We start from the raw sequence: 144,179 nt of genomic DNA, 5'->3' as shown, positions 1-144,179 counted from the left end.
CCCCTGGTATTCCTACAAAGCTCACTGGCTGGGATCAGCCTGTGGGAATCACAGCCCCAGTACAAACACTGTGATGAATTTAGAATACAGCAGCTGAGACCAATGGTCAATTAATATGGCCCCTGCTTTGGGAGGTGAGAGGTGCATTCTCATGGCCACCAAAGATGGCAATTCTAGAACACAAAACATGTAACTTGAAACAGAGATTCAACAGATGGGATACTAGTGAACAGGAAAATGGGTCAATAAAATTTTTTTCGATAGAAAAATTATGGGAAGGGAGAAGGAAAATATAGAAAGTTTGAAGACTGTACATGAAAAGCAGTGAAAATGTATAACAAAAGTATTTATAGTGCAAGAATAATGAAGAGGGAGAATTGGACAAAAGTAGTATTAGAGTAGGTACGGACCAAGTATTTTCCAAAATTGAAATCAAGTGACAAATCCAGAAAGCTCTACAAACCTCAAATCTGACAAACAAAAATTAAGCCAAATCTAAGTTTATCTTACTAAAATTACCGACAATCAGTGACAAAGAGGGGGAAAAGAATCATTTTGCTTTCAAACAGAAAACAATAACATTTTTCATAAAAATTATGGGAGTATCTCTCTCATTATTTGGTCACAAAAGGAACATTTTTTAACTGCTTAATGAAAATAACTGCCAACTTACAATTCTATACCCAGTAAAGGATATGCTTCAAAAAAGCATGTGGTTATACTGGAGATATAATATGGAACAAGATGAGTATCATTTACATGGCTGTATGGCATATTTGAAAGTTTTTAAGACAGTAAATCTTAAGAGCTCTCATCACATGGGGAAAAAAACATTTTTTAGCTATATGAGATGATGGATCCTATCTGTAACAATTACAAATTCACATACTCTTTTACTTGGCTATTCCACATATAAGAATTTATACTACAAATAAACCCTCAAATGTTTGCAAGAATGTACGGATTACATTATTATCTGTGGCTTTGTTTAAGGATGGCAAATGGTTAAATGAATTTTCATACTTTGACTCAATGGAATACTAAGTGTCCATATCAAGGAAATGATCATGTATTGATAGATTGATCACCACTATATTCTTAAGTGAAAAAAGCAAAATATATAACAGAATACACAGTATGCTATCTTTTGTGAAAAGGAGAGTATAAAAGTATATATGAGTATTTGTATCTACCCTGAATGTACACATAAATTTTCTTTGAACAAATATGTTAGAAATTAATAATATTGCTTGCCAGCAGGGAATGGAATTGATTAAGTGGGAAACAGCAGAATAAGGGAGATTTTTCACTGTATGCTCTTTTGTATCTTGTTAATTTATTATCTATTCTGTCTATTAAATTTTTTTAAGTAAACACTGGAAGTTTCCAGTTCTGGTAAAGATGGAGCAAGCACACTTCATCTTATTGAATGCAAATAAAATCCTAGGGCAGAATAAATGGAACAGCTATCTGAGGACTCTGAAATGTAAATGGTAAAAGGTAGATTGAAGAAACAAACCAGAATCCAAGTAAGAACAATCCAGCAGTAAGGTTCTTAGATATTTCCCCCCGCCCCCACCTTTGGTATCTCCTGACCTGAATTCAAAGTCAGCTTGAAACCTGAAATTGCACACAAGGTGTAGAGAGAATGAATTCCAAGAGAAGCCTTTTCTTTCTGATCTACCTTTAACAATAAAGAAGGGTGACTCGTGGGGGAGAATCAGATCAAGAGGTGAAGTCAAGGGCCAAGGAGAGTTATTTCTAGACCTTGAAACCTAATTGAGGAACCCCCAATATTTACCTGGCTAGATTTCAGAACATGTATGATAAAGTGACTACTTTTTTACCTTCCATTTTACCTTGTTTTGAATCACAATGTCTAAAGCTTCTATCCTATGCCTGCTATCATGCCCTTGTATAATTCCATTCTGCTGAAGGTGGGTGGGCCCTGTGACCTGCTTGTAGCCTATAGAATATGTCAAAAGTGATAGCATGTTACACCTGTGACTATATTGCCTTATATAAAATTCTATCTTGCTAGCATAGATTCTCCTTCAGAGCATGATGAAGTAAGTATCCATGCTGGAGAAGCTCACATGACAAAAGCAGATGGCCTATAAGATCTGAGGGAGCCTCCAGCTGATAGCCAGCAAAAGTCATATAGCTGCTGGAAAATACATTCTGCCAACAACATGAATGAACCAGAAGTAAATGCTTCTCCAGTTAAGCCTCCAGATGAGAATACAGCCTGACCAACACTTTGACTGCAGCCATATGAGACACTAAGCAGAAGACTCATCTAAATTTTATCTGGACTCTCCTGACCCACATAACCTCTGAGATAATAAATGTATGTTCTATTTTAGCCACTAAGTTTAAGGCCATTTGTTATGCAGCAATAGAAAACTGAATATAGTGGAATGAAATGCACTGAACGACAGAGAGAAAAATAGATTGGAAAACAAAAAAGGAACAGAGCCTCAGACCTACTAGACAACATCAAAGGGTTTAATATTTGTGTCACTGCAGTCCTAGAAGAGAAGAGAAAGTGTGCAGAAAAAATATTTTAAGAAATCATGACTAAAAACTTTCCAAGATTGGCATAAACTTCCACATTGAAGAAAGTCAGTGAATCCAAATAAACCCATACACAGATACATCATGAGCAAACTGCTAAAAAAAAAAAAACAGAGAAAAATAATGCATAACATAGAGACAAACAGTGATTTGAATGATGACATGTTTCTCATCAAAAACCATAGTGGCGTAATTCAAAAAGAGTCATGTACCACAATGTTCATTGCAGCCCTTTACAATAGCCAGGACATGGAAGCAACCTAAGTGTCCATCGACAGATGAATAGATAAAGAAGGTGTGGCACATATATACAGTGGAATATTACTCAGCCATAAAAAGAAATGAAATTGAGTTATTTGTAGTGAGGTGGATGGACCTAGAGTCTGTCATACAGAGTGAAGTAAGTCAGAAAGAGAAAAACAAATACCATATGCTAATACATATATATGGAATCTAAAAATTAAAAAAAAGAAAAGGTTCTGAGGAACCTAGGGGCAGGACAGGAATAAAGACGCAGACATAGCTAATGGACTTGAGGACACGGGAAGGGGGAAGGGTAAGCTAGGATGAAGTAAGAGAGTGGCATGGACTTATAAATACTACCAAATGTAAAATACATAGCTAGTGAGAAGCAGCTGCATAGCACAGGGAGATCAGCTCGGTGCTTTGTGACCAACTAGAGGGGTAGGATAGGGAGGGTGAGAGGGAGACGCAAGTGGGAGGAGATATGAAGATATATGTGTATGTATAGCTGATTTACTTTGCTATAAAGCAGAAACTAGCACACCATTGTAAAGCAATTTTACTCCAATAAAGACGTGAGAAAAACAAAAAAAACATAATGGTCAGAAGACAGTGGAACACATGTTATGCTAGGAGAAAAAAAATCCATGTGTATGTAAAATATTATTCAGGAATGAAGGCAAAAAAAAGATATTCTCAGATGAAGGAAAATTAAGAGAATTCGTCACCAGCAAACCCACTGTAAAAGAAATGCTAAAAGAGTTCTTGTGAAATAACACCCAAAGAAAATATAGAATTTCAGGAATAAGAAAAGAGAAAAAGAAATAGTAAGTATCTATTTAAATATTTTAAAATTTTCTCTGCTTAAGTTCTTTTAAATATGTGGGACAACTAAAATCAGAAATTATAACATTGTCTTATAGGATTTTGAATATATTTCTACAACATAAATGGGGGAAAGTTAATGGACTTATGTGGTGGTAAAGTTTCTATATTCAACTTGAAGTGGTAAAATGTAAAATTCTTAATAATAAGAAATGTTAAATATGTATATTTTAATACCTAGAGCAATCAATAGAAAATTACAGAAATATTATTTTAAAAATTCAATAGATAATTTTAAATGGAAACCTAAAAACAAGTCAAATACTTCAAAAGAAGTCAAGAAAGAGTAACCAGAAAACAGAGGGAATAAACAGAAGACAAGTAATAGGAAAGTAGACCTAAATGCACACATATCAGTATTATGTTATATGTTAATGATATAAACACACAAATTAAAAGACAGAGATGGTCAGAATGGATTTAGAACTGACTGTATGCTGCTTGGAAGAAATGCAGTTTAAATAAATGATACACACAGGTTAAATGGGAAAGGATGAAAAAAGGATAAACCATGCAAACACTGGTGAAAGCAGGAGAGGTTACACTAATATTAGATAAAGTAGATTTCTGAGCAAGGAAAAACTACGTGAATAAAGAAGAACATTAAACAATGACAAAAGTGTCAAATAACAAAGAATACATAACAGTCCTAATGTGTATGCATCAAACAACAGAGATTCAAACCACATGAAGCAAAAACTGAAAGAATGGGCAGATCTACAGTTACCGTTGAAGACTTCAATATTCCATTCTCAATTATCAACACAACAATCAGAGAGAAAATCAGCATGAATATAGAAGAACTGAACAACGTCATCTAACAACTTGATCTAATATTTAGAGAACACTTCATCCAACAGGAGCAGAATTTTCATCAAGAGAGATCATATCCTAGGTCATAAAACAAACCTCAACAATCAGACAGAATATGTTCTCTGACCATAATTAAACTATCTAGAAATCAATTATAAAAAGAAAACCGAAAATTTTCCAAATATTTAGAAACAAAAAACACACTTTTAAATAATCTATGTGCAAAGAGGAAGTTTCAACGGAAATTAGAAAACATTTTGTTTGAACTGAATGAAAATGAAAATATAGCTCATCAAAATTTGTGGAATGTAGCTAGGCACTAGAGAGAAATTTATAGATTTAACTGTTTATTTAGAAAAGAAGAAAAAAATCAACTCAGTAATCTTAAATTTCCAACTTAAAAACTAGAAAAAGAAGAAGGAAAAAATGCAAAACTAGTGGAAAAAAAAGAATTAGTACAGATAAGAACAAAGGTCAGTGAAATTGAAGACAGCAAAACAGTAATGAAAATGAATAAAACCCAAAACTGATTCTTTTTTAAAAATTAATAACTTTGATAAACCTCTAGCCAAAATAACAATGAAAAAGAAAGAGAAGACACAAATTATCAATATCAGGAGTGGGAAAAAAAGGATATCACCCCAGACCTCACAGGTATTAAAAGGACAATAAGAGAGCAATATAACAATTCTAGGCACATAAATTAGACTTAGATAAAATAGATGAGTTCCTTGAAAGCCGTAAACTATACTAAAGTTCACCCAAGAAAGACTAGACAAGCCAAAGAGTACTATATCTAACAAGGAAATTAAACTTATAATTTAAAAATACCCCTTTGCAAAAGACTACAGGCCCCAATAGTTTCACTGGAAAATACTATCAGATCTTTAATGAAGAAATAAATCTTCATAAATAAATGGTGCCAGAACAATTAGTTACTTGTATGCAAAAGAAAAAATACCTCAAACTAAACTTCACACCTTATACAAATAGTAACTCAAAAATGTATCACAGATCTATGTGTAAAATGTAAAACTATAAAACTTTTAGAAGAAAACATAGGAGACAATCTTAATTACCTTGGTTGAGCAAAGTGTTCTTGGCATGTTTTAAAAGAAAAAAAGTAATAAATTGGACTTCATCAAAATTTAAAACTCTTGCTCTGTAAAATATATTATTAAAAGAATGAAGAAACAAGGTATAGAGTGGGAGAAAACATTTACAAAACACTTATCTGACAAAGAACTTATATCCAGAATATATATATATTTTTTTAAATTCCCAAATCTCAACAGTAATAAAACAAACCAACTTTTTTAAGTGGCAAAACATTTGAACAGACATTTCACCAAGGAAGATGTATTGTTGGCTCATCAGAAGATGCTCAGTATAATTAGCCATTATCTATTTGGGAAATGCGAATTAAAATCATAATGAGTTATAGTTTCACACCTATTAGAACAGCTTAAATTTTTAAAAATGTCAATGCCATGTCTGGCAAGAAGACAGGGTAACTTGAATTCTCATACATTGTTAGTAAGAATGCAAAATGATACAACCACTGTGGAAAAGAGCTTGGTAAGTTCAAGAAGTTAAATATACAAACACTATATGACCCGACAATCCTAATCCTATGTATTCATTCTTAATAAATAAAAACATGCTGACAGAAAACCTATACACAAATGTCTATAACAGCACTCTTTATAAATCATCAAAAGCTGCCAATTAGAGAAATGTCTTTTAATAGGTTATTCAGTAAATTCTGATACATCCATACAATGGAATATTAGTGAACAATAAAAAAACCTAAACTATTACAATACACAACTTTGACAAAACTTAAGGACATTACACTGACTGAAAAAATCCAACCTCACAATATTATATACTGTATGATTCCATTTATACAGTACTCTATACGTGTGTTCAAACTCATACAACTGTACACAAAAGAAAGTTGACTTACTAGATGTAAAATTTTTAAATAATATAAATTAAAATAAACAATGCAGGGCTTCCCTGGTGGCACAGTGGTTGAGGGTCCGCCTGCCGATGCAGGGGACACGGGTTCATGCCCCGGTCCGGGAAGATCCCACATGCTACGGAGCGGCTGGGCCCGTGAGCCATGGCCACTGAGCCTGTACGTCCAGAGCCTGTGCTCCACAATGGGAGAGGCCACAACAGTGAGAGGCCCGTGTACCACAAAAAAAAAACAAAGTCATGTACTCCAATGTTCACTGCAGCACTATTTACAATAGCCACGTCATGGAAACAACCTAAATGTCCATCAATAGATGAATGGATAAAGAAGATGTGGTACATATATACAATGGAATATTACTCAGCCATAAAAAGGAAAGAAATTGGGTCATTTGTAGAGAGGTGGTTGCACCTAGAGTCTGTCATACAGAGTGAAGTAAGTCAGAAAGAGAAAAACAAATATCGTATATTAACACATATATGTGGAATCTAGAAAAATGCTACAGATGAACCAGTTTTCAAGGCAGAAATAGAGACACAGATGTAGAGAACAAACGTATGGACACCAAGGTGGGAAAGCAGAGGAGGGGTGGTGGTGGTGGTGGGATGAATTGAGAGATTGGGATTGACATGTATACACTAATATGTATAAAATAGATAACTAATAAGAAGCTGCTGTATAAAAAAATAAAATAAAATGCAAAACAAAATTTCCCTACAGTTGTGGGTGAGCTAGGAATCATTCCCCATTTGGCTCATTTGTGGCTCAATGAACCAATCTCATAATTGGCCACTTGAGAATGGAAAATTCTCATTTGGGCTTTCCCTTTAGCCTTGTCCAAGTATCCTACATTTTGACTGCACTAAAAAATTACTAAATACAAGAAAGGAAAAAGAAAAAGGAGAAACATACTAACCTGTGCACTTAGCATATTTTATACAACTATCATCAATCTACAGGTGGGCCAGTTCCACAGCTAAGGTACTAAGGTCTCCCAGAGCCTTCTGCTATGGCCCAACTGCACCAGAAGGTTTGAGGTGAACTGACTATATGTAATAGAGGTTTAATTCTCATGGTAAAGTAGCGAGTGAAATATGAAGTACAGCAAGGGACAGGTACGGCCATAAGAATTTTCCAGCAAACTTTCTTTAATTTTCTACTCAACATTAGTAATAATCAGATATTCTGTGGGTGATATTTTTTCCTTGAATGGTTTATGGAAAAAGCCGTTACCCACCCATCCTGAGACAGGCAGAAAAAGAGACAGACTTGTGTACACACAACTCCATAAACATGACATGGAGGTCAGACCCCTGCCTCACTCACTCATGTCTGAGATGACTGACAGTAATGATATCTGATTCTAACTCCTTCTTTCTCATTTGGGACTCAGGGAAGTGGGCCACCTTTAAGAGAAATATCACCAAGTAGGAAGCATATAAAAGTTCCCTTGGCAAAGAACAGACACACAGACTTCACAGGGTCTCTCATGCTTTTATTCCCTCTCTTGTAACTTATGTAAATGGTCTTCTGGGAAGACAATGGTCCCGCCTCATGGTATTCTCAAGTGACAGCTTGGCATATCTATCTTTCCTGAAATGAAAAAGAATTGTTACAGAACAAGTGGCCAAAAATCTTGTCCTGCAAAGTGGTATTTTCCAAGGGTCCACTGAACACCAGGCAGGCTTGAGTTTCCTTAATAACGTCCCAAACCATTGTCAGTGCAGCTACAGCCAAACCCAGCTACAGCCTTGGCCTCTGTCCTCATAGTCCCCCATCATCCAGCAGGTACCCCAGACACTCACATCTGTCTGTTACCACTTTTGTGGCCTTTTCCCAGCCCACACGTTTGCTTCTGTCTTTCACCTGACTTCATATTTACCCCTGTTCATACCCTTGTTTCCTCCAGCCTTTTCCTACCCAGTCCCTACCACTTCTCCCCATCCCCTCTGCTCACTTATTTCAGGATTTTCACTCAATTCCTTTTCTTCTCAACAGTTCTTTTCTGTTTCTCTAGTCCCTCCCGGTCACTTGGTCGTTGATCAAAAGACATTTTTTGAGAGAGATAATAAAAAGTTTGGGGAAGGATGTGAAGAAATTGCAACCCTCATACAATGCTGGTGGGAATATGCAATGGTGCAATTGTTAGAGAATAAAGTCTGTCAGGAGGGAATTCACAGAACATGTGAAGTAGAATGTGCCAGGAGTCTGTCTCTCCATCTAGACAAAAATTGCACTGACAGAATCTGTCTGATGTAACTATATTGGAAATCTGGAGCTTATTGAAGGCTTGCAACTTCCAGGGAAGTCTTGGATGGCAAATTGTAGTCAATTTGGGGCAATTTCAGCTCTTACCACAGTAGCAGCTACCCATCCCCCAACTACAGCCATGTGGCAGGCAGCTGTGCATGTGTTCTATGAGCAACTTGAACAGAGCTTGTAGATGTGCTGAGGAAAAAGGACTCTATCCTCCAAATATGGGGGGATCTGTACTCTAATTGTTTTGGGGGGGGTTTGTAATGTATTTTTTTAACATCTTTATTGAAGTATAATTGCTTTACAATGGTGTGTTAGCTTCTGCTGTATAACAAAGTGAATCAGCCATACATATACATATATCTCCATATCTCCTCCCTCTCGCATCTCCCTCCCGCCCTCCCTACCCCACCCTTCTAGGTGGACACAAAACACCGAGCTGACCTCCCTGTTCTATGAAGCTGCTTCCCACTAGCTATCTATTTTATGGTTGGTAGTGTATATATGTCCATGTCACTCTCTCACTTTGTCCCAGCTTACCCTTTCCCCTCCCCTTGTCCTCAGGCCCATTCTCTATGTCTGCATCTTTATTCCTGTCCTGCCCCTAGGTTCTTCAGAACCAGTTTTGTTTTTTTTTAGATTCCATATATATGTGTTAGCATATGGTATTTGTTTTCCTCTTTCTGACTTACTTCACTCTGTATGACAGTCTCTAGGTCCATCCACCTCACTACAAATAACTCAATTTCATTTCTTTTTATGGCTGAGTAATATTCCACTGTATCTATGTGCCACATCTTCTTTATCCACTCATCCGTTGATTGGACACTTAGGTTGCTTCCATGTCCTGGCTATTGTAAATAGCGTGCTCTAATTGTTCATTGCTGCTTCTGGTCACAGAGGCACAGATGAAGAGTCAGGCAATCATTGTTGCTGCACCTCCGCCCATTGTTTCAAACCCCTCTTCTTTTGGCTAATGTGATTTCCAGGAAATTTCAAGGGCTGGTGCCATTTTATTCCACTACATGTTTTGCTTTTCCTCATTCAGACGCCAGACATTAAAGACTAGGACATCCAAAAACAAGTGCACATACAGGAAAATTTTAGAAAGTTTCTGTGCATGCCTAAAGTATCAGGAAAGACAGAAGAAGACATTAGGTTTATATCACATGATGATGCTCAGCACAGAGAGGCTGCAATAGTCAACAAAAACAAAACCAATAGACAAAAACAATGACAAAAAATAACAAGCCCTGGGGAAGGCTGAAAACCCTGATTTCCAGAGTCACCAAATTATTAAATTAAAGTTCCAGTGTTCCATAAAACCACAAGGCATACAAAAAAACAAGAAAGTATGGCCCAGGGACTTCCCTGGTGGTCCATTGGGTAAGATTCCATACTCCCAATGCAAAGGGCCTGGGTTCAATCCCTGGTCAGGAGACTAGATCCCACATGCATGCCACAGGTAAGAGAAGTCCGCATGCTGCTACCAGAAGTCCCCATGATGCAACCAGAAGATCGTGCATGCCGGACTTCCTTGGTGGCACAGTGGTTAAGAATCCACCTGACAATGCAGGGGACACAGTTTGAGCCCTGGTCCGGTAAGATCCCACATGCCGCAGAGCAACTAAGCCTGTGTGCCACAACTACTGAAGCCCGTGCACCTAGAGCCCGTGCTCCACAAAAAGGGAAGCCATGACATTGAGAAGCCTGCGCACCACAACAAAGAGTAGCCCCCGCTCACCACACCTAGAGAAAGCCCACGCACAGCAATGAAGACCCCATGCAGCCAAAAATAAATTAATTAGTTAATTTATTTTTTTAAATAAATGGATATTTTAAAAAAAGATCCCACATGCCACAACTAAAGATCCCACATGCCGCAACTAAGACCCAGCACAGCCGAAATAAATAAAAATAAATAAATAAATAAAATATTACACACAAAAAAGAAAGTATACCTCATCTAAAGGAAAATAATAATTCAACAAAATTTGTCCCTTAAAACGACTTAACATAAGACACATTAGACAAAGTCCTCAGAATAACAGTCTTAAAGATGCTTGAAGAATTAAAGGAAGATGTGGAAAAAATCAAGAAAACGATGTATGAACAAAATGGAAGTATCGATAAAGAGATATAAAACCTTAAAAGAAATCAAAATGAAATTCTGGAGCTGAAAATTACAAAAACTGAAATTTAAAAATTTACTAGAAGGATTCAAAGACAATTTTGAGCAGGCAGAAGAAAGAATCTGTAAACTTAAATACAGGACAATGGAAATTATCAAGGCTGAGGAAAAAAAGAAAAAAAAGAATGAAGAAAAGTGAACACAGCCTAAGAGAAATAGGGACACCATCAAAAGAACTAACATATGCATCATGGGAGTCCTAGAAGAAGTAGAAGATAAATGGACAGAGAGGATACTCGAAGAAATGATGACTGGAAACTTCTCAAATTAGAAGAAAGACATGAAAATAAACATACAAGAAACTCGATAAACTCCAACTTAGATGATCACAAAAAACCCACACCAAGACACATTAGAATCAAACTTTTGAGAGTTAAATATAAAAAGCAATCTTGGAAGCAGAAAAAGAGAAATTAATCATCACTTACAAGTGATCCTCAGTAAGATTATAAGCAGATTTCTCATCAGAAACTTTGGAGGCCAGAAGACAGTAGGTTGATTTATTCAAAGTGTTAAAAGGAAAAAAACTCTTAAGCAAGAATACTATATCTGGCAAACTGTTATTCATAAGTGAGAGGAAAATCAAGACATTCCCAGAGAAACAAATGTTAAGGGAGTTTCTGACCACCAGACCTTCCCTGCAAGAAATGATCATTAAAGCCCTATGAAGTGAAATGAAAGGACAAAGATGGTAAATCAAAGATGTGTGGAGAAATAAAATCTTAATAAAGATAGATACATGGACAAATGTAAAAGCTAGCATTATTGTGACAATGGTTTGTAACTTTATTTTTTGTTTTCTGTATGTTTTAAGAGACCAATACAGTGGGATAGATTTAGAAATCAATAACATAAAGAAAACTGGAAAATTCACAAAACGGTGGAAATTAAACAACACACTTTTAAACAACCAATGGGTGAAAGAAGAAATCACAAGGGAAATTTAAAATTAGAGATGAATGAAAACAAAAACATACCAAAACTTATGGCTCTCAGCAAAAGTGGTGTTAAGGAGGAAATTTATAGCTATAACAGCTTACATTTAAAAAACTAGAAAGTTCTCACGAGAGAGAGTCATGGACATATACACACTAACAAACGTAGTAAGGTAGATAGCTAGGGGGAAGCAGCCGCAAGGCACAGGGATATTAGCTCGGGGCTTTGTGACAGCCTGGAGGGGTGGGATGGGGAGAGTGGGAGGGAGGGAGACGCAAGAGGGAAGACATATGGGAACATATGTATATGTATAGCTGATTCACTTTGTTATAAAGCAGAAACTAACACACCATTGTAAAGCAATTATACCCCAATAAAGATGTTTAAAAATAAATTAATTAGTTAAAAAATAAATAAATAAAAATAAAAAACTAGAAAGATCTCAAATCAACAACCTAACTTTACAACTTTAGGAACTTAAAAAGAAGAACAAACTGAAACCAAATCTAGCAGAAGGAAGGAAATAAAAATTAAGCCAGAGATAAATGAAATACAGTATACATAAACAATAAAGAAAATCAATAAAACCAAAAAGTGTTTCTTTCAAAAGAGAAACAAAATTGGCAATACTTTAGCTAGATGGACCAAGGGAAAGAAAAGAGAGAAAACTCAAATTACTAACACCAGAAGTGAAAGTGGGGGCATTACTATCAATTCCACAGAAATAAAAAAGAAAGTACTGTGAAAAAGAAAGAAAGAAAGGACTGTGAATCTTGATACTCAAAAAAATTGAATAACCTAAATTAAGTGGACAAATTCCTAGAAACACAAAACCCACCAAGACTAAATCACAAAGAAATAGAAAGAGAATAGACCTGTCACTGGTAAGGAAATTGAATCAGTAATCAAAAATCTCCAAAAAATAAAAGCCCTGGACCTGTTGACTTTACTGTGAATTCTACCAAACACTTTAAAAAGCACTAATACCAATCCTTCTCAAATTTCTCAAAATATTAAAGAGGAAGGAACAGTTCCTAACTCATTCTATGAAGCCAGCATAACCCTGACACCAAAGCCAGGCAAAGATACTACAAGAAAACTACAGACCAATATCTCTTATGAACCTTGATGCAAAAATCCTCAACAAAATACTACCAAACAAAATCAGCAGCATATTAAAAGGATTACGCACCTTGACCGAGCAAGATTTAGTCCCTGAATGCAAGGATGGTTAAAAATATGAAAATCAATCAGTGTAATATGCCACATCAAGAAAATGAAGGAAAACAAACACATGATCATCTAAATTGATGCAGAAAAATTATTTGAAAAAAATTGAACATCCTTTTATGATAAAAACCTTCAACAAAGTAAGAATAGAAGGAAACTACTTCCACATAATAAAAGCCATGTATGAAAAACCCATAGTAAACGTGATGAAAGATGGAAAGCTTTTTCTCTAAAATCAGAAAGAAGACAAGCATGCCCACTTTCACTACTTCTATTCAACATAGTACTGGAAGTTCTAGCCAGAACAATTAGGCAAGAAAAAGAAAAAAAAGACATCCAAATTAGAAGGGAAAAAGTAACATTATCTCTGTTTGCAGATGATACAATCTTACATGTAGAAAATCCTGACAACTCCAAAAAAGCTGTTAGAACTAATAAATGAATTCAACCAAGTGATACAAAATCAACACACAAAATTAGTTGCATTTCAGTACACAAATAATGAACAACCTGAAAAGGAAATTACAAGACAATTCAATTTACAATAACATCAAAAAGATAAATATTGATACTTAGGAATTATCTTAACCTTAAACAAGGAAATGAAAGACTTCTACAACGAAAATGACAAAATATTGGTGATAAAAATGAAAGATGACAAAATAAGTGGAAACACATTCCATGTTCAAGGATTGGAAGAGTTAATATTGTTAAAATGTCAGTATTATGCAAAGCGATCTGCAGATTCAATGCAATCCCTATCAAAATTCCAAAGATTTTTTTGCAGAAATAGAAAAATCCATCGTAAAATTCATATAGAATTTCAAGGGACCCCAAATAACCGAAACAATATTGAAAGAAAAAGAACTAAACTGGAGGACTCACACTTCCTAATTTCAAAACCTACTACGAAGCTATCATAATCAAAACAGTGCAACAAGTGCAACATTGGCATGAAGACAGACATATAGATCAAAGGAATAGAATAACGAGCCAGAAATAAGCTCTTTAATATATGATGAAATGGTTTTTGACAAGGTACCCAGATCATTCAATAAAGGACAGTCTTTTCAACAAAAGGTGCTGGGAAAACTGAATATCCACATGCAAAAGAATAAAGTTGGAAAGTTGGACCCTTACTTAACACCATATATAAAAATTAGCTCCAAATGGACCAAAGATTTAATGTAAGACCTAAAACAGTAAAACTCTGAGAAAAAAAAAAAAGAAAAAAAGCATGGAACAAAAGCTTCACAACATTAGATTTGCCAGTGATTTATTGGATATGACACCAAAGGCACAGGCAACAAAAGTTAAAGTAGACAAATTGAAATTCATGAAAATTTAAAATTTTTTGTCGAGACATTATTCACAGAGTAAAAAGGCAACCCACAGATTGGAATAAAATATTTGCAAATCATATGTCTGATAAAGGATAATTATCCAGAATACACAGAGAACTCCTAAAACTCAACACCAAAAACAAACAACCTGATTCAAAAATGGGTAAAGGACTTTAAAAGATATTTCTCTAAAGAAGCTATACAAAAGGCCAATAAGCACATGAAAAGATGATCAACTTCACTAATCCTTCAGGAAACGCAAATGAAAAATGCAATGAGATACGACCCTACACCCATTTAGATGGCTACAATCTAAAACAACAACAACAAAACAATGTGTTGGTGGTGAAGTGGAGAGATTGGAATCCAGTGCAGTGTTGGTGGGAATGCAATATGGTATAGTCACTGTGGATAACACTATGAGGTTCCTTGAAAAATTAAAAATAGAATTAGCATATGATCCAGCAATTCCATGTTTGGGTATATATCCAAATGAAATGAAAGCAGGGTCTCAAGGAATATCTTCATACCCATGTACATAGAAGCATTATTCATTATAGCTAAAATATGGAAGCAACCCAAATGTCCATCACCAATGAATAGATAAGCAAAATGTGGAACATACATACAGTGGAAGATTTTTCAGCCTTACAAAAGGAGGAAATTCTACAATATCCTACAACATGGCTGACCCCTAAAGACATTATCCTAAGTGAAATAAGCCAGTCACAGAAAAACAAATATTATATGATTCCACCTATATGAGGTACTTAGAGTAGTCAAAATCATAAAGAGAGAAAGTAGGATAGTGGTTGCCAAGGGCTAGAGGGAAGGGAGAAAGGGGAGTTATTATTTAATAGGTAATAGAGTTTCAGATTTGCAAGATTTGTTGGAGGGGATGATGGTGATGGTTATATATCAATGTGAAAGTATTTCATACCATTACACTTAAACATAATTAAGAAGGTAAATTTTATGTTATGTGTATTTTAACACAATTTTTAAGAAGGAGGAAAAAGTCTGAAAGTTCCTCAAAATGTTAAACTTAGAAATACCATATGATCCACCAGATGGTGGATCTACTAGACAGACAACTCTCTTTGAAATAACTTTCTTAAGGATGTTCAAAGAACTCAAGGAAGATGTGGCTAAAGTCAAGAAAACAACATACAAACAAAATGGAAAATGTCAATAAAGAGATAGAAAACATTAAAAAAAAAAGAAATCGTAGAGCTGAAAATTACAACTGGCAAAAAAAAAAATCACTAAAGGAATTCAAAGGCAGATTTAAGCTGGCAGAATAAAGAATTTGTGAAGTTGAAGAAAAGAAATTATTGAAGCTGATGAACAGAAAAAGACTGAAGAAAAGTGAAAAGTGCCTATGGGACTTATGGGGTACTATCAAACAGATCAACATACCCATAGTTGGGAGTCCTAGGAGGAAAGTAAAGAGACAGAGAAATTATCTTAAATAATGGCTGAAAACTTACCAAGTTTGATGAAAGATATTAATAAAAAAATCTCAAAAGCTCAACAAATTCAAACTAGGATGAGCTCAAAGAAATCCACACCAAGACACATTATAATTAAACTTTCAAAAGACAAAGACAAAGAGAGAATCTTGAAAGCAGCAAGAATGAAGCAACTTGTTACATACAAAGGATCCTAAGATTATCAGTAGATTTTTTCATCAGAAACTTTGGAGGCCAGAAAACAGTGGGCTGATACATTCCTAAGTGCTAAAAGAAAAAAAATAATAACAACTAACAATCCTATAACCAGCAAAACTGTCTTTCAAAAGTGAGAAAGTAATTAAGACATTTCAGGTAAACAAAAAATAATGTAGTTTGTGACACTAGACCTGCCTTGCAAGAAATTCTAAAGGGAGTGCTACAGGTTGAAATGGAAGGACATAAGACAGTAGTTTAAAACTGCATGAAGAAATAAATCCTTAAGCAATGTAAATATATGGGCAATTAAAAAAGCTAGCATTATTCTAACAACAGTTTGTAACTCCACTTTCTGTTTCCTCCATGATTTAAGAAACTAATACATAAAAAGTTATTAGTCTGAATGCTAATATTATTCTAACTTTGGTTTGTAACTCCACATTCTGTTTTCTACATAATTTAAGAGATAAATGCATTTTTAAAAATTATTAGTTCATGATTTTGGACACATAATGTATAGATGTAATTTCATGACATCACTAACTGAAAGGAGTGGGGACAGAGCTGAAAAGGAGCAGAGTTGCTTTATGTTATTGAATTTAAGCTGTTATAAATTCAAATTAGAGTGATTTAACATGAGGATGTTAAATGTAATCCCCAGGGTAACCACAAATAAAATAGTTAAAGCATGAAAGCAACCCAAGTGTCTATCGATAGATGAATGGATAAACAAAATATGGTGTATGAATACAATGGAACATCTTTCAGCCTTAAAAAGGAAGGAAATGCTGACACAGACTACAACATAGAGGAACATTGAGGACGTTATGCTAAGTGAAATAAACCAGTCACAAAAAGACAAATTCTGTGTGACTCCACTCATGTGAAGTGCCTGGGGTAGTCAAATTCATAGAAACAGACGGTAGAATGCTGGGGGACTGGGGGAAAGGAGGAATGAGGAGTTATTGTTTAATGGGTAGAGAGTTTCAGTTTTGCAAGATGAAAAGAATTCTGGAGATGGATGGTGGGGATGGTTGCACAACAGTACTAATCTATTTAATGTCACTGAACAGTACACCTGAAAATGGTTAAGATGGCAAAAATTATGTTACGTGTATTTTACCATAATAGAAAAGAGCAACGGAGTGGCTGAGTTCCTGAAAACAGGTGTGTGGGTGAGGAGACTGCTCAAGCCTTCAGAGCTTGGAAGTATGAGCTCTGGAGTGTAGTCTTCCATGTGCTTTCATGTTGATGACTTTGCTTGGACCTCACAGTCATCTGTGCAGAAGGCAGACCCTTACTTCCCCATTTTAAAGATCAGAAACCTGAAAAAAAAAACAAAAATGACCTCCACAGTGATTTTTCAAACTGTAGCCAAAATGGACCAAAGAATGTTCTGTGCCCATTGGCATAAAGAGTTTATGGCACATTTAGCAGCATTTTCAGCCTTTCCTTAGAGAGTGCACATAACAGAAACTGAGGCAAACCTTTGTTAGGACAAGAACAGCTCAGGACCCAGGCCAAGCATTGGCTGGAGCAGTGGAACATCACTGAAGCCCTGGGCTAAGAGCCAAGGGTTATTGAGCACGTATGATGTTCCAGGAAACGCTTTACAAGGTTAGTTTTGTTCTATCCCCACAGCAACCCTGGGTAGTAGGACATACACACTCCCCAGTTCTTCTAAGAGACGGAGAGTTAATTAGCTCACCACATTCGCTCAACTAGAAAGAGGTGGAATCAGGATCTGAGCCTACACAGGCCACTCGGGAACCTGCATTCATAATCTCCTCCCCCAAATGCCCTGAGCTGGCCACATGGGGGAGGCCAGGACCCTGATTTTGGCATACACAACATGGCAGGATGAGCCAGAGGACCAGATCTCTGGAACCCAAAAATGTGAGTGTGAGCTGTGATTTATATACTTATATAAATATATATATATAACTATAAACTTCAGTTCACAGCCTGGTTTCACACTTCATCTGTGACAGCTGACTTCTGTTTCTTTCTATAATGTGTTTAGTATAAGTCTTTGGTTATATATGTAGCCTCAAAAAGTACATCCTGCTATTTTATTTTATCTGTAAGAATTTTTTATTTATACAAATGGCATGGGCTTTAAAATCTCATTTTGTTTCCTACTTTTCTCACCTGGTACTCAGTTTTAAAGCTGTATCTATGTTGATAAGCGTGTGTGTGCATGCACTTACATGTCAGCAGCTATGTCAGATTCCATTGTACGCATCTGTCTTATTCAGGACCCCTGCGAGGGAGACCCTGAGATGTGAGTGCATCTCAGAATGTGGATACAAGTGGCTCATTTGGGTCATGACCCCTAGAAACTCCTGAGCGCAGTGGGAAAGTGGAGCAGGGAGAGAAGGAAATCAGTTTCTTCTCTGGAACTTCTGGCCTGCCTTTAACGCAGGCAAAGGTGACTCCAGCCGCCAGATAAATCCCCTGGCAAAGAGGTGCAGGTACTGGCAGAGAAACTGTAAGTGCTGGGGGCATTGTGGGGTGAGGAGGAGGTACAAACAGCCCCTGCTACAGCATCATTCATGATCATTCCGCTTTAGACAGACCTTAGCTTTCTGCTACCACATATAGTGCTGTATTGAATATCCTTGACTCCTGGCCCCTTATGATCCTGTGTGGGAGGGTTCCTGAATATATGGCCCAAGAGTAGAATTACTGGGTCTAAGGGACGTGTATGCTGAGTTTCCCCAGCTCAACCAGACTGCTCTTCCCAGGCGCAGCCCTGACTGACAGCCTCGCCAGCAGTGCATCGAGTTTCAGCCACACCATCACAGGATTAAAAACCATTTCTAGTCCTGTCCACTCATGGAGTCTCACCCACACTACCACCAGCATGTGACAGAATCTCTTTCTAGTCCTGTACATCAGAGAGCTGGAAAGTGGTCTTCCACTCTGATAACGAGTTAATTTCTTATGTTTATTAACTGTTCAGGTTTTTGCAGGACAAAGGAAAAAGCTGGGTACTTCCTCCACACTGCACACCAAAATAAAATGCAGTTATATCATTAAAAACAAATTATTAAAATTGTAAAAATATTTGAAGAGAAAAATTTTTTTAAATGTGAGTTGAAAGTTGAAGTGTATATTTGAAAATTGCTAAGAAAGTAGATCTTAAAAGTTCTCATCACAAGGAAAAAAATGTGTATGTGACAGATGTTAACTTTTTGTGATCATTTTGCAATACACACACATATCAAATCACCTTAAACTAATACAATGTTATATGTATATCTCAATAAGACTGGGACGAAACAGAAAGGAATGGCAAATTTGACCACAAAAAAAATGTTTAATTCTGTACAATAAAAGATACCTAAAAAAAGTTTTTTTAAAAACACTGAGAGATGCAATGTAGGGAAATAGGTAGAGCATACATAAAAGGAGATAAATATAAAACATACATCAAATCATATAGAAAAAGAAAAAGAACCTTATGGGAAAATGGGTAAAATTATGAACAAACGATGCCCTGAAGAAGTTTTACAAATGGGCAGTGAGCAGCACAAAACACCTCATTGGAAATGAGGAACCAGCAGTCAAATCCACTAAGACTCGTTCATTTCTCCATTGTCAGACTCACAAGTACTCTGTGTGGGCATGAAGCAGGGTTACAGGCTCTTGCCAGTTCTGTGGGTGGCAGTATAGATCCAGCCAGTCTTGGCCAAGGCACCTGGCTCTTGGGTCACACACAGGAGATGCATGCAGAGGAGAGACAGCCACACAGGAAGTCCCAGATGTACTCATTTCTCTCCTGAGAGCTTAGCAGAGTTTAAGCTCAAAGCCCCTTTACTGGTGCCATGCTCTAGCCTTCTGGAGGCTTCTAAGAGTTCCCCCCACCCTGAATTGGAGGATGGGCAGAGGAGCAATGAGGAGGTGGTCTCTAATTTGAGTGTCAGACCCCTGGCAGCTCTTACAGCACAGATTGCTGGGTGCATTCCTGGAGTTTCTGATTCAGCGTGAGATAGGCTCAGAAATCAGGGAGTGTGGACACTATATTAAAGTATGAGCAAAACATGGTTATAATGACCAAATTAGTCTGCTTGGGCTGCCATGACAAAGTACCACAGACTGGGTAGTTTAAACAACAGAACTGGGCTTCCCTGGTGGCTCAGTGGTGAAGAATCCGCCTGCCAATGCAGGGGACATAGGTTCGAGCCGTGGTCCGGGAAGATTCCACATGCCGCAGAGCAACTAAGCTTGTGCGCCACAACTACTGAGCCTGCACGCCTAGCATGCTCCACAACAAGGGAAGCCACAGCAGTGAGAAGGCTGTGCACTGAAACAAAGACCCAACGCAGCCAAAAATAAATGAATTTTAAAAAAAAACAAAAAAACAAAAAAAAAACAGAACTGTGTTGTCTCACAGTTCCAGAGGCCAGAAGTCCAAGATCATGGTGTTGGCAGGACTGATATCTCCTGAAGCCTCTCTCCTGACCTGTAGATGTCTGTCTCTTCTCTGCGTCCTCACATGATCATCCCTCTGTGAATGTCTGTGTCTTAATCTCCTCTTTTCATATCCTTATAAGAAGTCAGCTTTGTATATACCAGTCAGATCACACTAGGACTCACCTAGTGACCTCATTTTAACTTAATTACCTCTTTAAAGGCTCTTTCTCCAAATACAGTCAGATTCTGACGTGTTGGGGTTTAGGACTTCAACATATGAATTTTGGGGGAACACAATTCAGCCCATAACAATGACCTCATCCAGAATTTCTTAGTCAGGTCTTGGACTTCTTTTGCTCCCCTTGGCCAGCATATCCACTTACCTCGTTTCCTCAGGCCATATTTGAGTTATCAAAAGAAAAAGTTTCAGAAACCTAGTGGGAATAGAGTCACCTCCAACACTACTTATTTTTCTTTTTTTTTTGCAGTACGCGGGCCTCTCACTGTTGTGGCCTCTCCCGTTGCGGAGCACAGGCTCCGGACACGCAGGCTCAGTGGCCATGGCTCATGGGTCCAGCCGCTCCGCGGCATGTGGGACCTTCCCGGACCAGGGCACGAACCCGTGTCCCCTGCATCGGTAGGCGGACTCTCAACCACTACGCCACCAGGGAAGCCCTACTTATTTTTCTTGATTGTATTATGTTTTCATTCATCTCGCCTCCTTTATTGATGTCTCCAAACTGTAAATTCCATGAGGGCAGGGACCTTGACTGCTTTCTTTACAGTTGTATCCCAAGGCCCTAAAACAGTACCCAGCATATAGTAGATGCTGAATAAATGTGTATCAAATATATGACTGAATGACCCACCCCTCTCCTTCCTTCTAGCACTATCCCACAGAGCATGCTCATCTCACACACACAAACACACACACACACACACACACACACACACACACACACACACACACCTCTAATGTATGTAATATCTATTCAATGGTCCACTCTGACCCATTTCTAGCAAAATCTCTTTATGCAGCTTTTGTCTGTGAAAAAGAAGCAATGCAATGCTCTGTTGTATAGATACTGATGAGGAAATGTCCCTAAGATATGTTTAACTTTTAAAAAGGAAGTCGCAGAACATATCCTTCCACACCTTGCCCCATGCCCTCTGCTCCACTCGTACTTCTCCTCCTCCCACACCTCACCACCACATTACTAAAGGCCTATTTCCAGTAGGTCCTTTTACCCAGTACGTGATGTCTAGCCACCAAAAGGAAATTACAAGGCATACCAAACAGCAAAATATACACTTTGAAAATACAGAGCAAGCATCAGAACCAGACCTACACATGGCAGATATGTTGGAATTATCAGACCATGGAATTTAAAATAACTATGATTAATATGCTAAGGGCTTTAATGGAAAAAGTACACAATATGAAAGCACACAACTACATATGGGCAACAGAGAGAAAAAATTCTAACAAGGAATCAAAAAGAAGCACCAGAGATCAAAAACATTCCAACAGAAATGAAGAATGCCTTTGTTGGGTTTAATAGTAGACTGGACATGGCAGACGAATAATCTCTGAGCTTGATGATATGTCAACAGAAACTTCCAGAACTGAAAAGTAAAGAGATAAAAATCTGAAAAAATAAAAAAGAATATCCGAGAACTGTGGATAACTCGGAACTGTGGGACAACTGCAAAGGGTGTAGCATACAACTAATAGGAATAACAGAAGGAGAAGAAAGGGAAAGAAACAGAAGCAATATTTGAAGCAGTAATGACTAAGAATATCTCTGAATTAACGTCAGACACTAAAGCACATTTCAGCAGGAAAATGTAAAAAAACCAAAAAACTTGCACTTAAGCATATCATATTCAAACTTCCGAAAATCAGAGATTAAAAAATAAAATCTTGAAGGAAGCCAGAGAGAAAAACACCCTACCTGTAGAGGAGCAAAGACAAGGGTTACATCTGACTTCTCAGAAACCATGCAAGGGAAAAGAGAATGTAGTGAAATATTTAAGTGTTGAGAGGGAAAAAAACCCCACTAATCTAGATTTTTGAACAGTCCAAAATTATCCTTCAAAACTGAAGGAGAGGGCTTCCCTGGTGGTGCAGTGGTTAAGAATCCGCCTGCCAGTGCAGGAGACATGGGTTTAATCCATGGCCTGGGAAGATCCCACATGCCATGGAACAACTAAGCCCATGCGCCACAACTACTAAGCCTGCACGCCTAGAGCTCGTGCTCTGCAACAAAAGAAGCCACCGCAATGAGAAGCCCACACACCTCAATGAAGAGTAGCCCCCCTCACTGTAACTAGAGAAAGCCTGCACGCAGCAACGAAGACACAACACAGACAAAAAAATTTTTAAAAACAAAGTCAAAAGTGTTGTATTAAAAAAAACAAAACTGAAGGAGAAGTATATTCTCAGACAAATAAAAATTAAGGAAATTTGCTGCTAGTAGACCTGCCTTGTGAGAAACATTAAAAGAAGTTCTTCAGGGAGGAGGAAAATAATACAGGCCAGAAACTCAAATCTACATAAATAAAGAGCATCAGAGAACGAATAAGTTGAAGGTGAAATAAAAACACATTTTTCTTATTCTTTTGTTCAAAATAATATTAGCAGCAAGGCATTCAGTTATGTATGCTTATGTGTGTATGTATGTGTATATAGCAAACATACACTTACCAAAAAATCCAACAATAGCACTTTTTGGTATTTACTCAAATGAACTGAAAATGTATGACTGCGCAGAAACCTACACATAAATGTGTATAGCAGCTTTATTCATTCATAATTACCAAAACTTGGAAGCAACCAAGACATCCTTAAGTAGGAGAATGGACAAATAAACTGTGATACATCCACAATGGAATACTATTCAGCACTAAAAACAAATGAGCTATGAAGCCATGAAAAGACATGGAGGAACCTTAAACGTGTATCTCTAAGTGAAAGGAGCCAATCTAAAAAGGCTACAAACCATATGATTTCAACTGCTGTATATGACATTCTGGAAATGCTAAAAACTATGGAGACAGTGAAAAGACTAGCGGTTGGCAAAGGTTAGAAGAGAGCAAGGGATGAATAGCTGGAGCACAAAAGATTTTTAGGCAGTAAAACTTTTGTATCATACTATAATTGTGGATACCTGTCATTATAAATTTGTCAAAGCCAGTAGAATGTATAACATCAAAAGTGAACCCTAGGGCTTCCCTAGTGGCGCAGTGGTTGAGAGTCCGCCTGCCGATGCAGGGGACACGGGTTCGTGCCCCGGTCCGTGAGATCCCACATGCCACAGAGTGGCTGGGCCCGTGAGCCATGGCCGCTGAGCCTGCGTGTCCGGAGCCTGTGCTCCGCAACGGGAGAGGCCACAACAGTGAGAGGCCCGCGTGCTGCAAAAAACAAAACAAACAAACAAAACAAAACAAAAAAAGGTGAACCCTAGTATAGCCTATGGACTTTGGGTGATAATGATGTATCAGTGTAGGTTCATCAATTGCAACAAACATACCTCTCTGGTCAGGGACATTAATAGTGGATACTGATAGTGGAATGGACTGTGCCTTGTAGGGACAGGGAGTAAATGGGAAATGTCTATACTTTCTGCTCAGTTTTGCTGTGAACCTAAAACTGCTCTAAAAAAGAACTTATTCATTAAAAAAGGAAACATAACTGCAGGTAGCAAAGACATGAACAATATTGCTCTGTTGTTATTTTTATGGTGATTACATTGCTAATTTTCCTTACAGGGAGTGAGGAAGCATTTTAGATATATTAGTAAATTTCTAACCACCTGCTCATTCCTTTGGGAATTCTAAAAGGTTTTAGAACTCATTGGGAAAACCACTTACTCTCCATAGAAATGCAGTCTTAGGATTTAAATCCACATTTAATCACAGAAATAAAAAGGAACACAGTGTTAAGTGGGTAGCCTTGCAAACGTCTTAAACACTATTGTGCAAACCTGCCATTGAGAAATCCAGCTCAAAGAAATCCAGCAAAGGGGATTCGGCATGTTGTCAAACTTGTCCTACTCCCTGTGGATCCTGAATGTTTGACTCCAGAAACCTGGCACTTAATTTTAATCAAGATTTTCTAAAAGACACAGGACACTCCTACTTTCCTTGGCTCCTTCACCATTTCCAACACAAATAAGATGTGCACTGGGCTCAGGACTAGCATTGCCACACACACAAACACTCATATGTTTGGAATGAAGAAGGAGTGGTTATTTATTTCCTCCAGTCTGTGACATAAAAAACAAACAAACCAACAAACTCAGTTTGAAAGCTCGAGGATGCAGACAAAAAGCACAATAGGATTTCACTTTAAAAATCTGATTGAACACAACTCGGTCCAGAATTTGGGAGAAGGAAGGATTTCGGGGCTCCACCTAGGAGGGTCTGGACCCTGCATTTGGAGGACACTTTGTTCAAGATGGAGAACAAGCTGACTTTCAAATCAGGTAATTATGAGAAATGAGGAGAATAGGGACTATAAGGACTTTAGAGCCCCCCTTGGCCTCTGCTTGGCGCTGCCCTGATTCCACCACCTCCTTTTTGAGCGCCTCTCTGAGTCCCTACCACTTGGACCAACATGGCAGATCATGATGGACTTTTATGTTGCCCTATGCATACTTTGGCTTGAAGTTTATGCTAACTAGAACAACCCGTCTTGTGGTCTATCAAACAAACATTGTACATCTGCTTTAACCATTAAAGAAAAGGGTGCATTGTCCAGGAGTAAAGAGTGTCCATCTGGAAAACAGAGGTAAATGCCTTCCTTCCTGGGGCTCCTTTGATGATAAGGTTTCCTTCCTACGAGCTAAGGCCATACTGACTTGCTGTGTATGTGCCAATCTGTCTTTTTCGAAACCTTGAAGAAATGTACCCCCATCAGGTTCGATGTTTTGTTCCGACAAAATATAAAACTGTCCTGAAAACCATGCTTCCCTGGAGCCTTTCCTCAGAGCTATCTGAGAAGCTGTCTTCTGGGCTACAGTCCCCAGTCTGGCTTGAATAAAACTCTCCTCTATTCTTATTATAGATTGGTTTATTCATTGTTTCCAGTGACATCAGCAATCTTAGTGAGCACCCTGTCAAACCCCTTCATGTACAGATCAGGAAATTGAGGTTAAGAAAGGTGGAATGACTCACCTGAGGACACCAAGCAAATAAGCAGCAAGCACAGAAGGGAAATCAGTCACCAATAGGTTACCCTTGTTCACTGTGCCAAGATGAATTGTGCCAACTCTCTGACTCCTTCCTTTAAACCTTGCTGATTGAGGTGGGAGGAAGAAAGGAGGTGAAACATAAACATGACACGGAGAGTCCTTTGGCCTTATTCTCTGATCGTATTTTTGTTCAGGGTACATATGAATGCTTTCTTCAGCCTAGATGACCCAGATGAAGCCACAAGTGTGCATGTCTGGTCCATCTCTGATGGGGATCCTGCCAAGTCACCTAGTAACTCCCTAAATTGGCTCTGAACACATCCTCCAACTTCCAGGTAATGGGTCCCTGCCCTTCTGTCACCACTGAAACTGGAACTTCTCCAATGATTATAATAGCTGCCTGTTATTACCGTCTATTACTGTGCTAGGTGCTTCATATTTATTAAACCATTTTATCTTCATGAGAATCCAAGAGGGAATTACCATTTCCATGGTACAGATGAGAAAACTAAGAAAGCAGAGGGATTCTTTCAGGTGTGCCAAGAGTGTGAAAGCTAGGACAGGAGGCCAGACCCATTCAACTGGGCCTGGACTACACTCATTCCCCCACTCTGGGTACTGTGGCCTGCTGTCCCCACTCCAGCTCCCAGACATGGGCCTGCGGCCTTCCCAAAAGAATCAAACTTAAATCTTTCTTTTATTCCATGAACACATCACACCTGGAACCCAAGCTAGACCCGGAGCCTGGGGCTCCTTGACTATCTAATAAAGAAGATTGATGTGATTACTTTGTTTCAGGGTCTTCATCTAATAAAGAAATGTAATAGATGGAAAAATAGGAGAAGAAAGGAGAAGTGAGGAAGGGAGAGAGAAAGATACTAAAGCAAACCTCCCTGTACCGGCTTATCTCACTACCCTGGGGGTATTCATAGTAGTGCAAAGCAGCGCATCAATACATACATGCATACACATACATACACACATGCATACACATACAAACACATGAATGCATGTATATATGCAGGAGTGTGTAGACATGAATATATATGCAATGTATATATTTGACTCTAATGTATAAAACTAGTAAGGATTGGTTGTACTTGATTGTGAGTCATTGAAGTGGAAATGCTAAATGCATGTGAAAAGGTACTTCCTGAATGACAAATGTAAGTCATCCGTCTCAACCAGTGGAACAGGAAGAGGGGTCACTTGGGCATCCCACGATCACCTGGTGGGATCTGAGTAGCTCCGACTTCTCTTTTTCCCTGTCACTGGGGAAGGTCGTTAACTGTGCTGGGTGGAAAGTGCCCCGCCCCTGCCTGTGTGCCTTTGCGCATGCTGTTCCTGTCTCTTCAAAACCTCACCCCCAACTCCCTACTCAACCCCTCAGTTCATCCTCCTCCTCCTTAAATGGCCCAGCTTAAGTCTTCCTATTCCAGGAAATTTTTTCCTGATCAACACAAGCTCACAATTCTTTTTTTGTCTGAAACCCTATACAATGAGTTCTTCTTTACTGTTATTTATTGTTGAGATTGTCATGAGGAGTTAGGGAGGTAAGTTACATAAAAGGGCCCAGCACTAAGTCTAAAACATGACAGGTACTCAACAACGAAGACTGCTATGACTATGCTGGAAATAGCATAGAACAGGAAGCAAAATAAAAGCAAAAATGTAAGTTTCTTGTAGAAATGTTTCATTTTAAAACACCTGGATTTTTTTTCCCACACAATAGTAGTAAGGGTCTAGGTGAATGTAGGTTATGTGCTAGGCACAGTTCTGAGCACTCAGCATGTGCTGTCTTGTTCTGTCTTGCTTATTCCCCCACAGTCATCCTTGGAAATGAGTTCCACCATCATCCCTGCTTGACAGATGAGGGAACGAGGCACACAACTAGGAAGAGGGTGTATGGGGCTTAACCAATCCTCCAGACCACTCTGCACCCCCTTGCTCTCCCCAACACTAAGCACAGATCTTGTAAGGTCAGAAGGTTCACCTTCAAAATAGCATTTCCTTTTAAAAATTTTTTTTTAATTTTATTGAAGTATAGTTGATTTACAACGTTGTGTTAGTTTCTGCTGCACAGAAAAGTGACTCAGTTATATATATATATATCCTTTTTCATATTCTTTTCCATTATGGTTTATTGCAGGATATTAAATATAGTTCCCTGTGCTATACAGTAGGACCTTATTGTTTATCCTATATATAATAGTTTGCATCTAAAATAGCATTTCCTTTTGTCCAAGCCCAAAGACCCTGGTGATTTTAAGTTCATGGTTCTGTTTGTATGACCAGCACAGTTGAGAATTGCAGTGTGCCTGGGATTTTCCTTTAAACAGCATGCTTCCCACTGCCTAGCACAAAAGCACAACGCCGGAGAACAACAAACATTATCAACAGCAATTTTTCTCTTGAGTGTATTCATTTTAGCAGTTCAAATTCATTTTTCAAGTTTCCTATAAGCAGTTTTAACACTTTTAAGCAGGTAAAATTCTATTCTTCTCAGGAAGTAGAGAAAAGTTCACCGGCAGAACCCAGGGAAGATCTGGGCTGATTCCAGGCTAGTGTTGGGTTAACTGCAGTGCCTGATTCAGGGGCAACCACACTGGGCAACCGTCCATCTGAGAGATGAAAATCCCTCAACTGCTGCTGGGGTGAGTCTACTTGGTGGCCCAGATGCATTTCAGGGCCCAGCGCTCATCCTGGCAGAAGCACTGCCCTGCAGTGGGCCCTGAAGCTGCCTCCAGTTCAGACACGGCCAGCTCACTCAGGGATCACGCAGGGGCCATTCTGGGCTCCCCCATTTGGCTCGATGAACCTTCAAGAGAAGGTAGGGTACTAGGATCATTTTCTACATTCCAGATATTTATCTTATATTATCTTTGAGCCCGTTATGAAGTTATTCTCTATAGGTGCATAGTAGTAGTATTAAAGATCACCAATTAAGAGAAGACATTTTAATTAAAAACTAATATAGTCATTCAAAAGAATGTTTATATTTTGCTCATTACAGAGAACAGAGATAGAGTTTGCTAAGGACCAAGGACTCCTGGCCCTCGGTCCTCTCAGTGACTTCAGAACCAAGATGGCCTCTGCCACAGTGTTCCCCAGAGCTGCTCCAATCCATCGACTCCTATTCAGAGGAGCGGAGAAAACCTGTCTATAACAGGTCTCCTAAAAGACAGTGAGGGGTTAAGGGGTTCCAGCTCATGCAACTAACTTATTCCTGCTTCTCTGTACCTTGATGGGTAATGGCCGGACCACAGGAAGTATTTGCAACTCCTAGAAAAGAAGGGGATTACAAATTAACACAATGTAAATATAATAAAATAAAATGTTATCCTAAAACAGAGAGGTGTACAACTGTTCTTCTTTTACAACCTGTCTCTGTCTCTAACTAGCTAGGTGACTTTGAACAAGTCACTTTATCCCCTCTCCTTCCGCCCTGAGTTGTCCCCTCTGAAAAATGACTGAATTTGAACTTGATGGCTCCTACATGCCCTTCAGGCCCCGCAGTCCAGGGCACTCTGGGCTGCCATGCGGGGATGATGGCTTCTTGGTGGCTGAGGCATCAAGTGAGAGCAGCATGGTGTACCAGGTACTTGCAGCCACAACTTGATTTAATTTAAACTGTATTTCATGAGGTAGATATTAATATCCCCATTACAGATGAGAATACAGAGGTTTAGAGAGAATAAATGATTTACCAAAGTTCCTGGAGCTGGTTAAGTGGTAGAGCCTGGATTCAAACTTTGAAAACCCATGCTTTGGGCGGCTCTGCATTGAGATCCTGCCACTATGCTAGACATTGGAGTAACAACCCCAAGTACACAGCACTTACCAGGAGCCAGACACAGTTCTAAGCACTTTGCATATACTAACTCGCCTAATCCTCACAACGGTCTCATGGCATTTCACAATTGAGGAAACTGGGGCACAGAGAGATTAAACAACTTGCCCAAGGTCACAGAGCTGGTATGTATAGGAGGGATATTCATAAGCACAAACGATAACTTAGAACTGGGTTTCTCCTTTAAAATAAAGTATGGAAATACTATTTTTTTACAACTATCTGTAGAATATTGGCACAGAAATTTTTCCAATACCAAATCATCTATCTTTCAAAACTTCCTCCAATACTAAGATTCTGTTCCCCAATAAACCTAGTCACAGCATCACCCCAGGACCCTCAGGTTGGGTATACTAGAAAATAGATTCGTTTCTAGAACAATTAATTTATCCTTCTTTAAGAGGGCTCTCCTAATTATGTTAATCTGCACTTTAAAAAAAAACGTGTAACGTAGTTATCCAAAACTTGAAAGATGAATAGGATTCTATGACATTATAAATTGTTTATTTGTAGTATCCTGAACTGAAACTTAATAATTTCACCAAGCATAAAATAAGCTCTTGGGGCTTCCCTGGTGGCGCAGTGGTTGAGAGTCCGCCTGCCAATGCAGGGGACACGGGTTCGTGCCCCGGTCCGGGAAGATCCCACATGCCGCGGAGCGGCTGGGCCCGTGAGCCATGGCCGCTGAACCTGCGCGTCCAGAGCCTGTGCTCCGCAACGGGAGAGGCCACAACAGTGAGAGGCCCACGTACCGAAAAAAAAAAAAAAAGCTCTTGTTTAAGTAAAATGCTAGACAATCATTGCTTGGACAATCTAAGATCACCCTTTTGAAGTTTTTCAGGATTTAGGATGCAGAATAACATTTTAAAGTGGCTCAGTATTTATACAACACCAGCATAGGGAGGTGTGGGTGAAGGTGAGAGAGCAAAACACAGTGTTCATATATTTTATAATTATTTATTGAGTATGTACTAGATACTTGTGAATACAGTGATGAAAATACTGTCACAGCTCCTATCTTTGGTCAATGGAGAAGGCAGACATTAATTCATACATACACAACTACATACTTAGGTTTTATTACGTGAAACCAAGAAGTGCAGAGTCCTGAAAAAAACAAACAAAAAAGTGCTGAGTCCTAAGAGAGCTTATAACTCAGGGAGGGGAGAGCTCCCTGAGAAAGTAGTGTTTGAGCTGAGATCTGAAGGATATATATCTCAGATCTTGGCTGGGAGATGAGAGCATTCTAGGTACAGAGTGTGCATTCCAGGTACATGTGCCAAGATGCACAGAAGAGGAAAGGAAGGGCTAGTGGGGATGGGACACAGAAGGAAGGATGGTTAAGGATGGGGTTTTAGGTAATGGTGTGGCTGGCACAGTGGCACATCCAATTCTACTCCCTCTTTCCTGAAAACAGAACCCCACTTTATTCAGGCAGTGGGCAGAGACCCCTTGATCTCAGTGAAGGTAAGCCCAGCTCCCAGACTCAAAAGATAAGTCATAACTGGTTGGCTAATTCTTTGCCTCCTTTCCCAGTGACCAGAGAGGGATTGGCAAGTGGCCAGTTCTGACCAATAAAGGAAAACTGAAAGAATGCTCGAGTGTTCTTGGGAAAAATTAGATTTCCAAATAAAACCTCAGAGATCAAGAGAAGACATCCTTTTTGCCTTGCCCCTCTTGTCCTGACTGTATGTGACAGCGCGGCACTGTGGTCATCTGGAATGCATGACAATCTTAAAAACACAAAGCCACCGGGTGGAGGATGACAGAATGGAAAAGTAGCACCTGGGTCCTTGACATTTCCAAGCCTCTGAGCAAACCCTGGAACTGCCTCCCCCAGGCTCCTTGATATGTAGGATCATTGAAGGCCTTTGTTTAAGTCATTATTGCTCAGGTCCTCTTATTCATAGCCAGATGCAACCAAAACTGATATGTGAGGGAAGGCATTTGTTTCAGTGGTCTATTGTTAAGTCATGAACCACCTCAGAACTTAATGGCATAAAGCACCCATTTATTATTATCTCTCACAGTTCTGTAGGTTGACTGTGCCCAGCTGGGCAGTTCTCACTTGAAGTCTTACAGGTGGCTGCCCTCATACAAAAGCTGCAGTCATGTGAAAACTCGACCAGGTTGGATGCCCAAGGTGGCTCACTGATGTGGCTGTTGGCTGGGTGCTCAGCTGGGGCTGTCAACATTGCGCCTATTCATGGCTTTGTCATGCAGCTTTAGCAGCTCACAGTATGGTGGCTGGTTTCCTAGAGGGAGTATTCTAAAAAACAGTGTTCTAGCAGAAACAGTAAAGTTTTTTATGACCCACTTTCAGAAGTCACATGGCATCATTGGTCAAAAGCAAATTGCAGAGCCAACCCAGATTCAAGATGTGAATACCAGGAGGTGTAATTCAGTGGGAGGGTCATCTTTGAAGACTAGCTTCCATACTGTCGAAGGATTTTAAGTGATGAGTGGTGTAGTCAGATGGTTGCTGTATCAAATGGATCGGTGGAAAGGAAGATAAAATAGGGAGACGAGTGAAGTGGCTTTCTAGGATTGTGATTGACTCCAATATCCATTCTGTGCCTCCCATTGTGTATCAGCAAATCATCCCTTCTCTCCTTTACACTTACTGATTCAGGTGTGGACAGATCCAAGTCAATGTCGACCAAGGAGACTTGAGCAGAACTCTCAGGATCTCTTAGAAAATTCGTTCCTTGTTCTTAAGAAAAAACCTCTTGAAACCAGTCTTTCTCTTTGGCTGGACATGAACATGGAATCATGCAGAACTGATTACCATCAGCTGCTGTCTTATAGCCAGTGAGGAGTACTGGTCTTAAAATTATCTTGATATTGGTCTTACAAAGAAGTTAATACTGTGGGTAGTGGAACAAAGATCTCAGAAGAACCAGAGGCTTCAATAGCTTTGTGGAGCCACAGGACAGGAGCTATCCAGGGATGACCTGAACCTCACTTTTTAAATTTTTCACCAATTATTTGATTGATTGATTATCACTGCATATTTTGCAAGGCTACAGGTATAATTAAAGACATTAGAGCAGGTGCCCAGAAGGACAAGGGATGAGAATGGGAGTGGGGACTGGAGACAAAGTGGAGGGAAACGAATGGATGGATGAATAAAGAGACTACAAGTGATTTATAAACTTAGCAGTCTGAATAACTCAACTATATACCCCTACAATAATAAAAATAATAGTAATGAATTGACAGCCCTTAAGAAATATTATCTAAGGAAAGGTTGCAGGAATGGATTCAAGGGTGTGTATACAAAACTACCTGTTTGATATACTGCAGGGTAATGGGAGATTTAAGAGATTTTCAGTTAATTTTAATATTATGCCAACAAATCTATTTGATTTTAGATCCAAACAGAAATTTTTCTACATCCCACAATAAGATATTATTCCACTGTTCAATACACATAAATCACTGATAACAGTGACTGACACATAATGCTAAATACGTTAGGTAAAATATTATAAAGAACAATTAAAGATAAAACTTTGCTTAATTTTGATTTTTTCCCATTTAGTACATATACTATATATGCATATACATATATACTTACGTATATTATAGCTTAAGAATTCAGATAAAAGCACGAGGTTTATAAAAATAAAAATCTGTCCTGGCCCACCCTTCCCCACCCCAGATTCCCATTTCCAAAAGGCAACTACTTTTAGTTACTTCTAAAAATTTCTTTATATTTTTAAGTAGCTTGCTCTTCTGGTATTTATGATGTTTTCATTTTGCTGCTGTTCATTAACAACATGCTATAGAAGATGAAGATTCAGGTGTCTTAACATTATCCCTCACACACATTTCAACATTTCACCAACTCCCATCTTCTCAATATAGTTGAACCCATTTTTCAGTTAAGTTCATTCACAGTGTTTCTATTATTAAATAACTTTAAACGTTGTTCACTGTCAAGCCAAATAGTGATTCCTCTCTGTAACATTTTTCTTCTGGGTTTAATTGCCTCTTTTTGTTAATTTTCTTGATGTTGGACCCACTTAGATCCATTCCTTCTGTCCTCCATCCCGTTAATCCAATTTTGCCTAGTCACACTTAGGCCTGCCCACAGCTGTCATCCTGGAATCTCCTTCCCTTCTTTTCTGTGTGAGGTGTCCCATGCCATCTTCTTTCTTGTTTTGCTTCTCATTTGGGAGCAGCATATCACCCAGGAGTTTCTTGAGAAAGAGTACCAAGGTGGATCGGTTATTAAGAACTTGTGTGCGGGCATCAGTGCTGTTGTGTTTTCCAGACATGGAGTAACATCACACCTCCTTGCCACATGAGTAGAAGTGGCATGTTACCTTCATGCCATAGCACTAATTGCTAGTGTGAAACTGGCACTAACACAATGATAGGTGATGTCCAGGATGGTGGCTGTTGTATTGACCTGGATCATGAAAAAGGGCAGTGTTGCAGGATCTCCCCTACTCTCAGATTTACAAAGGGGTTAGCATAAGCAAGAAATAAACTTGTTATAATAAGCCACAAAGATTTGGGGGATGGTTGTTACTGTAACATCACCTAACTGATCCTAATTGATACACATTGTATGTCTTCATTCTACTTTTATTATTGCATAATAGTTAATGATAGACTCCTTTGTTGGAAATCATTTCCTTCAGAAGTTTGAAGGCATTGGGGACTTCCCTGGTGGCGCAGTGGTTAAGAATCCGTCTGCCAATGCAGGGGACAGGCGTTCAATCCCTGGTCCAGGAAGATCCCACATGCTGCGGAGCAACTAAGCTCATGTGCCCAGCTATTGAGCCTACGCTCTAGAGCCCGTGAGCCACAGCTACTGAGACCATGTGCCAACACTACTGAAGCCCGCACACCTGGAACTGGTGCTCCACAACAAGGGAAGCCACTGAAATGAGAAGCCTGCGCACTGCAAGGAAGAGTAGCCCCCGCTCGTAGCAGTGAAGACTCAGCACAGCCAAAAGTAAATAAAATAAATTAATTAAAAACAAAAAGTTTGAAGGCATTGGTCTATGCTGTCTGGCTTCTAATATTGCTAATGAGAAGTCTGACCCCACATTTACACTTGATCCTTTTTATATGACCTGTCCTCCGATCCCCCCTTTTAGAATATTTAGGAGCTTTCTTTATTTTCATTTATGTTTAACTTTACAATGGTATAAGTAGTTGTGGGACTTTTTTTTTTTTTTGCAGTACGTGGGCCTCTCACTGTTGTGGCCTCTCCCATTGCAGAGCACAGGCTCCAGACGCGCAGGCTCAGCGGCCATGGCTCCCAGGACCAGCCACTCCGCGGCATGTGGGATCCTCCCGAACCAGGGCACAAACCTGCTTCCCCTGCATCGGCAGGCGGACTCTCAACCACTGCACCACCAGGGAAGCCCTGTGGGACTTCTTATAATCAGTATGTTGGGCACTTGAGGGAGCCTTTCAATCTGGAAACTCATGTCCTTTGGGGAATTTTCTTCTATTATGTCTTAGAGTGTTTCCTCACCATCTTTTCCTATGTGCTATCTTTCTGGAACTCAAGTATATGAATCTTGCAATTCCTAAACTGTTTCTCTCATCTGTGTGTCTTTTCTCCCTAATTTCCATCTCTTTGTATTTTTTGTTATATTTTCTGGGATATTTCTTTAACTTTATCTTTCAAGACTTTTAACACATTCTTTCATTTCTGCTTCCAAGTTTTTAATTCCCAAGAACTCTTCCTTATTACCTAGATGTTCCTTTTTATGACATATGGCTCTTGCCTCATGGTTGCATTATATTCTTCTTCTTTCCATTATATTCTTCTTCATTTCACATTAACCCTGTTTCCCCAAGTTCCTTTTTTTTTAAATAAGCTCTTTATTTTACAATAGTTTTAGATTTACAGAAAAAATTGTGAAGATAGTAGAGTTCCTATATAACTCACAACTAGTTTCCTTATTATTAAACAGCTTATACAAGTATAGTGCATTTGTCACAATTGCAAAGCCAATTGTGCCAAGCTCTTTATTCTTTGTTTTGGTGTTTTTCTTTCATGTTAAATTATTTTTTCAACTCTGCGGTGACTCTTGGATGACCATTAATATCTAAGAGTTGGGGAAATCCTGATATATAAAGTAAATGGGATTTTACTGGGCTTTAATTAAAAAGTCTTTTCAGTGACTATAGTAAAGTCTGTCACTATATTAACATTCACTTTATTCAGTCTCTGAGTGGGCAGCAATCCAAGGTAGGAAAAAATTAAAATTTTAGAAAAATTTTTTAATTTTTAGAAATGTTTTTCAAATGTACTGGAAACTAATACCTAATATGACCAAATAGAAATAATATCTGAGGAAATATGGTTAATAGGGAAAACAGGAGGCCATTTTAAAGTAAATGTAGTTAATATACCCAGAAAGTGGTGCTTTAAGGCAGAGTCTTTATACCTCTTTTCTCCTGCATCTACACTCATTTCCATTTCTATTCCTTACCTCTTTTCTGAACTTCAGATACAAACATCCACTTGCCTATGGGACATCTCCATGTAGATGTCTAACACCTGCTTTCAAACTTGCTCACCTTCAGTCTTCCCCATCTCAGAAAATGGTAATGCCATTCACTCAATGATTCAGGCTAAAGACCTTGGAGAAGCCTTGATCTACCTTTCTCTCCCATCCCACAGTAGCAAATCCTATCAGTTCTATCTTCAAACTGTCTCTGGTATGATGACTTCTCACCTCATCCAACTCTACCACCAGCATCTAACTAAGTCAGGACCTTTGCAGTAGCTCCCCTCACCCTACACCAGCCACACTCTCATCTTTGGTATTTCTTGAACTCCCAAAACATTTTATCATCACTTAGTCTTTCCCCTACCTATAACACTCTTTCACCAAACATTCATAAATTTCATTCCTTTATTAAAAGTTCTGTCCACACAACAACTCTTTAGAGAGGCTTCCCTGTCCACTTTCTGTAATTCTTAATCTCTATACATACTTTCCCTTTCTTCATAGCATTTCATGACATTAGGCCATATATTTTATTGTTTATCTGTTTATTACCTGTCTACCCACTAGAGTGTAAGCACCAGGAGGGCAGGGATGTGACATTTTTTGTGCATTTCTATGCTCCAGTGCCTTAGGAAATAAGTGCTCAATAAATAAATGTTGATGAATTCCACATCTAGAATTTTAAATAACATCTCTAGAAATTAAAAATGATCACTGAAATTAGATTTTAAATCAATGATCTGATGGGCTGAATAGGCACAACTAAAGACAAAATGGTGGACTAGAATATTGACACCAGGAATTTTACCAAAATGAAGCTTAAAAGGACAAAAATTGGAAATTTTGGAAAAAAGTTAATCTATATAAAATTTAAATACATACATATAAAGAAATCCTTTATTGTGGTAAAACATACATACATAACAAAATTTACCATTTTAAGTGTATAATTCAGCACCATTAAGCATCCGTTTATGTGCTTAGTGACTATTTGTATACCTTCTTTGGTGAAATATCTGTTCAAATCCTTTGTCCATTTTTTAACTTGGTTTTTTTTTTTGTTTTGTTTTTGTTCAGTTGCAGGAGTTCTTTATACATTCTGGATATTAATCTCTTACCAGTTGTGTAGTTTGCAAATATTTTCTCCCATAAATAAAAAACTGTTTTAAAGGTAACATAAATAATGAGGTAGAAATAGTCAAAAAACTTGTTCTAGAACTGAAGAAAGTCATAATGCTTCAGCTTGAAAGAAACCACCTGGTAACCAGCAAAATAAATGAAAAATGTTTAACATTACTACATATAATACTTGTGTGTGTGTGTTGTGTTAGTCTCAGATTCTTGATAGTGATGCTCATGGTTAGGAATGCCTAAGACACTTGCCCAGGGCCTATATTACAAGGAGTCAGTCCCCACAGACATTTCCCTGACGTGATCCAAAGTTGTGGCTGGTCTGGTCCTTGTACTTCTTATTATGATTGCAGGATGCACTTCAGCAAAAACCATCAGGGAACTTTAAGGAACAAGGTTTATCACTCACAGGTCTTGGAGGGTACACGGCAAGCTCCAGGACCACACTGTGAGGTCATGGAGAGGGAGGGAGGAAGGGAGGGAGGGAGTGGGGGGCAGAGAGAGAGAGAGATAGAGAACCTAGCAAAAATCAGGGGCTCTGCCTTTGTTAGGGTCCAAGGTTGGGGTGTGTAGGGTTTTGCAGGTTCACTCTGTCAGGAGGAAGAAATTTTTCTCTACTCTTCTAGGTTCTTCTGGCTGGTCTAAGAATTAAACTGACATGAAACAGATTAACAGGAGAAAATCACACAAAATTTTAATAACATGTATACATTGGAGAGACCCAGGAAAACCGGATAACTCACCAAAATGGCAGAAACCCTCACCTTACATATCATCTTCAGCTAAAGACAAAATAGGATGTTGGGGATAGCAGTTTGGGACTTCAAAGAAGAGGAAGGCAATTTACATGGAGATGGAAAAGCAACTGTTTGGTAAACAAATGTTTGCTGGCCATGCAGAGACAGTGAGACAGAGAGGAATTTTAAAAAACACACTGCTAGGTTCCTCCCTGTGTACACACCGAGTTCATACCATAGTTATCTATGGTGATAGCTCCCTTCCTGAAACAGGTCCTCTATCTACATTCTTTAGGCAGTTAGGAGGAAGGTCAAAGGTCTTCCTGAGTCTTTTGGGCTTTGAATTTTTTCAGCTCAAAATAATCTGCATGCCAAAGAAACATTTTTGGGTGAGAAATTTTGCTCCTCTGTAGTCCCACTTTTGAAACTTCTCTTTAGTTTCACAGTCCAGAAGTTAAGTTGATAGATTGCTTTATATCTCATTGAACCAGTATCTTAGTCCTGATAATAGGTCAGTTCAGTTACTCATTTCAGGAAGCAGAAATGCAGGTGGGCTCCCAAAGCTAGGCCTATAGGGTGTAAGAAGTTGGGTATTTAATAAGAGCCATTTCTATGGAGACAAAAGAAAAGCAATGGTTAATGATTGGAGCAAGTTATAAACTCACTGTCTGAGTGAGTTCTGATTGCTGTCAGTCCAGAAGATTTCTCGATGTCAGGGTTGAAGCAGATTTTGCAGTTTGAAATGTCTCTGAGGATGTCATCAGGTGTTCAGGTAAACTTTCTGAGTGCCTTACACAGCAATAAGCACAAAGATTGTCTAAACATGGGCTATTGAGGTAACCTCTCTTAAGTTTATATCAAGTTGTTCAGTTCACAGGGCTTCAGGAAAAAGGCAGTTCTAGTTCTCAATGATTCCACGTCCAAAGTGGGAGAGAAATTGGAAACATTAGTTTGAAAAGTTGTAGTAAAAGATTTGAGTAAGCTAGAAGAATTCAGGATCCAGACCAGCTAACGAGTGGAAAAGCAAAACCTTGAAGACAATTAACAGAACTAGCATCTAATATCCATGACTGTGTATTAAAGTTCTACTGAAAAACAACTTTTTTCTCTAGTCACCCTTATTTCTAACAAAGATAGCTGAATTAACATTTAATTTGTTTGCTAAATAAATTTAGTTTCATTAAACCTAGCCTGATTACTTAAATCCAGAAAGAATAGTGATTGACCATAAAGACTATTTTAAATTTGCTTTGCTGGAACTTTTCACAAGGAATTCCAGATTAAATTTTTTTTAGCCTATGGAGGCCAGGAAGCCATGAAGCCACACCAAGGACTTGCCATCTGACTTGCCTGTAATACCTATATATTTGGGTGAATTCCTCTCTTCTTGAGGTCCCCCAAATATTCTGAGATTCTTGTGCCTGCCAGGAAGTGATCTTCCTTACTCACCTGGTAAGGCCACTGAGAACCTGTTATCAGGGCACCAGGCTAAATTTCCAACGGATTTTATGGCTCCCTAAAGTCAACCTCAGTTCCTTAAAGCTGTCTGGCTGTATCTGATTCTGTGCACATTCTCAAAAGTGACTTTCCAGCCAAAGCCTTAGCCAAAGTTTCCAATTGGGTTCTGTTATAAGGGGAACATATTCTTAGTGAACTTATACAAATAACTATATTGCCATGAAAATAAGAATACTCACCAAGAGTCTCCAAATTCTGGAGCAATCAGGTAGGGATAAAAAAAAGGTAAATTTTCAATTCTACTTACAAATGTATAATTTACCAAGTAGCTATAATATTGTTAGCTTAAGAGGAAAGATTTCCTTATATCTGGAAAGCAGAGATTAAAAAGCCTGTAATAGTTCAGATGAAAAATCATAAAAATTATGATCATGTTCATCAGTTCATTCAGTTTGGTATAATTAATTCTTATTGATCTTGATCTTTGTTAGCAGTTTTATGAAGCCATCAGGGCTTTCATTAGAGTTCTGTAATTTCTTACTCAGTTAAATATATGATTTGAAAGTTATCAGAAAGGTATATATGTCAAAAACTTCTTTCTATAAATCTTCTTGAACGTGAAGCATTTTTGTAAAAGCATCAGAGTAAAACAGTAACAGTCTGTAAATGACAAAATACTTAAAATGGTATGGTTAAAGATCTTATTATAATGCAATTGACAAGGAAATTTGGTTATTTCTGTGACATACAACATTATAAAATAATAACTAGAATTGTGATTGATATTATACCAGGATATATCTGAGTTTTAAGAATTTTATATAATTTCTATAACATTTATATTAGTAACATTCATTCATACAATATAACCTAAGGTTTATCTCAAATTATCACTCATTTGACAATGCTTTCCATGTAATTTAACATACCAAATAAGCCTAATAAGTTTAATATCTCTCTTTGAGATTTTTCAGGGGCTCTCTGAAAACCTCAAAGTTAGCTAGAGGTCAAAAAGAGTTCATCTAGAATTTGATTTGGGGAAATTTGTCAAAGATATCAAAAGGTTTAAAACACTTGGTCAAATAGGATCATAGGTCACTGTGAAAGAATACTTATTCACTTAACCAAAGTGACAATAAAATATTTCAAAGGCAGGGCTTCCCTGGTGGCGCAGTGGTTGAGAGTCCGCTTGCCGATGCAGGGGACACGGGTTTGTGCCCCGGTCTGGGAAGATCCCACATGCCATGGAGCGGCTGGGCCTGTGAGCCATGGCCGCTGAGCCTGCGCGTCCGAAGCCTGTGCTCTGCAACGGGAGAAGCCACAACAGTGAGAGGCCCGAGTACCGCAAAATATATATATATATATTTCAAAGGCAAATACAGAAAATTACAACAGATTATTTAAAAGGTAAAGAAATTTTACAATCTGCTATCAAAAACAGATCAATATTGCAAGATAACTTTGTCCACTTAACAGAGAGAAAAATTCAAATTCTAGTTTTGCAGCAGCTTAGTTTTAATATTAAAATTCATTCACTCAATTAAATTTATTATATTTATTCTACATTTATTCTATTTTATTCTTAGCCAGTCTTAACCATGCACAAAAATTTTTCTAAGGGTTTCTTTTCCATAAACCTCTATAACACCTTTCTTTTGTATATTCAAATTTTGTCCTATGCTTTCCCTTTCTCTCTCTCTCTCCTTTTTCCTTTAACTTCTTTTTAGGACAAAATTACTTGTTTTCCCCTTAACAAAATGCATTTCCATTCCTTATACTTTTTTCCCCTTACATATAAAGATGTTTTCCTTATTAATTTTAATAATTTTAATTATTTATATTAATTAGAGTTCTTAACCCTTAGAAACCTTAATTTCTAGTGAAAACTAAGGAGTAAGCAATTGTGACCTGTTTGTTATACCAATATTTTTTGGTTGGCAAACATGTGAATACATTTCATAATTTCTAGAAACATACATTTCCTCATAACATAATATCTTTTTTAATGTGGTACATGACACGTTTCTAATAAATCTAAACATATTTAGTTTTTCTGTAATAAAAAGACAAAAAGTAAGTATATTTATACTCGTTTAGCAATTAATATTTCAGCAATTTATCATATTTGGAAATGATCTAGACATTTGATGAATTGTCATCATTTAATTTAACTTAGCAAAACTGTACAGTTTTGTTACCAAATTATTTTGGAAGCTGTTTTTAAGTTTTAGCTTACTTACATTTATCTACATCACTGTTCTCAAAAATTATGTTAGATCACCCTTGAAAACTTCAAGAGACATTAGACAAAGTCGATCAACATCCCAAGATATTTTTCTTGCTGACAAATTTTGTATCAGAGATAACATAAACTTATTTGACTTTTGATAAACCTAGGTTGAATAAAAGTTTTACATTTAATGCTGACAACTCTAAACACATGCCTATTTTAATTTAACTCATAACCTTAAATATACTTTTATTTGTTAAAGATTAATCCTGGATCACATGAACTTGAAAAATATTTGGGTTTGTTTCTATTACATTTAAAAATATTTAATTTGTAAGCACTTTTTTTTTTTTTTTTAAATTTTATTTATTTATGGCTGTGTTGGGTCTTCGTTTCTGTGCGAGGGCTTTCTCTAGTTGTGGCAAGTGCGGGCCCCTCTTCATCACGGTGCACGGGCCTCTCACTATCGCGGCCTCTCTTGTTGCGGAGCACAGGCTCCAGATGTGCAGGCTCAGTAATTGTGGCTCACGGGCCTAGTCACTCTGCAGCATGTGGGATCCTCCCAGACCAGGGCTCGAACCCGTGTCCCCTGCATTGGCAGGCAGACTCTCAACCACTGCGCCACCAGGGAAGCCCCTGTAAGCACTTTTAAGCAAAGTAAACAGAGGTCTTTTACAAATTAATTTCAATAATATTATCAGAGGTAGAAAAAAATACCGTATCTTCAACATACACCACAGATATACAGACACAACCAGTGATCTTATAGCTTCATTTTAAAACTTTAGTCATGAATCTTTTACAAATTAATTTCAATAATACTATCAGAGGTAGAAAAAACACCATATCTCTAACATACACCACAGACATACAGACACAACCAGTGAACTCAAAAAATACCATATCTCCAACATACACCACAGACATACAGACACAACTAGTGATCTCACAGCTTCATTTTAAAACTTTAGTCATGAATCTTTTGCAAATTAATTTCAATAATACCATCAAAAGTAGAAAAAATACCCTATCTCCAACATACACCATGGACATACAGACACAACCAGTGATCTCATAGCTTCATTTTAAAACTTTAGCCATGAATCTTTTATAAGTTAATTTTGATAATATTATCAGAGGTAGAAAAAATACCATATCTCTAACATACACCACAGCCATACAGCCACAACCAGTGATCTCATAGTTTCATTTTAAAACTTTAGTCATGAATCAGGTATTACAATATAAAACTCGCTAGTTTATAAGTAACAGTTGGAATAAGTTAAGTTTATCTGCTCAGAAGACTAAGGTTTTTTTTACTATTTGTGGAGGAGACTTTTAAGATTTGCATTTGTCCTTGAAAAATCTTTACAGAGACTATGAATCAGATTTTGGGGCAAGGAAGTCTTTACAGCGGTTGCACTTTTTAAAGTTCTCTTTCCCTCTTTTTTCCCCCTTTGGTTTCAGGTACTACCTGACTGAGGTAACAAGGCCCAGTCTTAGGCAATAGTGAGCTGTGTTTACATTTCTGTTTAGGTAGAGATTACAAGACAATGTTTTCAATTTCCTCAAAAGAACTGGGTTGCCGCCTAAATGATATGAAAAGGCTGACTTGCTGGTTCAATTACATTTTCTTTCACTTGCTTCTTTATATCAAGGAGATTTCCAACAACTAAAATGGAAATCAAAATATTTCTATGTTCTAGAATTTCGGGGTTTATGTACCACATCTTTAAAAAATCTGCACAAGGCATTCAACAAAGGCCCTCTATCTGAGTGCATAAGTCAACCCTAAACCAGTTCACGCTAGGGACAAAAATCCTCCGCCACTACTCCTGTCAATCCCCAGTTTCCACCTTACACTACGTGGGATCAGGCAACCCTATTGACTTCTTTTAGTATGTTCAATTCACGTACTATGTTGTCCAAAAGGTGGATTTATATGGCCTGTCTTACAATACCAGGCAGGGGAAGCATTCCACAGTGAGACACAAAGTTCACTCCCACAAAACAATCAGGCAAAAGAGACACAACCATTTTACATAAAGCCCATTCAAATATTCCCATTTTCTCCAAACTGAGGTAAATAGAGCAGACTTGTTTGGGGCCCTTTAATGTTGGGGGGATGAGTAGGGGAGTAAGTAACCACATCAGTATTTGTTTTATATATCCCACTTCTTAATAATTATCAAAAGATTTTCATCCCTCTGTGATGAATCCCATGATTCTTCCTTTTTTGATTCTACTTTATTCTGCCTCTAGCAATATTTGCTAGACATAGGTGTTGTGAGGTTGCCCCTGAGCAGAGCTACTTGCTTAGGTGGCAGCTGCCATTAAAAGTGCTAAAGAACTTCAGGCAGGGCAAACTTGACTCAGAGCAAAGTGTCAGGTTTGCTTTCTCACCACTCAAGTGGTTTATTTTTCCTTGTTAGACCCTAGCTGATACATTGCTTCTAAAATGATCCCATCAATCAATTTTCAAAGAGCCAGCAGAGAAATCCTGGCAAATGCAAGCCAGAGCATGTCCCTCTTCTGTTCAGAAACCTCCAACAGCCCCCATGTCATCTGGGAAATGGCAGAGTCCTGAGAGCGACCTACAATCCCCATGAGACCAGGTTTCTTCCTCACTCCTAACCTCACCTCCTACTCTTCTGCCCTCTGGCTCAATCCAATCCAGCCAGATGGGCCCCTCATTCTGCCTTGAGCACTCTGAGAATGCTCCAGCCTTAGGGCCTTGCACCTGTTAGTCACTCTACCTGCAAAGTTCATAGGAGCTGAGAAATTTTTGTAGTGTGTAGCACAAAGGACAATAGTATCAACTAGGTATCTGCATGGCTAGCTCTTTCATTTGCAACTAGTATTTAAGTCAAAAGTTAACTTCTCAGTAAGCTTTCCCTGGTCATACTATCTAAAATATCAACCTCTCAAACAATTTATATCCCCCTTCTCTGCTTTATTACTTTCTCTCTAGCATTTATCACTATCTAAGACACTATATATTTTCCTTGTCTGTCTTGTTTCTTTCTGGTTCCCTTAGTAGGATATAAGCTCCAGGAAGAAAAAGATCTTTGACTATTTTGTTCACTTCTTTGTCCCTATCTCCTTAGGCTTATAGTGGGTACTGGTTAAATACCAGTTGAAAGAGTAAATGAAAAGAAAATGTAACCTCATGAAGGAAGGACTGACTTATGAATAAGAAACAATGAGCCAACTGAATTGCTACATTCACCAAGAACAAAATACCACAAAACTACAGTGAATTAAAAAAAAACATGGTGCAAACCACTTAATGGCAAAGGAATAGTATCTAGATTACACAAAGAACTCTTAAAACTGAACAGTTAACATAAAATCCTATTGGAAAATGGGCAAAAGACATAAATAGACATTTTACCAAAGACGATAAACAGACCTCTCTCATCCTTATTTGATAACAAATAAACATACGAAAATTGGAAAATTCTAATTATAACTACAGTGAGATATAATTACATACCTATCAGAATGGCCAAAGTAAAAAATTGTGACAACACCTGGTGAGGATGCAGAGAAACTAGATCACTGATATGTTGCTGATGGGAAAGCAAAATGGTACAGGCACTCTGCAAAATAGTTTGGCAGGTTTTGTAAAACTAAACATAAAATTACCATATGACCCACCAATTTCACTTCTGGGTATGAATCCCAGAGAAATGAAAATTGATGTTTACACAAAAATCTGTACACAAATCTTCATAGGAGCTCTATTCTTAATAGCCTAAAACTGGAAACTACTCAAGTGTCCTTCAACATGTGAATGGCCTAACAATGACTTAACATCCATACCACAGAATACCACTCAGTAATGAAAAGGGAAACACTATTGATACATACAACTTCCTGGATGAATCTTCAGGGAATTATGCTGAATTTTAAATGCCAATCTTAAAATTTCCCCTATGGTATGATTCAATTTATATAAAATTCTAAAAATGCAAAATTATAGAAATGGAGAACAGATTAGGGGGTGTCAGGGGACAGAGACTGAGGAGGGAGAAGGGGAAGTGGGTGTAGCCATAAAAAGGCAAAATGAGGGATCCTTGTGGCAAGGGAATGTTTCTGTATCCTGACTGTATCAATGTCAGTATTCTGGTTTTAATATTGTACCATAGTTTTGCAAGATGTTATGATTGAAGAAAACTGGGTAAAGGGGACATGAGATCTCTCTGATTTATTTCTTACAATGCCATATGGACCTGAAAATATTTCAAAATAAGTAATTTATTTTTTTAAGTCATACTGTATCAGAATGGGCACAAATAAAACAGATTAATGGAATCAAGTAGATGCTCCAGATACCAACTCTATCAGGTTTGGTTTTCCAGAAGCAGACTATGAGACAAGGATATGTGTGAAAATGATTTGTTAAGAAGCATTCTCAGGAAAAACTGGTGGGAGAGATTGGTGGTAGGATCAGAAAAGAAAGGAGGCTGTAGTAAGTTGAATAGTGGCCCCCAAAGTCATGGTCTTATCCCAATCCTAATCCTACATTGTAAATGTCACCTTATTTGGAAAAAGGGCTGTAAAAGGTGTAATTAAGGATTCTAAGATGAGATCATCCTGGATTATCCAGATGGGTCCTAAATCCAGTGACAGAATCTTTATAAGAAACACAGAGGAGACATACACAGAGAAAGAGGAGAAGACCATGTGAAGATGGAGATAGAAATTAGAGTGATGCAGCCACAAGCCAGGGAATGCCTGCAGCCACCAGAACCTGGAAGAAGAAAGGACACATTCACCCCTAAAGCCTTCAAAGTGAGTACAGCCCTGCAAACAGCTTGATTTTGGATTTTTGACCTCTCAGAATATAAGAAAATAAATTTCTCTTTTTTTTTCTCCCACCCATTCGTGGTAATTTGTTATGACAGCCCTAGGAAACTAATACAGATGTTGATACTAGGAAGTGAAGTGCTGCTGTAACAAATACCTAAAACTATGGAAGTGGCTTTGGAATTAGGTAATGGGTAGAGGTTGGAAGAATTTTGAGGTGCATGAGAGAAAAAGATTTGAAGAGTCTACAAGTAGAAATATGGGCTTTAAGGATAATTCTGGTGAGATCTCAGAAGAAAGTGAAGAGCATGGTAGAGAAAATGTCTATCACCTTAGAGAATAGGGATCCCATCATGACCAGAATGTTAGTAAATATGGATGTTAAAGTCATTTCTGTTGAGGGCTCAGAAGGAAATGTGGAACATGTTATTAGAAACTAGAGGAAAGGCAATTGTGGTGATACAGTGGCAAAGAACTTAACTGAGTTGTGTCCTGTAGCTACTGTGGAAAGCAGAACTTTTAAGTGATGAACTTGGATAATTAGCTGAGGAAATTTCTAAGCAAAGTGTTGAAAGTGTGGTCTGGTTCCTTCATGCTGTTTCTTCAAAAATATGAGAGGAAAGAGGTAAACTGAGGAAGGAACTGTCAGGCAAAAAAGAACACAGCACTTGATGACTTGGGAGGTTCTTGGGTTATCCATATTGCAAAGGATGAAAAAATTAGTAGAGTCACTGTTGGGAAAGTATGCTCTGGAGAGAGGGTCAAGGATGCAGCTGGACAAACTTTTTGTAAAGAGATTAAATATGTGACTCATGGATCCACTCAATCATCTCAGCAGAGCCAGAAGTAGAGATGGGGTTATTCAGAAAAGATCTCTGGAGGACTCTCTGTCTATGGCACAGTCTCATGACATACATGGGAGACCCACAAGGTTTCTGAGAATGTTGTATCAGCAGAAACACGGTCAGCTTGGCCTGAAGGGACAGAGACAGGACAAAGTGAAAGAGTGCTGTTTAATTTCCAGAATTCTACAGGGCTGTTAGAGCTGCTTAGCTATAAGCATATGCTCCCCTTCAAGAATGACTATAAGGGCAGAGCCATGGACTCAAGAGCTAGAAGCTGGAGGTGTAGGAGCAGAGGCCTACCAATCTACCATAGGTACAGAGGCCTATGGAGCTGTGTGTCCAGATGATGTAGCTTCATAACACAGAGAATTATTCTCAGGCCTTGAAACAAAATGAAACTGGCCCTGCTGGATTTCTAACTTTCTTGGGACTGATGACTCCTTTATTCCTTGCATTTTCTCCCTTTTGGAATGGAAATGTCTATCCTATTCCTGTCCCACCCTTGTACTTTGTATGTGACCTTCTGGCTTTACAGGTCAATAGATGGAGAATTTTGCCATTGGATGGGTTATACCTAGAGATTCATTCATATCTGATTTAGATGACCTAGATGATGAGATTTTGGACTTTTTGAACTGATTTAGATGAGGGTTGAAACTTTTGGAAATGTTGGAATGGAGTGAATGTATTTTGCATGTGGGACAGATGTGAATTGTGGGCCAGAGATTGGACTGTAGCTGAGTTGAATGGTGGGCCCCCAAAGTACATGTCTATGTCATAATCTCTGGAACCTGTGAATATGGTCTTATTTGGAAAAAGTTTCTTTGCAGATGTAATTAAATTAAGGCTTTTGAGATGACATTAGCCTGGATTATCAGGATGGGTCCTAAATCCAACGACAAGTGTCTGTAAAGAGACACATATAGGACAGACTGAGAAGACCATGTGAATACAGAGGCAGAGATTGTAGTTGTGCAGTCACAAGCTAAAGAATGCCAGGGGCTTCCCTGGTGGCGCAGTGGTTGAGAGTCCGCCTGCCGATGCGGGGGACACGGGTTCATGCCCCGGTCCGGGAAGATCCCACATGCCGCGGAGCGGCTGGGCCGTGAGCCATGGCCGCTGAGCCTGCGTGTATGGAGCCTGTGCTCCGTGACGGGAGAGGCCACAACAGTGAGAGGCCCGCGTACAGCAAAAAAAAAAAAAAAAAGAATGCCAGGAGTCACCAGAAGCTGGAAGAGACAAGGAAGGATTATTCCCCAGAGTCTTTGGAGGGAGTGCAGCCCTGTCGACAACTTGATTTTGGATTTCTGTCCTCCAGAACTGTGAGAGAATAAAGTTTTGTTGTTTCAAGCCACCCAGTTTCTGATAATTTGTTATGGCAACCTGAGGAAAATAATAAAGGGACCATGCAAGAGTGAAAAAGCTTGCAAGGTTCCACAGGGTACCCATTCCAGTGATCTATTGTAGCAGATAACTTCTACATAGCAACTCATCCCAAAGCAGTGGCTTAGGACAATAACAATCATTTGTTTTGCTTACAAATTTTGGAGTTGTCTGAGCTTAGCTAGACATTTTTCACTCAAAGTCTCTTAGATGGTTGAACCAGAGGGTGATTAGAGCCAGGGTCATCTTGAAGGCAACTTCCCTTACATGTCTGGCACCTGGACTGGTAAGACTCAAACAACAGGGGGCTGGAGCAGGTGGGGTCACTTCGCCATCTCTTTTCGTGTGTATGCGGTCCCCACGTGATCTCTCCACGTGGCAGCAGCAATCTACTGTAGAAGGTGTCACAAGGTACTTCCAGATTCAAGCAAAGAGAACATAGGCTCTACCTCTTGATGGGTGTGTCAAAGAATTTGCACACAGTACCCCTGACTCATTCTAGAGGAGATGGTGAGGTTTACCCCTCAGAATCGTCTTGCTCTGTGCAGCCAGGAAGCTCCAATATTTTATTTCCCAGCAACCATCAGTCACCCACCCAGTAAAGGGCTGCCTGAGAAAACATGTTCTCAGATCCTTCCAGTTCTCCATGAGAGTAGGAAACATGGGTTCTGGCAACCTGAATGTACACCTCTGAAAATTGCAGGAGCTGGCTGTTGGGAGTGAATGCACCTGGGCTAGGCAGTGTGCACAAACATGATACTGGATCCCAGGGCACCAACATCATCGGGGACATAGTGGCAACTTCATGTGCAGTGCATTAGTGCTGGTGCCATTTCACAGAATTTGGGGAAATCAGGATTACTCAAATAAATGGCACTGAGAAAAATTGTTATTCCTTTAGGAAAAAATAAAGGCCCATAACTCTCATCATACAAAAATATAATTTCCAGAATAATTAAAGAGCTAACTATAAACAACAAACTGAAGCATGGGAGGAAAACCTAAGTGTGGTGAAGATGGTCTTTCTAAGCAAGATACAAACCCACAGGCAATAAAGGAACAGACTGACACATTACATAAAAATTAAAATATAGGTATGACAAAAGACAATGTAAAAATCTAGACAGGAATTGGGCAAAAATAATTGTCACATATGAAATTAGATGGTCTTTCTAAGCAAGATACAAACCCACAGGCAATAAAGGAACAGACTGACACATTACATAAAAATTAAAATATAGGTATGACAAAAGACAATATAAACAACTAGACAGGAATTGGGCAAAAATAATTGTCACATATGAAATAGGAAAATATAAGATATTCAGGATGCATAAAGAGCTTCCATACATCCATTAGAAAGTGAAAAATAACTAATAGAAAACTGGGCAAAGAATATGAATTGATGATTCATGAATGGACTACAAATGCCAATAAACATGTAAGAATAGCCATGAATAACCAGCAGCATGGAAAGTAAAATTCAGTGAAGAGACATTTTATCTCCATTAAATTAAATTGGCCAAAATTTTTAAAAGATTGATAATATCCATCATGAGATAGACTATGGATACACTTTCGAACATTTAAAATTGGTTGAGCTATTCTGGAGAGCAGTATGGCAGTATTTATCGGCATTAACATGCATATTGAGTAAAATTCGACTTTGAGGAAACTTGCCAGACATACCCCAACACGCACAGAAAGACAATAGGGCACATCGATGTTTACTGTAGCATTGTTTGTAATAGGTGAAAAAGTAGAAAAAAACTAAGTGTTCATCAATAGGAAAATGTTTAAATAAAATGGAAAGAGAAATATACATAACAAATTATTCCAATAAACAGGCTTCTTCGTTGATTAAAAACACAAGATTTATAGCCAAAAAAAGAATGGAAGAAAAGCAAATTGTAGAACGATATTGTCCCTATGCTCCCGGTTAAATTTAAGAAATCCAACCGAAGTGTGTGTGCACACCACGTTGGGATACATAGGTTCTTGAAGGTTCCACACCAAACTCCTATTATGGCTTAATACCTGCAAGGCCTTAGGCTAGGCTTTATACACAGTAAGTGCTATATAAGAGCTGTCTATTTTTTTTTTACGATAATGCATTCCTGCATTACTTACGTAATTTAAAAGTAAAGAATATGTTTGCGACTGCATTAATAACTCCCTGCACCCAACTGCCTGCCAAGCGCGAGGGCCATTTATTAAAATCTCTCCATCCGGAGAGCCTAACACGGGGTCTGGCACATAATGGCCGCGTTGTGAACACCTGTTGCGGGGACCAGCCTCCCGCTTCCCACCCCTCCCCGCACCCAAGCGAGACCCCAAGTTGACCACTAAACCTTCCTCAGCCAGCGCAGCCACCCGCCTCCCAGTACACAGGCGCGAGAAGGCGGTGCCCAACTGACGGCCGCCCCACCTTCCGGGCGTATAGACGTCACTGGACCGCGCCGCGCAATATCTGACGTGCCTGTGGCCCGCCTTCCGGAAGGAAACCCTGGCGGCTAACTATGGCGACGGTCGCGGAGCAGTGGGTGCTGGTGGAGATGGTACAGGCGCTCTACGAGGTGAGCTTGGCGGCCCCAGGGGTCCACGACCACGCCCAGCCCTGGGGAAGTGGGACGTTTTGTGTGGATTTTTGGTCTGAGGCCTGGGCGGGGCTGGCCCGGTTATGCCCGGACCCCCGGCGTGCCTCGCTGGAAAGGCTCATAGGCGCACACATTTCCCAGTGGCGGAATGTAGGAAGGCACGGGCGGGAGCCGGAGCCGGGGGTCTTGTATTGTGCTGCTGCGAGCACGGAGCCCTCTCCAGGTCCTGCCCGAATACAGGAGAGAGGCTAGTCAAAAACAAGAGTTGGGAATGATGGTAAAACGGAGTGATGAAAGTAGAGTGGAAAATCTCAGTCTGGTGAGGTCCTGGGGAAGACAGGTTCTCGGAACTGTGGAGCAGGGAATAGGGGAAAGAATTGTAATAAGTTGGACTTTGTTTTTTTGGGACGTGGGGTTAGAAAGGAAGCCGAATGATTTAGGTATGTGAAATAGTTTGTCATTCTTCCGCCTACGTCCCATTTTCTGTCTTGTAAAGATACAACTATTTTAGTAAAATTTTAAAGAAAGACCAGTTAGGAGCTTTTTTGAAAGGCAATATAAAATTTAAATGTCAGTCTTGGAAAATGTTCATTCATTTGACATTTAGTGAGTTTCTATGCATTGTGCAATGGAACTTTCTGCGTGTTCTCTGAGCTGTTCAGTACAGTAGCCCCCTAACCACATGTGGCTGTTAAGCACTTGAAACGTGGCTAGTGCAACTGAGGGGCTGAATTTTTCATTTAATTTAATTTAGATGTGTATTTAAATAGTTGAATGGTGCTAGTGACTACAGTATTGGATAGCAGAGATCTAGATGCTAGGAATAGTGCAATGAGGGAACAGGTAAAAGTCCCTGTGCTTACAGAGCTTACATGCACTTAAAGTGAATCTGTTTTCTTTTGATAATTTTCTTAAAACTTAATATAGCGCTTACTGGGAAGGGTGATGATGCAAGATGTATTATTGCAAAACCCATCAGGACTTTTTGAAAAAAAAAAAACAGTTAAGAGAGCAAATAGAGCCTAGGTGATGTCCAGCCTTAGGTAGATTATAGTGACTAAGAAGAACCACCAAAATTTAAGATTTCCTTTTTTAGAAATGAGTAATTTCTACTATATATTGTTGCTGCCTTTTTGAAGACTGCCCTTTGACTATGTAACTTCTCATACCCTGGTATTGACCATGAGTGAGACTTGAGAGAAGGTCTCCTTGATGTAACATTTCCCAGGGGAGAAAAGAAGCCACATTTGTGATTTTTATTAATTCAGTAGACATTTCAACTTTTCTTAGGATTTCTTTGTGGAGTGGAATGTTTAGTGACTTAGACTTACGTTTGTCAGCTATAATCCAATTATTGATAAAACCAAAGGGATTTTTTTAGTAGAGTCCTCATTCTTAAATGAATTATAGTCAGGAGGGATCAGCAAATTTTAAAAATAGTCTTATTTCTGGTTTTGCTTCTAATTTCTGTGCACAGTGTATGCAGAATTTGAGGAGTCTTGCTGTGTACCCATACATATGTAGCATGTATGTAGTTTTAAAGTTATTTGTCCAATGACCTGAAAGTTTATTTATGAAATTGCCAGCAGTTTCCCTGGTCCCCCCTTCTGAACTTTTTTAACTGTTGTGAATCATCATTGCTTTCTTTTTGTCTAATGTTTGAAAATAATTTGTATTTACGTTTCTAAATACCTCTTTTATTTTTAACATCTTTATTGGAGTATAATTGCTTTACAATGGTGTGTTAGTTTCTGCTTTATAACAAAGTGAATCAGCTGTACATGTACATATATCCCCATATCTCTTCCCTCTTGCATAAATACCTCTTTTAAATGACTTTCCGATGACAGCCTATTGGGATGTAGCACCCCATAACTGACTTATGGAGGTTTAGTTGATATCTGAAATCTTTTATATGCACTTACTGTATCTAGTTGTGTAAGACATAAAAGTCAGCCTGGCTTTTATCCTGGAAATGTACAGTTGAAAAGAAGACCTGATGCAGATAATTTCATTAAGGTACCTTCATGGATGTTGACATGGAAAGCACTACATACTTTGGGGGAACTGGTAGAAAAGAGACCTGCTATTTCTTTAAACACTTATAAAGTCTTTTTGTCTCTGCCACATTCCAAGGAGAATTTAAAGAGGCCTATTGGGGATACAGGAAATATAGTAAATTGTGCAAAAGTCTTTGAGAATTATGGAAACTGGTGTCCAAATAATTCTCAATTTATCCATGGTATGTGGGGGTTGTAGAAGGCTTGTGAAGCTGTGAAATGTTTGTTACAGTTATTTCTCACCAGTAAAAATATAAATTACCTGAAGGATCTGATAGTTGATATTGTTAGACTATTGGAATTCTGTGTCAGATTTAACTTTTAAAATTAATTTTTATACAGTTGTAGAGATTTTTCATGTAGGAGAAATTGCCTTCTGTTAGAAATGGGAAAACGAATGAGTAGACATGAAGTGAGCTTTGAAAGTAAATTTTAAGAAGTAATAAATAGGTATAGGGCTTCCCTGGTGGCGCAGTGGTTGAGAGTCCGCCTGCTGATGCAGGGGACACGGGTTCGTGCCCCGGTCCGGGAAGATCCCACATGCCGCGGAGCGGCTGGGCCCGTGAGCCATGGCCGCTGAGCCTGCGCGTCCGGAGCCTGTGCTCCGCAACAGGAGAGGCCACAACAGTGAGAGGCCCACGTACCACCAAAAAAAAAAAAAAAAAGGTATAAAGGTCATGGGAGCAGTATATACAGATGAATTAAATTTTATGTGCAGGTTTTGGAAATGTTTATTTCACTTCTTGTTATGCTTTTGCTTTTGACTCCCTCCTAGGCTCCTGCTTATCATCTTATTTTGGAAGGAATTTTAATACTCTGGATAATCAGACTTCTTTTCTCTAAAACTTACAAGTTACAAGAACGATCTGATCTTACAGTCAAGGTAAGAAGTTAAATCTCTATTTTATTATTTGGTGTATGATTATAGTTGCTACATCTTTCAAAACAGGACTTGTGGTGGCTCAACTATAAATGTTAAAATATTTTCTGGAATGTAAGGAAATCATGGTAAGCAAAATACGGGGAAGCCAGGGATAAAGTGAATACACAAAGGAGTACCATGTTACAGGCCTTTATACTTTGCTAGGAGTAAACAGCAGTCTGGGAACGTACTAGATGCTGGACGGGAAGCATGGATGCATGCTGGATTTCAAATGTCCATATACAAGGATTACATGAGATGCTCAGGAAAAGCACCACTATTTCTGAAGCCTGAATGAAAGTTTCCCCTGTGGTCTTTATAAAGGAAATTCAGAGTTAGAAAGAATCCTCCCCATCCCACTGCTCTCCACCTTCCCACCCCAAATCAGATTTTGATGTGTTCTATATGGTAAGGGACCCAGCTCAAGCCCAAGCTAGGCAAACCTTAGGAAGCAGAAGTGTCGAGAGGACTTGCAGTCCTGACCACTTCGAGTCTGTTAGTACGAGGGACCAAGGGGTTTGTGGAATCCCCTACCTTCTCACGCAGGTAGGAACACTTAGTAACTGTGCCCCGGGTGTGAGAGGAAGAGCAGTTTTGACTGCAGTGTGGTTTCTGTAACTTGGATTGTTTCCTTATCCAGCCTCTGTAGCAATGTGCCAGAATACTACTTAGGGATACAGAGATGGTGAGAGATATTTTCCCACAAAAATGCCTGAAACTTTGGTTCACAAGGCAGCATTGAGTGTGGCACAATGATGGAGCACCGCTCTTTTCTGGAGCATTCACAGAAGGAAGTGCAAGTGGAATGGAATTACAGCAATGTGGCGATTGTTCCCCTGGTTTCACTGGCTGCCCCTGCTGTCCTGATCATTAATATTTGTCATGAGATGGTCAGGCAGTATCCCCCCTAGGTGATAGGGGATATGAAACAAATGGTTCTTAGGGCAAATAAGTTTTGGAAACCTGGGTAAAGAAGACTAAAGAGGTGTCTCATTGCATGATTTCTTGTAACCTTTAATATGCCAGTGGATATTTGAACTGCTGTTTGGAGAACTGCCATAAACTTGACCATAGATCCCCACCCCCGCCCTTTTTTTTATGAATACCTGTGGGATTAGTGTGCCTTAGAACACTCTTTTGATAGTATTGCATTAAGATTGGGCTATCTGGGCCAGAAATCCTGTCTCTTCTTTTTTCCCTTGGTATTTAGGAGCTCCACATGAATGATTATGAGGCCATGGAATAGATTTATAGCCCAACTTTTTAAGGGGTTGATCATTCCTAATATTCTTAGTTTAAGTTTAGACAAGTCAATCCACACAAATATGCATTTTAAAAGAAGGATACTGAAACATAATTTTAGGATAACCCTCTAAAAGCAGAACTTACCTAGAGCAAGATTCAGTAATCACTGACATCTTACCCTAAAAGCTGTGGAAGAAAAAAAAAAAACTTTATGAGTGTTTCTAAAGCTTAACTTATGGCAGCAAAGAAGAAATGTCCTCAGTTTTATAGGTCTGCAGAGTCTCTTTATTATTTATTTAATTTTGGCTATGTTGGGTCTTTGTTGCTGAGCGTGGGCTTGCTCTAGTTGCAGCGAGTGGGGGCTACTCTTCATTGAGGTGCTTAGGCTTCTCATTATGGTGGCTTCCTGAGCAAGATTCAGTAATCACTGACATCTTACCCTAAAAGCTGTGGAAGAAAAAAAAAAAACTTTATGAGTGTTTCTAAAGCTTAACTTATGGCAGCAAAGAAGAAATGTCCTCAGTTTTATAGGTCTGCAGAGTCTCTTTATTATTTATTTAATTTTGGCTATGTTGGGTCTTTGTTGCTGAGCGTGGGCTTGCTCTAGTTGCAGCGAGTGGGGGCTACTCTTCATTGAGGTGGTTAGGCTTCTCATTATGGTGGCTTCCGTTGTTGCAGAGCACGGGCTCTAGGTGTGCGGGCTTCAGTAGTTGTGGCAGGCAGGCTCAGTTGCTGTGGCTCACCTGCTGTAGAGTACAGCCTCAGTAGTTGTGGTGCACAGGCTTAGTTGCTCTGCAGCATGTGGAATCTTCCCGGACCAGCGCTTGAACCCATATCCCCTGCATTGGCAAGCGGATTCTTAACCACTGCACCACCAAGGAAGTCCCCTGCAGAGACTCTTGAATACCAGGCAATCCTGAGTTGATTCTCAAATCTGTCTCTGTGGTAGCAAGTGGACAGTGTGCATGATACATACTTCAGGCTTGTTCAGGCTGCTGTTCTGTGCAGTCATTGGCAGAAATAGATGAGGAATTTATTGACTGATTTATTCAGCCAGCATTTTTGAGTGCCTGAGCATCAGGTGAATATGCTCCTAGCCATGCCCTAGAATTGCCTATTAGGAGAAAAATGCACAGAAGCATTTAACAGGAGTGTGAAAATAGAAGTATTGAGAGTGGACTTATGTAAGGCAAGATTTGCTGTGGCTGTCATGTTCATCAGGTGCCTCATCTCATCCTGTACATCCAGACTACATTTTCAAAATTACATTGTTTTCTAGTTCAAGAAAGGGTAAGAAACTCAAAATAGTCAAAATACTTGGAATGCATGAAATAACAGGTAAAAGGAATAAAGTAGTTTTTTATGAGAAATTTCCAAACAACTAAATCCTGTTACAATAATTATTATGAGAGTCTTTTGGTATATTTCAGTTACTTCTGAATCCTTGCCAATGGCTGGTAGAAACAGGGCTTTGTAGTCTAGTTGATCCCTTCCTGTGACAGCCATGCCTGTAAGAACTTAAGGCATGGCTGTCTGTCATATCTTGCAGTAGAGGCTGAGCTCCCTTACCTGCAGTCATGCCTCTCACCTTTGTGTTATAGACTTTTAGTTTTATCATCAGTTGCAGTTATACTTCCTACTTCCCACAGTGAAAAATCCTGGACATAGAAATAAAATTTTTAAGAAATTTCCAGTCAGCCACAAAGCTTCATGGAAAAAGAACCTTTAGCCTGAGATAAGGAAAGAGGTGAGGGTTTAAGTGCACAAAACTCAGTAGTGATTCTGTGTCATTTCCAGGCACAGCAGCTGGACGTCTGTGTCTAGCAGTGTGTTCATTATGATGGTTCCATTACAACAAACAGTTTAGATACCGCTAGAGTTGCTGTCCAGTATGTAGCACTGCACTGTATTTTAACTGCTTTTCTCCTGTAGGAAAAGGAAGAATTGATTGAAGAGTGGCAACCAGAACCTCTTGTTCCTCCTGTCTCAAAAGACCATCCTGCTCTCAACTACAACATCGTTTCAGGGTAAATTGGTTTTGCTAGTCAAGGGCTTATATTTGGTTTACTGTAGGTAAACTGAACAAAGTATACAGTGGTTTATATAGTATTCCTTTCTTTTTAACTGAAATAAGACTTTCAGAAATTTCTGGAGATCAGAAACTTTTTTAATAGTCTCCAATTTGGGTTTCCAAGTTTTTCCCTTTCTAAAAATATATATATGTATATATATATATTTTTTTTTTTTTTAAAGCAGGGGCTTCCCTGGTGGCACAGTGGTTGAGAGTGCGCCTGCCGATGCAGGGGACACGGGTTCGTGCCCCGGTCCGGGAAGATCCCACATGCCGCAGAGCGGCTGGGCCTGTGAGCCATGGCCGCTGGGCCTGCGCGTCCGGAGCCTGTGCTCCGCAACGGGAGAGGCCACAGCAGTGAGAGGCCCACGTACTGCAAAAAAAGTAATACACACACATAATATTTCAAATGGGAAGACAGTTAAAATGAAAAACAGCATTCCTACTTTTTCCCACCTGGATTGTTTCTGATTTTAGATCTGTTGAAGGTTACCTTCATAACTAGATATTAGCAGTATGCTTACATTACTGTTTCTTGATTGATTAATGATAGGCAGTGCCTGTTGACTTTCACAATATGAATTATGAAACTTCAGCTCACTTATGCTACCTACCTCCTGGTTTCCAATGTTTTATTTTTATTTTTATTTCTTAAATTTTAAGTATACAGAAAATATCAGTCACATATGTATCTACCACCCAGAAGTAATAGGTATTAACATTTTGCTATCTTTACTTTAAATCTATTTTTTAAAAGAAATAAAGCATTAGAAATGCAGTTGACCCTTGAACAGTATGGGGGTTAGGGGCCCTGACCCTCTGGGCAGTCAAAAACCTGCATATAAATTAGAGTCAGCCCTCCAGATACCCAGTTCCTCTAGATATGTGGTTCTACATCCATGGATTCAACCAACCGTGGATCATGTAGTACAGTAGTATCTACTGTTGAAAAAAAATCTGTGTATAAGTGGACCTGCACAGGTCAAACCCATGTTGTTCAGTGGTCAAGTGTATCACTAAAGAAATCCCTCCCCATCTATCACTTACTCTTGCCTCCCAGGCAAGATAACCACCATCTTGAAGTTGGTAGATTTTTTCCTTTGCTTATATTTATACTTTTGCCACAGCATGCCTGTTGCCATGAAAGTGTTTAGTATTCTATTTTAAAATATGATGTAGGATATTCTCCTGAGTATGTCCTTCTACTTCTGGTCTGATCTGAAACAGGTTTGTATTCTTCACTTTCGCGAATTTCTTTGGTCTCATGAAAGTTTTACTTCTCCTGAAATCAGACTGACCAATCATTAATGTTATGGTTATAAAATCCTTCCTACCACAAAGGTCTAATTTGCCTGTTTTCCATATGACAGTCAGTTGTCCCAACATTATTAGTTGAATAGTCCATTTTTTACCTACTGATTGGAAATTTCCCTTCTTTCATATGTCAAGTTCCCTTATAAAGGATCTGTTTCTGGCTTTATTTTTATTCTTTTGGTATATTTATCTCTCCCGGTGCCAGAACCTCGCTTATACCACAGCTTAATAATAGGCCTTGACTAGAGTGAGTCCTTCACCTCCTTGTTCTTCACAATTGTCTAGGCTATCCTTGACTCTTCACTATGAGTTTAGGTTTAGCTGATCAGATTTGACCAGAAAATGGGTTTGGGTTTGTGACTAGTAATGCATTGAATTTATGGATTAATTTGGAGAGAATTGGTATATTGCTAATACTGAATCTCTTCACCACGTACCTTGTGTGTCACTTGTATACTTAGGTCTTTTATGTCTCTGAGAGAAGTTGCATAACATTCTTCATAGAGATTTTGCTTAACTATTTTTTTGCTACTTTTTATTTGGAAATAATAGTAGATTCACACGCAGTTGTAAGAAATAATACAGAGAGATTTCATATACCCTTCATCAGTTTCCCCCAATGGTAACATCTTGCTTAACTATAGTACAGTATCACAACCAGGAAATTAACATTGCATATCTTTTAATAGCGTCGTCTCTGGGTTCCGGAGAGTTTTCACCTCTGTCATGAAGCGTCATTTTCTTCTTGTTTCTGTGTTATTGCACTTGCTAGGATACCTACCATGCAGTGTTGAATAGGAGTGGTAACAAGGGCCTCTGTATCCTGTTCCTGATGGCTTTTAAGGGATAACCTATATGGTGTTATAAGCCTTCCTTTCTCTTCCTAGTTTGCTAAGGGAACTTTTTGTTAGTTTTAAAGTCAGTGTTAAATTTTATTAAATTTTTTCTTTATCTATTGAGATGGTTGTGACTTTTCTTCTCTAATTCATTACTATATTAAATTGTACTGATTGAATTTTTTACATTAATTAAGCATATACATAAATTTTTATGAGAAAAATTGCAAGCAGCCATGCCACTCATCCTCACCCCAGATTCCAGCTCTGTAGACTTGCAGAAAGATGGGAGATTTACTCTCTGGAAAGGCTAAATATAAATTGAAAGTCCTAAGAATGTGTGAGGAGGCGAGTGCCATTCTAAAAACAGAAAGCAAGTATATAATGAATAATGGGATGCTAATCCCGTTTCCTCCAACTCAGCTTTCAGAAAGTTGGAAACCAGATTTATATCCTCATATACACCTCACTGGAGGATTCCTCTCTGGTGAAACTCGGAGTCAAGAGAGTAAAAACAGAAAATTTTGAGTTTGCGGTCTCCACAGACGAATAAACAAGTCTATGTCTCATTATCATAGAATGAAGCCCACCATCAGTCAAGAAGCCAAGCTCATTTACACAGTGCTTGCAATTAGCCTTTCAGTGTCTTATTCTTAAAAATGGGTGGACAACCTTAAATTATGGTCCATTGATTTTCAACAGAATGCCAAGACAATTCAGTAGAGAAAGAATACTCTTTTTAACAGATTGTGATGGGGCAACGGGATATACACATGTAAAAGAATGATGATGGACCCTGACCTCACACCATGTGTAAAAATTAGCTCAAAATTAATCATGGGCTTAAATTTAAGAGCAAAAACTATAAGTTCTAGTTTAGAAGAAAGAAAACAAAAGAGTAAATCTTCATAATCTTGGATTGGCCAGAGATTTTTAGAAATGACACAAAAGCACAAGCAGCAAAAGAAAAAATAGACAAACTGGACTTCATTAAAATTAAAAACATTTGTGCTTCAAAGCCCATTACTAGAGAAATGATACAAAACCCCACAAAATGGAAGAAAATATTTTCAAGTCCCATATTTGTTAAGGGGCTAGTATCCAAAATATTAAACATATAAAAAGAACTCTTACAACTCAGTGACAAGCATGACTATTTGGTTAATTTTTATTAATTGTTGGATTTTTTTTTTTTTTGCTAATATTTGTTATTTTTAGCATCAGTATTGAAAAATGAGTTTAGTCTTTTTCTTTTCCCTTACTGTGCTGGCCCAGCTTTGGTATCAGAGGTATATTAGTCTTATAGTTTTCCTGGCAACACTATTTGTTGTTTGTTCTGTTGAGCATAGATTTTTAATCATGAATTAAATGTCTTCAGTGAGTTTTTAAAGCTGTTCATATTTCCTTTTTGAGTAAGTTTTGGTTACTGCCATTTAGTAATTGTTCATTTCTTCTTTTGTTTTCAAATGCATTGGCATGAAGTAATTCATAGGATTCTCTTGGGAAGTTATATGTAAAATATATACATATAACTTTGTATATAGATATATATAACAACACATCTATGGGGTTTGTGTCTCCATTGCAGGCATTTGTGTCTCCTTTCTCACTCAAATTTGCCAAAGGTTTATCCTCTGGTTTAGTTGAGTCTCTTTTATTTTCTTCATTTTGAGCCTTTCCTGCAAAGGCATTGACTCTCCCTTCAGCACCGCTCTCATCAGCACCCATGTAAGGCAGCATTCTCATTTGCTTTATTATTTCCTTCATCCCTAGTGCCTGCATCTGTTCTCCTCCCCAGTAAGGTATCCCACTGTAATATGTGTATTTTGCTTTCTTTTATTATTTTATGTTATTAAAGTCATATATGTTATTGTTTTTATTACGTATGTATGCTTGAAACCATGTAATCTTAATGTTTTATGAAAGTATGTTTTTAATTTTGTGCTCTAGACTTCATTCTGGTTTTTTTCTTACAAGTTTTTTACTCGGCACTTATTTTTCAACAAATATTTGAGTGCCTACCATGTTTAAGGAATGTGCTGATGAGCATGTGCGATAAATCAAAATCTTAGTTGTCTTGGGGCAGGCTGACCAAGAATGAAATAAATAGAATGTTAGCTGGTGTTGAGCAGTATGAAGAAATATCAAGCAGGGCAGAGAGGTGGAATTGCTAAATGGACTTCCTGTTCATTTCTTCCAACTGCTACATATTATTCTGTTGTGTATGGCCACCATGTTTTACTTAGTGATGGGTAAATTTAGTGATTTTCCTCATGATGGATACCTAAGCTACCCCCACTCCCCACTGCCACAAAAAACCCTGGTGATTAAACCTGATTAATGTCCTCTTGTGGACCTGTCTGAGTCTCTCTAGGGGTGTGGGACCAGAAATTGGGTACTACTCTATATGCCTGTCTCATTTCCCTATGGGACTTTCCTACATTGTGATTCTCCTGAGTTAGTATATGGGCATTCAGTTTCCCACAGCTGTGTTTGGTAACATTGTTTTATTTTGCATTTCTCTGATTATTTGAGCCTTTAAGTATCATTTCATCTCCTTATTATTAGCTGCTGGGGTTTTTCCCTCCTGTGAATGCCTCTTCATATCTTATAGTTCTTCTCCTTGATTCCCAGTCTATCTTTCGATTATCAAGAGTCCCCAGTATTGTGTAGATTTTAATCCTTGGTCAGTTTTTGAGTAGTAGTCTATTACAATGAGTCTAAGAAACTTTTTTTTTCCGATTTTATGATCTCTGAAACATGTATGAATCTTACAGCTGCTGAGAGTCATTGTCAGCTGGGAGCAGGTGAGAGTATAATTTCTTGCACACTGATGAACTTGGTCATGGCTATGCTTACTGCCAGCACCTCAGTTGAGTTTTGTGCCCTGCTGGTAAGTAAATCAGCTGATGGAAGGAGAAATGGCCAGATCCCTCCAGACAGTTGAACAGAGGCTACTGGGACTAAGGCTTTGAACTTTCCTTTGTCAAACTCCTACTGCCTTTGGGTAATAACAGTTTACTTTCTAGAAACATGATTCAACTGCATAAAGATGAAACTAAGAGTTTAGTCCAGTAGGAAAGTTCCAGCATCAAACTTAGAGAATGGGTGATACTGACTTGTCAAGTAATCCCAGAGATGATAGCGGAGCATCCTCCTAAGCAATGCCAGGATCCTTCTGTCAGCAGGGAGCAGAATATGTTAGCAGGGAGTATGAATACCCATGATATCCATTACGTAGCAGAGAGCAGACAGAACTGCTGACTAGAAGTTACGAATGTCTTGCCTGATTGATCTTGCTTATATTTTTCTTTTCATGGGTACAAAAGTAGAATGACAAAAATCTGTGTCAAGATAGCCCTTTCATTAAATATGAACTAAAATATAAATGATGAGAAAACATCATTGCATTTTATTTTATTTTTTTCATTTTTGGCTGTGTTGCATCTTCATTGCTGCATGCATGCTTTTCTCTAGTTGCGGTGAGTGGGGGCTACTCTTCGTAGCAGTGCACGGGCTTCTCATTGCAGTGGCTTCTCATTGTGGAGCATAGGCTCTAGGCACGCAGGCTTCAGTAGTTATGCCACACGGGCTCAGTAGTTGTGGCTTATGGGCTCTAGAGCACAGGCTCAGTGATTGTGGCATACGGGCTTAGCTGCTCTGTGGCATGTGGGATCTTCCTGGACCAGGGCTTGAACCCATGTACCCTGCATTGGTAGGAGATTCTTAACCACTGCACCACCAGGGAAGTCCCTGCATCATTGCATTTTACTTCCTTAGTGATAGATAAAATACAGTCAATGCCATCTTAGATTCATGAAATCTAGTAAATCTCTTTATCACCCGTCTGTTAATTTTGTCTTTGGTATCTTCATTGAACCAGAATTCTAAATTTGGACTTGGTCATATTCATCCATTTTCGCCTCATGGTTTGTGTGTTTGCATACTTGTTTCAGAAATCATTTCCTATTCCAAGGTCACAAAGACCTTCTAAATTTTCCTCTGTTCCAAAATACTTTTTAGGATTTTTTTTAATATGCGTGGAATTCATCTTTGAATATGGTAATTCAATTTTATTTTTCTCCATAGAGAAAGAAATATGTGTAACTTAGTAGTTAGTGGGGGCAGCTGCTGTCATTTGCCATATATTTATATATAGGCACACCTCATTTTATTGCACTTCACTTTATTGCATTCCCATAGATACTGCACTTTTTACAAATTAAAGGTTTCTGGCAACCCTGTGTTGTCAGAAGATGGTTATCATTTGTTAGCAATAAAGTATCTTTTAAAAATTAGAAAAAAGGGAGACCTTCAAGATGGTGGAGGAGGAAGATGTGGAGACCACCTTCCTCCCTACAAATACATCAGAAATACATGTACATGTGGAACATCCCCTACAGAACACCTACTGAATGCTGGCAGAAGACCTCAGACCTCCCAAAAGGCAAGAAACTCCCCACGTACCTGGGTAGGGCAAAAGAAAAAACAGAGACAAAAGAATAGGGACGGGACCTGCATCTCTGGGAGGGAGCTGTGAAGGAAGGAAAGTTTCCACACACTAAGAAGACCCTTCACTGATGGAGACAGTGGGTGGCGGGGAGGAAGCTTTGGAGCCATGGAGGAGAGCGCAGCAACAGGGGTGCAGAGGGCAAAGTGGAGAGATTCCCACGCAGAGGATCGGTGCCAACCAGCACTCAGAGGTTGAGAACAGCACTGAGAGGCTTGTCCGCTCACGCGCCTGGGCGAGTGGGGGCTAGGAGCTGAGGCTCTGGCTTAGGAGGTCAGATCCCAGGGAGAGGACTAGGGTTGGCAGCGTTAACACAGCCTGAAGGGGGCTGCTGCGCCACAGTTGGGAGGGAGTCCAGGAAAAAGTCTGGAACTGCCTAAGAGGCAAGAGACCATTGTTTCGGGGAGCGTGAGGAGAGGGGATTCAGAGCACCACCTAAACAAGCTGCAGAGACAGGCACGAGCCGCAGCTGTCAGCGTGGACATCAGAGACGGGCATGAGATGCTAAGGCTGCTGCTGCAGCCACCAAGAAGCCTGTGTGCAAGCACACGTTACTATCCACACCTCCCCTCCCAGGAGCCTGTGCAGCCTGCCAGTGCCAGGGCCCTGTGATCCAGGGACAACTACCCCGGGAGAACACACAGTGCGCCTCAGGCTGTTGTAACATCATGCTGGCCTCTGCCACCTCAGGCTCGCCCCGCATTCCATACCCCTCCATCCCCCCGGCGTGAGTGAGCCAGAGCCCCCTAATCAGCTGCTACTTTACCCCGTCCTGTCTAAGCAAAGAACAGACACCCTCAGGTGACCTACACGCAGAGGCGGGGCCAAATCCAAAGCTAAACCCTGGGAGCTGTGCGAACAAAGAAGAGGAAAGGAAATCTCTCCCAGCAGCCTCAGGAGCAGCAGATTAAATCTCCACAATCAACTTAATGTACCCTGCATCTCTGGAATACCGAATAATAGATCATCACAGAATTCAGGTGGTGGACTTTGTGTAATTTTTTCTGTATATCTTTGCTTTTACCATTTGTCCTAGGGTTCCATCTGTCCATTTTTTATTTTTTGTTTGTTTTCCTTTTATTATAGTTTTTAGTGCTTGTTATCATTGGTGGTTTTCTTTTTTGGTTTGGTTGCTCTCTTTCATTTTTTTAATTATTATTAATTTTTAAATTTTTAATATTTTTTAAAATTTTTTAATAACTATTTTATTTTTTTCCCCTTTTTTTCTCCCTTTTCTTCTGAGCCATATGGCTGACAGGGTCTTGGTGCTCCGGCCGTGTGTCGGGCCTGTGCCTCTGAGGTGGGAGAGCCGAGTTCAGGACATTGGTCCACCAAAGACCTCCTGGCTCCACATAATATCAAACAGCGAAAGCTCTCCCAGAGATCTCCATCTCAGTGCTAAGACCCAGCTCCACTTAGTGACTAGCAAGCTACAGTGCTGGACACCCTATGCCAAACAACTAGCAAGACAGGAACACAACCCCACCCATTAGAGAGGCTGCCTAAAATCATAATAAGGTCACAGACACCCCGAAACATACCACCGGACGTGGTCCTGCCCACCAGAAAGACAGGATCCAGCCTCATCCACCAGAACATAGGCACCAGTCCCCTCCACCAGGAAGCCAACACAACCCATGGAACCAGCCTTACCCACTGGGGGCAGACACCAGAAACAACAGGAAGTACAAACCTGCAGCCTGCGAAAAGGAGACCCCAAACACAGTAAGTTAAGCAAAATGAAAAGACAGAGAAACACACAGCAGATGAAGGAGCAAAGTAAAAACCCACCAGACCAAACAAATGGAGAGGAACTAGGCAGTCTACCTAAAAAAGAATTCAGAGTAATGATAGTAAATATGATCCAACATCTTGGAAATAGAATGGAGAAAATACAAGAAATGTTTACCAAGGACCTAGAAGAAGTAAACAGCAAACAATGATGAACAACACAATAAATGACATTAAAGATTCTCTAGAAGGAATCAATAGCAGAATAACTGAGGCAGAAGAATGGATAAGCGACCTGGAAGATAAAATAGTGGAAATAACTACCGCAGAGCAGAATAAAGAAAAAATAATGAAAAGAATTGAGGACAGGCTCAGAGACCTCTCGGACAACATTAAAGGCACCAACATTCTAATTATAGGGGTCCCAGAAGAAGAAGTTAAAAAGAAGGGGACTGAGAAAATATTTGAAGGGATTATACTTGAAAATTTCCCTAATATGGGAAAGGAAATTGTCAGTCAAGTCCAGGAAGTACAGAGAGTCCCATACAGGATAAATCCAAGGAGAAACACACCAAGACACATATTAATCAAACTATCAAAAATTAAATACAAAGAAAAAAATATTAAAAGCAGCAAGGGAAAAACAACAAATAACATACAAGAGAATCCCCATAAGGTTAACAGCTGATCTTTCAGCAGAAACTCTGCAAGCCAGAAGGGAGTGACAGAACATATTTAAAATGATGAAAGGGAAAAATCCACAATGAAGATTACCCTACCCAGCAAGGATCTCATTCAGATTCAACAGAGAAATTAAAACCTTTACAGACAAGCAAAAGCTAAGAGAATTCAGCACCACCAAACCAGCTTTACAACAGATGCTAAAGGAACTTCTCTAGGCAGGAAATACAAGAGAAGGAAAAGACCTACCATAACAAACCCAAAACAATTAAGAAAATGGTAATAGGAACATACGTATCAATAACTACCTTAAATGTGAATGGATTAAATGCTCCATCCAAAAGTCATAGACTGGCTGAATGGATACACAAACAATGCCCATATATATACTGTCTACAAGAGACCCACTTCAGACCTAGGGACACATACAGGCTGAAAGTGAGGGGATGTAAAAAGATATTCCATGCAAATGGAAATCGAAAGAAAGCTGGAGTAGCAATTCTCATGTCACACAAAATAGACTTTAAAATAAAGACTAGTACAAGAGACAAAGAAGGACACTACATAAAGATCAAGGGATCAATCCAAGAAGAAGATATAACAATTGTAAATATTTATGCACCCACCTCAATACATAGGCAAATGCTAACAGACGTGAAAGGGGAAATCGACAGTAACACGATCATAGTAGGGGACTTTAACACCCCACTTTCACCAATAGACAGATCATACAAAATGAAAATAAAGAAGCACAAGCTTTAAATGATACATTAAACAAGATGGACTTAATTGATATTTATAGGACTTGCCATCAAAACACAACAGAATACACTTTCTTCTCAAGTGCTCATGGAACATTTTACAGGATAGATCGTATCTTGTGTCTAGCCTTGGTAAATTTAAGAAAACTGAAATCATATCAAGTATCTTTTCCAACTACAATGCTATGAGACTAGATATCAATTACAGGAAAAAATCTGTAAAAACTATAAACACATGGAGGCTAAACAATACACTCCTAAATAACCAATAGATCACTGAATAAATCAAAGAGGAAATAAAAAAATACCTAGAAACAAATGATAATGGAGACACAATGATGCTAAACCTGTGGGATGCAGCAAAAGCAGTTCTAAGAGGGAAGTTTATAGCAATATAGTAATATTTCTTGTTTCTTCCTACCTCAAGAAACAAGAAACAGCTAAAATAAACAACCTGACCTTATACCTAAAGCAGTTAGGGAAAGAACAAAAAAACCCCAAAGTTAACAGAAGGAAAGAAATCATAAAGATCAGAAATAAATGAAAAAGAAATGAAGGACACAATAGCAAAGATCAATAAAACTAAAAGCTGGTTCTTTGAGAAGATAAACAAAATTGATAAACCATTAGCCAGACTCATCAAGAAAAAAAGGGAGAAGACAAATCAATAGAATTAGAAATGAAAAGGAGAAGTAACAGCTGACACTGCAGAAATACAAAGGATCATGAGAGATTACTACAAGCAGCTATATGCCAATAAAATGGACAACCTGGAAGAAATGGACAAATTCTTAGAAAAGCACAACCTTCTGAGACTGAACCAGGAAGAAATAGAAAATATAAACAGACTAATCACAAGCACTGAAATTGAGACTGTGATTAAAAATCTTCCAACAAACAAAAGCACAGGACCAGATGGCTTCACAGGTGAGCTCCATCAGACATTTAGAGAAGAGCTAACAGCCATCCTCAAACCCTTCCAAAATATAGCAGAGGAAGGAGCACTCCCAAACTACAAGACCACCATCACCCTGGTACCAAAACCAGGCAAAGATGTCAAAAAGAAAACTACAGGCCAATATCACTGATGAACATAGATGCAAAAATCCTCAACAGAATACTGGGAAATAGAATCCAACAGCATATTAAAACGATCATACACCATGATCAAGTTGGGTTTATCCCAGGATTGCAGGGATAAACTGCAATCTTCAGTATACCCTGAAAACTACTAGAGCTAATCAATGAATTTGGTAAAGTAGGAGGACACAAAGTTAATGCACAGAAATCTCTTGCATTCCTATACACTAATGATGAAAATCTCAAAGAGAAATTAAGAAAACACTCCCATTTATCATTGCAAAAAAAGAATAAAATACCTAGGAATAAACCTACCTAAGGAGACAAAAGACCTGTATGCAGAAAACTATAAGACACTGATGAAAGAAATTAAAGATAATACAAACAGATGAAGAAATATACCATGTTCTTGGATTGGAAGAATCAACTTTGTGAAAATGACTGTACTACCCAAAGCAATCTACAGATTCATTGCAATCCGTATCAAACTCAATGGCATTTTTCACAGAACTAGAAAAAAAGATTTTACAATTTGTATGGAAACACAAAAGACCCCAAATAGCCAAAGCATCTTGAGAACGAAAATTGGAGCTGGAGGAATCAGGCTCCTGGACTATAGAGTATACTACAAAGCTACAGTAATCAAGACAGTATGGTAATGGCACAAAAACAGAAATATAGATCAGTGGAACAGGATAGAAAGCCCAGAGATAAACCCACCACATATGGTCACCTTATATTTGATAAAGGAGGCAAGAATATAGAATGGAGAAAAGACGGCCTCTTCAATAAGTGATGCTGGGAAAACCGGACAGCTACATGTAAAAGAATGAAATCAGAACAGTCCCTAACAGAATTCACAAAAATAATATCAAAATGGATTAAAGACCTAAATGTAAGGCCAGACACTATAAGACTCTTATAGGAAAACATAGGCAGAACACTCTGACGTAAATCACAGCAAGATCCTTTTGACCTGCCTCCTAGAGAGAGGGAAATAAAAACACAAATAAACAAATGGGACCTAAAGAAACTTCAAAGCTTTTGCACAGCAAAGGAAACCATAAACAAGACCAAAAGACAACCCTCAGAATGGGAGAAAGTATTTGCAAATGAAGCAACTGACAGAGGATTAATCTCCAAAATTTACAAGCAGCTCATGCAGCTTAATATCAAAAAAGCAAACCACCCAATTCAAAAATGGGCAGAAGCCCTAAATAGACATTTCTCCAAAGAAGATATACAGATTGCCAATAGTTACATGAAAGGATGCTCAACATCACTAGTCATTAGACAAATACAAATGAAAACTACAATGAGGTATCACCTCACACCAGTCAGAGTAGCCATCGTCAAAAATTCTACAAACAATAAGTGCTGGAGGGGGTGTGGAGAAAAGGGAACCCTCTTGCACTGTTGGTGAGAATGTAAATTGATACAGCCACTATGGGGAACAGTATGGAGGTTCCTTAAAAAACTAAAAATAGAACTACCATATGACCCAACAGTCCCACTACTGGGCATATACCCTGAGAAAATCATAATTCAAAGAGTCATGTTCCACAGTGTTCTTTGCAGCTCTATTTACAATAGCCAGGACATGGAAGCAACCAAAGTGTCCATCAATAGATGAATGGATGAAGAAGATGTGGCAAATATATACAGTGGAATATTACTCAGCCATAAAAATAAACGAAATTGAGTTATTTATAGTGAGGTGGATGGCCCTAGAGGCTGTCATACACCGTGAAGTAAGTCAGAAAGAGAAAAACAAATACCATATCCTAACACATATATATGGAATCTTAAAAAAAAAAAGGTTCTGAAGAACCTAGGGGCAGGACAGGAATAAAGATGCAGATGTAGAGAATGGACTTGAGGACACGGGGAGCGGGAAGGGTAAGCTGGGATGAAGTGAGAGAGTGGCATGGACATATATACACTAGCAAATGTAAAACAGATAGCTAGGGGGAAGCAGCTGCATAGCACAGGGAGATCAGCTCGCTGCTTTGTGACCACCTAGAGGGGTGGGGTTGGGCGGGAGACACAAGAGGGAGGAGATTTGGGGATATATGTATATGTATAGCTGATTCACTTTGTTATAAAGCAGAAACTAACACCATTGTAAAGCAATTATACTCCAATAAAAATGTTAGAAAACAAATAAAATTTTTAAAATTAGAAAAAATATTTTTGTTTTATTGAGATGTAATTGACATATAGCATTGTATAAATTTAAGGTGTACAGCATAATTATTTGACTTGAACACATCATGAAATGATTACCACATTAAGTTTAGTGAATATCCATCATCTCATTTAGATACAAAATTAAATAGAAAAATTTTTTTTCCTTGTGATAAAAACTCTTAGGATTTACTCTCAACAATCTTCATACATAATTTAACAGCAGCATTAATTATATTTGTCATGATGTACATTGTATCACTGGTACTTATTTATCTTATAACTGAGAGTTTGTGCCTTTTGACCTTCATCCTGTTCCCCCTCCCCTAACCCTGCCTCTGGTAACCATAGATGTGATCTCTTTTCCTATGAGTTTATTCGTTTCTTTTTGAAGTATAATTGACTTTAAACACTGTTAGTTCTTTTCCTTTTGAAGTATAATTGACTTAAAACACTGTTTATTCGTTTCTTTTTGAAGTATAATTGACTTAAAACACTGTTAGTTCCTGGCACACAACATGGTGATTTTATATTTTTGTACATTTCAGAATGATTATCCTGATGAGTCTAGTTACCATTTGTCACCATACAAAGATATTACAGTAATTATTAACTATATTCCCCACACTGTACATTTCATATCCATGACTCACTTAATAACACACACCACACCACGCATATATAGCAAATCTTTTTCCGTACATCTATCGATGGGCACTCAGATATTGCTACCCCATCTTGGCTATTGTAAAGCTGAAATGAGCATAGGGGTGCAAGAATATTTTCTAACGAGTGTTTTTGTTTTCTTTGGGTAAACACCCAGGGGTAGAATTGCTGGATTGTATGATAGTTCTATTTTTAATTTTTTGTGGAGTTTCCATACTGTCCTCCATAGTGACTGCACCAATTTACATTCCCATGAATAGTGCATGAGGGTTCCCTTTTCTTCACTTCCTTGCCAACATTTGCTATTTGTGGTCTTTTTGATGATAGCTATTTTGACAGGTGTGAGGTGATACTTCATTGTGGTCTTGATTTTCATTTCCCTGATGATTAGTGATCTTGAGCATCTTTTCATGTGCCTATTGGCCGTCTGTATGTTTTCTTTGGAAAAATATCTATTCAGATACCCTGCCCATCCTTGTCTTGTTCTAAATCTTAGAGGTAATGCTTTCAGCTTTTCACCATTGAGTATGTTAGCTATGGGCTTGTCATATGTGGCCTTTATTATGTTGAGATATGTTCCCTCTATACCCACTTTGTTGAGAGGTTTTATCATAAGTGATTGTTGAATTTTGTCAAAGACTTTGTCTTTATCCTTACTGAGATGTTCATGATTTTTATTCTTCAGTTTGTTATTGTGATGTATCATGTTGATAGATTTTCAGATATTGAACCATCCCTGCATCCTTGGGATAAATCCCATTTTATCATGGTGTATGATCCTTTTAATGTATTGTTGAATTCAGTTTGCTGATATTTTGTTGAGGAGTTTTGCATCTATGTTCTTCAGTGATATTGGTCTGTAATGTTCTTTTTTTGTGATATCACTGGTTTGGGTATCAGGGTGATGCTGGCCTTGTAGAATGATTTCAGAAGCATTCCTTCCTCCTCTGTTTTTTTGGAATAGTTTAAGAAGGATAGGTCTTAACCCTTCTTTAAAGGTTTGGAAAAATTCACCTGTGAAGCCCTCTGGTCCTGGGCTTTTGTTTGTTGGGAGTTTTTATTACTGATTCAGTTTTATTACTGGTAATTGGTCTGTTCATATTTTCTACTTCTTCCTGATTCAGTCTTGGGAGATTGTACATTTCTAGGAATTTGTCCATTTCTCCTAGGTTGTCTATTTTTTGGCATTTAGTTGTTCATAGTAATTTCTTATGATCCTTTATATTTCTGCAGTGTCTGTAACTTCTTTTTTCATTTCTGATTTATTGATTTGGACCCTGTTTTTTCTTGATGAGTCTTGCTAAAGGTTTATTAATTTTGTTTGTCTTTTCATAGAACCAACTCTTAACTTCATTGATCTTTTCTATTGTTTTTTAGTCTCTTATTTCATTTATTTCTGCTCCAATATTTATTATTTCATTCCGTCTACCAGCTTTGAGATTTACTTGTTCTTTTTGTAGCTCCTTTAAGTGTAAGGTTAGGTTGTTTATTTGAACTTTTTCTTGTTTCCTGAGGTAGTCTTATATTGCTTTAAACTTGCAACAGCACACTTCCCTCTGGTCACCAGAGCTACGTGCTCTGAGTGTGCCCTGTGTGTGTGCTGAGCGAGTCTTTCTGTTTTGGTGTGCTGACTAACTACTGTGGGTGCTTGGTAGCCATGGTTGGCCCTTGGTCCAGTTGGTTGCCAGACCCTGCCTTGTGCAGAAGTTGCTGGCCCCTGGTAGGCATGCCCAGATCCTGGCATGGCTGGCTGCATGGCTAGGGGAGTCCCAGTCCTGGTGCCAACCAGCTGGTGGGTGGGCCCAGGTCACAAAGTAGCTGGCTGTAGGGCCAGGGGTCCCAGAGCTAGTGTTGGCCTAGTGTTTGTAGGCAGGGCTAGTCCTGGATTGCCTGGGACTCAGGGGGTCCTATGATAGCCTGCCTGTTGGTGAGTGGGACTGTGTCCTGGCCCAGCTGGCTCCTTGGCCTGGTGTTTCCCAGTACTGGTGCTGACTAGCTGGTAGGCAAGGATCAGTTTCAGTGCTAATAAGCTAGAGTGAGGATTCAAAAATGGCACTTGCCAATACCAGTGTTGCCATGGTATGATAATCTCCCAAAAGTGGCTGCTGCCAGTGTCTGTGTCCCCAGAATGAGTCCCATTTGCCTCCTGCCTCTCTGGGAGGCTCTCTAAGATCAGCGAGTAGGTCTGACCCAGGCTCCTTTCATATTACTTCTGCCCTTGGATACTGGAGTGTTTGAGATTTTGTGTGCAGCCTTTAAGGGTAGAGTCTTTATTTCCCACAGCTCTCTGGCTGTCCCAAGAGGAAGCTCCACTGACCTTCAAAACCAAATGTTTGGGACTTCCCAGGTGGTCCAGTAAGAATCCACCTTACAATGCAGGGGACCCAGGTTCAATCTCTGGTCAGGGAACTAAGATCCCACATGCAGTGTTGCAACTAAGCCCACGCACCACAACTACACCAAGCCCGCGCGCCTCAACTAGAGAGCCCATGTGCTGCCAACTACAGAGCCCATGCACTCTGGAACCCCTGTGCCACAACTACAGAGCCCACACACCCCAGAGCCTGCATGCCTCAACTAGAGAAGAGAAAACCTGCATACCACAACTAGAGAGAAGCCCACATGCCACAACGAAAAATCCCACATGCCTCAATGAAGATCCCGCATGCCTCAACTAAGACCCAGTGCAGCCAGAAATAGATAAAATAAGTAAATAAATAATAAATTTTTTAAAAAAAACCGCAAATGTTCTGGGGGTTCATCTTCTGGGTGCAGGACACCCGGGCTGGGGAACCTCTTGTGGGGCTCAGACCCCTCACTCCTTGGGAATGACCTCTGTATTGTAATTATTCTCCCATTTGTGGATCACCTACCTGCGGGTATGGGTCTTGACTATACCATGTCTCCACCTCGCCTACCCATCTCATTGTGATTCCTTCTGTCTTTAGTTGTGGAAGATCTTGTCTGCTAGTCTTCAGGTCATTCTCATCAATAGCTGCTCTGTAAATAGTCGTAATTTTGGTGTGCCCATGGGAGGAGGTGAGCTCAGGGTCTTCCTAGTCTGCCATCTTGGCCACTCCCAATGCAATAAATTATTATTTATTTATTTATTTTTGGCTGTGTTGGGCCTTCGTTGGTGCACACGGGCTTTCTCTAGTTGTGGCAAGCAGGGACTACTCTTCGTTGTGGTGCATAGGCTTCTTGCTGTGGTGGCTTCTGTTGTTGCAGAGCACGGGCTCTAGGCACACAGGCTTCAGTAGTTGCAGCACGTGGGCTCAGTAGTTGCAGCACACGGGCCCTAGAGCGTGCAGCTTCAGTAATTGCAGTGCATGGGCTCAGTAGTTGTGGCTCGAAGGCTCTAGAGCACAGGCTCAGTAGTTGTGGAGCACAGGCTTAGTTGCTCCATGGCATGTGGGATCTTCCCAGACCAGGGATCAAACCTGTGTCCTCTGCATTGGCAGGCGCATTCTTAACTGCTGCACCACCAGGGAAGTCCCAATAAATTATTTTTTAATTAAGGTGTGTACATTGTTTTTTAGACATAATGCTGCTGTACACTTAATAGACTACAGTATGGTGTAAACATAACTTTTATATGCACTGGGAAACCAAAAACTTCATGTGGTTCTCTCGATTGCTATACTTACTTCATTGCGGTGGTCTGGAACCGACCCCAGAGTATCTCTGAGGTGTTCCTGTATACACAATTTTCTTGAGTTCTGGATTCTTTCATTCGTCCGTTTGTCTGTTCTCCCTCAAGTGCCAAACCTGTTGTTAATGGGGGTCTGTAGTATTTGTTTCTTTCTGGTAAAGCACCATTGTCCTATTTCTAAGTTCACTTATGTAATTACTGACTCTCAGTAATAGTGTGGTTGTGGGTTTTGACCGGAAGGGTTTTATTTTCCCTCCCTTGACTCTTCTGAAGCCTTGTTGTGAAGATGTCTTTCTGTATTGGTTTTATTTGCTTCTGTGAGGAACTTTGAAGTGTCTTCAGCTCCAGGATTCCTGTGTTAAGTGCCCTGTCTGGCTTACTGCTGCAAGCCTGCATGGGGCACAGGTGTGAGCCTTCCAGTTCTCATGGAAACTGTTTTCCTTTCCTGCCCCATGTGCTAGGCAGAAACAAGATGTCTGCATCCCTACATCATGCTGGCAGCTTATCAACTCTGGTCAGGGGCTTTGGGTGTACTTATTCCTGGTAGTTTGATTTCTCTGTGTGTCCCAGTTTTTGTAGAATGGCCTCAACTTTCACAGCAGCAACCGTTAGTACAGACTTGTCTACATGGATATTTTTTTTTCATCTTTTTGTGGGTGCCAACACCTCCACATCAGGGAGGACTTATGAAACTAAAGAAGTCCTGGGAAGTGGGAAGCTAAATAACACAGTGGATTATTTGAAAGAGAAGAAGCTCTTGAAGCAATAGGGAAAAAAAAGGAAAATATGTAATGAACACCTCTTATAATGACAAGTTGAGAAATGAAACTGAGGCTTATGCAGGCCAGGTAACATCTCTGAGTTTCTGAAGTGGTCAGTAGCCATAATACTGACGGGATCTGCCTGACTCCACAACCATGTTCTTTCACGGAGTCTTGTACGAGTTCATCTGCTTTTGTGAATTTACTTCAAGTAGTCATTCTCTTCCTTCCCTGGTTTCCCAGCATCTTTCGTTATTTTTCTCATAGAAAACCAGTTCTGTTAAAACATACCAGTGAGAGTGGTGTTTCCCAATCTTTTCTGACCACAGTGCATTTTACAGAGCAGCCCAGTGTATAGAGCAATGCATGAGTAGAACAGTTATATGCCACCGTCCTTTCCCTGGCCCTGTTGGTGCATTTCCATTCCATTCTATTCTTACGGTTTACTTTAGGTGAAATAGGCTGGCTGTGACTAAGTAAATTGATCTCACAACCCTTTAATAGCTCATGTCCCATAGTTTGGCCAGTGTTTTGTTTTGTTTTGTTTGGTTTGGTTTATTTATTTATTTATTTTTGGCTGTGTTGGGTCTTCGTTTCTGTGTGAGGGCTTTCTCTAGTTGTGGCAAGCTAGGGCCACTCTTCATCGTGGTGTGCAGGCCTCTCACTATCGCGGCCTCTCTTGCTGTGGAGCACAGGCTCCAGACGTGCAGGCTCAGTAGTTGTGGCTCACGGGCCTAGTTGCTCCGCGGCATGTGCAGCCAGACCAGGGCTCGAACCCCTGTCCCCTGCATTAGCAGGCAGATTCTGAACCACTGAACCACCAGGGAAGCCCTGGCCAGTGTTTTTGAAGCATGACTTAAAGCTAGAGTGTTTGTCAGCAGAGGATGTAATAGGTTGTCTTCTCAAGAGCCCATCTCTTGTCTCAGCTGAACTCAATCCATGCTTCTCCTGTGCAACTGGCCACTCTGTTTTCCCCCCTTTTGGGATGAGGGGGATTCCTTTTAAATGGTATTCCAGCATTAACTTTAGAAATTGGGAACAGAGCTCACTTATTCTTTTGGTGGCTTCCTGTAGATAACATGTAATTTTTTTTAATATTTATTTATAGTTATTTATTTTGGCTGCACCGGGTCTTAGTTGCTGCATGCGGACTTCTTAGTTGCAGCGTGCATGTGTGATCTAGTTCCCCACCAAGGATCAAACCCGGGCCCCCTGCATTGCGAACGCAGTCTTACCCACTGGACCATGGGGGAAGTCCTAGTAACATGTATTTTTAAACCACTTAACTGTAAGATTGTTACTTGCTCTGCCTCTTCATACCTTTGATCTTGACCTTTTTATATTTCCTCCCTGTTTGTCTCATTCCAGGTACTTTATTTAGCAGCTTCTTTCTTAAGTGAGTTTTAAAACTAAAGCAACGGTTTGCCATTCATCTATTCATCTTGGAATTCTAGCTCAATTTTTTTTATTTAAGTACTACGAGGTGGCCTATTAAGAGTAGAATTGATGACCGAGTATCTGATTTTTAATATACTATTGTCTAATTTTACTTTTTAAGAATAAAAAGAGAGCTAGGAGGCCAGAAGGCAAATAGAGTAGAATGACAACACTTGTGTGTCCTGTCACCTTCCCTCTTCTGGACAGCTGATAATGTGTGTCCTGTAACAAGAATGACTGCTGAAGTATACCACTCCTGTCTTTCCCCAGCCCTCCAAGCCATAACATTGTGGTGAATGGAAAAGAATGTATAAACTTTGCCTCATTCAATTTTCTTGGATTGTTGGATAACCCTAGGCTCAAGGTAAGTAGCGCATATGCTGAAGTGGACAGATAACATGACTGACATAAGCATCTGGACATAAAATAAGAGACAAATGCAGAATATCAGAAGGGGCTGTGTAAGTACTTACTCTTTACTCTTTAGTGACAGAGCTGTAACCTAGTTTTCAACAAAGGGAGGCAAGAGTGTCCTAATGTGGCTTAGTGTTGGGTGACAACCAGAGAACTATATGAACCAGACCCAGGTAACAGTTGGAGATGTGTCTAGGAAATTGCTTCATCTCCTGTTGGGATTGTGGGCCAGTAAACATTTTTTGAGGAAACACCTGTGCCCACAAATGCCAGAAAGTACGAATGCATTGAGTTAACCAGGTTTTAATGATCAAGCTAATACAACTTTTCCATGTTTTAAGTCGTATACCTAAGTCTTCCCATCCCTCTTTTCTTTATATCCTGTTAGAATTGTCTTAGTACTAAGAAAGGAAAAGCCAGGGTACTGGGGAGCTATGTGGGCTAAAGAATAGGAAATGTCATTTTTAAACTGTTAAAGATACATTATTACAGTCTAATTTTTTTTTTTTTTTACTTTCACAAAGGCAGCAGCTTTGGCATCTCTAAAGAAGTATGGCGTGGGAACTTGTGGACCTAGAGGATTTTATGGCACATTTGGTATGTTTTCTGTCATATTTTTCAGACTACTGCTTTCAAGAATTAAGATTCAGTTTGATTTCAAAACTCCTTGGAAAAGGTATCCTTAATTAGTTGTGGTAATAAGCTGGTGAACTTTCTAGATTTTGTGTTTGAAATCATTGGTAGGAGATGCATTGGTCTGGGGCTGACTGTCCCTTGTGGAGAAGAGTCATAGGTATCTAAGGCACACTGTCTCAGTAGGGGGAAGCCTGAGCTCTTGTTGCATTTGCCCCAGGAGACATGGTGTGAGGAGACTGTTTTTGCCGTGCATGACAGTTGTAAGGGGAAGCATCCGGTTGTGAGTGGCTCTGCTCTTTGTAGTCGTGCAGGAACCCAGATTTTCCCTGTCTCGTTGCTCAGGCCTCAGGGCACCATCTTTGTCTGTGTGACCGAAGCCAAGTGATGAGTATGGAGGAGCAGGAGTGCAGGGCATTGGTACCTGTTTAGGTGGGCAGGTGGTGTTGCTCATCATTCTGGCCACATTCTGTTGGTGAGAACATTAACCAGGTCACGTCTCCCAGCAGAGGGACTGGAAAATTGCTCTAGCTGGGCAGCCACCACGTGCCGGGAGGAAAGTGAGAACAGATTTGGGGGATGGGGGAAGTCATAGACTGTGTAGCCCTTTTCTTTCTGGAATGAAGACAAAGGATCATTGATTTCCTTGTGTGTGGATGACCTGGAGATGGGCTAACTACATATTAGGATGAGAGTGTGATTTCAAACACGATGAACTCCCTAAATCAGAGTCATCAAAGAAGACCCTGGAATTTTATGGTGGTTTTTTATTAAATGTATATTGTTCTTTGCTTCTGAAAATTTCAAAAATGTTGTTAAATAATTTTCCAAATGAGTATATTACTGGAAATAACATTCTGGTTTACAAAATGTCAGAGGGTGGGGACAGTGGGGCCAGGGAAGTCTCTTTTGTCTTCTCTACTCATTTTCATTTCTGGGTCTTTGTTTTTTTCACTTTAACAGTTAAGATGTTTTTATTTAAGGGAGCACCTTTCTTTATCCCTTAGGTAATTTAGTGGTTAAATTATTTTTATTGGAAACAGATGATGGGAGTTAGTGTCCAAGAATCCTACAGTTGGAAAGGATCTTTAAAATCTTGTATTCCAGCATCCCAGCTATTCAGAAGAACAGAAAGCTCAGAGAGGTTAAGTGACTTCCTCATGGTCACATAGCTAACTAATTTCAGCCCTAAAACTAGAAAATAAGTATTCTGATTTGCAATATTAATGGCAATGTCAAAGACTTAAAAGAGCTCAGATCAGAGGCTCCCTCTTTCCTCTAGCTTAGTGCAAACATGATTTGTTTGCCTGCTTTTTATTGGTAGGGTGTTATTTCCTTCATAAGAATTAGAAAACTAAAAAAGGCATTTTTTTTACAAAGTTGTTTGTTGTAATCTGATCAACAAGGCTTTCTTTCCATGATCTGCTTGTGGGGTAAAGAAATTGCTTTCTTAAAAGCCTCTCTTTCTAGTAGATCTTATTTGCATGTGTGGCCTTGGCTCTTGCTCAGGAGTTAATCTGAGAAGACTGATAAGAGATTTATTGCTAAATTTAGAGAAAAAAAAGTTTCAAATCTTCAAGACCAGTTTTCCCAGAGCTATGGAAATATGTTGTTTTAATTGCCTAGTCAGTTTTTCATTTGGATCACCTGAAATATGTGTAATAGGATGCTGTGTGCCTCCAAACTTGGAGGGGGGGGGTCTTTAATGATTTTTAAATTATTTTTTTAAATTTAAATATAGTTGACGTACAATATTACGTTAGTTTCAGGTTTAGTATATAGTGATTTGACATGCATACATTATGAAATGATCACCATGGAGTAAGCGTCTGTCCCCAAAGTTATTACAATTTTTTTGGCCATATTCCTTATGCTGTATGTTACATCACCATTGCTTATTTATTTTATAACTGGAGCTTTGTACCTCTTAATCCCCTACACCTAATTTTCCCCACCCCTGATCCCCTTTCCCTCTGGCAACCACCCCTTTGTTCTGTGTATCTATGAGTCTGTTTTCATTTTGTTTGTTTGTTTTGTTTTTTAGAGTCCATATATTAGTGAGATCATATGCTATTTGTCTTTCTCTGTCCAACTTATTTCACTTTTCATAAAACCCTCTTGATCCATTCTAAATTAATTTTCTTGATTCAATAATTCAATCCAAGATATAAACCTCAAAGATTTAAAGAGATAGTGAAGTCTTCTCCCCACTGCCATTCCACCCCCAAAAAAGACAGCTACTCTCAGTAGTTTCTTGTTCATTCTTCCAGGCTTTTTTCAGTGTGTGCAAACCACTTCCATACATTTTCCCCCCAGTTTTACAAAAATAGTAGCATACCACATACATGTGGTGTGCTGTTCAAGTGCGTTTTAAATTTAAATTGGATTTGATCTTTCAAGTGTCTGAATGGGCCACCAGAGTCAATATAATGAACACATAGTTGTGTATTAGCTACTCTGTGAACTACATTATTGGTCACTGTGTCATCCTTATCCTAATGTAGTCGAAGATTCAAACAGACTGTGGTATCTGGACAAAGGTTGAAGGTTAATTTGCAGTGTGATGCTTTTGTAATAAGACACCAAACCTACAGCTTGGAGTAATGTGTATTGTTTTCTGAGTACATTGTCCTTCCTGTAAACTTGTTTTGTTCCTTTTCAACAGTTGCCCATGCTTGCTTATCATCTTTTTTCCTTTCTTTATGTGTATATCGTATGTATTTTTACTTGGTTTTCCAACAGGGTATTTTCTATGTTTTTCCTTATTCTGGAACTAATCACTTCAATTACTGTAGTTGTATTAAATTACCTAGAAATTTCAGTGTTAGATAAGTTCAGGAAGATACTTGAGGTCAGCTAAGGCTATATTTTAAATCTCTAAAATACCCTTGGGACTTCCCTGGTGGCGCAGTGGTTAAGAATCCGCCTGCCAATCCAGGGGACACAGGTTCAAGCCCTGGTCCAGGAAGATCCCACATGCCACGGAGCAACTAAGCCTGTGCGCCATGACTACTGAAGCCCGCGTGCCTAGAGCCCGTACTCTGCAACAAAGAGTAGCTCCCACTCGCCACAACTAGAGAAAGCCTGCACACAGCAATGAAGACCCAACGCAGCCAAAAATAAATAAATAAATTTATTTTAAAAATAAAATAATAAAATAAAATACCCTCTATAATTAAATTATTCTAAATATTTAGATATTTGCCCTTTGTACTGAGCATTAAAGCAGAAGTGAACTTCCCTTTCCTCTCTTAGTAGCTTGTGTGTGAGGCTAGGGTCTCTTTCCCAGGCCCACCAATAGGTTGCTTTTGATTTTGGCTTTTTCTTTTCCTGGAAGTACTAATATCACTCAGGCATCTGTTTTCAGTGATGAAAATGCTCCGTCTTTTGGCTCTTTTCTCAACTTTTCAGATAGTGAATGAAAATCACTTATTGGAAAAGTAAATTTCCTTATTAAAACATTTTCTGTTATTTCATAGTAACATATTAGATGGTACTAGATGATTAACACAGAAAAAGAAAATTGACAGTTGAATTAAAATTCTTCTAGTTTCTTAGGCTAAATGTTCTCCTGCCTCCTAAAGGCCCAGCAGGTTCTTAAAATAGTCTTGTGAGGACTGTGTGGATCAGAAGTGTTTCCACCTTCTCATCTTATCGTTTTAATGTGTAGTTTAGAATCAATCAAGTGATTTTATCAGGTTGTGGAGCCTTCCTTTCCTCTAAGGCTAATGGGGTCCCTGTGCACTTTGATAGTTTCTCTTGTTGAACCTCTCTGATTGTTTTGTTTGTAATGCATTCAGATCTCATTTACATGTGGTTTATCCCCGTGCCTGGGATCTGCTTTGCATACATGATGCCTACTTGACTCTTTGGTCTTAAACTAAATCAAAAGACAATTAGTGGCAGAGTTTCATGGTGAGAGATAGTGGCATATAATTGTGTTCTAGAGCCAATAGTGAACAATTGTTCATTTGTTTATTTTAAAAAATATTTTCTCTCTGTTACAGGACCATGAATGCATGTTTTAGTAGGAAGGGCATTTGGTCATAAAATTCCTAGATCTGCCACTTCTTCCTACCAGTCATGGAATTGTAGTTTTCGCAGTGTAGGCAGGGAATCATCTTTGTTGCACAACTTAGAACATTTTGGTAAGAATCACATAAGACACTGTATGTGAAAACATTCTGGAAAACATTCAGCACTGTTTTTAATGTTCTAATGAGTACATAGGTGATATTTGTACTTTTAAGAAAATTGTCCAAGTCTCAAGGGATTTAAAAAAAGTCTGTAGGGCTTCCCTGGTGGCGCAGTGGTTGAGAGTCCACCTGCCGGTGCAGGGGACATGGGTTCGTGCCCTGCTCTGGGAAAATCGCACATGCCGTGGAGTGGCTGGGGGGGTGAGCCATGGCCGCTGAGCCTGCGCGTCTGGAGCCTGTGCTCCGCAATGAGAGAGGCCACAACAGTGAGAGACCCGTGTACGAAAAAAAAAAAAAAAAAAAGGTATGTAACACAAAAATATGGAGATTTTTAAGAGAAAATATAGTTGCTTGTTTTTAAACTGTTCTAAAGTTGGGTATTTTATAGTCTTTCCTCTGAAAAACAATCAAGAAGGCCATAATACCTCCTTTTATTCTGATAAATATGAACTTGAATAAGTGGCTTTAATATAAGATAGTCCTTTAATATCCAGGATTTGGATAACGTAATTAGCAGATAGCGTACCTTTTTTCCTTATAAAAGATTACTTTTTTTTGGAGGGGGAAAGCTTCAGAGCCCCGGAGAAGAGCACAGCAACAGGGGTGCAGAGGGCAAAGCGGAGAGATTCCCACACAGAGGATTGGTGCCAGCACTCACCAGCCCGAGAGGCTTATCTGCTCACCCTCCGGGGCAGGCGGGGATGGGAGCTGAGGCTCGGGCTTCAGTCGGAGCGGAAGGAGAGGACTGGAGTTAGCGGCGTGAACACAGCCTGCAGGGGGTTAGTGCACCACGGCTAGCCGAGAGGGAGTCCGGGGAAAAGTCTGGACCTGCCAAAGAGGCAAGAGACTTTTTCTTCCCTCTTTGTTTCCTGGTGCGTGAGGAGAGGGGATTAAGAGCGCTGCTTAAAGGAGCTCCAGAAACGGGCGCGAGCCGTGGCTAAAAGCACAGACCCCAGAGACGGGCATGAGACGCTAAGGCTGCTGCTGCCGCCACCAAGAAGCCTATGTGTGAGCACAAGTCACTATCCATACCCCACTTCTGGGGAGCCTGTGCAGCTCGCCACTGCCAGGGTCCCAAGATCCAGGGACAACTTCCCCGGGAGAACAAACAGCACGCCTCAGGCTGGCGCAATGTCATGCCGGCCTTTGCCGCCACAGGCTCACTCCGCACTCCATACCCCTCCCTCCCCCAGGCCTGAGTGAGCCAGAGTCCCTGAAGCAGCTGCTCCTTTAACCCCGTCCTGTCTGAGTGAAGAACAGACGCCCTCTGGTGACCTACACGCAGAGGTGGGGACAAATCCAAAGCTCAGTCCCGGGAGCTTTGAGAACAAAGAAGAGAAAGGGAAATCTCTCCCAGCAGCCTCAGAAGCAGTGGATTAAAGCTCCACAGTCAACTTGATGTACCCTGCATCTATGGAATACATGAATAGACAACGAATCATACCAAATTGAGGAGGTGGACTTTGAGAGCAAGATTTATTATTTTTTCCCCTTTTCCTCTTTTTGTGACTGTGTATGTGTATGCTTCTTTGTGACATTTTGTCTGTATAGCTTAGCTTCCACCATTTGTCCTAGAGTTCTATCCGTCCGGGTTTTTTTTTTTTTTTCTTTAAAAAAAAATTTTTTTTTGTTCTTAATAATTATTTTTTATTTTAATAACTTTATTTTATTTTATCTTCTTTATTTCGTTCTTTCCTTCCTTCCTTTCTTTCTTTCTACTTCTACTAATTCTTTCTTTCTTCTTTCTTTCTACTTTTTCTCCCTTTTATTCTGAGCCGTGTTATGCTACCAGAAAACTACTAGACCTAATCAATGAATTTGGTAAAGTAGCAGGATACAAAATTAATGCACAGAAATCTCTGGCATTCCTATGCACTAATGGTGAAAAATCTGAAAGTGAAATTAAGAAAACATTCCCATTTACAATTGCAACAAAAAGGATAAAATATCTAGGAATAAACCTATCTAAGGAGAACTGTATGCAGAAAATTATAAGACACTGTTGAAAAAATTAAAGATGATACAAATAGATGGAGAGATATACCATGTTCTTGGATTGGAAGAATCAATACTTAAGTCACCAGATGCTTTTAATTTGATTTCATTGGAAAAATATAGTGTGATAAGGAATGCACATGAGAAGATTACTACCTGCCTGACACATAGTAGGCTCTCAATAGTGTGCTGAATGAATGGCCAGAGGAAGGCAACTCCAGCAAACTGAAGATCATTTTTCTGGAGCAACTTTAATAATAAGCTGAGCCACGCACAGCACAGGGAGATCAGCTTGGTGTTTTGTGACCACCTAGAGGGGTGGGATAGGGAGGGTGGGAGGGAGGGAGATGCAAGAGGGAAGAGATATGGGAACATATGTATATGTATAACTGATTCACTTTGTTATGAAGCAGAAACTAACACCATTGTAAAGGAATTATACTCCAGTAAAGATGTAAAAAAAAAAAATCAGATAAAGTAGGATGACAAGGAAAGTAAAAATCCTATTATAGATTTATAATCTATACTGAAAGACAATCTCCCTAAATCTCATTGAAAAAAAAAAAGATTCCTTATTTTTATTCTACAAATATTGAGTTAGTTGAACAAACACCAGCATGTTGCTTTTTCCATGCCAGACATTGTTCTGAGTGTTTTATAAGCATTCTCTTGTGGTTCTCCTAACAGTCCTTTGAGGCAGGTAGAACTGTTAACCATTTGACAGAGGAAGGACTGAGAGGCACAGAGCAGTTTTGGGCCTGTCCATGGTTCAGACCTGGCAATGAGGGAGCCCAGACCTGAACCCCCTGTGATGACTGCCATGGCCAGGCCTTGTGTTTGGTGTGGGGCATCCTGCCCTGGCCTTGCCTCCCGTCTCTTACATTCTGGTGAGGGAGCAGGTGCCAGAAAGGGCAGCAAGTGCTGAGAAGACACAGAGGCTTTCTGGTCACCTTCCTCCGTGGCCTCTTGCCTACCATATTGGTTCCTAGCAGTGAATTAGAGAATGACGCATGCAAATCTGTGGCACTAATTGTTTAAATGGATCATACACACAGAAGATAGGCATCCATAGTCAAAGAACATGCCCTGGCAGTTTTTCTGTTTGCTGCCTCCCCCGCCTTTGGGTTAAGAGTTTCTTCATTGCAGAGTAGCCGTCAGACATCAAAAGATGTTATGCAACTGTCCGTGTTTACCTGTCACAAAACCTGCTTTGCACAGCTGACATCCCCTAAGACCCAGTGTCTTTAGATAGGAGGAGGAAAGGCCCATCTTTTTTAAACTTTTGGGACTAGGCAAGAACCAGTAAGTCATTGATTTATTGTAGAGAGATTCTTCTTACCACTTTATGGCAATGACATAAAAATGGCTATGAGTATGTATAATGAGAATACTAACATAATTTTTATCAACTGGGTAGCTAACTCTAAAGCCCTAAAACAAAGCCAAGATTGTTTTACTGTTTTATTGCTAATCAGTGAAGAGAGTCATTTAGAGCTACAGAATGATTTAAAATCCTTTTTTGTAGTTGGCAAAAACAGTTTGTCTGTATCCATAACATGTTTTTTCTTTTTAAAATGTAGATATTGAATGAGAGCAATTCACTGTGGCTTGGGTTGCCCATCTGCTAGCTAAATTGTTGAGATTTGGGGTAGATGATTCCCAGTTTAGAGGCAGCATTATAATTTGAAGGAGGCCTCTTATGGGGGACCTGCCCTCCTGTCTCATCAGAAGTGAGAGGCAACAGAATGGTGGGGACGTATCTGTAGGCAGGGTGCTCAGAGAGCACTAACAAAGAGGAAAGGAAGACATGCCTGAGACACGCCCATGCTCAGCTGCATGGAGGTAGCTGGTTCTCTGGTGCTTTGCTGCTTTCCTCGTTCTTGCCAGACTTTGCCTGCCACATTTCCCTGGCAGCATATCTCGTGGAAGGGCGGGCAGTCAGGAGCAAGATCAGGACTTCAGACTTGGTGGTGTTGGTGTCACAGATTTGATGCTTGAAGAGCTAAGCACTCCTTTGGTACCATTTTGATCAACCAGGATACATTCTTCTAAACGTTATTGTGAAATCTCATATTTATTTAATGTTGATCTAATGAAAGTGTCACTGCTATAAAAATGAATACCTGATTGGTAATGGAAATCAAGTGGTATTTCATGTGTTTTTTATGTAATAAACTATGTTGGTATACATTTTAACTTATAAATGGGAAGAAGCATGCCTAGTTGTTTATCATTACTTGATGGGATAAATTGGAATGGGATAAATAGTTCATTTTCACAATTCTGTATCATCCTTTAAGAAGTCTACAAATGAAGTGTCTTCAATTTATTTTATTATTTGGATATTGCTGCTAAATTTTCTAATTCCTCACTATACCTCTCTTGCCATCAAATTGAGATTTAGTTCGGACCCTCTGTGTCTTCTCATCTCTCACTCAATAGCTGGCGCCCACCCCAGCAGCCTTTGGTTCACAATCGAGGGACCTGTGTGCCTTTAGTCAGAAGTCACTGTGAACGTGTTGTAGTTCTGAGTGTAGAAGGGACCCAAGTGCTTCAGACCAGGGGACTGAAGGCACAGCTTAGCCTTGTATCTGCCCTCTGGGCTCTGAGTTCTCCATTGACAGCTGCCAGATGCCTCTCTTAGCTGTCTTACTTTGTCAAGTGGCAGAAACCCTATATTTCTCTTTGATCCAGTGCTTCTCAGAGTATTTTTATGTGATACTTACTAAATGTTTGATTAACAATTGAATGAGATTGTTGGACAGCCCTCATTTAACTCCTTTTTAAAATATAGTCCTTTGTGAAGTTGTATCTTTTATAATTCTTAATTTTGTCTTTTACTAGTTAAAAAGCATCACAATAAGATTAACTTGGCTCTGATAAATCATTGAGTGGGTTTACAGATTTTAGACACTTTATTCAAATGTTCTAAAAAGTTGTTTGTTCCTGTTGATAAACTGACCTTACTCACTTGTTCCTCCCTGGAAGTTGGTGGAAATCTCACACTTAACAACTAACCAGGTCTCTGTTGGAAATATTTAGTCCACTCACTGTCCAGACAGCCTTGTATCCAGCTGGGTTAAGTTGTTTCTTTTGTATATCTCAGTCCCTCAGGTCTTTTCCCTCTCTCCCTTCTTACTGGGAATGTCTCTGGTAGGGAGGGGCATACTTGGAGGGAAGGCTGATGCTGAAGGGGTCTTCTGGAGCGAGGCTCCCAGCCACAGGTCCTCGACATCTGGGATGGAGGGCTCTGCCGGGCCATCGGCCCTCTCCACCACCCCTCACTGGGGAACGTCTGGGTCCCCTGCCACTGCCTCCACTTCTGAGTTCCCCTCGGTGGACATGGCGCGGCTCTGAAAGTCTGCCTTTACTCCTCAGAGTTCCTCGTTTCTCCCATGAAGCTCCAAGGCTGGAGGGGCCTGGCTGCATCCTTCCTGTATCAACTTCTGAGTTCTCTTTGCGCAGAGCATGTGGTAAAACTCTGATCTTGTTCTCCAAACTTGGGTCCTGCTGTAGTTAGAAGAACTAAAGAAGGTTTAAAAATTTTTTCTCTCTCGGGTAATGCCTCATTTTCAGACACTTTGAAGTTTTCCAGTTCACAGCCAGCTGGTACACTATTTATTTTAGACATCTTTGGTCCCTCCATCCCAGGGTGTGAAGCCTCTTGGCTTAGCCTGGGAAGGTGAAAGGCTATATGGAACCATGAGGTAAGAGAGAAAAAAAAATACCAGTTTAATAATTACAATTTATCCCTATAATTACATCAACATTCTTCTTAAGCTGCTTCCATAAAAGGACCATATTTCTCTTTGTACTATATGTTTGAATTCACCAGTACACTTAAAAAGAAATTCAGACAGAAACTCAGTCCTGCAGAGTGATGGCAGGTGCCACAACTAAGTGCTGACACAAACTGTTAGAGGAGTGACCACCACAACTGAAAAAATTCCTTGATGCAGAGTATGTGGGGTTCTTTTTAACTTAACTACTTTTCTTTTTTCTTTCTTTTCCTTTTAAAAGCTGGTTGACAGTTGTCTTAGTGCCTGGTTTGGTCACTTCTACTAAAATGCAAAAAGGTGTTAATAAATTAATGTCTTACATTGGTAAAGTCTTGGCATTTTTGGTTGAGGGAAGTTAAAGCAGACAAGGTCACTGGACCTTGAATTCTTATTGCTAGAGTGATATAAAAGCAAAACCTAGAGTCAGAGCTGTCTCAGTCACATATTTATAGACAAATGAGTAGCTGATTCAGTTCACAGAGTATAGAAATAGTTTTGGCCCAGAATTACCTTAGACAGTATTAACAACTAAACTGCTTATGTTATTTTATTTATACTTTAGTCAAAGAAAAAGAATTATAAGATAGTTTAACCATTTAACATTTTACTCTTGAACTAGATGTGCACTTGGATTTGGAAGACCGCCTGGCAAAATTTATGAAGACAGAAGAAGCCATTATATACTCATATGGGTTTGCCACCATAGCCAGTGCTATTCCTGCTTACTCTAAGAGAGGGGACATTGTGTTTGTGTAAGTAATCTTTACTGACATTTCTTACCAGAATTCCTTTGGAAATAATATTGGCCCTCCTAGAGAATTCCTTTGTTAGAGGTCATCTGCCTAAAATAACATTGACTTTTTTTTTTTTCATTTTTTAAAGAAATATATAGTCACCCAGCCAAGTAGTTCTGCAGAATTAGTGAGACCTCCACTGGAAGGATGCCTTAAGGTGTCGGTGCTTTGTTATCTGCCATTATGATTTTATTTATTGATGTTGAGAAGGCCAAATTTATGTAGGAGGGGGCCAGCCGTCTGCTTTCCCTGTGCAGCTCTGTGACAGTGTGGTGTCCTTGTGAGTCCATGGTCATAACCCACATAGTCACTCACACTACCTGATAAAGTCACTCCACTTCTCAGCACCCCTGCTGCGACTCTTGGTCTCTGCTGATCTTGCTTCATGGCTTGTTAAGAATATAGAAGTCAGGAGTTGCAGACTTCCTTAACTTTCCAGGAACAAATCTACACACTTGCATACATGTGCACTAGATGTATGGTGTTGCTTTTTACTGTGGAGGGGAAGAGCAGAGAGGAGTAGAGTGAGGGCTGGCATAGCCCAGGCAGCTGGTTATACCCATCAGAAGCACCTGCCACTAGCCCGAGCCTCTGTTATCTTTTGATTGGACTATTAAATGACTCTCTTAATTTAGGTCTCAGAGTGACTTTTGTTTCCTCTTTTCCTTTTTGACACCATATCCAGACACTCCATTTAAGAGCTTCCATTGTTCCTAAAATAAATATCCAAGTTCTTATTATGATCTTGTACATTCTAGACTGCTGTTTTAGACCCATTTTCTACCATTTTCCCTTAGGTGGTCATGCTGTGTAGCCTTACCAGCCTTATGTGCTAGTTTCCTCTCAAGGCCTTTGCACGTGCTAAGACCCTGAGTCCCTATGCCTAGAACATTGTTCCTCCTCTCATCTCCTACTTAATTTCTGCTCATCCTGCACATATACCACCTCTGCAGGAAAGCCTTCCCCAAGCTCTCAGACCAGGTCAAGACCCCTTGCTGCATGTGGAGAAGATTTTACAGCCAGAGGAGTTTGGTATCCCTGTGAATCTATGACCATGTAGCACTTACATGCCTGTCAAAATCAGGTTCTCAAGCCTCCCTTAACTTATATATGTAGGTGTGGGCATGTGTGCTCATGTGCACCCGTACCCTCTGCTCTTGGCTCATCTTGCCTCACACTCACTGTACTCTTTTATAGCACATTCGACAGTTTATACCAGCCCATTGCCTAGGATAGCATGTGCCATTTAGTGGTACTCAATAAATACCTTCAGTAAGAGAATGAATGGAGGCTGGAGCTCAGAAGAGGGGTCCAAGTGACTGGACTTCAGAGCCCGGCTTACCTCAGTCCCTGTACCATCCTGCTGCTTCTCACTCCCTGTCGGAGCACCTGTAGTGCAACAAGCTCAAGCACACGCTGCAGGACTGGCTCTTCCTGGGGGTTTTCAACGCACTTGTGTCCCATTCTTCCCCACAGCCCTGTGACAGTTACCTGGGAGCACTCCAGCACATGGCCTGGGCCTGAGTAGAATTGTTTCCCAATGTGACCATGAAAATGAATGTTTCTATTAATTTCTTGCACATAGTTTAAAAAATCAATAATAATAAAGACTCATCACAAATTTGAGAGCCAGTGATTTAAACAGTGATTCTAGTTTTTTAATAAAGCATAGTTGCAGACAACTACAATACAGTGTCAGCCAATGTCGCTTTATACAAGCCCCCACCATAAATTCCTTTTTGAGTTTAAAGTCCAGAAAAAGTTTATAGTTACAGTTGAACTTGTATGCTTCCTTTGTCAGATAATAAATACTATATTGTCCTTTTGGTTTTCACTGCTAGGAAACCTAGTCTAAACTCACTTTCAAATCTTATGCCTGGTGTCTTAGAACTTCAGTTTCTAGTGAGCCATTAGACAACTTAATTATTCCCTTATACATAATTTTAAATATTCCACCTGAAATTCATTTGAAAGTAGGAACGCTAGAGGTAAAAATGGTGTTTAGTAAATTATTTGATAAATTGTTTTTGATAAATTCATTAGGCATAGACTCTATGTTCGATGTTTTATTTTCTTTCTTTTGTAGTAAACAGTGATAATGCTTTGCCAGTAGGTCTCAGAACAATGGTTGTTTATATACGTAAGTCTTTCCTTGTCACTCTGTCTTTTTTATGTTACTTTGTGTACCCTTTTCTAATGAAATGTTTTATATTGAGATAATCATGGATTCACATACACTTGTAAGAAATAATACAGAGATTTTTATGTGCCCTTTACCCAGTCTTCCCCAATGGTCACCTCTTGCAAAAGTGTAATACAGTTTCAAAAGTGGGCTGTTGACATTGATGAAGTCAAGATAATCCCTCTTGTTGCCACACCCATATCCCTTCTACTCTACCCACTCTTTAACCCCTGGCAGCCACTAATCTATTCTCCATTTCTATAATTTCATCATTTCAAGATTGTTGTACAAATGTAATCATACAGTAGGTAAAACATTTGAGGATTGGCTTTTCTCATTCAGCATTAATTATTTGGAGATTCTCCAGGGTTGTTATGTGAATCAAGAGTTTGTGCCTTTTGATTGCTGAGTCATATTCCATGGTATGGATATACCACAGTTTGCTGAACCATTCACCTATTAAGGATATCAGAGTTGTTTCTAGTTTGGGGCTATTACAAATAAAGGTGCTGTAAATATTCCTGTATAGGTTTTTCTGTGTACATAAGTTTTCATTTCTTTGGGATATATGCCAAGGAATGCAGTTGCTGGTCATAAAGTATTGTGCATTGAGTTTTTTAAGAAATTGCTAAACTTTTCCAGAGTGGCTGTATTATTTTACATTTCCATCAACAGTGTATAAGTGATCTAGTTTCTCCAACATCCTCAGGAGCATTTGGTGTTGTCACTTTTTTTTTTTTTTTAAGCCATTCTGATAGGTGTGTACAGATATCTCATTGTAGTTTTAGTCTGTGTTTCCCTGATGCTACCATACTTACTGTTTTTAGACTTTGGTCTTGGCATCAGGGTAATACTTCATAAAGTCAATTTGAAAGTGTTCCCTCTTATATTCTGGAGAAACTGTATAAAACTGTTGTTAGTTCTTTAAATGTTTGGTAGAATTCTCCAGTAAAAACAGCTGGACCTGGAGTTTTTGGGGGGTTTTTTTGGAAGTATTTTAACTATGAATTTAATTTCCTTAATACTTGTAAGGCTATTCAAATATTGAGTGAGTTGAGGTAGTTTGTGTTTTTCAAGGAGTTGGTCCATTTCTTCTAAATCGTCAAATTTGTATGTGTAGCATTGTTTGTGATAGTCCCTTATTTTCCTTCTAATGTCTGCAGATCCCTGTTTCCTTCCTAACTGGTAATTTCTGTCTACTCTTTTTTTGTCATTTTTGCTAGAGACTTGTCAATTTTATTGATCTTTTCAAAGAATCAGCTCCTTGTTTCATAGATTTTTCTACATTGTATTTTTGTTTTCATTTCTACTGATTTCTGGTATTATTTCCTGCCTTCTGCTCATTTGCAGTTTAGTTTCCTCTGTCTGGGTTCTTGAGGTGAGAACTTCAATTACTAATTTGAGACTTTTCCTCATGTCTAATGTAGTAGTGCTGTAAATTTCCCTGTCATCACTGCTATAGTTGTGTTCCACAAATTTTGATGTGTTTATTTTCATTTTTGTTTAGTTCATTTTTGTATTTTATTTCTCTTTAGACTTTCTCTTTGACCCATGAGTTATGTAGAAGTGTGTTGTTTAGTTTCCAGGCATTTGGAAATTTTTAATTTGTTACAGTTTGTTTTATGGCTCATGATGTGATCTATCTTGGAATATGTTCCATAGTCACTTAAAAAAGAATATTCTGGTAAATGCAGAGAAAAGGCCACGTGAGGATGCCAGTGAGAAGGTATCACTCCATGATAGGACACATGTGATTAATTTCCTTCTTTATACATTTCTGTTTTTCATATTATAGTATTCGATGATCAAATGTTACACTGAACATTATTTTTTAAAAGTCACTGATATGCAAATTAAAAACCAAAAAAAACATACAGAACATTCATTTGCCACTTCTATTCTTTAATCCACTAAGAGAGAGCGCTAGTTTTACATGTCGACTTCCTAAGGTATAGTTATATAAAAGTTTTAGTGAGACTAAAAGCAATTTACATATGAAACTTTATTTACCTTTTGAGAAAAAAAATTTTTTTGTCATTATCATTAAATAGAAAAAAAAATATTCTGCTGAATGGAGTGTTCTATAAATGACAATTAGATCTTTCTAGTTGATGGTGTTATTGAGTTCTTTTATATCCTTGCTGATTTTCTGTTTGGTAGTTCTGTCAGTTGTTGTAATTTGTCAATTTCTTGTTTCACTTTTATTAGTTTTTGTGTCTTTTGTAGCTCTGTTATTTGGTGCATATTTAGGATAAGTTTTCTTGGTTAGTTGATTCTTTTTATCATTATATAACATCCTTCTGTGTCTCTGGTAATTTTCTTTGTTCCAAAGTCTACTTTATCAGATTTTAACATAGGCACTCTGCTTTCCCTTTTGAATGTTTGCATGGTGTGTTTATTGTATGTAATATATATGTATACCCTTACTACCTATATTATTGTATATAACATACATACATATATATGGCATATAACTATATATATATAACTACATGTATACACACACACACACATTCCCTTACTACCCATCTCATTACATTTGAAGTGAATTTCTTATAGACAGCATGTTTAATCCAATCTGCCACTCCCTGTCTTTAAATTGTATATTTTAGCCATTTACATTTAATGTAATTATTGATATATGGTATCTTAAATCTCCCAATTTTTATTTTTTGTTTCTTATTTGTTCTCTCTATTTTTTGTTTTCTTTTCTCTTTTTCCTGCCTTTCTCAGGATTAATTGAATGAGTTTTGGAGTTCCGTTTTTATTTATCCCATTTATTTTATTTATTTGTTTTTGAGTGCTTCTCTTTGTATAGATTTTTAGTCATTGCTCTAAGTATGATGTTATATGTATGCATAAGTTATCACATTCTACGGGTGTTATTTTACCAGTTCAGTTATAGAATCTTTTATCTTCCTTTACATCCCCTTACTCTCCTTATTTATAATACAGTTGTTTTAAGTATTTCCTGTAAACCCTTTGAGAACCACATCAGAGAGTGTTATAATTTTTATTTCAACCATCCAGAATAACTTAGAAACCTCAAGAGGGGAAGAAAAGCCTAGTGTGTTTGTTCATACTCTTTACAGTGTTCTTTCTTCCTTCCTGATAATCTAAGATTCTTTTATTTATTTATTTTTTCTATGTGGAGAGCTTTCTCTAGCCATTCCTTTAGGGGAAGTCAGCTTGGGACAGAGTCTCTTAGTTTTTTTTCAACTGAGAATGTCTTCTCCCCCTCATTCCTAAAGGATATTTTTGCTAGTTTTGGATTCTTGGTTGCTATGTCTTTTTTTTCAGCATTTGAAATACATTGGGACACTTTTTTCTGGTAATAATGGTTTCTTGTTTTTTGTTGTTGTTGTTGTTAATGGTTTATGAGAAATCTACTGTCACTCAAATTGCTTTTCTCTTACAAGTAAGGTGTCATTTTTCTTGTGCTGATTTCAAGATTTTTTTCTTTGTCATTAGTTTTCAGAAGTTTGACTATAATTGTATTGGCATTTATTTGTTTGGGTTTACCTGCAAGAATTTTGCTCAACTTCTTTAATCTATAGTTTTAAGCCTATTCTTTAATCTATAGGTTTTCAGCCATTATTTCTTTAAGTACCTTTTTAGTCCCGCCCTCATTCTCTTCTTTAGAACTCCACAGACTTGAATGCTGCATATTTCATTGTAGTCTCACAGGTCCCTGAGACTGTTCTTTTCTTTCTAGTCTACTTTCTCTCTGCGATTTACATTGACTTGATTTCTGCTGTTACATCTTTCAGCTCACTGAATCTTTCCTCTCCATTCTGCTGCTGAATTCATCCACTATGCTTTTTCTTTTGACTATTTTGCTTTTTAGTTCTAATATCCCCACAGGATTCTTCTTTGTATCTTCCTTTTCTCTGCTGCAGCTTCCTGTTTTTTCATTTGTTTCAAGCATGTTCATAATTACTCATGAAACATTTTTATCATGACTGTTTTAAAGTCATTATCAGATCATCCTGACAGCTCTGTCATCTCAGTACTGGCATTTGTTGATTGTTTTTTTTGTTTGTTTGTTTGTTTTTTCATTGTATGATGTTTTCTGGTTCTTGGTATGACAAGTGAAACATGAACAGTTTCATATTATGCTGTTATAGTTTATGCTTTATTTAAACTTTCTGTTTTAATTGGCTTTCTCTGACAGTCTTCCAACAAGGGCAGGGGGGCACTGCTGCCTCATTACTGTCAGGTGGAAGTACAAGTCCAGGGTCCCCACGGGGCCTCCATTGACACTGAGGTGGGGTTATTTTCATTTCTTCTGGTTGTTGGTGAGAGTCCTACTCTTCTCTGAGCCTCCCCTGACACAGCCTAAGCATAGGCAGGGGAGAGTGTCTCTCCCTGCAGGGGATTGGAAGTTAGGTCTCTCCACACGGTCTTCACTAACACCACAGTGGGAGCCACTTGTTACTACCCAGCAGAGATACAAGTTCTGGCTCCCTTCTCTGACAGCGCCCACAGGGGTACTGGGGAGCCTTGTTATGGCCTTGTGACGGTTAGAGTCTGGGCCTCCCTCTCAGCCTTTGCTAGTGTGGAGGGGACAGGCCCAGGTTTTTCTGTGGTTTGGCTGCAGTAGAGACATTTGCCGGGCTGCCCCCTTTCCTGTCCCTTTGGCTACAGAGAGCAGACTTTCGTCAGAGCTTTTCTGTCTCTGCCTGTTGGCATTTCCAGTTTGCCAGCTGCATCAGCTCCAAGTTAGGAAAATCCAGGAACTTGTTTCATGTCATTTCTCAGGTCCCTCGCTGGTCTGCCTTTTCTCTCCATTTTTCAGCATCATCTTATGTTTGTCTTATATATGATGTCCAGGATTTTTGGTTGTACCCAGTGAGAAAAATAGGGAAAATACGTCTGTTTTCTCAGAAGTAGAAGTGTTGCATGTACTTTTAAATAATACACTTAATTTAAGAAATATATCCTGCCCCCCATTAACTCAATTTAGGAGATCTTACTGAAGATTAATCTGCATGACTCAGAGTTCTCCTCTGGGTTATGTAGAGTCAGTAACCCAGTATTCCTTTTGATGGCAAGTGGTGGCCAGTCAAATCAGAGATGCCACTGATGGTGAGATACACCAGTATTTCATTTATTTTTCAGAAAGAGAAGAGTACTTTGAATAATATGCCATCCATATAGTAAGATGCATGCTGATTTCTCAGATGTCAAAATATGGCAAGAGTTTGCTTCCTGGAACAGAATCAGTATGGTAGTTATGTGGAAAGGCTTGCAGAGTGAAGTGCAAACAATAATGTATTAAAGTTCAGACATGTTTTATTTATTTGCCATGTTCAGTTTAACAAGTGTATGTTGGTCAACTTACAAAAGCAAGCATTCCTTTTCTGAGAATGTTGACAAGACCCTTTAAACCCCAGTTTGGTGGGTCTCTCTTCCTTGCAGAGATAAAGCTGCCTGCTTTGCTATTCAGAAGGGATTACAGGCATCACGTAGTGACATTAAGCTGTTTAACCATAATGATATGGATGACCTGGATCGACTATTGAAGGAACAAGAAATTGAAGATCAAAAGGTATGATTCTTAAAAAAATAAAAAATTAAAATGAAATAAAATAAAAATTTAAAAAGGTATTCTTTTGAAGAAAATTACGAAGTTCTTTTGTACTTTCTAACCATCTAAATTATAAGTGAAATGGTAATTTGTCATGAAAACTTGCTTGTGGATCACATTTGGACATTAAATAAGGGTGTTTCTACTTATTAAATGTACCTCAGATTAGAGAGTCAAGCCTGATAGTAATTGCCTCATCATTGCCATAATTATATATGGCAAATTTGAGGGAAGGTTATCTAGACAGCTTTCTAAAAGAGAAAAAGAAAAACAGCATGCATTTGGGGGGTGGAGGGATGTACACTCAACTCTACAGAAGTAACAACAGAACTCATTAGGGCATTAACAAGATGTATCTAGTGAATTCAAAATAGGCTTATTCATATTAGAATAAATCATGTATCAATTCACCGGAAGACACCATGGCGGCAGATCTTAATTTATGAATTTATGAACAAAGTGAAGACTCTTTCTCCCTACCCCAACCTCATCCCAGATCTCTGAGCAGCTCAGCTGCTCCCTGTGAGAAGCAGCTGCCTCAAGCATGGTTTCCTTCTACCTTGCAACCTATTTACACTTCTTCTCAAGCACCTGTGTCGTCCCTTGGAACAGGGAGGAAATTAGGCAGGTGGAACTTGCTCCTTGTTGTTCTGATAGAGAGTGGAACAGAGGAATCGTGTTCAAAGCATCACTGTTAGAATTAGCATTTATTTGCCCCTGACAACATGATCAGAGAACGTAGTTCTGTGGTCTGTGGTTCTCCATCAGGAACCACTCTGTGTGGATTGTACTGGGAACCCATTCACCACATCCTTTGTCTCAAACACCACTTTCAAGTGGACTTTCCCAGTGTAACTCGTCCGTTACTAGAGTAACTGATGAAAATGGTCATCACATCCTTAATTTTGTGTTAATTTCCATTTTTCCAGATATTTGCATTATTCCTTTTGGATTCTATCATCTTTGTTGAGGTGATAGCCTAAGAGCAGCACTTCATGATTATACACATTCTTGTGATGAATATGTATAGACTTATGCTATTTTATGCTGAGTGTGCTATAGACAGTGTTTTATAATTATACAATTTAGAAAAATCTATAGGGAAAATCTTAAAATTGAGACCATTCCACCGATGAATTTTTTCTACAGATTGTAAAAAGAAATCCCTTTTCTGATTCAGTAATGGAATGCTACTGTATTGAAAAACACTGCCTTAGAAAGTGTGACCAATGAACCAGTCTGCTGTAGAGTTATTTTGCCAAGTTAGCATTGTACAAATTTGGAAGACAACATATTCAAGTTCTGTGTGTGTGTTGTGTAAGATTTATAATCTGTGGGACTTTTTTTTAATGAATAACAAGAAATAAAGTTATCTTAAAATTTATTTCCATTTTATAGTTTTTACCTTTTTACTAATTAATTTATACCACATATTCCTGCCAAGAGTAGGCTTTCTAAATTACTTTACATTTTGGTTTTTAGAAATAATTCTTTTTTAATTTTGTTTTCACAAAAATAATAAATGTTAAATTTTTAAATATTTTGTACTTAGATGCTTATATTTCCTTTGAAAGTAAGTTAAATAATCTGAGTTTGGATCAAACTCTTTTTGTCAGTTTCCCAACTAATGGGGTTCATATGTTTTTTCATTCCTTTTCTTATAGAGTTCTCTTATCCCCTATTAATCCTTCTTAAAAAAAAAAAAAAGTTGATAAAAACAGCAGTTCATAGAAGAAATGCAGATAACTGAGCAAATAGAAAATAGTCTGACCTCACTAACAATTACAGAAATTAGGGTAAGAGGTTTTGCCTGTCCAATTAGGGAAGACTTTTTATGGTAATAATCAGTGCCACACTGATGTATGCGAGGATACAAAGGGCCTTCCAAAAACTCTGAGGAGAGCTTCAGTTGGCACAGCCTTTCTAGAGGGTAAATGGGCAGGTATACTCTGGGATTCTTAAATATCCATACCCTCTGGAGTGCTATCTTTAGAAGAGAATCAGAAGTGGTGTCAAAGATCGAAGGGTATTCACGTGATGTAAAAAAACAAAATGAGGGAAACAACCTAAATCCAACACTGTGGGAGTAGTTAAATAATTTACGGTATATCTACAAGGTGGAATATTAAATCTCCATTAAAATCATGGTTTAAATAATATTAAATAATGTGAAAATGTTCACAACATAATATTTTAAAACCTCACGTCCTAGAACGATTGCAGTAGAACCCCGATTTGAACAAGGTAATTCACAAAGATATGTAGTTACAAGAAAAAGTTACCAGTGTGTGGTGTAACGAGCTCATTTGTTAAATTCTTTTTTGTACTTTTCCATTTCCCAAGAATATTCCAAAAATAAAATATTCCTTTATTGAGTATTTTAAGATCATAAGAAAGATACTTAGTTTTTTAAAGGCAGGGAGAGGCGGGATGCCCCCATGTCCTCAGCTGTGACCTCCCAGCAGACCCACAGCCTTCAGGTCTGAGTTAGTGACAGAGTAAAGATGACCAAGAATGATGTAAACTTTTGCATGCTTCAGCCGACACTTTTCTGAGCATTACATACAGCTGTGGGTTCTAAAATACCCCTTAAAGAATAGCTCTGATATTTGAGTTTCTAGTTGTTCATTAGAAGCTTAGAGGCAAGAAACCTTTGAGTAGAAAGGTGGCGGCAAACTCTGTGGAATTTTTTCAGTGCAGTGTACCTGAAACATCTACAAATTCAGCAGTGGGAGTGGTTTATTAGTGATACGACATCAGTGTGTTGTGGGAAGGTGTGTGTTACTTGAAAGAGTCCCTCCACTGCACCACCTTCAAACGTCACTGGGTGAGGTCATGGTCCAGTTTTACTTGAACCAGTAGTGAGGAGTAAGGAAGGAAAAGGGTTTCATCTGTTTTTTGGTAAATAAGGGAGATCAGGGTTTGTCTGTTTTTTAACTTTTTATTAGGAAAATTTCTGGCACATTCAAAGGAGACAGTAGTATAGTGAAGCCCCCTGTACCCTTCTCCTGGCTTTGTTTTCAATATTCTGCCATTCTTGTATCATCTGAACCTTCGCCTAACTCCCCACTCAATCTCTGTGATGATGATGATTGTCATCATCATTAGAGTTCTTTTTATTTTAGGTAAAATTTACAGACATTGAAATACATTAGTCCTAGTTATACAGTTTTGACCAGTGGTTATACCCGTGTAGCCCAGGTATCATGGCCCCCATCATGACATGAAACATCCCCATTTCCCCCAGAAAGTTCCCTTGGGTCCCTTCCCAGTCATTCTGGGCTTGGAGGGTTTTGTTTGTGTTTTAGTATTCTCCGTGTCTAAACAGTTTGTATTTGTGTGTGAGGCCTCCTAGTTGACTGTGTGACCTGAAAACATGTCTGAGAGAAGAAAGCACTGTTTTTCATCTCAAAATAACAGGATCTCAAACCTTGAGCTTGAAATTAATTTAGTTTGACTATCTATTTGTTGATTTATCTTGGTGAATAAATCTTGTAGGGTGAAAGTGCTAGAGAGCACATAACAGATTTTGTATTTGGAGTTACTGAAATTTAAAACATCTATTTTTTTTTTTCTTTTAAAGAATCCTCGCAAGGCTCGTGTAACTCGACGTTTCATTGTAGTCGAAGGGTTGTATATGAATACTGGAACTATTTGCCCTCTTCCAGAATTGGTGAGCAACCATGTTTATTTATTATTTTAGTATTCAGACTATTTGGCATTTAGGCCTTTTTTTATGACCATTTTTAATGTATAATGTCTGCATTGCTTTGCTTAATAGGTATCATAAGTAAATTCTGATCATACTAGGGAAGTAGGTTAACGTTAAATGCCAACCCTGACCTTTAAAGAGTAATCAAGACAGTTTTTTTTGTTTTTGTTTTTTTTTGGGTTTTTTTGCGGTACGCGCGCTTCTCACTGCTGTGGCCTCTGCCGCCACAGAGCACAGGCTCCAGACGCGCAGGCCCAGCAGCCACGGCCCACGGGCCCAGCCGCTCCGTGGCATGCGGGATCCTCCCGGACCGGGGCACGAACCCGTGTCCCCTACATCGGCAGGCGGACTCCCAACCACTGCGCCACCAGGGAAGCCCAAGACTGAGTTTTATAAAACCAACTTTATTGAGGTATAATTGACACATAATAAAATATACTCACTTTAAGTGTACAGTTTGATAAGTTTTGACAGATGTATACTCCCCTATCACCACCACCACCACAGTCAAGATATAGAACATTTCTGTCACTCCAGAGTCCCTCATGCCCCTTTGTAATCAGTACCCCATTCCTGGCTGCAAGCCACTGTTGACTTGCTTTCTGTTCCTGTAGGTTTGCTTTTTGTAGAATTTCATATAAATGAAATCATATAATATGTACTTTTTAAAACTCAGCTTTTTAAAAGGGGATACAGTACACTGTCTTTAGAAACCATGACTGTTGAGATTTTTTTTTTTAGGTGAAATTCACATAACATAAAACTAGCCATTTTAGAGTGTAGAGTTCAGTGGCATTTAGTACGTGCGCAGCGTTGTGCACTCATCAACTAGATAGCTGTAAAACCTTTTAGTCACTCCCAGAGAAGACCCAGTACCCATTAAGCAATCACTCCGCATTTTTCCTTGCCCCTAGCCCCCACCAGTCTGCTTTCTGTCTATATGGATTTACCTATTCTGGGTATTTCTGATAAATGGAATCATATAATATATGACTGTGGCTTCACTCACTTATAATGTTTTCATCATTTATCCAATTTGTGGCATCATTTATCAGTACTTCATTCCTCTTTTTTTTTCTTTTTTTCTTTTAATTTATTTATTTTTGGCGGCATTGGGTCTTCGTTGCTGTGTGCGGGCTTTCTCTAGTTTTGGCAAGCAGGGGCTACTCTTCGCTTCATTCCTTTTTAAAGCTAAGTAATATTCCATTGTGTGGGTATATCACATTTTGGTTTTTTTGTTAACAGATATTTGGATTGCTTCACCTTTTGGCATTTGTGAATAGTGCTGCTGTGAACATTCATGTACAAGTATTTGTTTGAATCCCTGTTTTCAACTCTTTTGTGTATGTGCCTAGCAATGTAATTGCTGGATCATGTGGTAATTCTATTTTTAACTTATTGAGGAACTGCCATACTGTTTTCCACAGTGGCTTGTACCATTTTACATTCCCACCAGCAATGGAGGAGGGTTTCAGTTTCTCCACATCCTTACCAATGTATACTTTTTTTTTTATTTTAATTTTTGCCATTCTAGTGGGTGTGAAGTATATTTGCATTTCTGATTTGCATTTCATGAATGACTAATAGTGTTGAGCCACTTTTCTTGTGTTGGCCATTTGTATATCTTTGGAGAAATGTTTGTAGAAGTCCTTTGCCCATTTTTAAACTGGGTTGTCTTTTTGTAAAGTTCTTTATGTATTCTGGGTACTAGACCCTTACCAGGTACGTGATTTGCAAATATTTTCTCTCATTCTATAGGTTGTCTTTTCATTTCTTTGATAGTGTCCTTTGATGCACAAAAGTTTTTAATTTTGGCAAAGTCCAATTTATCTAGTTTTTTGTTGTTGCTTGTGCTTTTAGTGTCATATCTAAGAAATACATTGCAGGGTATGAAGATACACCCCTGTGTTTTCTTCTGAGATTTTTATAGTTTTAGCTCTTATTTTAGGTCTTTGATCCACTTTGACTTACTTTTTGTATATCCTGTGAGAGAGGGATTCAGCTTCATTCTTTTGCATGTGGTTATCCATTTGTCCCTGTACCATTTGTTGGAGAAACTATTGTTTTCCCATTGAATGGCCTTGGCACCCTTGCCGAAGTCAATTGACTGTAGGTATATGGGTTTATTTCTGGACTCTCAGTTATATTCCATTTGTCTATATGTCTAGCCTTATGCCAGTACCATGCTTAATTACTTAATTCATGTAGCTTTGTGGTAAACTTTGAAATCAAGACGTGAGTTCTCCATTTTTGTTCTTTTTCAAGATTGTTTTGGTTATTTGGCATCCCTTGAAATTCCATTTGAATGTTAGGATCAGCTTTTCCATTTTTGTAAAAAATGACATTGAGATTTTTTATAGGGATTGTAGTGAATATTTAGATTACTCTGGGAAGTATTGCCGTTGTAATGATACTAAGTCTTATCATTGATGAACAGGGAATGTATTTCCATTTATTTCAATTTTCTTCAATTTCTTTCAGTATTGTTTGTGGTTTTTACTGTAAAGTCTTGTACCTCTTTGGTTACTTTTTTTTTTTTTAAGAAGATGTTGGGGGTAGAAGTTTATTAATTTATTTATTTTTGCTGTGTTGTGTATTCGCTCCTGTGTGAGGGCTTTCTCTAGTTGCGGCAAGCGGGGGCCACACTTCATCGTGGTGCGCGGGCCTCTCACTATCGCAGCCTCTCTTGTTGCGGAGTACAGGTTCCAGACGCGCAGGCTCAGTAGTTGTGGCTCACGGGCCTAGTTGCTCCGCGGCATATGGGATCCTCCCAGACCAGGGCTCGAACCCGTGTCCCCTGCATTAGCAGGCAGATTCTCAACCACTGCGCCACCAGGGAAGCCCCTCTTTGGTTAAATTTATTCCTAAGTATTTTATTCTTTTTTATGCTATTATAGATGGAATTGTTTTCTTAATTTCCTTTTTGGATTGTTCACTACTAATTATAGAAATACAGATGACTTTTGTGTATTGATCTTGCATTGTTCAACTTTTGCTGAACTTGTTTATTAGCTGAAACAGTATTTTTGTGGATTGTATTCTGTATATAAGATCATGTCATCTGTGAATAGAGCTACTTTTGCTTCTTCCTTTCCAAGGATGGATGCTTTCCTTTTTTTTTCTTGCCTGATTGCTCTGGCTAGAACTTCCAGTACAGTGCTGACTAGAAGTGACAAGAGTGAGTGTCCTTGTGTCATTCCTGCTCTTTAAGGGGAAAGCTTTCAGGCCATCACCATTGAGTATGATTTTAGCTGTGGGTTTTCCATAAATGCCCTTTATCAAGTTGAGGAAGTTCCCTCCTATTTCTTATTTGTTGAATGCTTGTCTCATGAGAGATTTGGGGTTTGTCAGATGCTTTTTCTGCCTCAGCTGAGTTAATCATGTGGTTATCCTTCATTCTATTAATATGATGTATTACACTGGTTTTCCTGTAATAAACCACCATTGCATTTGACCATTAAAATCTGAATCTATGAGTCCATCAATTGAGTAGGGATTCAAAATAAAGGTTTCATATCTTATTTTTTTAGTTTTTCACTATTTCTTGAGGAAATCTAGATACATCCTAAATGTCAGTAAAAGAGATGATTTGTTTTCCGCTCCTTCCTTTTGTGAGTGTCAAAGACTGATAGAATAATGTAGGGGAGATAGTCGGCCACAAGATACTAGAACTGTATGTTACAGGGGTACAATAATAAAGCAGTACTGATGGGCAAATATATAGCCAATGAAACAAAATGTGAAGTGTAGGAACAGATCAAGTACCTAAAGTACTTAGTATGTAAAATTACAGGATACAAATTAGGGTTTGACGAAAGGATTCCTGTTTTGTTTTACTTGTCTATTTGTGTTCCAGTACTGTGATAATATTATTAAATATTTTCTAAAACATAGTTTTTAGAAACTATCTCACTCATATAATACCTCATATTAATGGATGGGAAAGAATCAGTATTGAAAAGATGTAATTCTCCCCAAATGAGTTTGTTCATTGTTAATGAAAATTCGGCTAAAAGCCCAGTGAGGACCCCTCTCCCAGTTTGATGTTGATTCACAAGATTAGCCTGTAAAATCTTGATGGTTAAAAAATAAATTATCAGACTCAGGATATGAGACATCAACCCATCTTATATATTTCTGTGCATTATTTCTATAGTTTCAGTGGAAAAAATCATATTAATTAAACATTTAATAACTAAAATTATGATTCTGGCATGAGAGAAGATTACATGAGTCATGGAAAAATTTAAGATCCCAACTTCTCATGTTATATATATAAAAATTTAGTGGTTGATAATCACTGTATTTTAATTCAGCTGTGAAACTTATCACATACATATCATAAAGGGGTAAATCAATTAAACACTAGGGGGAAAAAATCTGTACATATGTCAGCCTCCCATTGTATAAACCAAAAAATTTATGAAATAATTAGAAGAACATATAGATAAATATGCATCTAAACCTTAGATGGGAAAGGACTTTCTTATAAGCCGGAAAGCAAAGGGGGAAAAATAAGATTAAAAAACATATTAATGAAAACTTTTTTGGGATTAAAAAAATGAATCTAAATTGGAACAGTGCCTCTGAGGGAAGAATATTTACAACATTTCTCTAGGAGTTTTTATGTATAATCAGACCAGTATTTAACAGATAGATTACATGTCTGTACTCATAATGTCTTAACAGTTCCTTCTTTAAAAATTGGCATTGTGCTGTCTGTATTACTGAGTTAAATTGAATCATTTTAGAGCATCTAAAATAGTTATTTTTCATTATTCATGGTAGTTATGTTCTATAAAGTAAGTGTGGGTGGGTGTGTGTGTGTGTGTGTGTGTGTATTTATGTTCTATAAAACTGCTGCAAATACTGAACTTTTGCTCCTAGGGCAAATACAGAGTTAGTTTTCTGCAAACCTCTAGTCACAACATTTTCATCAGTCACTCAATACATAACGTTGTTTTATATGTGTTTCTGTTTAAAGACACCTTATTTAATATATATCGTTGATTTATTCATATTGAACTCACAGCCAGCAGTATTATAACTCAGGCCTGAATGAAGCTTATGTAACACACACATTTTCTCCATAAGGCACATCACAGCCTTCTTGCACTTAGGGACTCTAGGCCAAACTTTAGCACTGTGCTTGGGGGCCATTGTAAACAACAAAATCACAAAGAAAAGCACAAAATGCGAAAAATGTGGCAGTAAACAGAATGTGAAAAGGACATTTGTTTGCAATATAAGCTGAAGCAGTAGCCTGTTAACTCAGCTGGGAAGGTGCATTTCAGGTGACTCAAAGTTTTTCACCACCCTGCAAATATGCCCTAAGTATCGATTTGGAGGTTACAAATAAATTTTAGCATGTAGGCAGATTCACAAATATGAATTTTATGAATTTTCAGTATTTTAAAGTTGTGTTTATTTACCACTTAGGTTAAGTTAAAATACAAATATAAAGCAAGGATCTTTCTGGAGGAAAGCCTTTCGTTTGGAGTCCTGGGGGAGCATGGCCGAGGAGTCACTGAACATTTTGGAATCGATGTAAGCTCTCCTTTTTTGGAACATTCCCTCATACAGTAACCATGCAGTTCCATCCTGCTGGGCAGGTTTCATGGGCACAAGACAGTGTTCCTCATCAATGTGCAGGGTGCAGCTTTGGTGTCTGTCACTTCACTGAGCCCACAGAGGATTGGGTCAGCCAGACCGGGGTCCCTATCTTCCCTTGGAACTCAGTGGCTAATCATAGAATTTGTGTTCTGTTTACATGGTAACATTTGATCCCAGCTTTCAGTGTTTCTTCTCTAGAAACAGTTAAGTTTGCCTTCCATTTTTTCTTTAAAATCAGGAAGAATTCTCTAAGTTGTCCTTTAGAAAGTATCAAAGCAGTGAAAAGATGTTCTTTCTAATATTTAAAATTCTATGTTGTTATTTGTGTGTATGGGGGTGATATATATATATATATATATATATATATATATATATAAAAGAAATACCACCAGCATGGATTCACAAAGCCGTTCAAGGTCCCAGACAACTGGAGTGAGTTTTTCATTGTTTCTTTTGCTGAAAGGAAGTGAGCCTCAACTAGCCCCACTCTTAGTGGGTTTTGCTCCTAGAGCCTCGGAGAGGAACAGTGTGGGCCCACCTGCAGGACCTGTCCTCACCCACCACTGTGTAACCTGTCCTTACCCACCTCTGTGTGGTTGATGTGAAGGAAGCTTTTCTCCAAATCTTGTGCATAAAAGTTTTGCAACTTGTGTTAAAATGTTGAACTATAAAACATAAACTCACCTTAGATTATTTGCATCCCTCTACCCATACAGACCTAGAGAAAAATGTAGAGCAGAATGAATATCACACCAAGTTGACTGAAGCATACTCTTCAAAGACAAACTGACATTTGGCAATAAAATGCACTGAAGAATTTAAGATAAATGGAAATGTAATTCAAGTAAAATTTACACCAGAGCAATTTTTAAGGCATGAAAATTTTAAAGAAGGAAAAAGCACTATCTAATTTCACTGTTCTAGTTTTCTCACTGCTTCCAGCAGTTGTCTCAGAGGTAGTATTTATAATGGCTTGAGTAAGAGTGCAGAATGTATGAACCTTATTTGGACCCTAATTCAAACAAATACTGTGAAAAACAAGCTTTGTGAGACAGAGATTCTTGAACACTCAGTATTTGATATTAAGAAATTTTTCATTTTTTAAGTGTGGTAATGTTTTTGAAAGAGTGCATATCTTTTAGAAATGCACACTGAAATATTTATAGATGAAAACATAAAAAGTCTGAGATTTGCTCCAAAGAAATGAAGAGGGCAGTAGGGGGCTTATACGTGGAACAGGATTGTCCATAAGTTGATAATTATTGAATCTGGTGATGGGGATTCTTCATACTTTTGTATATGTTTGAAATATTTCATAATGAAAGGTTAAAAAAAAGAAGAATAGTGCACAGGTTTCCTTGTTGGATCTGTGGAACACTTGGGAAAACACCAGATGTGATCTGACCAGTCATTATTATGGCCATCAGTGAGTAATTACAGAATGGCTGCTGTATGCAGGATGGAACTTGGTGCTGGGGGCTGGAGCAGAAGGTGAGGACCAAAGGAGTGTCGAGCAGTTGAGAAGGTAGTGGGTACTCAGGAGCCCAGTGGGCACATTAGGTTCGTCCACTGCCCAGTTGGTCCATTTTGGTCAGAGCCCATGGTGGCCCATTGCCATCATGTTTGGATAAATTGATTTCATTTTTGAAAAGGTGGAAAAGGTAAATGGAATGTAGTACTTGCTCCAAAGTGTTCAAAACCCTGATAGATTTCTTTTTATTTCTCTCAAGTACCTTCTATGGAGAAGGACAGCTGAGACCACTGTTTTAGCAAGGAAATTATCTTGTACCTCTGAATATGTTTAGTATCAAACAACTTTAGATTTCATCTTTTATCTAGCTCTTCCACTGTGAATAAATCGTCAATGAATGATGGAATGGCAAAAAAGTATAAAGTGAGACATCTTCAGAGGTGGGCTATGAAACATCGGTCCTTTTAACGATTGATTTTGTATGACTTACCCTTTATTTTCAAGGAGGTAGTTTGAGTCCAGATGTTGACATGATTAGTGCTGAAATTTTGTCTCTAGGATTGACATTGGCCTTCCCCCCGCCTTTTCTTTAAATTGAGAAATAACTCCCGCTGTCCCTCTTTTCTGACAGATTGATGATATTGATCTTATCAGTGCCAACATGGAGAATTCACTTGCTTCTATTGGGGGTTTCTGCTGTGGCAGGTCTTTCGTAATTGACCATCAGGTGGGTTCTTTTTAAAAACAGAAGTAAAAACTGAAACCTGTTGCTCCATTGGTCAACTAAAAATGTAACTGCTATTACAAAATTTCATTCTAACTTAGTTTGTCACACAATTTTTATTTAGAAGTAGATTTGTTAAAGAATCATTCAAAATATTTACATTTAGAAGTTATCTCCCTTCCTAAAAAAGTTTTGGTTTTGTTACATAACTTCTGTACATGCCTGGGTCTTACCACCTCACGATTTGTACATGCTATTTGATAGGGAGTGCAGAGATTTGGTGACTTTAGTTTTTTTAGCCAAAGAAAAACAAAGACAAAAAAAAGTGTTTATGTTTTATAACTTGTGTGTTTCTTCTCAGCGACTTTCCGGCCAGGGATACTGCTTTTCAGCTTCATTACCTCCCCTCTTAGCTGCTGCTGCAATTGAGGCCCTCAACATCATGGAAGAAAATCCAGGTATAACCTTTAAACACAGGAAGTCAAAGATACTTCAAGTCATGTTAGCCATGCTGCTGGTTTGCCTTTTTGGAGAAATTAGCTGGAGGAAATGATTTCCCAGACAAAGCTCTGGCTCTGAATTACATTATCTGGCAATTTATGGGAAAAATGATGGTGAAGAAGTTGTCCCTGCCTCAGGGTTTCGGGTTAGAGCTTCTCTCGTGTTTCTGGAGGTGAAGCCAGAGCCAAAGCAAAGCTCGCTCCCTTGGTGGGCAGAGATGCCAGGAAAAGGAGGGACTAGCTCTGGGCCAGTCATCCTTTAGTTTATCAGGGTTTTTTGAGAAATTAGCTGAAGTATGCTAATTCTTGGTACTTATAATTTTATAACTGTTGTCTAGTTTTCCTCATCAGCCTTTGATTCATGAATTGGTGCTGAGGCCATACAGGTTTACCAACTATTAAATCTTGCTTAATGGGCAGTCAACTCAATTTAAAATGTGGTTTTGGGCTGTGATAGCACCTCCTCACCAAAGGCTAAAAGGAAAATGGAAAAGCAGGCCTGGCGTTTGTAATTTTAAATTTTATAAATTTCTAAAGATTCAGCATTGGTTTTAATTCAGAGAATCAGTAAAAGTGAGTGTTTCTGTGTGCACATTCATATGCTTGCTTGTCAGATACCCTGCCACTCCTGTCTCCTCAGATATTTCAGTTTGTGGATTTTCCTTAAAAGAAAGTGAAAATATCAAGAAGAGATCATAAACATTACTGCAGTGTCTGTTTTTTCCCAAATTGTTTAGGGTCTAGAAATATTTAATATATTTGTACCCTTTTGTTCTTGGCCAGATAATTTATAGTATCTTAAGAAGAACAAGAGCCATTGTTTTGTTGTGGAAAACCTCATCCCAGATTTTGCTGAAAGTTGGCTGAGCAGGTGCCAGCTAGTATATGCCACAGATGAAAGTTGGGGACCTTCAGAGGAGTTACTGGCAGTCTATTTGTGTGTTATTAGTGGGCAGAAGGATTTGCTGCATTTTAAATTGATGAACTGGATCTTTAAAAACATTTTTAGATTAGTATATGCAACCTTCCAAATGTACTAATGTATTTGTTTCCTTCAGGTATTTTTGCAGTGTTGAAGGAAAAGTGCAAACGAATTCATAACGCTTTACAAGGGTGAGTTTTACATATTTCCAACCAACTCAAAAGTTTATCTGCACAACATTTAAACAACTTGTGAAAAATTTTGAATGTCACCTCTTTGGTTTTCAGTGCATTTAATAGGCTTGAGTCAGTTTGTCTAAATTGCAGCTAAGAAACCAAAAACACAGTTCATTCAAATTTGTCTCTGTGTGTGAAACCAGAGCATTCATTTTGTCATTGTTTTAAAATATCATAACTTTGTTTTTCTAAAAATGATACAAGCTCATTGGTAAAATACTACAGCAGTACAGAAGGTAACAAAGATGAAAAAAAAATAACACAACATGCTGCCACCAGAAATAACCAGCATAAACACTGGAGAATCTCCACACATCTGTAAGGATAAAAGAATGACAGTGGGCTCATACAGTCCATGCTGCTTTTTAGAAAATCACTGATTTATTTTAAGTTACTTCAAGAAAAAGAAACAAGTGAAATCGAAGTGAACCATATGAGTGTTCTGTTTACTTTCGTTTTAACTACACAAGAGTAGTTCTTTAAGATTCCTCTAGAATTGAGAAAAAAATTGAGGCTAGTGACATCTTCAGGCAGATTTCTTATCTTACAGAAAATGATCTCACCTTGCCTGTGGTTTCTTTTTGCCTTTCCAAGTTGAAACCTGCCTTCTCAGTCATGGAAGTCCTATCCCTATTGCCAGATATGGAAACTAGAAACTTTTCTAAAAAGGACAGTTAATAAATAAGCGGGTCACAGATATTCCCGATAAAGTAGGGGGAGAAATAATTGAAGTCTGGGTCTGACTTTCTGATCCTAACAAAAGTCCTTGTATGATTTATGGTAGAGAGATATTATTGTTTCCAGTTACATTGGCTTATGAAATATTAATAAACCAGTTCAGCCTAGCACATTGGAGTCACTGTCAACTCATGAACACCTACCTCAGATGCCCTTTATTCTATGAGTGTTAATTTGTTTATTTTTTAAATCCAATCCTCTACTTTTCCCAGCTCTTTCACACTTTTTCTTCTCTCCAGAATCCCTAACCCTCTGTCTCACTCCACCCAGTTTTAGCTGACAGCCTTGCCTCATGCTGTCACTTGGGAACTCCCTCATTTTCCCTCACAGACCTGCACACCTGCGGGTATCCGAACCAGTCTTCCCTCGTGTTATAGCCAAAGAAACGTTCCTCCATCCGTCACAGCTCTTCTTTCTTAAGGACCAAGTGCCTTTGGTTGTCTCCTCTCCTTTCTCTTCAGTCTCTCCCCTTTCCTGAGTCATTTGATTAGCATTCAAGTACACCCTGCCCTATCTTGTCTTAAATTCTTCTTTCCTGTGGCCCCATACTCCCCTCTAGCAACTAGCCCATTGCTCTGCTTCTCTTTGTAGCCAGTCTTTTTCCAGAGTTGTTTATGCCCTCTCCACATCCTCACCTCTCATGTACACTTGAAACTACTGAAACCCACCTCTACGGCACTGTACCCAGAATGTTCCTGTGACTACCGAGGGATGACTGTATTTTCTGATGTTAAAACATCCTTGCATTCCTGAGTAAATCCCTCCTTGATTACAGTGTATTTTTCTGCACTGTTAGTTAGAATTTTGAATTTTTATATCCACATTTATAATTTAAATGGACCTATAATCTTTTGTTACAACAACCTTACATAACCTAGGAATCAATGTGTGGTAGCCTCAATAAAGTATTGAGCAGTTTTTCCACTTCCCTGCGTTATGGAGCCATTGTATAAGACCAGGCTTGATTATCTGTTTCTTCAAAGTTGAGCAGGACTCCTCTGTGAGACTCTAGACTTGGGGCCTTTGGGCTGGGCATAGTCTGTGATTATCTCTCTTGTGTCTGTATTATTTCCCCTTTTTATTTTCTGTTTCTGTCGTTTTCATTCTTATGATAATCTGTCCAGGATTTTGCCCAGCACGTTTTTTTAAGTTTGATTTTGTTTTTTACTCATATTTTGTTTTCTCTGATTGATTTTTTTTTCCTTATTTCTCTACTTTCTTGTTTCATTGAATTGTGTTTTTTTTACTCTTTTTTAGCTTTTTACATTTAGGTTATTGGTGTTATTATTTTCCAATAAATATCTTAAGGATAAACATTTCAAAGGCAGTAAGTATTTTCAGTGTTCAGTTCTAAGTAATTTTTTTTAGTCTCCTCTAATCAGTGATTTGCTTCTCTCATCTCTGAGGTTGCATTTGGGAGAGGATGTCAGCGGCCTTTGCTACTTTGGGTCCTTGCTGGAATCTTGAAGAGCCCCTAAATTCTAACAGATAATTATTCATGTCCAGCGCTTTCCCCACACTAAGCACATGATGGAGACCACGTCTGAACTGTTGATTGTTCTATCCCTAGGACCTAGACCAGTGTTTAGTATTTCCATTTGGTAAAATGGGTAAAATAATATGGTAAATAATGTGCTCTCCAGAAATGCTTTTTTTAAGTATAACAGGCTCTGAAACACAGCTTCTAACTTTCTGAACTCAAGTTATAATTCTCTGTCCATTTGGTTTTAGTTAAACTTTAATGTGGCATCCAGGCAGCCAGAAAGAGGGCATTTTGTTTCATTCCTTCTCACACCAACTTGCTCCACCTAACATGTGAGATGAGCCCATTTGATCAAATAATAAGCTCGATTGGGCTTATAGGTGCCTTGTTTGTATCAAGGAAAATCCAGGCCATTTAATTCATATGAAATGCAATTTGAAAAGTAATTTTTTAAGTTCTCCCTGAGAGTACATGACCTAAAACATTTAATACTTCTTTGTGTACAAGTTTAACACATTCAAAATTCACCTAAGAAATGGGTTTTGAAAGCATATTTCTTAGTTTCTACAGTAGTAAAACAACTGATCTATAAGGTTTCCCCATATTCCAGAAGCCCTAGAGTCTAAGATTCCATGATTCAAATCTGCAGCCTGATTTATTGAGAGATCCTAGTGTGATGCATTACATTTAAAGAAAGTAGACACAAATTAATGATGTTCAAGGGTGGTTTGAAAGGCAGGTGAGCTTAGCTTCCTCATTTCATGTGATACTCGGCACAGGTAGTCATTCAGTAAAAGCTTGTTGAGTCCTAAACATGTTTGAAGAATCGAATATGCCAGCAAGTGCTTTTTGTGCTCATTTCATTCTAAGGGAAAAGCAAATCTTTCCAGGTAAAGCAGACTAAATGAAAGCCATTTAAAATGTTTAGCCCAATTTCAAATAGACATGTATCACTCTTTTTGTCCTAGGAGATAGGTCAGAAATCAAGCCATACATGGCTAAATTATATGGCCTATCATTCTCATAACACTGCAATAATCATTTGAAAATACAGGCTTTCACCCCTAAAGAAATCTCCCTTCCTTCCTGAGAAACAGCAGATTTCTGTGCTGTGAATCCTAAGAGAGAAGAAAATAATTGTAATTCAAGAAAAATTTAAAATTAAACATGTACACAAGAAGATAGCTTTACAACCTAAATATATTGTTGGTGATCAAAGTATAAAATTTTAGTGTCAGAAATCATCCCTGTAGTTTATAAAAGACAAGATACAAACTAAACATTTAGAAAATAAGGAAGCAACATTATCAATTATAATATGTTATCCATGGAGGAAACAGAGGTAATAGAAACTGATGGTGCAGACACTTCCCTAAAGTGGGTGATGAGGGAGGCCCCCCTGGACTTGGGACCGGGCGTGTCTGGCGCTAGCCGTGCAAGAACAGGAGAGAGCAGGTGAGAGGAAGCGACAGGGCAGAGGCCCAGGGCTGAGTGGGCCTGCAAGGGGCCCCTTGAGGAGGAGTTGGCCCCAGCCAAGGTGGGTGAGGCACGTAGACTGTCTGGTGGGAGGCTGGGGATGATGCACGTGTTCTCTGTGAAATGTGAGCCGGAGAGTCCCGCGGGACCGGGAATCCTCTTCCCAGCCATGCTGCAGGGTGTCCTAGACTAGGAAGCACTGCCCAGAGCGTGCATTTTTACCTCCCTTTGTCAGATCTGGAATCCCATCACATGATGTTTCCCATGGAAGTCCCAACTTTCTGTCACATTCATTAATGCAGACTTTGTAAAATTATATGTGAGAAATCTGAGCTCGGAAGAGGATTTATGCTTGTGTGTGTGTTACCCTTCCTCAGCATTTCTGGATTAAAGGTGGTGGGTGAGTCCATTTCTCCAGCATTTCACCTCCAGCTGGAAGAGAGCACTGGGTGTCGAGAAAGAGATGTTAAACTACTTCAGGAAATAGTAACTCAAGTGAGTATCCAGTTATTCAGGTGAATCTCTTCGTACTCTTCTACCCTGAACCCAAGCAATTTTTTTTTTTTTTTTTTTTTTCTGCATCGGCAGGCGGACTCTCAACCACGGCGCCACCAGGGAAGCCCCCAAGCAATTTTTAAGGTCATTTTTAAGAATGCTCTCTTTGCCCTAAGAGATTGGGTACAACAGAAATTGTGGTTACCCCTCTGGTGACATGGAATTGTTCCGATGCCCAGCCTTCCTGACATCTGTCCCTGCCCAGTGGAGTCTGTAGCAGTCTCTACTGACAGGCTGCAGGTTATTCCATTGGGTCAATTTTCAGTTCACATTGAAGTTGTGTTCTTTGCCACATTGTATTAAAATACACTTTGCTTCCACTCTGAATAATTAGTCTTCCAGAAAACCCAATTGCTTACTATTTACAAAGCCAGGCTTTTGCACATGTAGGTGGGGATGGCATTGTGTATGGTGATGGCGCACAACACCGGACAGCTGACTGGGGCTGAACACCCAGCATAGCTCAGAAACAGGTCGAAATAATCTTGTAACCAAAAAGGAAGGAAGAAGAGCCACTCCTTTACCGTGCCTAACTTGGGAGCTTGATTTAAATGTCTGACTTCTGAAAGTCTTACTACTAAGTACCTTAGTTATTAACTAAGAAACGCATCACTAGGGAAGATCCCTTGGCCTTTTACTCTTCAGTAGAGCTGCTTTCACCCAAGTCCTCTCCTCACTTTCCTCCTTCTAAAGAATGGTCAAGTGGCCCTGCAGCACTGAGCACCGAGGGGGGTGCTGCCTTGTACTTGAATCTGAAATACATGGAGTATGTATTTGAGAATTTCCTTGTCCTGCTTGTCCTGACGGTTCCTTTCAGAGGCTCCTTCCCTGAGTCCGTGCTGCCAGGCATCAGGGTAGTAGTGACGGTCAAGTCTGCCATGTGCCCCTGCCCGGCTGTGGCACAGCAGGCGGTCACGTGGCTGCTCAGTATGGAGGCTGTGGTGCTAAGCCAGCCTCTGGCTTCAGCTGACCTGTACCCTGCGATGTGTGAACCACAGTACCTGCAGGCATTGATTCATGGAGAGCTTCTTGCAACTTGTGGATCATTGATTCGTGGAGAGCTTCTTGCAACTTGTGGCCTTCCAGAGTCACTTGTCCTAAAAAAACAAAATAAAACCAAACCCAGAATATGAGATTCCTAATTAAGGAAACGTGTCAGATTATGAATGAACAGGCTGGAGTGGCTCTCGCCTTGCTGGGTGAGGAAATGTCACGGATGTCTCCTCAGGTGCAGCTCTGCAAACATGAAAAAAAACTCTTTAAAGGGGAAAAGCATCCCACAGACCTTTTTTACTGCCTCGGTGTTTTTATTGTCATATTACTTAAATGTATAAGCTATAAAAGGAAGTACAACATCCTTTTAATTAGAGCTCCTATACAAATGTAATACCAAAACAAATTTATAACTTAAATATAAGCAGAACAGACAAGCCTAGTAAGAGTCAAATTATGACATTACCTTCATGTGACAGCTGAGTTTGTTTTCTAACTGAGTTGCTGAGTGGTGTGACTGACGCTGACTGCCGCCAGAGCAGCCTTGTGAAGCTGCATGTCCTGTGTTGGAGTCTGTGGTGACACCGTTATTATCCCAGAGCCTCCCCTCCAACCCCCCCTCAAGGTGCTTCTCTACACACTTTGTGTCACGGGACGTGGGCCTTCTCTAGGTGCCAGGGTGTCAGTTCCAGTCAGATACACCTCGGTTCTTTTCTCACTAGGTAGCGACAGCTAAGGTCTTACTGCTACTCTGTTCCAGAGGGAGACTCAGAAAGGGCATGTGAATCAAGTGACTCGATACTTCTCTTACATAGGTTATCCTCATAACAAAAAGAAAAAGTGAGTCTGGACAATTCACAGATCCCAAAATTACATCTGTGGGCTCCCGCTGGATATTGGCTGTCTTCAGGAAATCACCTTGAGAATTGAATGAGGAGAGAACAGGCTCTGGGGAAGGGAACAGAATACTATCTGGAAACTGCATTTGTAGGAAGGAATAGGAAAACTCTTAGAGTTTCTTTGCATCATTGCAGCTTCCATCTTAATAAGTCTTTTGTCCTGTTCCTCTTTGCTTTTTCTTTTCAATATTTGAAAGAGAAAAAAGGATCATGACACCGTAGTTCTTGTTTAAGCTTTACAGAACTGAGCAGTTCTGCCAAATTTTTGTTGACTTCCTGATAAAAGTTTTTACAAACTGAGCTATGGTTTATACTGTTTCTTAACTAGACAGGACTAGAAACAGAGCCAGTCCAGATGTTTGCAGAAGGAGTTAACTTTTCCAAGTACACTTCCAGAATGTAGAATCAGCAAAAGACATTGCCTGCCATTGTTTTCCATCTTTTCCTAGCAGAGGAAAACCTTGCCTCACAGCTTACAGAATGGCCCCTCTTCAGGCAAATACCTGCACTGCCACACGCTGGCACTGATTGTTCTTTCCTTTACAGCACCCCTTGCTCTAGCTGACTGTTTGTTTGTTCATTTGTTTAAAAATACAATTCACGTTCCATAAAATTCACTCTTTAAAGTATACCGTTGAGTGGTTTTTAGTATCCTCACAGGGTTGTGCAGCCGTCACTATCTGATTTCAAAACATTTCATCACCCCAAGGAGAAACCCTTATAAACCATTACCCTCGTCTGACTTTATGCTTTATTTTGATAGTGATTATTTAATTTTTTAAAAAATGTTGGCAGGTAGCTGATGTATTGGAAAGCTGTGCAAAATGTGACACCAGACTCTTCTGTGCTTGGTAGCACTGTGTCCAAGTGTAGCACATGGGAATCAGAGGTGTTGTTGATATTTGACGTGTGAGCAGTTCCTCTCTGAAATGATTCTGCTGGCGTTACTAAGTGCAGCTCTTGGTTAGCCTCCGGGGCTTTGTTGGTCCTGTTTCCCCTTGTCCTAACTCTGCTTTGCCTAAAGTGGTAACCGCTAGTTACCTATGGCTGTTTAAATTAAGTCAGATTCAAAGTTCAGTGTTACAGTTGCACTAGCCATATCTCAAAGTGCCCGAGAGCCACGTGGGCCCCTGACTGCCGTCCTGGACAGCACAGGGCGAACACCTCCATTATTGCAGGAAGTTCTGTAGAACAGTGCCCTCAAGATGATAAGATGATTCTGTGGTATTTTGTTTTGTCTTCTAGCAGTTATGATCGGAAAAATGAATTAAAACTACTCTTGAGAGTAGCATTTCACCGCACCTTCCTGTTTTAATGATCAGTGTCTGCTGTCCAGGTTGCAAATGTATTCCTTTTCCTCATACAGTGCATGGACAGAGGCATCGCGTTAACTCAGGCGCGCTACCTGGAGAAAGAAGAGAAGTATCTCCCTCCTCCAAGGTTGGTAGACTTAAAATTATGACCTGAGTCATTGTTTTCTACTTTAAACTCTGTATGAAATGTATTATGTTTTGAAATTTTTTGAAAGACTGTCACAGGATAAGGAAGAATGTGTATTGTTAAAAGATAGAACGTCACCTGTTTCTGTTCTTAAGCTAGATGTTTTCCCATTTTAATTGAAAATGCCCTCAGGACTCTGTAATTAACTTAATGACACATCTGCAATCCCAAGAACGAACTGGGACAGCCCAGGTTCGCATTGGCGACAACCTACCGCTGTGCTACGGTAGCATGTGCTGGGCCAGCAGTTTCCGCCACCAGGATAGTCCTTACAGTGTGTGTGGCGGTGGGGGGGCACAGTCTGGGGGTTGCTGCTCATCCCACCTCTGGCCCAAGCACTGTGTGGTACTTCATCTGACAAATACGTATTAAACACCCAAGGAAAAGCAAAGTGACAGTGGGGAAAACCTCTACAGAGGTTCAAGCAGCCCTCAATGGGAAGGCGCCTTGACTCATTTAAAATTGGCATTCATTCAACACCTGATTCTGTCCCCTAAGCACTTAAACAGTGTAGTCCAAGAAGGTAGACACCCAGAGCTTGAGGGTTTCAGGGTCATGACACAGGTCAGGGAGGTCACAGAGGAGGAGGGCATGGTTAGTTCTGGCCTGGGAGGGGCTGAGGCTTCCTAGAACAGGAGACACTTAAGCCGAGCCTGCAAAATCAAGCATATCAAACAAGCTGGGGTGGGCATCAGGCCTTCCAGCAGGGTCTGCAGTGGCGTAGAGACCTACAGGTGCATCTGGGGAGCCCAGAGCACAGGTTTGAGAGGCACCATGGAGAGGGAGCCTGGAAGAGTCTGGGAGAGACCCACGAGAGCACACAAAGTCAGCGCTGTGCAGGCGTGGAGCACTGGGCTGGGTTCTGGAAGACTGTTCTGGCACCCTAAAGATCCTGCTCTCTCCGTTCTAGTTACACCATCCAAAGTTGTGATCCTGTGTTTCATGAGGACAGGGGCCACCGTCGTTTTGTGCCCTCAGGACTCTGGGCCCAGCCCAACTCAGTGTGTGTGTGTCCAGTGGCTGATGCAGATGTTTGCAGAGGGGAGTGAGAGGGACAGGGGTAGAAGTGCCCTGTCAGGCTGATATTTCTTGTCTTCAGTTTCCTGAAAACTTGAAAATTTCTGCCTCACATCAAAGTATTGTAGAACCTCTATATGACTTATTGAATTACACTTATGAACAACCACACATTAATATGAGAAACGTTGACTTCCTGCTTTGGGCCTGATACTGCTTGCAGCGGTAGATTGAAAGGACAGTTTCCTGCCGGCCCTGGGCAGAGCCCTACTGCAAGGTTACCTTGACTAGATCGCTACTAGTCCAGGCAGGGAATGGCAAACTCCTATAAATAGCAGATAGTAAAATGCTTTCAGCTTGCAGGACACAAGGTCCCTGCCACAACTACGCAACCCTGCTGGGGCAGTGAGAAAGTGGCTATGGACAGTAGGCCATGTTCCAGTAGAAGAGCTTTATTCACGAAAACAGGTGGCAGGCTGACCCTTGGTATAGACTCTCATTTGACTGTCTTTTGTGTCCCTTATTATTTCTCAGCATTAGGGTTGTGGTCACAGTGGAACAAACAGAAGAGGAACTAGAGAAAGCTGCGACCACAATCAGCAAGGTGGCCCAGACCGTGCTGCTTTAGTCTGGGGCCTGGTGGCCTCTCACCACGCAACACGCAGACAGACCTGAGTCACTGCAGAGTGAGCCAGAGGGGGCCTGCGGGAACCACATAGGGTGTCACTAGATGGTGTGGATATCGACTCAGTGTATGACCATGAAAAGGATGCTGGATACTTAAAAGAAAACAAATCCAAAAGCCCAAGAACTGATTTTCTTAAGAGAAAAACTAATGACAGCGTATAATTGATATTTAAATTGTGCTGTTTAGTACTATTTAAACGTTTTATTAATACTAGTATTTTATATTCTTTTTTTTTTGTCATTGTTTAAAAATGGAGCTTCAGTGTATCTTCTTTCCCTTCTAATGATAAAGATTGTGAGCACTTCTTAATATCTCATAGAAAATTTTCTGCAACATTAAAGCTTAGAGGCACTTCAGCATATATGATACAAAATGTATTGAAGATCTAATTCAACCACATCTTTTTCAGTCTTCGTCATGTGAAGCTCAATGGTGGCTAATATATAAAGAATACTTTATGTGTGATCGTTATAAATTTTTCGTTATATTTGAATCCTAGAATTTTTATATACACTAAATACTGATGTTGCACCATTTCTAACAGTGAATCTTAGCATCCCTAACCAGAGAATAGTCATTATACTTCCTAAGTGAGCAATAATTTAAATCAAGTTCTATTTTATTTTAGTATAATTGACCTTTACATTCGTTATGTGTTGACTTCTAATCTGTTTTCAGAACAGGATTATTGTGATGATCCCAAAATAGAAATCATGTCCTTGATATTTTAGAATATCTAGAATGTGTTCTTTTTTGTATAGGGACGTATAACTACAAGCTTTTTTTCTAAGCTAAAGAAAATGAGACCTTTATTTCTTTTCAGCTTATGAATTCCAAATATCTAAAAAAGATGTGAAAGCACTAAAAATAAAATTTTTAAGCTGTGCTTCAGCTATCTGTTTTTTCTTTAGCAAACCAAGTTGGGTGGTATAAATGTTTGTGATATGTGCCATAAGGTACTACATAAATATTACACTATTACTCCATCTCTTATTAAAGGGAAAGGAATAAAATTATATTAAAAATGTCATTTTATAATATATGTTCATATTAACAAATGGTCTTCAACATCTTTTTAAATAACATATTTTTTTAATGTTTAGTTTCTATTTTGCTCGAGGTATTTTGTACATATGTGCCTTGTGATTGCTGCTGCTTTAAAGGACACAGTACTCTTTGGGGGATGAATCTGTTTTGTTTTGTTTTTTAATGAAATAAACCTACATTCCTGATAATCAGTCTTTTGCATATGTAATCTATTCAACAGAATAGTCTCTTGATTTTAAATTCTGCAGGCCTAGAGTAGTATTCTGTGTGTGTGTGTGTGTGTGTGTGTGTGTGTGTGTGTGTGTTTGTGTCGTGGGGGTTTTTGGAAAATATTAATTTAATTTCTTAGTGCCTTTCTTCAACGTACAGTATCTTGAAATTTCCTTGGTTCCTATTGATTTAACCCTTGGCCACTTATGACTACAAAAATACCAGACCTATTATTTTTATAAACAGATTAGGATTGTAACTTTTCAGCTACTTTTATAATACTCTATAAGTCAAAATTGCAATAATCTAGTTGTTTATTGCTTCATTTAAAAAATGATTGGACGTTCCTGGAAAAGATGGTGGACATTATTTAACTTTATTAACATTATTTAATGCTCACACATTATTTAACTTCAATCCTTGAAACACATCAACACGAACCAAAAATAGAGTCTTTATATTAAAGCTATAGAGTGACCACAATCTGGTAATACACACCACAGAAAATACCTACTGGAAGCAATAAATTTGTATGAAACAAGCAAAACGTTGAGAAACAACAGTCATCTCAAACCTCAAGCAGTTTATAAATTGCTGTTTTAGAAACAGTGAGAGAGAGAGGGTTCTGAAGTGCTCTGTCAACGGACCTCTGTTTAGAGAGGCAGTGGCTGGGTGAGCAGCATGGAAACCTTTTGAGCCGGTTTCCACTCAACAGTTGCCCCCAGGGGAGAAAGAAGCCACCCACAACGGCTCCCTTGCTGTTGTCCATAGAAGGCTCTAGCTCAGGAAATGTGGGGCTTTGAGTCAGGTTAGGACACGTGGACCACAGGCCTAAATATAAAGCTTAAAACTACGAAACTTCTAAGAGAAAGCACAGGAGGAAATATTTTAAATCTTTGGTTAGGCAAACATAGATACAATACCAAAAGCGTAAGCCATGAAAGGAAAAATTGGTAAATTAAGCTTCATTAATTCATTGTTTAATTTGTTCTTCAAAAGACAGCTTGAAAGAAATGAAGACAGGTCACAGACTGTGAGAAAATATTTGCCAATCATATGTAATAAAACATGTGTATCCATAAATATAAAGAACAGAACCCCAAAATAAGAAATCCAAAAGCATAATTTTAAAATGGTGAAAGACTTGACATTGCATCGAGAGACATTCAAATATCTAAACTCATGAAAACGTATTCGACCTCATTAGTCATCAGAGAAATGCAAATTAAAACTACAAAGAGATACTATTACACACTCACTAGAATGACTGAAATCAAAAAGACAGATAACACCAAATATTGGCAAGATGCGGAAAAAATTGGAAACTACATTGTTGGTGGAAAGGTAAAATGGTACAACTACTTTGGAAAAGTTTGGCAGTTTCTTAATATAAATTTGTCATGTGGGCCAGCAAATCCACTTCCAAGAGAAATAAAAACATGTTTGTGCAAAAAATTGTACACAAGTATTCATAGGATTTTTTTTTTATTTAATTTATTTATTTTTGGCTGCATTGGGTCTTCGTTGCTGCGCGCGGACTTTCTCCAGTTGCAGCGAGCGGGGACCACTCTTTGTTGCGGTGCATGGGCTTCTCATTGCGGTGGCTTCCCTTGCTGTGGTGCACGGGCTCTAGGCACGCGGGCTTCAGTAGTTTTAACACGTGGGCTCAGTAGTTGTGGCTCACAGGCTCTAGAGCACAGGCTCAGCAGTTGTGGCGCATGGTCTTAGTTGCTCCGCGGCATGTGGGATCTTCCCCGACCAGGGCTCGAACCTGTGTCCCCTGCATTGGCAGGCAGATTCTTAACCACTGCGCCACCAGGGAAGTCCTATTCATAGCAGGATTATTCATATTAGTCAAATGTCTGCCAGCTGATGAATGAGTAAACAGAAAGCAGTATATCCATACAATGGAATACACTTCAGCAATAAAAAGAAATGGATAAATCTCAAAAAAGAAAACATTTTGGTAAGTGAAGAAACCAGATGAAAACAACCACGAAATTATGTGATTCCATGTATATTCAATGTCCAGAGAAATGTAAAAAGAAGATAAGTTAGTGGTTGCCTGCGGCTGGGGGTGAGAATGGGATTGACTGATGAAGACTGTCAGCCCCGGGGGCCTTTCCAGGAGGTGTTCTAAAACCGGATTGTGGTGATGGGCACACAACTCTCTGAATATACTAGAAACGTTGAATCAAGCACAAATCTCTGATAATGAACATAACTGCTAATGAACTGACTTTCTTCCAGTCATTACAGCAAATACTCTATCTGTGTTGTCCATGATGAACATTTGGAAGTCTGTGACGTGCATGGGCTGGCAGGCCTCAGCACAGAGGTGGTTCCTGCTGGGTTCCTCATCCCCTTTGTGATGTGCACGGTTTGTGAGTGCACGTGGCCCACGTGCCAGAACAGAGCAGGAGGCAGCCCAAGGCAAATTCGAAAACAGAAGAGGGTCTGGTCCTAGCTCATTTACTCAATAGCCACGAGTCCTTGGACAAGACCCTACTCCTCACTGAACAAGTTCTTTCTATGAAATAGAGAGTTGGGCTGAAGGACTATATTTGAATTATCTTAAATCCTCCTGCTGTCATAGTGTTTCCCAGGCCAAGTTGGAAAATTCTCCTTGGCTCCAGACAGACCTCTGTCACTGAGAAAGAACTACCCATACACACCTTTCCCACAGGGGGTGTGGAGGCCCCTTTGTTCGGCCTCACACCAACCAATATCCTATTTTGATGAAAATGCACAAGCCAGAAAACTTCAAATATAGGGTTCCATTCCCCCGATTGTTGGTACTTATCCTCAGAGTGACTGTCCCCCTGACCCCACGCCATCTCTCCCCTGCTTAATGGCTTCCAAGAACTTCCTTGGAGGCACCCTCCATGCTGCTTGTCACCATGGGCCCCTTTGTCCTCTCACCCTCATTTAGTCCACAGACCCCGTGACATCTGAGGAGGCTGCTGAGGGTTCCATGCACAGTGCAGAGGAAGCCCTGGAGTCAGGTCTTCTAGACAAGAACCAGCATCACCACCTGCCATCCGTGTGAACCTGGAGAGTGGCTTCAACTGACTGTGCCTCAGTTTCTACATCTGTGAAATGAGAGTAATCGTGCCCCAGCCCACAGAGCCATTGTGAGAATTAGGTGAGACGATACATGCAAATACTTTAAATTGTACCTGATGTGTAGTAAGTACAAAATATGTGTTATTATTATTATTAATAATGTAAATGAGACAAATTGGCAAAAAGAACTCGATACAGGAGTGCAGATCTCTTACCTCTTATATGATCCAGTAAGAAATCACTCCAGGAGGGCTTAGGACTTAACATGACATCCAGGTCCATGATTTTTCCTGCAACTGCTTTATGGAAGCTACCCCAAATACTGAAGACTAAAGGAGTATTTCTGTCCCTTTAATTCACATGCACGGCTTAGAACCAGCCTCCTGCATGTTCTGTTGACAATCCAGATCTCCTGGCAGTTAATTCCAAGCCCACCCCTCCATCTCCCACACGGGGGCTGATAGAAAGCTGAGAAACTGAGTGCCCCACCCACCCTGGGGGCTGGAGCTGAAGAGAGAGTCCTCTGTTCAAATTCCCAGCGTGTTTCTTTAGGATCTGATGCCACTGAAAGTGAAAGAGGCAGGGAAAGTGTGGTGTGTTGTCGGGTTTCCCAGCTCCTTGCAGGTAAGCAAGACTTGTATTTTCAGCTTAGCCCTTTCTCAGCTCACAAGCTCAGAACTAGTAGAGGTCTGGAGGCCAGGCCTCACAACAGGCTGCCTCCATGCAGGCAGGCCTGAGTCCCCCACCGGGATAGCAGAGATGTCTCTCTATCTGAGCATCCTAACGCTGCTGCTGCTGAGCTGAGTTGAGTTAGAACAGGCCCGAGTTGCCATTTCCACGGCCTCAGATCTGTGGGTGATACATCATTTTATGGCTGTCACATCTGCCTCTTCCACATTCTTGATTTCTTTTGTTCAAGTGAAGAGAAAACCCTCATTTGCCCTGTGCAATCGACCCACAGTCTCTGCTTGGAGCTGAGCACCAGGGGATTGGTGAGTGCACGTGGCCCACGGTTCCTCCACATCTGTTTTCTGTGCCTTAGTGGCTGGGTGGCCTCCTGGCTCGTCTGACTCCCCAGCTTAGATGGATGTGCAAAGTCCTTATTCTCCGTCCGTGGGGATGAGGAGCCTTGCTTCCTTGTTGTTTACATTTTTAAAATTACACAGTGATTACATGTTCAAATTAAACATCCGAACAATGAGGAGGCATGAAGAATAAAACTTGAAAATCCTATTTCCACCCATTCCACTCCCCTTCCCAGGGGTAACTCTTATTCAAAGTTCATTGGAGATCCTTCAGGACCGGTTTCCATTTACATATATACCTGTATTCAAATAGATTTTTTTAAATGCAGAACAACAGCCTTGTTCTTGTTCCTTGTTCTGACTTAGCCTAGGAATTTTTCTATACCAGGCCCTCATTCCTTTTACTTTATGAAGAGTATTCTGTAGTTTGGATGTGTTACAATTTATTTGACTAATGTTCTTTTTGTAGACATTTAAGGTTCTTATTTTTTTCCTATGACAAACAATGCTGAAATGAACATCCTGGAACATGTAACTATATGTGCCTCTGTGGGTATTTCTACGATGTGGATTTTAGAATTGGAATCTTGAGTCCAAGAGTTTGCAAAGTCTTTCTTTGGATAGATACCAACAAATAGTTTTATCAGGTATCTATATTTTTTTCGGTACGCGGGCCTCTCACTGCTGCAGCCTCTCCCGTCGCTGAGCACAGGCCCCGGACGCGCAGGCTCAGCGGCCATGGCTCACGGGCCCAACCGCTCCGCGGCACGCGGGATCCTCCCGGACCGGGGCACGAACCCGCGTCCTCTGCATCGGCAGGCGGACTCTCAACCACTGCGCCACCAGGGAAGCCCTGTTTTTTTGTTTTTTTGTTTTTTTGTTTTATTTCTTTTCTTGAGTTTGTTATCTTTCTCTCTACAACTATTTCAAATTTTTATGCTATCAAGTCCTCCAGTCTCTTCCATTATGGCCTGGAAATTTTGCCTTGCTAAAAAGATGTCCCCACTCCAGAATTATAAAAAAGTCATCCTTTCTCCTTCAAATACTTCTTCGTATGGATCCATAGCCGCTTGGAGAGCCGTTTGTCTTGCCTTGGCTAACATCAGAACTTTCCAACTATTGTTGATTTCTAATATGTTTTTGTATCTGGTAGGACAAGTCTCCTATCTTTCTCTTGTTCAAAATGTTCTTTGACATTCTCACACTTTTTCTCTTCCGGAAGAATGTTAGAATCAACTTATCATATTTTAAAATCGGCACGGTTGTATCTGCACCATACAGCCTTCAAACGTGTTGATGGAGACCTTAATTCTCTCAGGCAGAAACTACCTGATGAGGTCAAATGCTCCAACCAGCTGTGTTGATGGAAACCTCTTCTGAACATGCTAGAAGATCCACAGGGAGGGACTTCCCTGGTGGTCCAATGGTTAAGACTCCACGCTCCCAATGCAGGGGGCACAGGTTCAATCCCTGGTCGGGGAACAAAGATCCCACATGCTCCACAGTGCAGCCAAAGAAAAAATTTTTTTTTAAAAAAGAAGATCTATATTTATTAATCTTTGTCCCCTCTGCCCCCTGCATCAGTGCAACCTGACCCTCATTGACCCAGTAAACATTGAGTGACTAGATTCTAGGACAAGAGCAATGAGCTCTTGTTATAGACCCACAGCATCGGCTCTTCCTTACAGCCTTGTACAACCCTGAGCAAATAGCTTTACTTTATGACAGTTGGCTTTCTCATCAGTAATATGGTCACAGTCTTACAAGTCCTGCCTACCTCTCGGTGATTCTAGAACCAAATGTGTGCCATGCAGTGTCAGAACACTAAGAGAGTGAGCTAAGGTGAAACTCCCTAATGAAATGGAAATGGGAGGAGGTGGAAAGACAGGTAAAAGCTAGACAAGAAAGAAAATGTTCTCCTTGGACTGTTTGCTACCCATCCCCCAACCACCCACAGAAGGCTCTAGAAGAGACAAAAGACATCCTGTTCTCAGGATCCCTGGAAGTCTTAGGGAGCTGCCTGGGACCTGGGGGAGTAAAACACCTCCAAAAATGATGGATGAACCTCTGCTTAAAACATCTGACAAAATTGCAAAAGAGTGTACAGAGCCCAGACCCAGCAATGACTCCTTCTCTCCTTATCCTTACCTGTCTCTGCTCCTCCTTGGCATTCTATCTGTTGGAAATCAGACCGAGGAAAACGATGGTCTTTAATTGAAAGCTTACAATGTACCAGATGCTGTTCTAAGCATTTTTTCATCCTCAAGGAAACCCTGTGAGGTGGGGATTATTGACATCCACATTTTATGGTTGAGGAAATTGAGGCACAAAGAGGTGGAGTGACTTGCCCATCATCACACAACCAATAAGAGGTAGGATCTACATAGAACCCAGGTAGTTGGGCTCCAGCGACTATGTGCCCATCCACCAAATCACACTGCTTCTCATGCAAAATCACATTTTCTTTTTTTTTTTTTTTTTTTTTTTGCGGTACGCGGGCCTCTCACTGTTGTGGCCTCTCCCGTTGCGGAGCACAGGCTCCGTACGCGCAGTCTCAGCGGCTATGGCTCAAGGGCCCAGCCTCTCCACGGCATGTGGGATCTTCCCAGACCGGGACATGAACCCGTGTCCCCTGCACCGGCAGGCGGACTTTCAACCACTGCACCACCAGGGAAGCCCCAAAATCACATTTTCAATGTGCTCTCTCTCTCTGTTGGTTACATGTATCTGAGGATCCTAAGAATCTTAGATATCCATCTAAGAGATATATATTGATACTTATCTCCAAAGTAAGGTATCTGGAGTGATGTTTAGCTAATGTTAATGTTAATTCATATTCAAAATGAAAATGCTTTGGAAACTATAACATACTTTAACATAAAAGATTTATTTGGTGTACAAATCACTGTGCTGTATACCTGAAACTAATACAGTATTGTAAATCAACTAAATTTCAATTTTAAAAATTCATTAATTAAAAAAAGAAAAAAGACGTCTGCATCCTAATTCCAGGAACCTGTGAATGCTACCTTATTTAGAAAAAGGGTCTTTGCAGATGTAACTAATTTTAGGTTCTTGAGATGAAGAGATCATTCTCGAGTATTGAGAAGTGACGGGGGCGTACCTAAGTCCAATGATAAGTGTCTTCAGAAGAGAGACACAGGGGAGATGAGAAGACGTGAAGGCAGAGATAGAGATCAGAGTGATGTAGCTACAAGCCAAGGAATGCCAAGGATTACCAACAGCTGTCACAAGCTGGTCATCTTACCCCAGAGCCTCTGGAGGGAGTGCAGACCTGCCAACATTTTGATTTTGGACTCTGGCCTCAGAACTGTGAGAGAATAAATTACTGTTGTTTTATTACCTATCCGCCCCCTCCCCAAAAAAAGATTTCTTGGTTTATATTTTTATGTACTCTTGCGTTTGTATTTCATATCTATTTCATTTTCAATATAATTTTTTCTGTTCAATGTATTTTTGTGTTCTTGTAATCTGCTAAAAAGTCTTATAAAATATGATATATTTAATTCCTATATAAGATTTATTAGAACTGTTTTTTATTTGTCACTTATCTGTACCTATTTGAATCCTTCTATTTTGTGAATAGTATGTTGCTGTCATTTTTGAAATTATATCTTAAAATTTTTATTCTTATGCAACATTTTCAGTGTAATTACTACTGACTAGATGACTCTAAGTGAGATATTTCCTTTAATTTTTTGAAAGATATGGATGAGGCTATTTGATATTAGTTCTTTTTCTTTTAAAATTTAAAAATCAAATTATATTGAAGGATTTCTACCCCAAATGTTCCCACCTTCAGCCACACTCTCACGAGGCAACCACTTACACCTTTTTCTCTTTATTTCTTCTGGAGAACCAAACATTTATCTAAGTAATGTTATGTCTCTATTTCCTCATTTATCAGCCTTAGTTAGGATCTCCTATTTCAAAAATATTTTGTACATATCTTTTCCCCATTTCTCTGTTTGAATTACTACCTTTCACTTGTTCATTCTTCTAGGAATACTTGGTTTATGCCAGGTAATAACCCCTTATAGTTTCACGCAATTGCATTACTAGCTGACCTCTATATCTTAGCTGTCTCATTGAGCAGAAGCGTGCATTTTGATGTAATGAAAGCTATCAACTTTTTTTCCTTACCGTTTTTGCTTTTGAAGTTTAGTTTAAGGACTTTTCAACACTTAGCTCTCCACTGATTTCAGATCTTTATTTTCACATTTAGGTCTTTAATCCAGCTAAAGTCTATCCCTGTATCAGGGTTAGGTAAGGGTCAAATTTCATTTTTATTCTTCTACACATGGTGAGATTCTTTTCCCAAATCATTCGCTAAGCAAACTGTTGTTTCTCCATTAATTTATTCTTATAGTTTATCTTATATTAAGTCTCATACAAATAAGGATCAGTCTTTAAGTTATTATGTTCCCTTGGTCTGTTCATCTGTTCTCGTGCCAATTTCACTGTCTTTATTAAATTATCATCTTTCAACATGTCTTAATATTTGGCAGGGCACACTCACCCTTTGTTTTCTCTAAAACTGACTTCACTATTCATAGATTTTTATTCCTTCATATACGTTTTAAAATAAATTTAGTTTGAGTTCCTCAAAAAAGATCCAAGTGGAATTGTCTGATATTGCATTTCATTCATAGATTAATTTAGGAAGAATCAACATCTTATAATATTAAATTGTCCAATCTAAGAGAATGGGACATCTTTGTAAATATTTATTCAGATCTTCAGTCTCCTTTATTAGAGTTAAGTTTTCCCATAGAGGGATTTTTGTATTGTATAATTTCTAGATATTTTATACTTTTAGTTATTGTAATTTGTATTTACTTTTATAGTATTTACTGGTCAATTTTGCTGGTGTAGGAAAGCATTGACTTTTTTTTCAAATTTATTAGTAATTTATTATAGAGTAAATGCTACAAGTAAAAGAAAATAATTTTAAGATTGGATAGCAAAAACTTAGGTATATTAAAACTCCACATAATGTCCACTGTGTGTAAAGTGACATTAAAAAAGTAAATAAGATTGAGCATAAGGAAAAGCAAACTGATATAACTACTGATATACTTACTGATGAGCATCATTAAGAAGTAGGACAGGGCTTCCCTGGTGGCGCAGTGGTTGAGAGTCCGCCTGCCGATGCAGGGGACCCGGGTTCGTGCCCCGGTCCGGGAGGTTCCCACATGCCGCGGAGCGGCTGGGCCCGTGAGCCATGGCCGCTGAGCCTGCGCGTCCGGAGCCTGTGCTCCGCGACGGGAGAGGCCACAGCGGTGAGAGGCCCGCGTACCGCAAAAAAAAAAAAAAAAAAAAGAAGTAGGACAGCAGGGATCCTTGTTCCCTCTTCTTGCCCCAAACACGGGCAGTTGTCTAGGGGAAGAGCTTTCATAACTGGATTCCAGATGCTTTTCTGTCTTTCCACCCAGACTGGCCACTACAGTTCTGCCTCTTCCAGGAAGCCACGTCTCCGTCACCAAAACTGTTGGACTTGTGACTTGATTATTCCCTTCTTCCAAGGAAAGTTAGCCTGTTTGTCTTGGTTCCCTTTGTCCCTGAGTCTCTCAGGGGTGACACAGAGGGCCCACGTGAAGTCTGCACATACGCTTGGTTGTCTCACAGGAGAGGAATGCTGAGGTTGTGGGATTTATTTCAGTTTCTTTGAAGTAGGAACCAAGCCTGCTTGTTGTCTCAATGGGAGAGATGAGCTTGTCTTTCCAAGTTCCTCACTGCATTTTTCAATTCGATGTTACTGCTTCAATTCCAACAGATGTTTTTCCCCCAGGATTATCCTGCTGAGTTGCTGAGTCTTGGAGGACTCCTCTTCTCTCCACTGTCCTCAAATCTTCTTCTTGTTCTAACCAAGAGATCAGAGTGGGTTTCAATGATTGATACCCTGGTGTGGTCAGGTTCTTGTAGCTCTCCAGCATCACATCTCTGAAAAGAGTCCAGTGAAGTCCACTCTTCCTGGGTGAAGTCCACAGCCACATCAGCGAAGGTCACTGAGTCCCAAGAACAAGTTCTCAAACACTCAGTCATCATCCTTTCTGCCTCTATCTTTTCCTCAAGAAGGCAGAAAGGGTCCTTAGAAAGGACACTTTTTTCCACTTTCGTTTCTTGTGGGTACTGAAAACAATTCATTATATATATGATATACACATCATATTTGTATTAGACACCACTGGTCAAGACTGCAGCTGGATATTTGAAGGGAAGAAAGATGAAGATTTTTATTCAGTTGACATGCTTGAGCTTCCTTGATGGATGTTGGAGAAGCTTGAGGCCTGGGCTTCCCTTTAATTTATCTCTGGCTTATTCCTTTATGTGTTCAGTAGATAATTAAGAAGTTATGAGCAGTTGAGAGCAGAAACATATTCAGAAAATGTCTTGGCATTATAATTCAAAGTTCCAAGCACACTCTGAACCACACGATGACCAGCATGACTCCAGCACTGATTTTTTTTTTTTTTTTGCAGTACGCAGGCCTCTCACTGTTGTGGCCTCTCCCGTCGCGGAGCACAGGCTCCGGACGTGCAGGCTCAGCGGCCATGGCTCACGGGCCCAGCCGCTCCGCGGTATGTGGGATCTTCCTGGACCGGGGCACGAACCCGTGTCCCCTGCATTGGCAGGCAGACTCTCAACCACTGCGCCACCAGGGAAGCCCTAGCACTGATTTTTATAAGTTGATTTTGAAAACTTACTGAATCATTTGTTGATTCTTTTGTTTTTTTCTAGTTAGATGTTCATTATACCTCTTATTTCTTTTTCTTTCGTTGTAGCATTGTCCAGGATCTCCAGAACAAGATTAAATGGTGGCAGTGGTAGTGGGCACGTTTATCTTGTAATTAACCATAAAATAAGTTGGGAAGTGTTCTCTCCTCTTTACTGGAAGAGGAGCAATTTGTAAAAATTGGTATTCTTTAAATGTTTGGCAAAATTGTCTATTTGAAAACATCTGAAACCTGGGGATTTCTTTTTCAGGAGCTTTTATTACAAATTCTATTTCTTTAATGATTATAGAACTATTCATGTATCTATTTTATATTGCTGAATTTTGGTAGTTTGTGGTTTTTAAGGAATTGGTCCATTTCTTCTACGTTATCAAATTTATGGGCATTGAGTTTCTTGTAGTATTTGTTACTTATTATTTTAATGGCTGCAGGATCCTTTGTGACATTGGTGATTTGTGTCATCTCTTTTTGTCAAGAGGTTTGCCAATTTTATTGATTTTTTTTTGACAAATGAGTTTTTTGTTTCATTAATTTTCTCTCTTGTTTTTATTTTCATTGACTTCTGCTTTTTTGTTGTTGCTGTTTGTTTTGTTCCTTCTGTTTGCTTTTTATTGTTGTTTTCTCCTTTCTTTTCTATTTCCAGTCTTTTGAGTTAGGAATTTAGACTACTGATATATTTTCTCTTTTCTAATGTAAGGATTTAGTGCTGTAAATCCCTCTCAGCCCAACTTTGATATGTTGTATTTTTTATTTCATTTATGCAATTTTTTTATTTTTTAAGTTCTTTTGAGACTTCCTCTTTGACCCATGGATTATTTAGAAGTGTATTGTTTAATTTCCAAGAATTTGGAAAATTTTCTGTTGTCTTTCATCTACTGATTTTTTTTTTAATATCTTTAATGGAGTATAATTGCTTTACAATGTTGTATTAGTTTCTGTTGTACAACAAAGTGAATCGGCTATATGTATACATAGATCCCCATAACCCCTCCCTCTTGAGCCTCCCTCCCACCCTCCGTATCCCACCCCTCTAGGTCGTCACAAAGCATTGAGCTGATCTCCCCTGTTCAGCTTCTGACTTCTTGATTTGATTTTATTATGGACAGAAAACATACTCTCTATGATTTCAATTCTTTTAAATTCATTAAGGTTTGTTATATGACCTAGGACATAGTCATCATGGTGAATGTTCCATGAACACTTAGGTAGAATGAGTATTCTGCTATTGTTGGGTGGAGTGTTCTATAAACGTCAGTTAGATCTACTAGGCTGATGATATCGTTCACTCATCTGTATTCTTGCTGATTTTATCTCTGGTAGTGCTACCAAATACTGCAAGTTGGGTACTGAAATACCCAACTACAACTGTGAATTTGTCTATTTCTCTTTTCATCTCTATCAGTTTTTGCTTCACGTATTTTGAAATGCTGCTAGGTGCTGCACACATACTCAGGATTGCTACATCCTAATGGGTTGATTAATCCTTTATCATTATGCAATGCCCACTTTTGTTCCTAATAATTTTCCTTGCCCTGAAGTTTACTTTATTTGATATTATTATGGTCACTCTTACTATTTTCTAATTCCTATTTACATGATACATCTTTTTCTATCCTTTTACTTCCTACTTATCTATGCTATCTGTGAAGTCATTTTCTTAGTCTGTATATAATTGATAAATGTGTATTATTCACTCTATCTATTTTTAATTTTTTTCCAACTTTACTGAAGAATAATTGATCTCTTTTAATTGGTTTATTTAAATTAATCATTGATGTGTTAGAGCTTAAGTTATGCCATTTGGTATTTGTTTTCTATTTGTCCCTTTGTTTCTCATTCCTCTATTTTTTTCTTGTTTTCTTGTGAGTTACTGGAATGTTTTTTCTTTCTTTATTTGTAATTTTTTTTTTTTTTTTTTGGCTGTATTGGATCTTCATTGTGGTGTATGGGCTTCTCATTGCGGTGGCTTCTCTCATTGTGGAGCACGGGCTCTAGATGCGAGGGCCTCAGTAGTTATGGCGCATGGGCTCAGTTGCTCCGTGGCATGTGGGATCTTCCTGGCCCAGGGCTTGAACTCGTGTCCCCTGCATTGGCAGGCAGATTCTTAACCACTGTGCCACTAGGGAAGCCTTCCAAATACAGTCTCATTGAGGATTGGGGTTTCAACACATGAATTTTGGGGGACACAATTCAATCCATAACGTTTTTTTTTTTTTTAATGTTTGGAGAGCTTCCTTTAACCAACCTTTAGATGTAGGTCAGATAGCAACAGATTCTCCTAATTTTTTTCATCTGAGAAGTCTTATTTTCCATCCATTTCTGAAGGATAATTTTGCCAGATATAGAATTCAAGGTTGATAGTTCTTTTCTTTTATAACTTGAAAGGTGTTGTGCTGCTGAGTTCTGGCTTGATGGCTTCAGATGAGAAATCCAGTGTCATTAATTTGGTCTTCCTGTATAGTTAATGCATCATTCCTCTCTGATTGTTTTTAAGACTTTTTTTTTTTGTCTTTAGTTTATCAGAAGTTTAATCATGATGTGTCTTTATTTGGACTTCTTTGGGTTTATCCTATTTGGGTTTCACTTAGCTTCTTGACTCTGAAGTTTTATGTCTCTTGCCAAATTTATGAAGTAATTAAACATTATTTCTTTGATATAATGAAAGAACTATTTGAGTATTTTTTCAGTCCCACTCTCTTTCTCATTCCTTTCTGGGACCCTGATGATAGGATGTTATATATTTTAAATATTGAGTTACATATCTGTTTCACAGACTCCTGAGGCTCTGTTCATTTTTTTTCAGTCTATATTTTTGTTTTGTTCATATTGTATAGACTCAGTTGATCTATCTTCAGGTTCATGGATTCTATCCACTGTCATCTTTACTCTACTATTGAGTCTACCACGTGAGGTTTTTTTTTAAATATCTGTTATTATATTTTTCAGTTCTATAATTTCCATATAGCTGTCTTTTGTATTGATAATTTCCATTTTTTTGCTGAGATTTTCTATTTTTTCATTTGTTTCAAGAAAATTTGTAATTGCTTGTTGAAGTATTCTTATTAAATACAAGGATTTTTAAATCCTTATTAAATAAATTCAGCATCATAGTCATTTCAGTACTGGCATTTTTTAAATTTTAGTATTGGATTTTTTTTTTCCTCATTAAAAGTGTGGTTTTCCTGGTTCTTGGTATGATGAGTGAAATTTTACTGTATCCTTCACATTTTGGTTATTATATTAGGAGACTTTTAAATGCTATTTAAATCTATTTTATTAGACACTCACCCTTTTTAAGTTTAATGTCTAGATTCTGGCCTATTTTTGTGGGCTGTAGTTCCAGTGACAGTTTAGTTTTCAGAGCCCTTGACTTTCTACTCTGGTCTGCTTCATTCTTTGGCATTTCTGGGGCTCTTGCTCAGTCCCTGCAGGTGTTGCCTGAAGGGGTGGAAGTTGCTTTCCTGGGTCACCTAGAGTGCAAGGCCACCTTCTGCCAAGGGAGGTGGAGAGACTGAAGCCACAGGGCCTGGATCTTCTCATGCCATTGGATGGAGAGTGAAGCCATGCCAGGCTGTGCTGATGCTGCCCCACGGTGGATCAGTCTACCCACCAGTCCCCAGAAGAAGGGGTGGAGAAGGGCTTGGGTCAGCCCAGTGTGACTTTGAAGGCAAATGGAACCCTCTGATGTACCCCCTTGTGAAGTGGGAGTTAGCATTCCACCCCACCCCCCACCATTTTGGCTCTGTTGGGTTTCTCTTTTCTGGGTTCTTTGGCCAATGCCTTTCTTGTCTGTTTGTTTGCTTGTCTATGCACATTGGTGATTCCAGGTTTCAGGCCTCTCTGGCACCCATATGAGGCATATAGGAGATAAAAGAACTCACCACATCATTAGTCCTGAAGTCCTGAGGTCTCTAGTCCACCTCTTCTTTCCAGCTTTCAGAATCCTTTATTCTTGTCTGTTGGATTATTTCCGGGCTATTTAATTGTTTTTTGGGGGGATGGATGGAGGAGGAATAAATGAGCCTACACTTTCTTGTTCTGGAACTGGAAATGCTATTAAAGATTTTGCATATGGAAAGAGGAATGAACCATTTAAATTGCATGGCTGCAAGAGCCACTTCTGGGCCTTGGTACAGAGTGGGCACTCTGTAATCATTATTGGTTGAATGAATGAAAAAAATGGAGTTTTCATACTTTAATTTCAGTGTCCTGGAGGCATGTGTAAGACAGAGCCCCGTTTTCCTGAATTCTTGGACAAGTACTTCTCAGGGATTTTAGGCTTCATCTTTCTGAGAAAAGACCACAATGAACTGGTGGCCTAAAGGTAGGAGATTGCTATTGTTTAAAAGCGGATGACACTACTATGTCCTTATATCTGTCTATCTATCCATCCGTCTGTCCACCCATCCATCCATCTCTCTGTATATATATAATCACCTCGAGGATCATTATGCTTTTCTCTTTTCCAAAAAGAAGAAAACTTGCTCTTCAGTATTCAGACATACTTAGCATAATAAGTCAGGACTCGAAAACACCCCCTTAGCTAGAATCTTTCTTCAAGAAAAAGGCCAGTATTTAAGATACAGAACTGATAAAATTTTTGAAATTTTACTCTTAGTAACACCAGATTAACATGACAGAATGTCAGCACTTTTTAAAGACGTTAATGTTGAGATTTCAATGAGATTTCCTTCAGCTCATATTTCCTTTTCTCTGTGAATAGTATGATGCCTCTCAGATGTGGCTTTTTAAATAAAAACCTCTTAATGAAGCAGTAAATAATTCTACGGTGAGGGGTGTGTTTCACAAAGGATCACACTCGCAGGTTTTGTTTTTGTAAATCTGAATTTTACTCCCCAGTGGATACCCCACTTTTTGTATTCAAGAGATGAAATACATAAGGAATTCATTAAGAAATCAGGCTTTGGTGGGACAGCTTTGATTTGACACTTTTGAAATATGATCTAGGTCACAGTGGTGAATGGTGCAAACCTCTTTTTTGGCAATGGCATCTGGACTTGATTATTTTAAATTAGGTTGTGGGGTGCTGGCATCCACCCCTCTGCAAAACTGCTACTGCAGACAGCCCTTGTTCCCCGAGATGATATGGCAGATTAGATGAGTTCTGAATACTTAGAAATAAACTTTTATATTCTCAACTTTGTTGTTTCAGTACCCCATTTTTATAAGCTTTTAGAATGTCACCTATTATCTTTCATTAGTAATGATGGCTTTCATGCCAAAGATAAATTAAACCTGGAGCATTTTATTAACATTTAACTTCTTCCTTCAGAAGCATAAGTGACACTAAATAGGTTCTTCAGCGAATATTTATTAAACGAATGGAAAATTACCCCAAGGTAATCTACCATTAAGAACACACAGTTGTGTTCCGGGAGGTCTGTTGGCGGCTTTGTGGCTACCTGCACACTTTGTCCCACGGGCTTCACTCCCTTTCCATCTCAAGTGTTCAGGAATTCAAAACCCAACTGTCTCCTTCACTCCACCCTGACTGCAGTCAAACAAGAGGGTGTAAAATTGGGTTTAAACCCAGTTTTTGGCACCTAATAGGTACAGTTTTCTGATTTCAGGAATGTTTATATTTGAAAGTTGATTTTTCAGAATCAGAGTCTGGTTAAAAAAGAAAGAAAAAACACACTTTAACATCTAAAGAGTTTACCAACTGTATTTCCTCTTTTATGTTGTTTCAGAAATAGTCACACAGCCATTTCTTAAATAATTTCATAGAAACCAAATTCCAAGTGTGTTTATATTTCAGAGATGAATGGGTTATTTTGATGAGCTTTCAAATTTGGAAGGGCTTTATAACAAATATTTTGGGAAGAGATTGTGCACCAAGAAGAAATGGAATGCGGATCTTCATCTGTACCCACACGTCAGGGTGACACAATTGGATCCCACTTATTCTTCTCCCCAAGACTTAGCTTAAAAGCACCCAAGGGTGTACAGTATTAGCATCTGTCACATTATATCTCAAAGCTTTCCAAGAAACTGCAACTCATTTAACCCACCCCCCAAAACCCACTTACAGATGAGAAAAGAGACAGGGAAACTAACTTGCCTCTCGTCCTACAGCCAGGTGTCACCAAGACCTGTTCTTGACTCCTATTCACTCCATTTGCTATACTTTTCTCTCTATCACACAGCAATCCAAAATGGGCTAAAAATAGCCCTGGAAGATAAAATCCTGGGGAAACAATAATTTCCAAAAAGGCCCTCGAATCTCCCTTAATTTCTAATCAACGTGACTTTTCTTTGTTCCACTGAACTGTAACATTCTTTGTGTCCCACTCACCACCTTCTACTTTTAAATTTGGGATTTTTTTCCCTTCAAATGATGATGTTTGGGTTTTCTTTGTGGGGTTTTTTTTTTTTTTTTTTTTGGTGTATCAAAAAATAACTTATAAATCACAACGTGAGAGAAACGCATTTATTTGTTAGAGAATAGGTGTTTAGAGTCTTGGGAACATTATTGATATTCCTGGGCTATTGCTTCCGAATCACTTTTCATCTGTTTCTGGACAGGCAGAGCAGACTCTTCCACGTTAAGAACAGAGGACTCTGGAGTTTTTCAGGAAGATAGAATTTCAATAAGGGTCTCCCAGTTTCTTAGCTCTATGACCTCAGGCAACGTTTTGAGCCTCAGTTTCCCCTTCTATGAAATGAGGTGGGACAAACTGCTTCCCAGAGGTGTGGGGCAATTCCACAAGGCTTAGGTAATCAGATACCCGACCCACTTAGGGCAGAGCCCTGATTCCAGCGATGACCAGTCAGAATGGATGCACCCAACCGACGGCCAATCAGAATGGCGCCCACAGCCAGCCTCAAACTGAGCTCTGACTAAGCGGGTCATGCAGAGCATCCAGCTTGGTGCTGATTGAATGTCTACTGACTGACTGTGGCTGAGTTTGGGCGCCCTCAGGAGCAGACCCTGAAATGAAGATTAAAGTGACAGCAGTGTATCTGGGAGGTGATCCCGGGAAGCACCTGCAGGGGAGCGGGAGGCACTGACATCTCTCCAGGGATGGATATCAGTGAGAGGGTCACGCTGTGGACATCAGGGGCTCAGTCCTGCTGGGAACCTCTCTGTTGACTGCTTGGAGAGTCAGAAGGCTGGTTAGTGATCCTACTCCTGCCCCTCTGGCTGAGGGCTGCTCAGCACATTCTTGCCCACTCTGCACAAGCTCCTGCAGCCACAGGCGCTGGCTGTAGGTGTCACAGATGGGCAGACATGAGCTCTGAGGGAACGTGGCATCCACAGCGTCTGCTACGGCTGCTATTACAGGTTTTGCAAAAGAGGACTCAGCATTTAGCGAGTCTCCAAGGGGACAGTGGTCACTTTCAGCAGAGAGTTAAACCTAGGACTTTGGAGGACCTGGAAGCACCCTGCCTGGCTCTGCCGCCGGTGCCTGTTCTCTGCACAGTGAGCAGACCTGGCCTGATGCTCAAGTTCAACTCCAGGCACCGACAGCAGGCCTTCACCCCAGTCAGTCATTGGGCGAGTTGCGCTCCCAAGGTAAGGAGCTCGCTACAACTGAGACAGACCTGAAGGAGCTGACAGCTGGGGCAACAAGCCCTTCCTTCAAGGAGTATCTGGATGGCATGTCTGTCCAGTACGTTCTAGAATTCTGGCAGGCGGCAGGCTCTCAGCTGCCCAGGGCCACCCCCTCTGAGGGTCCTTCTTTGGAGAAAAAAACCTCCAAGCGCTGACATGTGGAGTGAAAGAACTGGCTCACTCCTTAGGAGGCCGCTAGCCCCAAACTCCCTCAGCCAGCTTCTCAGCACCTGACTCTTCAATACGAGCAGACGGATGAAGATCACCATCGTGTGAGGGACCGAAACAAATGAACAAATCAAACATAATCAGGTAAAGAAGTATTTACACACACATTCCTGTGGTTGGATATCATCAGAAATAGAAGAGAAAATTTGGCATTTGTGAGTTGAGAAGAATTATCAGAGACAAAAAGAAAGCAGCCTAAATTAAATTTTTTTTTTTTTTTGCGGTACGCGGGCCTCTCACTGTTGTGGCCTCTCCCGTTGCGGAGCACAGGCTCCGGACGCGCAGGCTCAGTGGCCACGGCTCACGGGCCCAGCCGCTCCGCGGCATGTAGGATCCTCCCAGACTGGGGCACGAACCCATGTCCCCTGCGTCGGCAGGCGGACTCTCAACCACTGCACCACCAGGGAAGTCCTCTAAATTATTTTTTTTTTTACAAGTTCAGTAGGTGGCATGGAAGATAAAGTTAAGGAAATATCAGGATAAGAAGGATGGAAAATATAAGAAAATTAGGGAATCATTCTAGGAGGAACAATATCGAATTATCAAAGGTATAGAAAGAAAGAACAGGAAAAAACAATGTTAAATGTTAGCAGATTCGCACTCACTTGGGTTTTTTTTAATTAAATGCTTCCACTTCAGCCAAATGTTCTAGCCGAAGCTGAATTAAAGAATATGGGGCTTAGAGTTATCTACTTCCGCCCAAAACAGGGAAAATTGATAATCCTAAACGTCCATAGAGAAAAAAGTACAGATCTTCTATTGTGACAGCCACTGTGGATGTCCCCCGCATCAGAAGCCTGCAGTATGGCCCCTCCTGGGGGAAGAATCGTATCCAGTTCAGGCATGGTCAACTAGGGCCCCTTGGCCAGTTACTGGACAGGGTGTGTAGTGGCACAGCCCTGACCAAGGACATGCAGGGAGACATCTACTGGGACTGTTTAATCTTACTGCTACTCTCCTGTTACTCGGGCTGTGATGTGTGGAGCTGGTGCAGCCATCTTATCCCAATGAAGAGCACCATTGCCGACACACTGAGGAGGGAGGGGCAGAGCTGGAATAAGCCTGGAGCCTTGAAGAGCATGGGAAGGTGCCAGTCCAACCTTGGGATTGCTTCCTTCTAGACCTCTCCTTAAGGGAGCAATCAGTGTACTCATGCTACTTTTAGACAGGTGTTATGCTCTGGGAAGAATCAGAACCATGCACCCCAAAATATGACGCTTTGGCGTAAGGATTATTTTGAGCTGAAGGCAGTTGAGAAGCAGCAGCTATAGGAAAGGCTCTCTAGCCTCCCCCTATCTGCCTAAAAACAGGGCATAAGTTTCCCTTCATGAAGCTGTACCCCTCACCCCTACCAGGAAGGGAAGAACCACCTTTATCGCTGGAGATGGAGGTGATAAATCTGCATTAAAAAACCTTACTGAATAATCCTTATCTTTCACTACTTTCTCCCGTATATTTACCTCCCCAGAATTTACTGCCTCTAGAAGCCTAAACCCCTCTCCTTTATCTAATTGCATCTCCACAGTTTATCACTTTGTTAAAATGACATAGAAGTCCCCAGGTCTAACCACCCCTTGGGGTCTTTACTTCTTTTCTGTAGAGGCCTCCATGTACACATAAAAATTAACATCAAATAAAATTTGTGTGCGTTTTCTCCTGTTAATCTGTCTTTTACCAGTTTCATCTGCAAATGCATCTACAGAAACTAGGAGGGTAGAGGAAACGTTTTGCCTCCCCTACAGTTCCTTGCTACCCAAGGCAGCTTAATTAATACACATACAAAGAATCAGAAATAATAGTAGCATGGAAATTTTCAGCAGCAATATGAGAAGTTAAAAGAGTAAGAGATTAGTAGAGAGTGCGCATTTCCCTCTGTCCTCACCAGCACTTCCAGTGGGTACCCCATGGTTTCTCATTGTCATTTTAATTTACATTTGCTGATAGCCAGTGAGACTGAGCATTTATCACAGATTTATTGGCCATGTAGATTTCTTCTTCTAGGAACTGTCCACTGGTTTTATACACTTTGAATTCCTTGCTCTTTCCTTACTGATGTGTAAATTTCCTTTTGTCTTCTGGTACTAATCCCTTATTCTCTATGTTGAAAATAACTTCTCAGTCTGTAATTTGGGGAGATTAGGGCTTGCATTCTGGCTGTGTCATCTTGTTTTTTAAAGACTTTATTTTTTAGAGCAGTTTTACGTTCATAACATAATTGAGAAGGTACAGAGATCTCCCTTATATCCTCTACCTCCTCACATGCACAGCCTTTCCCATTATCAACATCACTCACCATAATGGTACATTTGTTACCGAGGATGAACCGACATTGACACATTATAATCACCCCCAAATCCATAGTTTACCTTAATGTACATTCTTTTTTTCATTTATTTCAGTTATTTTTTTATCAAAGTATAGTTGATTTACAACATTGTGTTAATTTCTGCTGTACAGGAAAGTGACTCAGTTATACCCATATATACATTCATTTTTATATTCTCTTCCTAGGCTATTAAATATAGTTCCCTGTGCTATAAAGTAGGACCTTGTTGTTTATCCATTCTATATATAATAGTTTGCATCTACTAACCCCAAACTCCCAATCCATCCCTCCCCCACACCCCCTCCCTCTTAGCAACCACAAGTCTGTTCTCTATGTCTGTGAGTCTGTTTCTGTTTCATAGATAGGTTCATTTGTGCCACATTTTAGATTCCACATATAAGTGATATCATCTAGTATTTGTCTTTCTCTTTCTGACTTATTCACTTAATATGATAATCTCTAGTTGCATCCATGTTGCTGCAAATGGCATTATTTTGTCCTTTTTTATGGCTAAGTAGTTATTCCATTATATATACATATATATATATATATATATATATAAAGAGAGAGAGAGAGAGAGAGAGAGTACACTCTTGATAATTGTACATTTTATGGGTTTGGATAAATGTATTATGATATATGTTCATCATGATAGTATTATACAGAATAGTTTCACTGCCCTAAAAATCTTCTAAGCTCTGCCTCTTCATCCCTTGCTCTCTCCCCTTTCAATGATAACCACTAAAGTTTTTAATGTCTCCATTGTTTGGCCTTTTACGGAACGTAGTACAGTCAGAATCATCCAGTATGTAGGCATTTCTAGACTGAGTTATTTCTTCCTTTTTTTTAATTGAAGTATAGTTGATTTACAATATTGTGTTAGTTTCAGGTATACAGCACAATGATTCAGTTATATATATATATGTCATATATACATACACACATATATATGTATATATATGTGTATATATATATATATATATATTCCTTTTCAGATTCTTTTCCCTTATAGATTGGTTGTGTCATCTTTGAGACTAAACCAACTCCTTTGTGATCTTAGGCAAATTACTCAACTTCAGCCTCCTCTTTTCTAACCAGGTGATATAACCCAACTCACAGGATTGTTTGGGGAATTAAGTGAAATAAAGTATGTCAACAGGGTAGTAGATTAATATATGGAGGTAGCTTTTGTGATTTTTAAAGCAGGAAAGAACCCTAGAAATCATTGAGTCCATTGATCATCAAATTAATGCTATTTAGACAACACTTAACCAGGTACCAGGGGCAGTTTCGAGAGTTTTACACATATTAGCCTATCTAATCCTCACAACCACGCTATTTGATAGATACTATTATTACCCCAATTTTAGTATAAGAAAACTGAGAAACAAAGAGACTAGGACACTTGCCCAAGACATCTTGGAGTGGGTAAGCAAGATAAAGATATTGATACAATTTCTGCTCTTTCATCAACTGGGAGGAGTGCTCACAACAATTCAGTTTTTAAAAAAAAAGAATGTTGTTTAAACAGGAGATCATTTGAAAAGGACTGATAACCATGCCTTAGCTATTGCAAAGACATCTCAAGTTTCTAAAGAACTACTGGTTGAGACCTACACCAGGGTGCGACGAGCCATGGACCCAGACCTGAAGTGTCAGCTACAGTCCTCCTTCCAAGCCCGCAGCGCCTCAGGCAGTGTTCCCTGATCATTTCCCATAAGTTTGCAAGAAATGCCATTGGATGCTGTAAGGAGGGACCATCCACCCTCATTATACACAACTGTGCTCTTCTGGGAAGAGAGTCCGTAGCTTCCATCAGATTCTCAAAGGGGCTTATCATCCCAAACAAGGTTAATTTACTAAACAAGCTCCCAGTCTAAATCTTAAGCTCCCCCCAAAAAGCTAAGAGACAGAACTTTCTTCTTTTTATTTTTACAATGAAAAGAGCTCCAGTTTCCCTGAGCTGCAGGGGCTCCTTGAGCAAGATTTACTCATGTGGATAAAGGAGAGTCAAGAGGTGGTGTAATGAGAGGGGAAAAAAATCCATTTTTTCACACTCTTATGTTCAGTTCCTGGGACCCTGCAAATTAAACTGACAAAAAAAAAAAAAAAACATATTAAGGTGTTAAGGTGAGAAAAAGTTTATGTCATATACAAATGAGGGAGGCTCACAGAAATGAAATGAAAAAATGAGTGAAAGATTGTGGAAACAGGACAAAGGAAAGGGGGTTTATGTTTCTAGGGGCAGTAAATTGAGGGAAGATAAATATATGGGGAAAACTAACGGAAGATAAGGGCTGTTTTAGTAAGGTTTGTTTGTGGGGATCCATCTCGGTATTGACTCTGTGGTAAGAATGTTCTCTGCTTAGTATGGAGAGAGCACTTTATCACTGGAAATTGATGACCTGCTTTTAGGTGAGAAGGAGGAGGTCAGAGCCCTTCCTGCACCTGCTGTTTCTCAAGTGTTTGCAGCTCAAAATAATCAATACGCCAAAGTGGAATTTTAGGGGTGGCATATTCTGATTTTTTGGTGAGGGGTGTCTCCATCACTCCCCTTCCCACCAGCCTTCTCCCAGGACGGGGTCATTCACTTTCATTAAGCAGGTAAGCAGCCTGGAGATTTTTAACCAGAATGGATACTCTATGCAA

At 39.3% G+C, this 144,179-nt stretch overlaps 1 protein-coding gene across 1 annotated transcript; it reads left to right on the top strand.

The window, feature by feature from the left end:
* Positions 1–51,167: 51,167 nt before the first annotated feature.
* Positions 51,168–120,529, top strand: SPTLC1 (serine palmitoyltransferase long chain base subunit 1). The gene is made up of 15 exons (XM_024731947.1): positions 51,168–51,249; positions 54,106–54,213; positions 57,430–57,524; positions 77,455–77,548; positions 78,123–78,195; positions 88,821–88,953; positions 96,599–96,728; positions 100,351–100,440; positions 105,919–106,026; positions 108,195–108,290; positions 108,649–108,745; positions 109,846–109,900; positions 114,020–114,137; positions 117,456–117,529; positions 119,141–120,529. The coding sequence occupies exons 1-15, from the start codon at positions 51,193–51,195 to the stop codon at positions 119,232–119,234; spliced, it is 1,422 nt and encodes a 473-aa protein (XP_024587715.1). The 5' UTR covers positions 51,168–51,192; the 3' UTR covers positions 119,235–120,529.
* The last annotated feature ends 23,650 nt before the right edge of the window (positions 120,530–144,179 follow it).

This window comes from Neophocaena asiaeorientalis, unplaced genomic scaffold (assembly GCF_003031525.2).
Source record: "Neophocaena asiaeorientalis asiaeorientalis breed wild unplaced genomic scaffold, Neophocaena_asiaeorientalis_V1.1 scaffold160, whole genome shotgun sequence".
NCBI lineage: Eukaryota > Metazoa > Chordata > Mammalia > Artiodactyla > Phocoenidae > Neophocaena > Neophocaena asiaeorientalis.
The sequence above is the reverse complement of the archived record's forward strand: the minus strand, read 5'-3'. Positions and strand labels throughout refer to the sequence as shown.

Coding starts and splice junctions, on each gene's coding strand:
- SPTLC1 (XM_024731947.1), top strand. CDS start 51,193: ATGGCGACGGTCGCGGAGCAGTGGGTGCTGGTGGAGATGGTACAGGCG. Junction 106,027..108,194: donor CTGAACATTTTGGAATCGAT/GTAAGCTCTCCT, acceptor CTTTTCTGACAG/ATTGATGATATTGATCTTAT. Junction 109,901..114,019: donor ATTCATAACGCTTTACAAGG/GTGAGTTTTACA, acceptor ACCCTTCCTCAG/CATTTCTGGATTAAAGGTGG.